The 141389-nt window shown below is 46.5% G+C and overlaps 9 protein-coding genes, 1 long non-coding RNA gene, 1 other non-coding gene and 2 pseudogenes across 15 annotated transcripts; 7 read left to right on the top strand and 6 right to left on the bottom strand.

Annotated features, from left to right (window-relative positions):
- Positions 1-35371: 35371 nt before the first annotated feature.
- LOC125510263 (uncharacterized) lies at positions 35372-38190 on the top strand. The gene is made up of 4 exons (XM_048675385.2): positions 35372-35851; positions 36614-36716; positions 37536-37694; positions 37828-38190. The coding sequence occupies exons 1-4, from the start codon at positions 35400-35402 to the stop codon at positions 37987-37989; spliced, it is 876 nt and encodes a 291-aa protein (XP_048531342.1). The 5' UTR covers positions 35372-35399; the 3' UTR covers positions 37990-38190.
- Positions 38191-56664: 18474 nt separating this feature from the next.
- On the top strand, positions 56665-60789 carry LOC125510262 (aspartyl protease family protein 1). 2 transcript variants are annotated; one of them, XM_048675384.2, is made up of 10 exons: positions 56668-57321; positions 57559-57691; positions 58331-58566; positions 58671-58895; positions 58984-59119; positions 59212-59285; positions 59389-59491; positions 59575-59632; positions 60087-60158; positions 60266-60789. In XM_048675384.2, the coding sequence occupies exons 1-10, from the start codon at positions 57029-57031 to the stop codon at positions 60496-60498; spliced, it is 1563 nt and encodes a 520-aa protein (XP_048531341.2). In that variant the 5' UTR covers positions 56668-57028; the 3' UTR covers positions 60499-60789. The 2 variants fall into 2 exon arrangements, with proteins under 2 accessions (XP_087377597.1, XP_048531341.2); XM_087521471.1 differs by lacking the exon at positions 57559-57691 and having other exon boundaries at positions 56665-57321; positions 58354-58566.
- A 4601-nt stretch (positions 60790-65390) lies between these two features.
- LOC125510261 (uncharacterized) lies at positions 65391-68340 on the top strand. The gene is made up of 9 exons (XM_048675382.2): positions 65391-65525; positions 65623-65766; positions 66474-66554; positions 66638-66726; positions 66855-66929; positions 67214-67275; positions 67351-67431; positions 67518-67859; positions 67947-68340. Exons 2-9 carry the CDS (start codon positions 65644-65646, stop codon positions 68051-68053), a joined length of 960 nt encoding a protein of 319 aa, XP_048531339.1. The 5' UTR covers positions 65391-65525; positions 65623-65643; the 3' UTR covers positions 68054-68340.
- Positions 68341-70833: 2493 nt separating this feature from the next.
- On the bottom strand, positions 70834-73179 carry LOC125556518 (putative UDP-rhamnose:rhamnosyltransferase 1). Of its 2 annotated transcripts, none has more exons than XM_048719235.2 (3): positions 72887-73179; positions 72284-72804; positions 70834-72206 (listed from the first exon to the last, which is right to left on the bottom strand). In XM_048719235.2, the coding sequence occupies exons 1-3, from the start codon at positions 73062-73064 to the stop codon at positions 71202-71204; spliced, it is 1704 nt and encodes a 567-aa protein (XP_048575192.1). In that variant the 5' UTR covers positions 73065-73179; the 3' UTR covers positions 70834-71201. The 2 variants fall into 2 exon arrangements, with proteins under 2 accessions (XP_048575192.1, XP_048575193.1); XM_048719236.2 differs by having other exon boundaries at positions 70836-72206; positions 72284-72799; positions 72887-73016.
- Positions 73180-81032: 7853 nt separating this feature from the next.
- On the bottom strand, positions 81033-82124 carry LOC147972484 (uncharacterized). Its single transcript, XM_087524353.1, has 3 exons — positions 82059-82124; positions 81840-81983; positions 81033-81557 (listed from the first exon to the last, which is right to left on the bottom strand). The coding sequence occupies exons 1-3, from the start codon at positions 82122-82124 to the stop codon at positions 81033-81035; spliced, it is 735 nt and encodes a 244-aa protein (XP_087380479.1).
- A 663-nt stretch (positions 82125-82787) lies between these two features.
- Positions 82788-87631, bottom strand: LOC147972482 (uncharacterized). The gene is made up of 3 exons (XR_015603421.1): positions 87140-87631; positions 83922-83989; positions 82788-83266 (listed from the first exon to the last, which is right to left on the bottom strand). It is a non-coding gene; the product is annotated as an uncharacterized LOC147972482 (long non-coding RNA).
- On the top strand, positions 84081-85345 carry LOC147972483 (uncharacterized). The gene is made up of 2 exons (XM_087523084.1): positions 84081-84673; positions 84748-85345. Exons 1-2 carry the CDS (start codon positions 84326-84328, stop codon positions 85303-85305), a joined length of 906 nt encoding a protein of 301 aa, XP_087379210.1. The 5' UTR covers positions 84081-84325; the 3' UTR covers positions 85306-85345.
- A 3475-nt stretch (positions 87632-91106) lies between the features above and the next one.
- LOC125510260 (putative 26S proteasome non-ATPase regulatory subunit 3) lies at positions 91107-94545 on the top strand. The gene is made up of 8 exons (XM_048675381.2): positions 91107-91319; positions 91457-91647; positions 92446-92583; positions 92654-92790; positions 92932-92986; positions 93075-93185; positions 93394-93633; positions 93714-94545. The coding sequence occupies exons 1-8, from the start codon at positions 91214-91216 to the stop codon at positions 94224-94226; spliced, it is 1491 nt and encodes a 496-aa protein (XP_048531338.1). The 5' UTR covers positions 91107-91213; the 3' UTR covers positions 94227-94545.
- A 1373-nt stretch (positions 94546-95918) lies between these two features.
- Positions 95919-99209, top strand: LOC147972481 (uncharacterized). Its single transcript, XM_087524352.1, has 6 exons — positions 95919-97283; positions 97441-97742; positions 97842-98578; positions 98690-98736; positions 98821-98925; positions 99027-99209. Exons 1-6 carry the CDS (start codon positions 95919-95921, stop codon positions 99207-99209), a joined length of 2739 nt encoding a protein of 912 aa, XP_087380478.1.
- A 787-nt stretch (positions 99210-99996) lies between these two features.
- Positions 99997-104310, bottom strand: LOC147972480 (uncharacterized; annotated as a pseudogene). The gene is made up of 2 exons (XR_015603420.1): positions 100979-104310; positions 99997-100881 (listed from the first exon to the last, which is right to left on the bottom strand). The product of XR_015603420.1 is annotated as an uncharacterized LOC147972480 (transcript).
- A 1850-nt stretch (positions 104311-106160) lies between these two features.
- Positions 106161-112048, bottom strand: LOC125530669 (uncharacterized; annotated as a pseudogene). The gene is made up of 2 exons (XR_015602556.1): positions 107434-112048; positions 106161-107328 (listed from the first exon to the last, which is right to left on the bottom strand). The product of XR_015602556.1 is annotated as an uncharacterized LOC125530669 (transcript).
- A 1827-nt stretch (positions 112049-113875) lies between these two features.
- Positions 113876-113948, top strand: TRNAA-AGC (transfer RNA alanine (anticodon AGC)). The gene has a single exon. It is a non-coding gene; the product is annotated as a tRNA-Ala (tRNA).
- Positions 113949-114161: 213 nt separating this feature from the next.
- LOC147972478 (cell wall integrity/stress response component) lies at positions 114162-116611 on the bottom strand. Its single transcript, XM_087521470.1, has 5 exons — positions 116319-116611; positions 115726-115844; positions 115393-115450; positions 115205-115282; positions 114162-114530 (listed from the first exon to the last, which is right to left on the bottom strand). The coding sequence occupies exons 1-5, from the start codon at positions 116449-116451 to the stop codon at positions 114337-114339; spliced, it is 582 nt and encodes a 193-aa protein (XP_087377596.1). The 5' UTR covers positions 116452-116611; the 3' UTR covers positions 114162-114336.
- Between the last annotated feature and the right edge of the window lie 24778 nt (positions 116612-141389).

The following is a 141389-nucleotide window of genomic DNA, read 5'->3' as shown; positions in this document are numbered from 1 at the left end:
TCGGAGCTGATGCATATAAGGCCAAACTCGCGACGCCGAACACTCCCTAAGGTATTCGGTCTTTATGGTATAAACCGGGCCTAAATAGTGCCCTTTGTAAGAAGCTCCTTGTGTCCGGGTACGTGCATTATTCTGACGTGGCCACATGCCAAGACGTCAGTATCCTTCTCAATTTGTACTGAGAATCCGAGGGATGTATATCAACAAGAGACAGTAAAAAAGGTTTACGCAGGGTCTTAATCTAAAAAGAATCCTTGGAGCGGGTCCCTTCTGCACGTCTGCGCATGTGTCTCCGTTGTGCCATATCCTGGACGGGTGTAGCATGATGGTCATCTGTAAAAGAGAGGAACTTAGGTGAAAAGTTGTCGTGCAAAAAGGTAGTTTTTAAAGAAACCATGTATAATTAAAGATAAGTAAAAATTGCCACTTGTCTGCGCGTGTTGAGCCCCTTGTATTTGTAATAGGGGTGTGGCCATCAATCTGGTATGAATTACATATAGTTGCGTCGGACTCGTCTAACCGTGTCCGTGGTCTTGACGACCTATCAAATGCTTTAGTTGGTGAGGCCGTTTTTAGTGTGCGGCTGCCAAGGCAGTCGCACTCTCTTCGGCGCGCAAATATCGCTCAATATTTCCATGCACTGTAATGATGCCACGTGGACCGGGCATCTTGAGCGTGAGGGAAGTGTAATGCGGTATTGCATTAAAGCGGGCGAAAGCTTCGCGTCCAAGTAGTGCTTGATAGCCACTTCGGAACGGAGCAATGTGGAAGGTTAAATTTTCGATACGGAAGTTATCGGGGAAGCCGAATATAACCTCTAGTAGCAGGGAGCCTGTGCAGTGAGCCCCTGGGCCTGGCGTTACTCCTTTAAAGGTAGTGTTGCTCTGGCAAATTTTCGTTGGATCTATCCCCATTTCGCGGATTGTATCCTGGTATATCAGGTTTAAACTGCTGCCACCGTCCATCAGGACTCGTGTAAAGTGGTATCCGTCAATTATTGGGTCTAATATAGGGCAGCCCATCCAGCACGCCGGATACTTGCTGAGTAATCACGATGGTCGAAAGTGATCGGTTGAGACGACCAGTGGCAGGACTCCGCGGTGATAGGCCCTTGGGCATATTTTTCTGGGAGTGCCGCTTTGTTTCTCCCCTTGATCACGTGTAACACGTTGACTATTTTGACTTCTGGTGGAAACTTCTTTTGTTCCCCAGTGTCTTGCTTGGGAGGCTCATCCTCGTCTTCGCTTGGTGTATCCCCCCCTTGTGTACGGCGTTGAGCTTGCCGGACTGCTTGAAGACCCAACATTCTCTGTGGGTATGATTAGCAGGTTTACCGGGGTGCTATGGATCTGACATACTTGGTCCAGAATTTTGTTTAGGCTGGAAAGTTCGTCTCTGGCGCCTTTAGAGGGCTGCTTTTGCTGACTTTGCCGAGATCTTCTAAAATTGGCGTTTACTGCCGTGCTCTTCGTGCTGTCTTCTTTATTCCGGCGTTTGTTATTGTTGTTGCGCCGTGATTTCTGTCTCCATCTCTAACTTCAGATGTACTTGGGTCGCTGATGCTGCACCTGGCTAGCCAACTATCCTCACCCGCGCAAAAGCGGGTCATGAGGCTTGTTAATGCTGCCATTGTTCTTGGCTTTTCTTGGCCGAGGTGTCTGGCAAGCCATTCGTCACGGACGCTATGCTTAAAAGCTGCCAAGGCTTCGGCATCCGGACAGTCGACTATTTGGTTCCTTTTAGTAAGAAACATTTTCCAAAGTTTTCGAGCTGACTCTCCGGGCTGTTGAGTTATATGACTCAAATCGTCCACGTCCGGAGGTCGGACGTAAGTCCCCTAAAAATTTGCCCGAAAAGCATCTTCGAGCTCTTCCCAGCTTCCAATGGAACTTTCGGGGAGGCTCTTAAGCCAGTGCCGAGCTGGCCCTTTGAGTTTGAGGGGTAAATACTTAATGGCGTGGAGGTCATCTCCTCGAGACATATGGATATGGAGGATATAATCCTCAATCCAGACACCGGGGTCTGTTGTTCCGTCGTATGCCCTTATATTTACGGGTTTGAATCCCTCTGGAAATTTTATGATCCACCACCTCATCGGTGAAACATAGGGGGTGTGCGGCACCCCTGTATCCGGGTGTACCGCGTTCTTCGGATGTTTGTTGTGTTGCGTTGTATGCTGGAGCGCGCTTACGTGGTCCATAGATGGATCTGGTTGTGCCGTCCTTTTGATGCGAGTCCTCGTGTGGATCGCGTATTGGCTTATGTGCGGCGTTCTTTGCTGCTCTATGTTGGCCGTGAGGTCGCCTATCCGTCCAGATGGCTGTTTTGATTTTTGGTTGTGGGGGATCTAAGGCCTCCTCATCGAATTCAGGTAGCAACTTCCGCTTCGGGTAGCTCTTGGTGGAGCGATTACCGTCGTACTTTGCTGCTGTGTTGAGTACTTTGCTCCATTTGATTTGAAGTGTGTCTTGCGCAGCCTTGAGCCTTTGCTTCTGCTTTTTAGACTCCTCATGGTGGCAACGAGCCTTTGATGGGCATTCTATTGCTCCGGGTGTCCGTCCGGTGTGACGTCATCTAGACTATGATCTTTAACAGAGTCAGGTTGTTCGGCTTGATTCTCCGTGTTGCCGTAGTCCGGCAATGGTTCCCCTGCTCTAACGCTGGGTCTATATGATCGTTGTTTCTGCCGAGGCGGGATTTGGGGCTGCGCTTACGCCGCCATTTTGACTGCTTCTCGAGGGAACAACCCTTCGTTGCATCCTTCAGTTCCTCGTCGTCGTTTTCCTTTGGTGTGTCCACCATGTATACGTCATGTGGTGAAGTGGGCGTCCACTGCCCTGGGAGCAGTGGTTCCTATTCGTCTCCTGCATCGTCGTCCATACCGTTGATGTATTCGGAGTCGGAGTCAAGCATGTCGGTTAAGTCATCGACAGTGGCTATTAAGTGGGTGGTGGGTGGGCGGCGAATTTCTTCGTCATCCGCATCCCAATCCTGCCGGGCATAGTTCGGCCAGGATTCTCGTGACAAGGAGAGAGACTTTAATGACTTCAGTATATCGCCGAAGGGCGAGTGTTGAAAGACATCCGCGGAGGTAAACTCCATGATTGGCGCCCAACCGGATTCGATCGGAACGGGCGCAGGCGGTTCAGAGTCCGTGGCCGGAGAAGTATCCAGCAGTTCAACAACACGGCTCTCGTGCAAGGTAAAGTCGATGTTCGGCTCGATCGCCGCTGAGGGTAAGGCCTCCGTGGTGCGGTCCATCCACCCGCCCGCGGAAGGTGCAACTGGCTCCGAATTGAGGGTAGGAGCGGTCGCCGGTGCGATCTCCTTAACACTATCTGATGGTAGAGCTAAGTCGTACTCATCGTGACCGCGTGACGCACAAGGCAGAGGCTCGAATCCGTCGAAGATCAAGTCTCCACGGATATCGGCCGCGTAGTTTGAGCTTCCAAACCTGACCTGGTGGCCAGGGGCATAACTTTCAATCTGCTCCAGATGGCCAAGTGAATTGGCCCGCAGTGCAAAGCCGCCGAACATGAAGATTTGTCCGGGGAGAAAAGTCTCATCCTGGACTGCATTGCTATCGATGATAGTAGGAGCCATCAAGCCTAATGGCGACGACACAGAGGAACTCTCAATGAAAGCACCAATGTCGGTGTCAAAACCGGCGGATCTCGGGTAGGGGGTCCCGAACTGTGCGTCTAAGGCAGATGGTAACAGGAGGCAGGGGACACAGTGTTTTACCCAGGTTCGGGCCCTCTTGATGGAGGTAAAACCCTACGTCCTGCTTGATTAATATTGATGATATGGGTAGTACAAGAGTAGATCTACCACGAGATCGGAGAGGCTAAACCCTAAAAGCTAGCCCATGGTATGATTGTATGTTGTCCTACGGACTAAAACCCTCCGGTTTATGACACCGGAGAGGTTAGGGTTACACAAGGTCGGTTACAAAGGAGGAGATACACATATCTGTATTGCCTAGCTTGCCTCCCACGCCAAGTAGAGTCCCATCCGTACACGAGACGAAGTCTTCAATCCAGTATCTTTATAGTCTAATAGTCCGGCCAATGGATATAGTTCAGCTGTCCGGAGACCCCCTTATCCAGGACTCCCACAACCAGCAACAAACTTACAATACATGACTCAGGATATCACTAGAGATGCTGCCCATTTGCTATTTTTAGTGGATGCTAACCCTGATGTACTTAACATGCCCGTCCATGTACTTACGCAGGGTCAGAATGGCCGATGCTTTTGTTTGCCATCGAGGTGAGCTGCATCCCTTGTCTTACAGTATTTCACATAATTTGTGCAATTGCAGTTTAACTTCTACCATTTACTGATTGCTCGTAGATACACATGTAAGTGTCACTGATCCACGCTTCGACCCGGAGGAACAGCTCGCCTCCGCCGTCGCTGACTTTGGGCGAGCTCTGGCCAAGATGAGGTGCCCCAACCACTACCTCTCAGGACTTACCAAGTATGTACTCACCAGTTCAATCTTACCAATACCAGTTGCAATTAATGGCTATGTTCTGTACGGTCGATGTATTAAGCATGCTCTAGTAAACATGCCTCACACGTTTTTGCTACTTTCTCTACCTTTTTACAGACATCTGGGCCATTCTTTGCTCTGGCAACACCTGCCTTGTGATGTTTTACTATGCCAATTGCATTTTTATCAATACCGGTTTCAATGTCTATTAAGCCTGTCGCAATTAATAGTTGAATCCATTTTAAACAGTTGTATTTCAATGTCTACAAACTTACAAAACATGACTTAGGATGCTGTTAAGCCTGTTGCAATTAGCAGTTGTATCCATTTTTTAATATGTCCATTTGCTACCATGTTACTCTCCGCAATGAAGATAAACTAGAGATGCTGCCCTGCTATTTTTGGTGGATGCTAACCCTGTTGTACTTAACATGCTTGTCCATGTACTTACGCAGGGTCATAACGGCCGATGCTGTTGTTTGCCATCGAGGTTAGCTGCATCCCATGTCTTACAGTATTTCACATCATTTGTGCAATTGCAGTTTAACTTCTACCATTTGCTGGTTGCCTGTAGGTACACATGTCAGTGGCACTGATCCAGGACCCCTGCCTGAGCCACGCCGCAGGCCGCAGGCAGGCAAGTCTGGGGACCCCCGTTCCCAGAACACCCCCCGGGCCCAAGGCACGCGCGGGCTTGGCTTAGCAGAGAAGCGAAGGGGCAAGCATGAAGCGCCGCGGGCCCTAACAGCCTGCGGCCTAGGGCGCCGCGTGGCGGTTGATTGGACGTGGGCGTCTGCACTTCCCACGATGCCTCGGCAACTGCTCAACTTGACAAGTCCCTGCATGCAGAGATATGGGTCATGATTACCTGAGGTCATGGTGCTCGGCGGTTGGCCTTCCCCGGCTATAAGTACGGGGCTGCGTGAGCTCCGCCAGTTCACCCCTTTCCGTTACTCCTCCTCTTCTTCTTCCACATCCTTGCTTCCTATTGCGCCAATGGCATCGATCCGCCGGTTTTTAGCTGAGGAGAAGGGGAAGACCCCAGAGAGGGTCCTGACCCCCTTCCGCCGAAGAAGCGGCCAATCCTTTGTCACCGGGACGAAGGCGCCTGGCAGGAGGTGTCGAGGACGTGGTACGAGCGGCCGCCGCCTGGGGAGGTGCTAGCAAGTAGCGTTCCTTAGGGTTAGCACCTTTTGTTCCCTGCGAGGAATTAAACCAACACCCCGCGGGGGTATGTAAGGCGTCTGTCGTGCTTTTTGTAAATATTATATCCTTAATATGAATTGGCGTGAGGTGTCCATCCTGTCTCGACTAAGCTCCCCCTTTCTATCCTCACGAGGACTTGGCGCTCTATGCTGACAAGTCCCAGTCCCCAGGCAAGCTTCAGCCGTCGCTGGTATGCCAGGTCGCGATGCCGTGGTCAAGGCCAGGAGGTGAGCGGCCCGAGGTCCGGTAAGAGCCCCCGAGTCACGATACTCAGGAGGTCCCCTTTAGTGCTCAAGCAATCCTTGCTGGGCGAGAAAGGAAGGTAGCGTCGCCGTGACAGAGTTGCACTGGGCGGGGATTTAGCACTGCGTTGGTCTAGCTCTTGCGAGGGCGCGACTTATCTTGTGCGTCTGATGTAGCTCCTCGGAGAGGCGCCCGGCTCGAGAGGCGGTGGCCGAGGTATTGCTGGGTGAGGCCCTCGCAAGGTTCTTCCCGCTCCCCTGCACTTTCCTTAATGCTCTACGTCCTCAGGTCCCGGCCCTCGAGCGAGCTCAGCCGCCGCTGGTATGACAGGTCGCGATGCCGTGGGTCAAGGCCAGGGGGTGAGGGCTGGGGAGCCAGTAGGAGCCCGTGAGTCGCGATGCTCAGGTACCCCCCTTTTAACGTGCAAGCGCTCCATGCCGGAGAGAGGAGAGAGAGCTCACGATGCCCCCAACGTTGCTCCTGGAGTAGGTCCTGCACACCAGTCATAAAGAGAAACAAGACCTGTTGTTACGGTTGCCTGCCAACCCTTGGTCGCTGCAGGGGAGTGATTGGGGCACTGAGGGCCTGGTGAGGTGGCACCTTGCGGGGCTGCCGCGGCTAGAGCTCGACCACTCAGATTTATCAACGCTGCAGGGACAGACCCGTGCGCACGCGCCGTGCCAGAGCGAGCGGCTCTTCGGATAGGTGTCAATCAAGCAGGTGATTAGGTCAGGTATGTTAAGCACATAGGAGGAGATCCAATTTCAAGCAAGCGCAGGTAAAAGCAACCGCCGCTGGGTTGGGCCCGAGCGGCGTGAGGATGATGCAGCCCGAGAGGCGCCCCCAACAAGGTAAATAAAGAGCATAAACAAAATGGATACATGCCGCGGGGACGGACCCACGCGGCCTGGGAATGGTGCAGCCCTGAGTAGAACTCTGAAAGATGTCACCTGGTGCTGTTGAAGATGAAGTGATGCTGAGGAAGTGAGCGATGCGCGGTGAAGACGTCGGCCCTCATGAGCCCCCAGGCCCAGGGGCCTCGGGAGGCTCCGGTGGCACGTGCAGGTCTTCGGGGACCATTGCCACCTCCGCCAGGACCGCGTGATGCCTGACCTCCTGAGCCTCCAGAATGCTCCTCAACAGGCGCCGATGTCCGGCGACCGCGCTCGGCAGGCCGAAGGGCATGCGAACGTAGTTGTGAGGTGGTCCCACGCAGCGCCCTATGGCCGAAGGCCATAGGCGTTCCTGGGACGCAGCTCGGTTGAGCCCTGGTACGTCGACGCAGACGCGCGGTCCTCCATCCTCGCCCGGATGTGGGGCCACGGCAGGTAAGCGGCGGCTGCCGCGCATGACTCTAGACTCCTGTAGCTCATGGGTGTTCCTTGCGATGAACTCCTGGGGGTTGGGTCTCCTTTGACTTGTACCTTCCTGAGGGAAGCGTGCTTGAAAGCACCCCTCCAAGTGGTGCCCGAGCGCCTCCCCCGCAACCTTGGCAAGGTCGGCGGCTCTCCAAGAGAGAGCCCCCGAGCCCTGCCTAAGGAGGGCGCCGGGCGCGCCTTCCTATGCGCAAGAGGGCAGCGCTCCCTGATCGGGCGCGAATCCTGACGCAATACCTCCGGAGGTGCCTGCTTCCTTGTGGCTCGGGCCAGGTGAGGTCTTCTTCTTCTTGAGGGTCGCCTCAGGAGGCCTCCGGCTCCTGCGATCTGGGTCTTCGATTGCTGCGGCTTGGAACGCACGCTCGAGCGAGCACACTGCGTCCCTTTCTTCACAGGGTACGGTGATTACTCCACCGCTTCCTGGCATCTTGAGGACATTGTAACCATGGTGAGTCACTGCCATAAACTTGGCTAGGGCTGGGTACCCGAGGATGGTGTTGTACGGCAGGCGGATGTGAGCGACGTCAAAGTCGATGAGCTCGGTGCGGTAGTTGTTGCGTTGCCCGAAGGTGACCGGAAGGCGAACCTGCCCAATTGGAACAGTGGAACCATCGATGACTCCTAAGAAAGGCTTGGTCGGCTGAAACCGGTCGTACGGCACTTGGAGATTGTTGAACGTCTCGACGGACAGGACGTTGAGTCCTGCCCCGCCATCGATGAGGGTCCTGGTGACCTGCACGTTGCTGATGACTGGGGAGCAAAGCATCGGGAGGACTCCGGCCGTTGCCGCACACTTGAGCTGGTCTGTGGAACTGAATGTGATCGCGCACGAAGACCACCTGAGAGGGCGCGTGCCCTCAAGCTTGGGAAGGACTGCATTCACCTCGCGAGCAAACTGCTTGAAGATGCGCTGTGAGGCTGGGGCCTGGGCGCCGCCCAAGATGCAAGCAATTGCACGCGGCTCTTGGAAGCCCCCAGCCCCATCATCTTGGTGTTGGTCTTCGTTCCTCCTTGGTGGAGGCGGCAGAGGAGGGAGGCCTGCGTTGCCGTTCGGGCGGCCCTCATGAGGCTGGTCCCTCCAGCCTCCGTCGCGAGGCTGATCCTGCCAGTGGTCCTCGCGAGGGCGGTCACGCCATCCCTAGCGAAGGCCGCGGTCTTCCCATCGTCCGCCACCTCTTCCTCCTCCTCGGCCATAGCCCCTGTCGTTGCGCTCTGGGCGTCGGCCGATTCGCCCATCTCGCACGGCTCTGAGTTCTTCACATTCGTTGGTGTTGTGGGTGTGGAGGTCGTGGTACACGCAGTACCGTCCGCCCTTGGATGACTCAGGCTGATCCCTGCCTCGCTTGGTGTCCGGCTCCGCTGCTAGCACGGCAGACCCCTTGCGCTTCACGTCCTTGGCCTTGAGCTTCTTTTCTTCCGGGTCGGGAGCTCGAGGAGGGAGAGACGCCCTTCCTCAGCCCTGGCGCACTTGGTCGCCAAGTTGAACAGCTCCAGGGATGTGCACAGGTCTTCATGGATTTCTAGCTCTTCCTTCATCTTGACGTCACGCACGCCGTCGGAGAAGGCTGAGATGATAGCTTCTTCAGTTACCTTGGGGATCTTGAGGCGAGCGTAGTTGAAGCGTTGGATGTACTTCTACAGGGTTTCTCCTAGCTGTTGCTTGATGCGGTGCAGGTCGCTCACGGCCGGGGGCCGGTCGCGAGTGCCCTGGAAGTTGGCGATGAAGCGGGTGCGCATCTCGCTCGAGGAGGAGATCGTGCTGGGAGCCAGGTTCAGGAGCCAGGTGTGGGCGCCGTCCTTGAGCGCCATGGGGAACCAATTCGCCATGACCTTTTCATCTCTGTTGGCGGTTACGATGCCCAGCTCGTAGAGCTGCAGGAACTCCGAGGGGTCCGCTGTGCCATCGTAGCGGGGAGGGTGGTCAGGCTTGAACTTGCCTGGCCATGTGACACCGCGCAGCTCGGGGGTGAAGGCGAGGCAGCCCGCCGTGGTCATCGGCGCCCTTTGCTGGTGCTGGACTTGTTCTCGCGGGTCACCACGTGCCGCCACTGGGAGCAGCGAGGGGTCTTGTCGTGGAGGCGCCGGGGCGCGATCTTGGCGCGCCGGCGCTGGGAGCACACGAGCACCTTCCCAGGGACGTGGGATCTCTTGGCAGCTCCCTTATTGTTGTGCAGGCGCCGGATGTGGAGGGTCCCGCCCTGGGGCTGCGCGCCTTGGAGCCAAGGCACCTTCTTGGGGAGGAGGTGGCGGAGGCACCTCCTGATCCTCGCCCCCTGCACGGGACAGAGGGCGAGGCAGCGAGAGGGACCGCAAGGGGAGCCCCCTGCAGCACTGACGAGCTCGGTGATGCGGGCGAGCCAATCCTCGTAGAGGTCGTCGATGGGACGATAGTGCAGGAGCTCCCGCGCCAAGAGCAGTGAGGCGTGCGTATCCATGGGTGCGCGACGGGCGTGGGACGACGAGCCAGCTGGAGTCAGCGACGGGGTGGCGGTGCGGCCATCCCGCCGCAACAAAGGATGCTGGGACGAGGCCTGCTGCTCGTTCCCCGCCGGGCCGGTGGCGGCGTTGGCGGCGGGCGACGGGGAACGACGAGGGGGGCCGTCTGGGCGGCGCGAGTGGCGCGAGCAGCCCGACGCTCGGCGCGAACCCGACGAGCGTCAGCCATGGACACGACGGAAGGTCACACGCGAACAGCGGAAGAAAGGTTCTGGCGCACCCCTACCTGGCGCGCCAAATGTCGGATTTCGGGTTCCGGCTGACCCTTGAGGTTCGAACACTGGGGTGCGCGCGGAGATCTTTCCCCTACCGATCTGCGTCCGGTCCTCTCGTGCGAACTAAGATGAAAATGATGAACAACACAAGAGACACGAGGTTTATACTGGTTCGGGCCACCGTTGTGGTGTAATACCGTACTCCGGTGTGTGGTGTGGTGGATTGCCTCTGGGGCTGATGATGAACAGTACAAGGGAAGAACAACCTCGCGAGAGGTGTTCTTGAGCTGGTGCGATGAATTGCTAGGGTGAGTTCTGTCACCTCTTTCTCTCTCTCTCTCTCTGCTAGGATTCTCCCAGGTCTCCAGATGTCTCTTCTCGATGTCTCTAGGGTTTTTTCCCTCCTCTACTCTGTGGTGGCTAGCTCTATTTATAGAGGCCCTGGGCCTCTCCCCGTATAATTGAGCGGGAAGGGCGCCAACAATTGGCCATTTTGAAGGGGAACATCTAGTACAAGTTATCCTGACCAAAGGTGGTCTTCGGCTGCCAAAAGCACTGGTGATGACGCCGTCTTGGGCTCCATGGTGACCTCCGTCCGGCCGTCCGGCTGGTCTTGGTCTCGTTGCACCGGAATGGTAATCTTTGCCTGATACCTTGGCCTGTGCTTGCCCCCTTTGCACCAAAGGGGAAACAAGGACACTGCATAGGCCGGCGCCCGCCTGGTCTCGATCGTCATGGCTTGCGTCACGGGTTCCTCGCGAGGTACCCCTGCCTTGATCTCTCCGCCTCCTCGCGAGCCTGCCTGATGAGGCCGCTCTGAGGAAGCTTCCTGTCGTCCGCCCCGCGAGGCTTGGCCCCTCGCGAGGGTCTTGAGCTTGGGATGATGAAGATGGGCCGCGCTGGGCCCCTGCCTGAGCCACGCCGCAGGCCGCAGGCAGGCAAGTCTGGGAACCCCCGTTCCCAGAACGCCGACAGAGCCTCCACCAGCCATATATGCATGTAGTGATAGCAATTGTCTATTCATTGCTCTATTGTGTTACTTTGCCAACATATTTCATGTGCTGACCCGTTTTCGGGCTGCAACGTATTATGTTGCAGACTTTTCAGACGACGAGTAAAGGTGCGATAGGTCGTTGTCGTGCACTCAGCTATGCGGTTGGAGTTTATGGACTCACTTTATCTTCCAAGCCTTCCGTTGTTATCATATTAGACGGCCTTAAGCCATATTCATTGTAATAAGTTCCCTTTTGAGACATTCGATGTAATAAGTGTGTGATTGCTACTCTGTTATAAATCCTTCGACTACTGTGTGTGTGAGCATTACCGGTCCAGGAATGACACTGAAGCACAGACACTTGACCGTTTGAGGTCGGGTCGCTACAACTTGACTAGCTTGTTGATCAAAGATGGTTAAGGTTTCCTAACCGTGGACATGAGTTGTCATTTGATAACAAGATCACATCATTAAGAGAATGATGTGATGGACAAGACTCATCCGTTAGCTTAGCATAATGATCGTTCAGTTTTATTGCTATATTGCTTTCTTCATGTCAAATACATATTCCTTCAACTATGAGATTATGCAACTCCCAGATACCGGAGGAATACCTTGTGGGCTATCAAACATCACAACATAACTGGGTGATTATAAAGATGCTCTACAGGTATCTCCGAAGGTGTTTGTTGAGTTGGCATAGATCGAGATTAGGATTTGTCACTCTGAGTATAAGAGAGGTATCTCTGGGCCCTCACGGTAATACACATCATAAGCTTGCAAGCAAACGACTAAGGAGTTAGTCACAAGGTGATGTATTATGAAATGAGTAAAGAGACTTGCCAGTAACGAGATTGAACTAGGTATGAAGATACCGATGATCGAATCTTAGGCAAGTAACATACCGACACACAAAGGGAATAACGTATGTTGTCATAACGGTTCGATTGATAAAGATCTTCATAGAACATGTAGTAGCCATTATGGGCATCTAGGTTCCGGTATTTGTTATTGACCGGAGAGGTGTCTCGGTCATGTCTACATAGTTCTCGAACACGTAGGGTCCGCACGCTTAACGTTTGATGACGATATTGTATTATATGAGTTATGTGATTTGGTGACCGAATGTTGTTCAGAGTCCCGGATGATATCACGAACATGGCGAGGAGTCTCAAAATGGTCGAGATATAAAGATTGATATATATAGGACGATAGTATTCAGACACCAGAAGTGCTCCAGAGGTACCGGGTACATATCGGGTCACCGGAAGGGGTTCCGGGCACCCCCGACAAAAGATATGGGCCTAATGGGCCAAGAGAGGAAATGCACCAGCCACCAGGGGCTGGTGCGCCCCCCATATGGACCGAACCGTAGGAGAAGGAAAGAGGGGAAGGGAGAAGGAAAGGGGGGATTCGCCCTCCCCCTTCCTTTCCTCCTTCCTCCTCTTTGTTGGAAATATGCCCTAGAGGCAATAATAAATTAGTTATTATTATATTTCCTTGTTCATGATAATTGTCTTTATTCATGCTATAACTGTATTATCCGGAAATCGTAATACACGTGTGAATACATAGACCATAATATGTCCCTAGTAAGCCTCTAGTTGACTAGCTCGTTGATCAATAGATGGTTACGGTTTCCTAACCATGGACATTGGATGTCGTTGATAACGGGATCACATCATTAGGAGAATGATGTGATGGACAAGACCCAATCCTAAGCCTAGCACAAAGATCGTGTAGTTCGTATGCTAAAGCTTTTCTAATGTCAAGTATCATTTCCTTAGACCATGAGATTGTGCAACTCCCGGATACCGTAGGAGTGCTTTGGGTGTATCAAACGTCACAACGTAACTGGGTGACTATAAAGGTGCATTACAGGTAACTCTGAAAGTGTCTGTTGGGTTGGCACGAATCGAGACTGGGATTTGTCACTCCGTGTAAACGGAGAGGTATCTCTGGGCCCACTCGGTAGGACATCATCATATGCGCAATGTGACCAAGGAGTTGATCACGGGATGATGTGTTACGGAACGAGTAAAGAGACTTGCCGGTAACGAGATTGAACTAGGTATTGGATACCGACGATCGAATCTCGGGCAAGTAACATACCGCTAGACAAAGGGAATTGTATACGGGATTGATTAAGTCCTTGACATCGTGGTTCATCCGATGAGATCATCGTGGAACATGTGGGAGCCATCATGGGTATCCAGATCCCGCTGTTGGTTATTGACCGGAGAACGTCTCGGTCATGTCTGCATGTCTCCCGAACCCGTAGGGTCTACACACTTAAGGTTCGATGACGCTAGGGTTATAGAGATATTAGTATGCGGTAACCCGAAAGTTGTTCGGAGTCCCGGATGAGATCCCGGACATCACGAGGAGTTCCGGAATGGTCCGGAGGTAAAGAATTATATATAGGAAGTGCTATTTCGGCCATCGGGACAAGTTTCGGGGTCATCGGTATTGTACCGGGACCACCGGAAGGGTCCCGGGGGCCCACCGGGTGGGGCCACCTGCCCCGGGGGGCCACATGGGCTGTAGGGGGTGTGCCTTGGCCTATATGGTCCAAGGGCACCAGCCCCAAGAGGCCCATGCGCCAAGAGATGGGAAAAAGAGGAGAGTCCTAAAGGGGGAAGGCACCTCCGAGGTGCCTTGGGGAGGATGGACTCCTCCCCACCCTTGGCCGCACCCTTCCTTGGAGGAAGGGGCAAGGGCTGCGCCTCCCCCTCTCCCTTGGCCCTATATATAGTGGGGGAAAAGGAGGAGCAAACCAATCTAAGGCCTGGCGCCTCCCTCTCCCTCCCGTGACACATCTTCCTCCTCCCGCAGCGCTTAGCGAAGCCCTGTTGGAATCCAGCTACTTCCACCACGCCGTCGTGCTGTTGGATCTCCATCAACCTCTCCCTCTCTCCTTGCTGGATCAAGGCATGGGAGACGCCACCGAGCTGTACGTGTGTTGAACGCGGAGGTGCCGTGCGTTCGGCACTTGATCATCGGTGATTTGAATCACGACGAGTACGACTCCGTCAACCCCGTTCTCTTGAACGCTTCCGCTTAGCGATCTACAAAGGTATGTAGATGCACTCTCCTTCCCCTCGTTGCTAGTCTCTCCATAGATAGATCTTGGTGACACGTAGGAAAATTTTGAATTTCTGCTACGTTCCCCAACAGTGGCATCATGAGCTAGGTCTATTGCGTAGTTTCTATGCACGAGTAGAACACAAAGTAGTTGTGGGAGTTGATTTTGTTCAATATGCTTGCCGTTACTAATCTTATCTTGATTCGGCGGCATCGTGGGATGAAGCGGCCCGGACCAACCTTACACGTATTCTTACGTGAGACCGGTTCCATCGACAAACATGCACTAGTTGCATAAGGTGGCTAGCGGGTGTCTGTCTCTCCTACTTTAGTCGGATCGGATTCGATGAAAAGGGTCCTTATGAAGGGTAAATAGCAATTGGCATATCACGTTGTGGTTTTGCGTAGGTAAGAAACGTTCTTGCTAGAAACCCATAGCAGCCACGTAAAACATGCAAACAACAATTAGAGGACGTCTAACTTGTTTTTGCAGGGTATGCTATGTAATGTGATATGGCCAAAAGGATGTGATGAATGATATATGTAATGTATGAGATTGATCATGTTCTTGTAATAGATGATCATGGAGCCCCAAGATGGAGATCAAAGGAGCTACATGATATTGGCCATATCATGTCACTATTTGATTGCATATGATGTTTATCATGTTATGCATCTTGTTTACTTAGTACGACGGTAGTAAATAAGATGATCCCTCATTAAAATTTCAAGAAGTGTTCTCCCCTAACTGTGCACCGTTGCTACAGTTCGTCGCTTCGAAGCATCACGTGTTAATCGGGTGTGATAGATCCTTTCGTTCACATACAACGGGTGTAAGAAGTTTTACACATGCAAAAACACTTAGGGTTAACTTGACGAGCCTAGCATGTGAAGACATGGCCTCGGAACACAGAGACCGAAAGGTCGAGCATGAGTCGTATAGAAGATACGATCAACATGAAGATGTTCACCGACGTTGACTAGTCCGTCTCACGTGTTAATCGGACACGGCCTAGCTCACTCGGATCATGTAATCACTTAGATGACTAGAGGGATGTCTATCTGAGTGGGAGTTCATAAGATGAACTTAATTATCCTGAACATAGTCAAAAAGGATTTTTGCAAATTATGTCGTAGCTTACGCTATAGTTCTACTGTTTAGATATGTTCCTAGAGAAAAATTAGTTGAAAGTTGATAGTAGCAATTATGCGGACTAGGTCCGTAAACTGAGGATTGTCCTCATTGCTTCATAGAAGGCTGATGTCCTTAATGCACCGCTCAGTGTGCTGAACCTCGAACGTTGTCTGTGGATGTTGCGAACATCTGACATACACATTTTGATAACTACGTGATAGTTCAGTTAAACGGTTTAGAGTTGAGGCACCAAAGATGTTTTTTTTGAAACGTCATGAAACATATGAGATGTTTTGAGGGCTGAAATTGGGATTTCAGGCTCGTGCCCACGTCAAGAGGTATAAGACCTCCGACGATTTTCTTAGCCTACAAACTAAGGAGAAAAGCTCAATTGTTAAGCTTGTGCTCAGATTGTCTGAGTACAACAATCATTTGAATCAAGTGGGAGTTGATCTTCCAGATGAGATAGTGATGTTTCTCCGAAGTCATTACCACCAAGCTGCTAGAGCTTCGTGATGAACTATAATATATCAGGGACATATATGATGATCCTTGAGATATTCGCGATGTTTGACACCACGAAAGTAGAAATCAAGAAGGAGCATCAATTGTTGATGGTTGGTGAAACCACTAGTTTCAAGAAGGGTAAGGGCACGAAGGGATACTTCATAAAACGGCAATTCAGCTGCTGCTCTAGTGAAGAAACCCAAGGTTGAACCCAAACCCGAGACTAAGTGCTTCTGTAATAAGGGGAACAACCACTGGAGCAGAATTACCCTAGATACTTGGTAGATTAGAAGGCTGGCAAGGTCGATAGAAGTATATTGGATATACATTGTGTTAATGTGTACTTTACTAGTACTCCTAGTAGCACCAGGGTATTAGATACCGGTTCGGTTGCTAAATGTTAGTAACTCGAAATAAAAGCTACGGAATAAACGGAGACTAGCTAAAGGTGAGCTAATGATATGTGTTGGAAGTGTTTCCAATGTTGATATAATCAAATATCGTACGCTCCTTCTACCATCGAGATTGGTGTTTGTGTTGAGCATAGACATGATTGGATTATGTCTATCGCAATACGGTTATTCATTTAAGGAGAATAATGGTTACTCTGTTTATTTGAATAATACCTTCAATGGTCTTACACCTAAAATGAATGGTTTATTGAATCTCGATCGTAGTGATACACATGTTCATGCCAAAAGATAGTAACGATAGTACCAACCACTTGTGGCACTGCCACGTAAGTCATATCGGTATAAAACGCATGAAGAAGCTCCATGTTGATGGATCTTTGGGCTCACTCATTTTTGAAAAGTTTGGGACATGCGAACCATGTCTATTGGTATATATGCATGAAGAAACTCCATGCAAATGGACCGTTTTGTACTCGCTTGATTTTGAATCGCTTGAGACATGCAAATCATACCACATGGGCAAGATGACTGAAAGCCTCGTTTTCAGTAAAATGGAACTAGAAAGCAACTTGTTGGAAGTAATACATTTTGATGTGTGCAGTCCAATGAGTGCTGAGGCATGTAGTGGATATCGTTATGTTCTTTCTTCACAGATGATTTGAGTAGATGTTGAGTACATTTACTTGATGAATCACGAGTCTGAATTATTGAAAGGTTCAAGTAATTTCAGTGTGAAGTTGAAAGATCGTCATGACAAGAGGATAAAATATCTATGATATGATCATAGAGATGAATATCTGAATTACGAGTTTGGCACAGAATTAAGACATTGTGGAAATTGTTTCACAACCGATACAGCCTGGAACACCATAGTGTGATGGTGTGTCCGAACATCATAACTGCACCCTATTGGATATGATGCATACCATGATGTCTCTTATCGAATTACCACAATAGTTTATGGGTTAGGCATTAGAGACAACCACATTCACTTTAAAAGGGGCACCACGTAATTCCGATGAGGTGACACCGTATGAACTATGGTTTAGAGAAACCTAAGCTGTCATTTCTTAAAAGTTTGGGGCTGCGACGCTTATATGAAAAAGTTTCAGGCTGATAAGCTCGAACCCAAAGCGGATAAATGCATCTTCATAGGACACCCAAAACAGTTGGGTATACCTCCTGTCTCAGATCCGAAAGCAATAAGGGATTGTTTCTAGAATCGGGTCCTTTCTCGAGGAAAAGTTTCTCTCGAAAGATTTGAGTGGGAGGATGGTGGAGACTTGATGAGGTTATTAAACCGTTACTTCAACTAGTGTATAGCAGGGCACAAAGAGTTGTTCCTGTGGCACCTACACCAATTGAAGTGGAAGCTTATGATATTGATCATGAGACTTCGGATCAAGTCAATCCCAAACCTCGTAGGATGACAAGGATGCGTACTACTTCAGAGTGGTACGTAATCCTGTCTTGGAAGTCATGTTGCTAGACAACAATGAACCTACAAGCTATGGAGAAGCGATGGTGGGCCTGGATTCCAATAAATGGCTTGAGGCCATATAATCCGAGAGAGGATCCATGTATGAAAACAAAGTGTAGACTTTGGCAGAACGATTCGATGATCGTAAGGCTGTTGAGTACAGATGGATTTTAAAAGGAAGACGGACAATGATGGTAGGTATCACCATTAAGAAAGCTCGACTTGTCATTAAGATGTTTTCCGACAAGTTCAAAGAGTTGACTACGATGAGACTTTCTCACTCGTAGCGATGCTAAGAGTCTGTTGGAATTATATTAGCGATTACTGCATTATTTATGAAATCTTGCAGATAGGATGTCAAAACATTGTTCCCTCGACAATTTTTCTTGAGGAAAGGTTGTATGTGATACAACCGGAAGGTTTTGTCAATCCTGAAAGATGTTAATAAGTATGCAAAGCTCCAGCAATCCTTTTGAGGACTGGAGTAAGCATCTCGGAGTTGGAATGTATGCTTTGATGAGATGATCAAAGATTTTGGGTGTATACAAAGTTTATGAGAAACTGGTATTTCCAAAGAAGTGAGTGGGAGCACTATAGAATTTCTGATTAGTATATGTTGTTGACATATTGTTGATCAGAAATGACATAGAATTTCTGGAAAGCATATAGGGTTATTGGGAAAGTGTTTTTCAATGGAAAGCCTGGATTAAGCTACTTGAGCATTGAGCATCAAGATCTATAAGGATAGATCAAAACGCTTAATAGTACTTTCAAATGAGCACATGCCTTGACGTGATCTTGAAGGTGTTCAAGATGGATCAGTCAAAGAAGGAGTTCTTACCTGAGTTGTAAGGTATGAAGTTAAGACTTAAAGCTCGACCGCGGCAGAATAGAAAGAAAGGACGAAGGTCGTCCCCTATGCTTAAGACGTAGGCTCTACAGTATGCTATGCTGTGTACCGCACCTGAAGTGTGCCTTGCCATGAGTCAGTCAAGGGGTACAAGAGTGATCCATGAATGGATCACAGGACAGCGGTCAAATTATCCTTAGTAACTAGTGGACTAAGGAATTTTTCTCGATTATGGAGGTGGTAAAAGAGTTCGTCGTAAAGGGTTACGTCGATGCAAGCTTAACACCTATCCGGATAGCTCTGAGTAGAGATACCGGATGCATATAATGGAGCAACAATTTAGAATAGCTCCAAGTAGAATAGTTATTTGGATTAGCTCCAAATGGAACGTGGTAGCTACATCTAGGAGATGACATAGAGATTTGTAAAGCACACAAGGATCTGAAAGGTTCGGACCCGTTGACTAAAACCTCTCTCACAAGCAACATGATCAAACCTAAAACTCATTGAGTGTTAATCACATAGTGATGTGAACTAGACTACTAACTCTAGTAAACTCTTGGGTGTTAGTCACATGGCGATGTGACCTGTGAGTGTTAATCACATGGCGATGTGAACTAGATTATTGACTCTAGTGCAAGTGGGAGACTGTTGGAAATATGCCCTAGAGGCAATAATAAATTAGTTATTATTATATTTCCTTGTTCATGATAATTGTCTTTATTCATGCTATAACTGTATTATCCGGAAATCGTAATACACGTGTGAATACATAGACCATAATATGTCCCTAGTAAGCCTCTAGTTGACTAGCTCGTTGATCAATAGATGGTTACGGTTTCCTAACCATGGACATTGGATGTCGTTGATAACGGGATCACATCATTAGGAGAATGATGTGATGGACAAGACCCAATCCTAAGCCTAGCACAAAGATCGTGTAGTTCGTATGCTAAAGCTTTTCTAATGTCAAGTATCATTTCCTTAGACCATGAGATTGTGCAACTCCTGGATACCGTAGGAGTGCTTTGGGTGTATCAAACGCCACAACGTAACTGGGTGACTATAAAGGTGCATTACAGGTAACTCTGAAAGTGTCTGTTGGGTTGGCACGAATCGAGACTGGGATTTGTCACTCCGTGTAAACGGAGAGGTATCTCTGGGCCCACTCGGTAGGACATCATCATATGTGCAATGTGACCAAGGAGTTGATCACGGGATGATGTGTTACGGAACGAGTAAAGAGACTTGCCGGTAACGAGATTGAACTAGGTATTGGATACCGACGATCGAATCTCGGGCAAGTAACATACCGCTAGACAAAGGGAATTGTATACGGGATTGATTAAGTCCTTGACATCGTGGTTCATCCGATGAGATCATCGTGGAACATGTGGGAGCCATCATGGGTATCCAGATCCCGCTGTTGGTTATTGACCGGAGAACGTCTCGGTCATGTCTGCATGTCTCCCGAACCCGTAGGGTCTACACACTTAAGGTTCGGTGACGCTAGGGTTATAGAGATATTAGTATGCGGTAACCCGAAAGTTGTTCGGAGTCCCGGATGAGATCCCGGACGTCACGAGGAGTTCCGAAATGGTCCGGAGGTAAAGAATTATATATAGGAAGTGCTATTTCGGCCATCGGGACAAGTTTCGGGGTCATCGGTATTGTACCGGGACCACCGGAAGGGTCCCGGGGGCCCACCGGGTGGGGCCACCTGCCCCGGGGGGCCACATGGGCTGTAGGGGGTGTGCCTTGGCCTATATGGGCCAAGGGCACCAGCCCCAAGAGGCCCATGCGCCAAGAGATGGGAAAAAGAGGAGAGTCCTAAAGGGGGAAGGCACCTCCGAGGTGCCTTGGGGAGGATGGACTCCTCCCCACCCTTGGCCGCACCCTTCCTTGGAGGAAGGGGCAAGGGCTGCGCCTCCCCCTCTCCCTTGGCCCTATATATAGTGGGGGAAAAGGAGGAGCAAACCAATCTAAGGCCTGGCGCCTCCCTCTCCCTCCCGTGACACATCTTCCTCCTCCCGCAGCGCTTAGCGAAGCCCTGTTGGAATCCCACTACTTCCACCACGCCGTCGTGCTGTTGGATCTCCATAAACCTCTCCCTCTCTCCTTGCTGGATCAAGGCATGGGAGACGCCACCGGGCTGTACGTGTGTTGAACGCGGAGGTGCCGTGCGTTCGGCACTTGATCATCGGTGATTTGAATCACGACGAGTACGACTCCGTCAACCCCGTTCTCTTGAACGCTTCCGCTTAGCGATCTACAAAGGTATGTAGATGCACTCTCCTTCCCCTCGTTTCTAGTCTCTCCATAGATAGATCTTGGTGACACGTAGGAAAATTTTGAATTTCTGCTACGTTCCCCAACACTCTTTCCTTCCCCCTCTGGCAAATAAGGGGGGGCGCCGGTCATGGGAAGACCCCAAGTAGGATTCGGCCTACTTGGGCGGCTCTTTGGCAGCCTCCCCTCCCTCTCCCACCTATATATATATATATGTGGGGGCGCCCCTAGCACACCCCAGACAATTGTTAGCCGTGTGCGCCCCCCCCCCTACACCGTTTACTCCCACGGTCATATCTCCATTGTGCTTAGGCGAAGCCCTATGAGGATCACTTCACCATCACTGTCACTACGTCGTCGTGCTGACGGAACTCATCTACTACCTCGACAACTTGTTGGATCAAGAAGGCTAGCGACATCACCGAGCTGAACATGTGCAGAACGCGGAGGTGTCGTGCATTCGGTACTTGATCGGTTGAAGCGCGAAGAAGTTCGACTACATAAACCGTGTTGAGAAATGCTTCCGCTTACGGTCTACGAGGGTACGTAGACACACTCTCCCCCTCGTTGCTATGCATCTCCATGGATAGATCATTGCGTGTGCGTAGATTTTTGTTTTTGTTTTCCATGCAACATTTCGCAACAGTGACATCATGAGCCAGGTCTATGCGTAGATGATATGCACGAGTAGAACACAAAGAGTTGTGGGCGGTGATAGTCATACTGCTTACCACCAACGTCTTATTTTGATTCGACGGTATTGCAAGAAGCGGCCCGGACCAACCTTACATGTCCACGTACATGAGACCGGTTCCACCGACAGACATGCAACTAGTTTTGCATAAAGGTGCCTGACAGGTGTCTGTTTCTCCTACTTTAGTTGAATCGAATTTGACTATGGACGATCCTTGAAGAAGGTTAAAACAACAAACTTGACGAAACACCGTTGTGGTTTGATGCGTAGGTAAGAACGGTTCTTGGTAGAAGCCCGTAGCAGCCACGTAAAACTTGCAACAACAAAGTAAAGGAAGACTAACTTGTTTTTGTAGGGCATTATGATGTGATATGGTCAAGACATGATGTGATAAACGTTTGTATGGGATGATCATGTTTTGTAATATATCTGACAACCGGCAAGAACCTTATGGATGTCTCTTTATTGTATGAAATGCAAATGCCATGTAATTGATTTACTTTATCACTATGTGTTAACGATAGTTGTAGAAGCAATAGTTGGCGAGACGACCATGACGCAACGATGGAGATCAAGGTGTCGAGACGGTGACAATGAAGATCATGACGATGCTTTGGAGATGGAGATCAAAAGCACAAGATGATGATGGCCATATCATGTCACATATTTTGATTGCATGTGATACTTATCTTTTATGCATCTTATTTTGTTTAGTACGGTCTCTCTCAGCATCCATGGTGGTCGATGATGTAGTGAAGACGACCTTTCGCCCTCACCTTCAACAAAGAAGCTCATGTTGGAGCAGGGGGCATTCTCCCTTCCCTCTTTTCTCCAACTCCACATGAAAGGAAGGAAGAGAGTGAATCGATGTGTCACTTACTTGGATCTAGTGTTCTAGGGAAGTTGGAAGTTGCTTGGGGTGTTCATTGATCGATCAATATAGTGTTACATCAACCTCGACCACAAAACAAGGCATCAAATGAACAAGTGATTCCGGTGAGCCTTCTTCAACATTGATGGTGAGCCCCTCTATCTATTGCCTGGTGATGGCGAGGATGTTGCCGAAGACGGTGGCAAAAGCGGCACTGCAATCTAGTTTTTATATATAGTGTCTTGTCTTTAGAAGGAGAGGACATGGTTCTAATTATATTTTCTTTCAGGGCCCTTCTTGCAGTGTTGTAGCACTGTGACATAATGCAGCCGCTCCGGGGTAGGAGTATATAGAGTGTGTTTGGTTTATGCCCAAAATTGCCCCACCAAAGCATTGGCTAGCCAAAATTTTGGTTGAGATTTTGGGTGCGCATGATTTGGCCAACATTGACAAAAAAAATCAACTATAATCGGCTAGAATTCATTGGCATGTCAAAAAATTGACAACCATCCAAACCAAGGCCAATCTTTGGATCATGACCAAACTTTTGGTAGTAGAGTACACTTTGGCCACGGTCCAAACATACCTATAGTTATGTTGGAGAAATTCATTTCGTGGAACCAAGCATGCTTTGCACTTTGCAGCATAAACTGTGGTCCTAGGAAACGGAACTCCAAGAAATTTGTTTGAAGAGACCAGGCGCTGCGACCAAAGAAAGGTCGGAAGAACAACCGCGGTCTGTTGGTTCATGCACGTGACGCGATAGTGATTCGTACGATAAACCTTAGGAATCAAATCAGTGGAGTAAAAAGCGAGATTTCAGCCAGGCGCAGCTGCTGCAGCCTGATTCGCGCGGGCAATGATGACGCCACCAGGCCCTGCATGATAATCTCTGCATGCAGTCGCCGTCGTTGCGAGCGGAGCACCGACCGGTCGACGTTGACCGACGCTGACTGTATGCCGCCACCATCATTCGCCCCTCCTGCCCTGCAGCCAACAGCAACAGAGGGCAAAGCTATCCTATGAACTCCCGTCGTCTTGGATGGATGCCACACGTCGCCGTCGCCTGCCGCCGTCGATCCTTGCCGACGGCAGCAAAGGCAGGCAAAGGGGATCATATGGGCAAGCAAGGGCATGATTGCGCTCTCGGCTCGTGTCCACCTGCTCTGCTCTGTGTCACGGGCCGGAGCAACAGAGACGAACCGTCGGCGATTTTCCTGTACGCTTGTGTGCTCTCCCCGTGCACATGACGGCACGGCTGCCCTATTGCAGAAAGAGGGATATTGCATTTCTTTCTTTGGTTTCCTTTCGTGCTTGGTGATGCTAGGCTAGTTTATGTTTCATGGGCCATGGCTAGGCTTGGATTGGACAGGTCGGGCGTAAACAAGCGTACGGCATGAGTAGCCAGGTACTAGGGCGCTGATAGTTAATTCCGGCGAGCACGAGTTACAAGGACAGTGCAACGGGTGCATTGTTTTGTTGTTATCTAGGGAGGGAGGGAGGGAGGGAGGGAGACCCGAGCGACGAGACGACACACCGGTGGTGGATTCGGCCGAGGAGAGAGAGGGACAGCACCCGGCCGGCCGGAAAATAAAGAAGAACTAGGTTAGTAGCAACGGAAGAAGAGAAGAGTAGAGAACGGTGGCCGGCCGGCGTGCCGGGATATGAGCGGGAGCGAGCGAGGACGCGTCGGCACCGGGCGTGTGTATTTATGATGTGTGCGCACACACGGTCCGAGTCCGACTGACTGATTGTCACTGCGGCTGCGCCGAGTCCGGTGGCCACGGCCGGGCCGGAGCGGGCAGGAGCAGTAAAGAGAGAAGGGGGGACTCGTCGTACGTACTGCTCCTTGTGTGTTGTGTGTGTGTGTCCCTTTCTCCGGATCGGTCCTGCGGACAAATCTGGCGGAGTTAAATGGAGCACGGCCGTGAAGGCTGATGCGCTGCCAACCTCGTTTACTCCACTGTAGGGTTCATTAAAAGCCCTGGCCGGACTTGAAGGAGCCGTGCTGGTGCTACCACTGCGCCAGTTCCAGCAGCGTGCGTGTACCCTGCCCGGCTCAACTGAAACGGGGGAGGCCAGACAGAGGAAAGGAAGGAGATCGGGAGGGAGGACGGGACGGGTGGGTCTGGGGTTGGGGTTGGGGTTGGGGAGAGCGAAATATGGATATGGGGATGGGGATGGGATACGATGCGGCGGCGGCGCAAAGGCGTTCCTGCTGCATGCGGCGGCGAGGGAACCGAGGCTTCCAGCCACGCCGCTGCCGCTGGCGGAGGCGGGCAGTGTGGCAGTGCCATGCGCGGTTGCGTGCGCGCGTGATACGACCGTGACCGCACGCAGGGCTCTTCTTGCCGGTGGGGACCACAGCCACCATGCGCGGAGGGTGTGCGCCGCGTACTGTTTGTTGGTGTAGACTACCGGGCCAAGCCCCTCTACGCGCACCCGGCCGCGGGTGGCAACTGCTCCTTTTGACACAAATGTATTCCATGTAACCAAGTCATGAATCATAAATCATTACGTACTAGATAGGTATGGTTTTGCGAATCAACCTGTGGTTGAATTGGTTAGATGGACAGTGGTATCCTCAACCCACCACCTGGTGCTCGCATTATTTCTGAATTTATTTCAGAATTTCCGGCGATACGCTTTCAGTAGGAGGAGACGTTTCCGTCGACGACGAGGCGCCTACGGTGACTTTGTAAATCTCAAGATGATATGTCGGCTCAGTGTCTCGGAGGTCTATGAAAGTCACAATAACTACTATTATTTCTTTATCTACTATTTCTTTATATGTATATGTTGGGTGCCATGTCCGACTAGCACTGTCACATGGTCTTGTAATAATCCATTTGAATGTCGTTGAACAGTAAAGTGCAACGTATCCCCTAAAGCTGTAGGCTTGTGGGCTCACACAATCAAAATAAAAATTAAATAAGAAGTTGCCTTCTTTTAGGAGGTGACCAAGATCACAGAGGCAAATCAAAAACGTTTTCGATGGTCTTGCTAAAAACAACTTTATCATACAGGGGCCTCCTATACAACTTTATCTTACATTGGTGGCCAAGTTGACTCACGCTCTCGCTCGCTCGTTTGTCCACCCGCAGACTTTTTTTCTTTGCTCTTTTTTTGGGGGACCCCCTGTACGACGCATGCGAGTGTCAAACGCCAGAGCTTTCACGCAAGGGTGATCCTAATGGGCATGCCCATTCAGTGGCGCCATAAAGCAAGCAGAAAATCCAAAAAATGTGCTATTAGGAAGCGAACTTGCAACAACACGCTGAAGCCTTAGTGTTCCTTACCACTTGAGCTGCTAAGTGTAAGAGATTTTTAGGGCAGAGCGGAAGTTTGAGAACTAAATGTAGTGGCAGATTAAAAAAATATTGAATTTTTTCAACCATTTGTTGGAAAAATTGTGAACAATTATTTTAAATGCGAATAATGATTGGAATACTAACATTTTCGGGATATAGGTTGAACTATTTTAAAGTACATAATGAGCATTTTGTGATATACGTTTGAACAATATTTAAATACACATTGAATATTTTTGTGATATATGCTGAACAACTTGAAAGTACACAGTGCACATTTTTTCAAATATGTTGAACATTTGTTTTTGCAGGGGATGTTGAACATTTTCTTAATATAGGCCTTGACTACACGTCTACACATGTATGGGTAGAATTTTGTACCCATTGACTACACGGGTATGAGTATGATATTGCTCTATCCGCCCCATACCCTACCCATTGCCATCCTTAATATAGGGTGAACATTTCCTTAAATATACAATGAAAAATTTTGTAGATAAACACACAATGAACTTTGTATATTACACCAAAAAAAGAAAGAAATGGAGAAAAGAAAAGAATTAGAACAGAAACAGAAAAAAAGAGAAAAGGGAAGAAACTATATTCCATAATGAATCTAATTATATTGGTGTGGTATTGTGAATGTTAATACTTTATTTTATAAGTTTGGTCAAAATTAAGATAATTTGACTTCAGACAAAACCTATATGCAGATTAAAAATGACCGGAGGGAGTATCTCATGCAAGCACGGCCAGATGGGCCGGTGTGCGTGCTGGGCTTCATGGCCCAGGGACGACATAGCAAGGAAACGGGCCAGCCCACAGGCACGTTTAGCCATCAACCCACCTGATTTTGGGCTGCTTTAGAGGCTAATATTTTATATAAAAAAAAGTGTGGCGCGCGTGCCTTGCCTCGCAGCCCAGGCATGGCTCCAGGCGGGCCACACACCGGCATGACCCCGATTAGAATGTGCCGGCCTAGTCCCACCACAGGCCGGGCATGTCGGCTAACGTGCCCGCCTGCCTGCCCCAACCCAGATGGCCGCCATTGATCTTAGGGTTGACTTTTTTCTTGCTAATTTATTGTGTGAATTCAAAAAATATTCACATTTTTTTAAATCACGGTGGCTTCAAACAATGTTCTCAAATTGAAAAATATATTCAGGAATTCAGAAACTTATTCCTGAACTTGCAAAAAATCACAAAGTAGAAAAATGTTCATGAACTCAAAAAAATGCTTGCAAATTCAAAATGATATTGGTTGATCCAAATAATGTTTGTGTATTAAAAATGTTCATGAATTAAAAACTGTTAGCAAATTCTAAAAAAATCATGAATTCCAAAAATTATTCAAGAATTTAAAACATATTCTGATTTTTTTAAATTAAACATGAATTCAAAAATATTAACAAATTTGGAAAATGGTCGTGAATTCAAGAAATGGTTGTAGATTCATAGAAAATGTTCATGGATTCTAAGAGTTCATGAATTTTGAAATTATTTACGGATTTAGAAAATAAGAATGAAATAGTGAAAATACCATAAAGAAACAGTCATGCTTTAAACCGGAGATATAATTCACAGATGTCACTGTCAATGTAGCCCAACTACATGCTACTTCCTCTGTCCAAAAAGCTTGTCTTTGATTTATCTAGATATGGATGTATCTAAACACAAAACAATCTAAAACAAACTTTTTGGGACAGAGATAATATTTATTTGTTCGGATACAAGACCAATTCAAATTACTCCCTTCATTCCTAAATATTTGTCTTTTTAGAAATTTCAAATAGACTTCGACAGACGAATGTATATAGACATATTTTAGAGTGTAGATTCACTCATTTTGCTTCATATGTAGTCACTTGTTAAAAATCTTTAGAAAGACAAATATTTAGGAACCGAGGGAGTACAAGCAAAAAATAAGAAAAAAAACAGCCCAATGGAAAACCCGTGTAACACACAAGCATAGCCTATGCAATGAAAGACACAACCTTTGTACGAAAACCAGCCCAGAAAATGATAGACAGAAAAACATGCCATCCTTTTTTCCTCAAAAAAGCGGCCTTTTATAATAGTTCTATAAAGCATACCAAATATAATAAAAATTACATCGAGATACTTAGACCATCAAACAACGAGCCGTGATGTGCCATTGTCGCTACTCCTCTACTGAAACCGACCTGAATTATCAATGACAGTTGGGAAGTCTTTGTGCACGTGCCCTTAAGTATCAGTGTCCTGGAGCTACAATCGTCGTCGTTGAACCCTTAAATCGATCCACAGTGCCTGACACCATGATTCGCAGCTGCACACGATCGACGAGAAACACTAACCTCGCCGTCACAAGGAATCGACGGGAATCTACGCAGGACTCCGTCCATTCTGTCCATATGAATGAAGTCGAGAAGAATCAGAGCCCGGAAGACCAACTTGATAAAAAAAAGTGCCACCATTCCCCCAAACGCCGCCTTGCAAGGACAGACATCGGAATACTTCTCCTCGTCACCGCCGCCGGAGCGACAGAAAGAGAGGAGGCGAATGTAACGCCCCGAGTCCGATGTGTCAGGTGTCTTCCAGTTATTCGTTGTCATTGCCATGTCATCCGCTTGCGTGTTGCATCTTGTCATGCTATCATGTGCATTGCATCATCATGTTTTCAAAACTTGCATCCGGCCGGGTCTCCCTGTCCCTTCCGTTGTCCGTTCTGAGTCCAACCACACTTGCACGCGCCCACGGCACGTCCGAAATATTATTTTATAAGTGGCCGGAAAAATGTTCTCGGAATGGGTTGAAAGTTGGCTTGCGGTGTTGTTATGTTGTTAGTAGGTCGCCCGCCAAGTTTCATCGCATTCGGAGCTCGTTTGATAGCCCGACCGTTAAACTATAGCGGCAGTATAGCCGGTCTAACGTCGGACGTTTTTGGTCTCCGGAAACAGTTGCCGGGCCTCTCTCTCTTCTCTTCTCTCAACTCGAGCCCTTCTGCACAGCCCACAAGTTTCAACCGACCCCTCGCGCGCGTCCGGAAATTGTCCCGGACCCGAACCGAGCTGTCGCCACCGTTGTATCGGATCATCCCCAAACGTCTACAAAACGTCACCATTTTCTTATTTGGACTTCCTAGCTATTTTATTCGCGATCGTCCGATTGCGATCGAAGGGTCCTAATAGCCCCTAACCAAAAATCCAGTGCTTTATATATAGACACCTAACCCTAGATGCCGTCCCATCCGTCAAATCTTTCCCCTGCCAAGTCGGCCGCCGCCACCCTCTCCCTTGGGATTGCTCCCGATCCAAAAATCCCCTCAGCCAACCACATCTCCTCGATCCAAATCCTCCCCGATCCAAGTCCCTCGTTTTCTTCACCGAGCCAACCAGCCACCACCGATCCTCTTCCTTGGGATCCATCCCCTCCCGATCCACCAACCACAGCCAGACTCCTCTCCTCCTCGTTTTTCCCCTCCTCTGCTCGTTCGTCCCCGAGCAGCGCCTCCACCGTCGCCGGCGACCGTGTCACCAGGACCCTCGTGCTCGAGCTCCTCCCTCCTCACGCGCCTGAGACCAGCAGCTCTCCTCGAGCCGGCCGCAACAGCAGCCCCAGGCCGACCCCGCGCCCTCTCCCTCGGTCCCTCCTTCTCTTCCTTCTTTCTCCTGACCTCACATCTCTCTCGCAGGACCCTGACGACCAAGGCGTCAGGAGCCCGAGCCATCCAGCAGCGCCGTCATCTCCAACCATGGCGCCGCCAGCCATGGATGTCCAGTCGAGATCGACCCCGCCGCCATCTTCAGCCTCTGCGCCAAGTCCGCCGCCGTCCTGCTTCGCTAGGTCGGGCACGAGCGCCTGCCTCCTCGCGCACTTCGTCCAGCCGCCCGCGGCGCGCCCCTGCTTCCATCCCCTGCTGCCGGAGCCGCCAAGTTCCGCCGCAGCCGCCTCGCCCCGCGGAGTCGACCTGCTGCCAGCGCCTGCTAGTTTCCTCTGCTTCGAGCGACCCAAGCCGCACGCCCTGCTTCCCCTGCTTCGGTCGCGTTGACCCCGATCCAAGGCCCCGCTCCAGCGAGAGGCCCAGATCTGCCAGCCCAGCCGGCCCATCCTCCCCTCAGCCCAAAGTGAGCAGCCCCAGCACGTGTTTCTGTTGGGCCAGCAAGATTTCGGCCCAACGCATGTTTTTTTTCCTGATCGTTTTTCCTATTTTCCCTGTGAACGCCAATTTACAGAAAAACCCTTGCATTTCATTCATTTAATAACTCACAAATGGTGCATCGGTTTAAAATAAGTTATATATGAAATATGATTAGATTTCTGTCTAGTTTCATAATCTGTCATTTTCACCCATGTTTAAAATGATTAAATTGCTGTTTGTGTAAATTTGCTCCTATGCCATGCTAAAATGATTTAATTCATAACTAATTAACCGTAGCTCCGAATCTAACAAACTTTATATGTAAATGGGGTAGAATTTTGCCTAGTTTAACATGGTGCACTTGTTTTGCATGTTTAATAACTCTAAAATTATGTTTAGGGCAGAACAGTACCAAACCTAAAATATGCATATGGGGATTTACCGGAAATGTTGTTCGTTGCTTCCGGCCTCATTTAAATTTGACTAGATAGGTAGTTTTACTTTGCTTCACCCTCTTTCCATGTTTAACAACATTTAATATTGTTGGGTACATAAACGAGAGAGAACTAAATAAGTCATGTGGTGTTTCGTCAATATGCAACGGAGTTGCATATTGAGCTTCACTTAATTTGTAGGATTGTTTGTGCACTTTGCCATGCCATGCCTCTTTAAACCGGACATGCATCATAATTGTTTGTGCATCATGCCATGTCTATGTGGTGGTTGTTTACTATGTTGTGTGCTTCCTTTCCGGTGTTTGCTTCTTCGGGTTGGTTCCGATAACGTCGCGTTGTGAGGACCCGTTCGTTTACGTTCAGTTTGTCTTCTTCATGGACTCGTTCTTCTTCCTTGCGGGATCTCAGGCAAGATGACCATACCCTCGAAATCACTTCTATCTTTGCTTGCTTAGTTGCTCGCTCTTTTGCTATGCCTATGCTGCGATACCTACCACTTGCTTATCACGCCACCCATATTGTTGAACCAAGCCTCTAACCCACCTTGTCCTAGCAAATCGTTGATTGGCTATGTTTTGTTCCTTGTTGGAACATGTTTACTTGTTGGGATATCACTATATATCTTATTTAATTAATGCATCTATATACTTGATAAAGGGTGGAAGGCTCGGCCTTATGCCTGGTGTTTTGTTCCACTCTTGCCGCCCTAGTTTCCGTCATATCGATGTTATGTTCCCGGATTTTGCGTCCCTTACGTGGTTGGGCTATAATGGGAACCCCTTGACAGTTCGCCTTAAGTAAAGCTCTTCCAGCAATGCCCAACATTGGTTTTACCATTCGCCACCTAGCCTTTTTCTTTCCCTTGGGTCGGCCAGCCCAAGGGTCATCATTATTTTACCCCCCCCCGGGCCAGTGCTCCTCTGAGTGTTGGTCCAACCGAGCGATGTCCGAGGCCACCAGGGGCAACTCTGGGCTGGCTTACCCGACGTCTTGCTCATCTGAGTGTGCCCTGAGAAAGAGATATGTGCAGCTCCTATCGGGATTTGTCGGCACATTCGGGCGGTGTTGCTGGTCTTGTTTTACCCTGTCGAAATGTCTTGTTGTACCGGGATACCGAGTCTGATCGGAATGTCTCGGGTGGAGGTCTATTCCTTCGTTGACCGTGAGAGCTTGTCATGGGCTAAGTTGGGACACCCCTGCAGGGATTTGAACTTTCGAAAGCCGTGCCCGCGGTTATGGGCAGATGGGAATTTGTTAATGTCCGGTTGTAGAAAACCTGAACTTGACCTTAATTAAAATGAATCAACCGCGTGTGTAACCGTGATGGTCTCTTTTCGGTGGGGGCCGGGAAGTGAACACGGTTGTTGGAGTTATGCTTGACGTAGGTTGTTCTAGGATCACTTCTTGATCATAGATTCTCGACCGTGCTTTGCCTTCTCTTCTCGCTCTCATTTGCGTATGTTAGCCACCATATATGCTAGTCGCTTGCTGCAGCTCCACCTCTCACCTTTACCTTACCCATAAGCTTAAATAGTCTTGATCGCGAGGGTGCGAGATTGCTGAGTCCACGTGGCTCACAGATACTTCCAAACCCAGCTTGCAGGTGCCGATGAGACCGTGCAGTTGGCGCAACCAAGCTCAGGAGGAGCTCGATGAAGATCTTGTCCTTTGTGTTGTTTCCGTTCTAGTTGATCAGTAGTGGAGCCCAGTTGGGGTCGATCGGGGACCTTTGTCGCATTTGGGGTTCTTCTTTTATTTTGGTTCCGTAGTCGGACCTTGATTGTATTTGGATGATGTAATGCTTTATTCATGTAATTGTGTGAAGTGGCGATTGTAAGCCAACTATGTAACTTCTTCCCCTATTTTATTACATGGGTTGTGTGAAGATTACCTCACTTGCGACATTGCTTTCAATGCGGTTATGCCTCTAAATCGTGTTTCGACACGTGGGAGATATAGCCGCATCGAGGGCATTACAGCGAATCTACGAACTCGCTGGTGGTGCGTGGAGAGAAGTTGTAAACCCTAGCCGCCACTAAGGAAAAGGACGAGGGTTGGTAGTTAGGTCGACTATCATACTAAACTTGTTCCTGGTTGGCAGGGCCGGTCCTGAGATTTCGGAGGCCCGGAGCAAGACAATATGAGGGACCCTAAAACCACCTAAACACATACATATATTTTCTATTTCAATTGCAAATAAATACTGTGTACACTATAATTTAGTTTGACTTTCATCTTGAATATTCTGAAAACCGGGAATCATAAACGTTCACACTGAAAGTTGGTCGCCCTTGTCAATCCACAATTACATTTTTTTTATTATGTGAATTAGTATCACGTCCCCGCCTGCTCAAACTTTTATCTTCCTATTGTTTTTCACTAGGTTTTGTTCTTCAACAGTAACTAATGCTAATATCTCAGAAGTCCTAGCAGTAAACGTACCATCTTTTTTGTCAGGAAGCAATCAAAGTACTTGTATGTATTCTAAAAAATGTCAATAGCTCCTTTCTGGAACTCAATCAACTCATATGCTTGTTTTTGGTCTCAATGTCAGATGGATATTTTCCAGATAAAAAATTTCAAATAGACAGCAATCTTGCTAATTAGCACCCAAACCAATAAATTAAGAACACTGCTAAGTAAATAAAAATGCTAAAAAGGGCACTAAACAAGGTACCTGGATCATGGCAAGAAAATGAGAAATCGAAAGCTTTTGGTGCTGCATACGAGTCACAAACAGAAATTTGAGTATTCCTTTTCTAATCCCAATCAATACAGGAAATCAGGAAATCGGAGTCTGAGAAAGATATAAATATGTACGAGGATTAACTGCAGGAAACGAGCAATCTGCCAAAGCTATAAAAAGAGGGGATTTCCGTTGAGTGGTAGGTTGATGGAATCTGGAAAATCGAATTACCTTCCTCCATTAATCCCGCTCAGCAGCGGAAAATCACAACTAGATCCAGCGGCGCGCCGTCGACCTTGGCACTGGCATGGCTCATTCGTTGCCAGTTTGGGAAAGAGAAGAAGTAGGAGCCGAGAAGACCGCGCGCGTGGGGCAAGCCGAGAATTAATGAATTTGTTAGGATTCCTTTCGTTTTTTATTGAGAATCACTCGATCTGTTACAGACATGGGCTAACGATCTGTTAAACGGGCAGATGGGCTAAACCGGGGGAAACCAAGCCATCGGGGCCCCCTCCTACTCGGGGGCCCGGAGCAGATTGAGACTTGGTTACTGAGCGTTGGAACACACCCTTCAAGTTTTATCTCCCAATTCATTTGGGATTTGTGCACAAATAATAAATTCAAATTTTTTTCTCATAAAAATGTTATTCTATCTTCCCACTCATTTTTCATCTAAACCAAGAATGAATGATTTTTCTTTACAAATTTTTTTTGCAAGAAACTTTCAATCTATTAATCTTCAATCATGGCAGTACAATGAACATTGGAAATAATAAAAGGTTACTATCAAGTTCGTAGGCCAACTAGCGATGACTACAAGCACTGAAGCGAGTTGAAGGCGCGCCATCGTCATCGCCCCTCCCTCGCCGGAGCCGAACACAACTTGTTGTAGTAGACAGTCAAAAAATTGTCGTGCTAAGGCCCCATAGGACCAACACATCAGAACAACAACCGTCGTTGAAGAGAAGCTTATATCGAAAGGATCCAACTGAAAGATACATGAATAAAGATGAACAAAGACCGGATCCGAGCAGATCCACAAAAGACGGGAACGTATCTGGTGCACCAAGGCAATTGGTGCTACCGGTGCACCAGACCTCGTTGCACATTCAAAAATGTTCAAAAAATATCTGGAAAAATTTAATGTATCGATACAACATCAATGTATCTTGTCACAAAAATTCAAATCAAAAATCAAAACAATGGTCAAGATACAAAATTGACAAATTTGACATCAATGTGCTAATGGGCCCAAACTGAAGCTCAACTTGTGTTATGTACTATTCAGTGTCAAATTTGTTATTTTTTATCTCGAGCAATGTTTCGAATATTGATCTAATTTTTTGTGACAACATACATTTATGTTGTGTCAGTGCACTATTTTTTTCCTGATTTTTCGAACATTTTTTAGTGGCAACGGACGCCCGGTGCACTGGTAGCACCAATTGTCTTGGTGCATCAGATACATCCCTCACCAAAGACAACCACCAACCTAATCTCTTGAGATTCGCCGAAAATACATCTCCACACGCCCTCCGATGATGATAGATGCACCATTGGAACATGGGATAGGCGTGGAGAACCTTATTCCATCTTCAAAAAGCCGCCGTCGTCTCGTTTTCCTGAATATGACACAAATCCTAATAAAACTTGGAAAAGCACTTAGAACAAAGCCATCCCATCGGTAAGGGTCGGGATTCACCGTGCACCCATGGCGCTATGGCCACAAGAGACGTGGCAGATCGCCGCTGCCGCTGCCGACAGGAGGCACAAAACCTAGCCGTCTTTCCTTGGAGGAAAGACACACGGATAAGACAATATTCTTCACGGAACTTTGCAGCCATATGACTCATTCTAATGTCTTTTATTCAGGGAAACTTTCTATTTATTTATTTTTTCACTATTATCATCGCTTCTCTCTCGCCGAAGCCAAGCAAAACTTGTTATAATAGAGAGTTAGAAAGTTGTCGTGCTAAGACAAGTCCTATATCTATGTTTTTTTTAAGTTTCTAACCCAGTTCTGAACTTTTTCTCTAAAATATAAGTGAGATGTGCTCCCTCAACACAAAATCCACATTCATATTCCATTCAATTGGGAATCTTCTATATCTAAATAGCTAGCCCCCACTAAGGTATTTTTCTCAACATGCAAGCATACCACCTCATCATTCAACATGCATAAGAAAATGCCCACCTCAACATGCAACTATGCATATTAAAAATCCACTACAACATGCATGCATGTAAAATTTCATTTTATTATACTATTTACATTTAATTCTTATATACTTTCAGAAACTATTGTTTCAAGAATTCATGTTCTATATAATCAAAATCTCATTGAAATATTGCAAATATTTCCGTAACAACGTGCGGGGCATCATCTAGTATCCAAAGTGCGGCCCACATGTCATCCCAGCGAAAACGCCCGGAGGAGAAAAATATCTCCCCTGGATCAAGTTAAGTTTGTTGTGCGATGGCGACGACTGCATCGTGTCCTCCTTCCGTTCTCCTCCCCACTCGCACCACCGCCGCCGGAGCGCGGTTGACTTCCGCCCACGGTAGCAGAGCCGCCCACGCGGTCACCACCAGCGGCGCCGCCGCCGCACGACAACCGTTAGCAATGGGCATGGCGAGGGCCCTGCTGCCGCAGCGCGCGCCGCTGCTCCGGCGGCTCCTCATGGCCGGCGCGCTGGCCGCCTCCTGCACCTGCTTCCTCCTCGTCCTCCAGGCGCAGGCCTCCGTGCCGCCGCGCTACGACGGCTTCGCCTACGGGGTCGGGGCCGCCGCCTGGAAGGACGCCGTCCTCGTCGAGGCCTTCCTCGACCCGCTCTGCCCCGACAGCCGCGACGCCTGGCACCCGCTCCGGCTCGCCGTCGAGCGCTACTCGCCGATGGTCTCCCTCATCGTCCATCCCTTTCCTCTCCCGTAAGATCCGGCCGCGCATCCGCTCCTTTGGTTCCTCTCTCCCCCCTCGCCTGCTAGCAGCGGCTGCTCTGATTCTCTGTGCTCCACACTATGTGGACTGTATCTTAGTGAAAAAAATAGCGCATTTGAGCAGTCTCCCACTGCACGGTTACATGGGACAGTCTCCTGAGATTGCGAATTCAGGCGATTGAAATCTCATCTGAGTATGAGTGGCCTGAGTGAGCCAGCAAGTGATTCCATTAGTTATAACTTGGTAACTTTCGGGAATGGAAAATCTGTGGGACTGTCCTCGGGCGATGTGTACTCTGGCTATTGAGATTGATCCATGGGAAAAGGCTAGAGTTACAGTAAGATTACAGGGAGGTATATTGCCACTGATTAGATGCGGTAGAAGGGATTGTGAATGGTTGTCAGATATTTCTGGAGATGAGGTATAGCCAATAGTCCTGGCATTGACACTCTAGAATTTGATAATTTGGCTGGATCTTCCCTAGCATCTGGCCCTGTTTCATTGGCCCTTTATGGCTTTATCGATTTAGATGTGTGCTACAGTATTTGGTTCAGATTTTGGTCCTGTTGGTCTCTGCGATATTTATACTGAACTTGAACATGTAAAATTTCATTGGCTGGCGTCAGTCACAAAAAATAGTGTGCTTCGCCTTGCATTTTCACTTGATAGAATCTGGCACTAATGTGATTCTTATAGCAGAAGGTGCTATACACCTCATTATAACACCATTTTACTGTGCTGCAAAACTGCAGGTACCACACCTATTCATACCATGCCTGCCGTGCACTTCATATAGCTAACAAGTTGAATTCGTCATCAACCTATCCGTTGCTGGAGCTGTTCTTCAAGAATCAGGTCAGTTGCATTCTTTAGTTTAACCCGTAACCTTTGTTATGATACTTCCCTCATTGCAACTCCTATGTTGGTTTATCATTTACCTGTGCAAGTTTTTTTTTCCATAAATGGGTAATGCTTCTCCAGGGGCGTGTCATCAAATACTTCATGATTTCAAAATTTGAAGTTACATAACCAATTTGCAGCATTTCCTTTTGTAGTTTTTTGGTATCCGTGCGTGTTATTTTATTTTATGATATGCCATACTCTGTTTCGTCAAGGAATCACAGTCAAGTAATAAATAGGTATATAAGTGCATGCTTTACGTGGGTTTGCACATCCGTGCGCTCCAGGGTTTGCCAATATGTGTGCAGAACGCATATGAGAACCTTCAAAGCTTTTGCTCTGTTTGCTAATATCATGGAGTGTGGCCTTGCAAATCTGTGTGCTGCAGGGTTTGCCAATATGTGTGCAGAACACATATGAGAACCTCTAAAGTTTTTGCTCAGTTTGTCAATACCCTGGAGTGCCTGACCGATGATTTAGCATTGTCATGCTCGATTGGCAGATTCTGTCAGAAACCGATTAGAACCTGGAAACCAGTTTTAGGCTCTACGAAGTAAGTCTTACAAAATCAAGGTTTAAGCCAAACTGGAACACCGCAAATAGCAAAAACACAAGCCAGCCAACATCCACCTTGCCTGTCCTGACAAGCAAGAAGGCGAGCGAAACAGAATACCACCTCAGGAGCACTAGGGCTGTGCACTCAGGGTACTTTGCCGCCATCCTTTTCTGTCTCATACAACTCTTGACAACACGTCGAAATTGACACACATGCAGGGAAAATTCTCCAACCGCGCGACATCGTCAATATCGAGCACTGCTGTGACCGGCGAGATATCGAAGATGGCGGCCCAGGCGGTGGGTAATTCAGTCTCCGAGTTCCAGTCGGGTTTCAGCGACATGAGGTCGGACATGGCAGCGAGGGTTTCTTTCAAGGTCAGCTTCACTTGTCGCATCGAGTACACTGTTAGAAATTCCAGCTTCAAGCATCTTTTCTTGAATCGTTTGTTATCGCTGCCATTGGATAAAACCTTTCTGAACTACGGATCCATTGCTGCATTCTTATCAGTATGGGTGCACGAGAGGGGTGGCTGGCGCGCCGTTCTTCTTCGTGAACGGCTTCCTCCAGCCCGGAGGCGGGTCGCCCATCGACTTCAGCACATGGACCAGCATCCTGGAGCCCCTCGTCGCGCATCACGGCCAGACCATCGAGATGTTCACTTCGGTGTAATGTAAGCATTGCAATCGCCTTTTATATGTTTGGAACCAAAGGATGGCTATTGTACAGACAGCAGCCCTGTGTGTGTAAACCGGTCGACAGTAGTATTTTGTTCTTCTATGGAACCCCGCGCCCAGATGAAAACAGTGTATACTCTTGTTTCGTTTTGGACGTAGATTGATGGGAAATCAGTTTCGTTTTCTGTGTTGCTAATGGTCGGTCAATCAGCTGTTCAAGCTTTTAGTGCCACCTCAGGCTTATGGTTGCTTTGGGTCTTGTTCTCTTTGTCAGTCTGTCGCGCGCTCATTCGATCGGCAAAGGGTAGGGCTGAGTTGTTCCCTGATGGAACCTGAACCGAACCATCAAGAATACTGTCCTTTTTTTTCGGGTGAAAGAAAGTTTTATTCCGTAAGATAGGGTTACAATTTTGAAACAATAAGTCCTCACAACAAGGAGGGCTCGAGTTTAACCATACTGCAGTACAAGTTTTGATACGGTTATTATAACTATCTTTTTGCCGTCACTCCACCTCCGACCGAGGATCTGACCGTGGCTGGTACCGGGTGACGTTGTGCCCTGCCTGTACGTCCACGGGCACCGACTTGATTAGTGTCCTGTGGCCGACGGGCGCTACCATATCGTATCAGCGTCGTCGCCGGTTTTCACGGTCGGGCGTACTGTAGGTGGCACGGCCGCTGGCGACGGAGGATTTTTACACGCGACGCAGGCTGGGCAAGGGCAACCATCGTTTCGCTGGGGTTCACGTGTCGTCGCGTCGGGGTCCGTCCTATCCAGCAGCATCATCCCGGTTCGCAAGATCGGATTCTGCCTTTTCTTTCCTCTACTAAATGTTAAAAATCTTGCATCAATTTTTTTAACGATTCCCATTGAACGCCCGGATTCGTCCTGCAAAAACAGATACATTTCCGTGCTTCCGTAGAAGGATTTGCCATGTTCTAAACTGATAATTGTCATGTAGTGTACCTTGAGTACAAATCAGAAGCAAGACGTAGGGTATTATCTTTTTCAAAGGGTCAAACCTGGATAACTCCATCGTTTGAACCCTGTTCTGTTACTTTGGGCCACGTTCGCCACCATACCGAGGGTACTAATGGTTCTTTTTTTTTTAGTATCGGTCAAAAAGGGCCAGCACGAGCGAGTTGAGCGGCAACATGCCCGATCTGAGGAACGCGAGAAGCGCGGGCAAGACACGGTGGACCGATACTTCGAAGTGCTCCCGTGTGGCCGATGTGCTCGCACAGTTCGTCCATGGGCTCCTCGACGCCTTGCCGCCAGGTTCGCCCGTACTCACGCAGCCCCGGCTCTACTCTACACACCAAGGATGTGTCCGGTTACCACACCGTGTTTCGGTTCCCCGCATCTATGGCTCAACTGGATCTGGCTGAGTACGAGGTATAAACTATGTTGTGCAACTCGTTTGGTCTCTTGTATTGCTACGAGCACTTGTGTGTCTGGTGCTTGGACATCTACATGCGTGCTTTTGGGATTACTAGATGCAACAGACAACTGTTTGGTTGTGTGCAAGTTGTCGTTCTAATCACCCCTTTTAAATGTGGTGAACTTACCACCGATATGCACATCAAGTAGAGACCATGATGAACACAGATGAGCACAACATATAAACACAACAGAGTAAAACATTAGATTATGGCAGTCATTATCACATAGTATGCACAAATCCAAAGGGGGGGTTGAAGACAACACGGACATCCAATGTCCCTCAGAACATCAACAAATAGACAACTTTCTGACCAAAACACATGGATGCCCCAACACAACATCAGCAAAATAGACAAGTGAAGTTGTGCTTGTGGCATTTGTACCTGCAGATGGTGGAGTTGCTGGCATTGTAGATCTGGACCTTGAAGCCGAGGTTCGACATCTTGAAGACGAGGAGGTCGTAGAGCACTATCTTGTGCTTCAGGGTGAAGTACTGCCAACCCCTCCCCGGTACGATATGCTCGTTGAACTCTTAGACATAGACCCACCTGTTGCAGTCCATGTTCACCAAGAGATTGACGACACGTGGAAGCCTGATGTATATCCAAGTCTTCATCACCGGGAGAAAAGCCTTGGGGATGTCGAACATGGCTATGTTATTAGTGTTGGGGAACGTAGCAGAATTTTAAAATTTTCTACGCATCACCAAGATCAATCTATGGAGTTATCTAGCAACGAGGGAGAGGGGAGTGCATCTACATACCCTTGTAGATCGCGAGCGGAAGCGTTCAAGAGAACGGGGTTGATGGAGTCGTACTCGTCGTGATCCAAATCACCGATGACCGAGCGCCGAACGGACGGCACCTCCGCGTTCAACACACGTACGGTTGGAAAGACGTCTCCTCCTTCTTGATCCAGCAAGGGAAGGAGAGGTTGATGGAGATCTAGCAGCACGACGGCGTGGTGGTGGAAGCAGCGGTGATCTTAGCAGGGCTTCGACAAGCACCAACGAGAGGGAGAGGTGTCACGGGGGGAGAGAGAGGCGCCAGGGACTTGGGTGCGGCTGCCCTCCCTCCCCCCCCCCACTATATATAGGGCCCCTAGGGGGGCGGCGGCCAAGGGGGACTTGCCCCCCAAGCCAAGTGGGGCGCCCCCCACCCCTAGGGTTTCCAACCCTAGGCGCAGGGGGAGGCTCATGGGGGGCGCACCAGCCCACCAGGGGCTGGTTCCCCTCCCACTTCAGCCCATGGGGCCCTCCGGGATAGGTGGCCCCACCCGGTGGACCCCCGGGACCCTTCCAGTGGTCCCGGTACAATACCGATTACCCCCGAAACTTTCCCGATGGCCGAAACTTGACTTCCTATATATAAATCTTCACCTCCGGACCATTTCGGAACTCCTCGTGACGTCTGGGATCTCATCCGGGACTCCGAGCAACTTTCGGGTTATCGCATACTAATATCTCTACAACCCTAGCGTCCCCGAACCTTAAGTGTGTAGACCCTACGGGTTCGGGAGACACGCAGACATGACCGAGATGACTCTCCGGTCAATAACCAACAGCGGGATCTGGATACCCATGTTGGCTCCCACATGTTCCACGATGATCTCATCGGATGAACCACGATGTCGAGGATTCAATCAATCCCGTATTCAATTCCCTTTGTCAATCGGTACGTTACTTGCCCGAGATTCGATCGTCGGTATCCCAATACCTCGTTCAATCTTGTTACCGGCAAGTCACTTTACTCGTACCGTAATGCATGATCCCGTGACCAAACACTTGGTCACATTGAGCTCATTATGATGATGCATTACCGAGTGGGCCTAGAGATACCTCTCCGTCATACGGAGTGACAAATCCCAGTCTCGATCTGTGTCAACCCAACAGATACTTTCGGGGATACCTGTAGTATACCTTTATAGTCACCCAGTTACGTTGTGACGTTTGGTACACCCAAAGCACTCCTACGGCATCCGGGAGTTACACGATCTCATGGTCTAAGGAAATGATACTTGACATTAGAAAAGCTCTAGCAGACGAACTACACGATCTTGTGCTATGCTTAAGATTGGGTCTTGTCCATCACATCATTCTTCTAATGATGTGATCCCGTTATCAATGACATCTAATGTCCATAGTCAGGAAACCATGATTGTCTATTGATCAACGAGCTAGTCAACTAGAGGCTCACTAGGGACATGTTGTGGTCTATACATTCACACATGTATTACGATTTCCGGATAACACAATTATTGTTGGGGAACGTAGCAGAATTTTAAAATTTTCTACGCATCACCAAGATCTATCTATGGAGTCATCTAGCAACGAGGGAGAGAGGGGTGCATCTACATACCCTTGTAGATCACGAGCGGAAGCGTTCAAGAGAACGGGGTTGATGGAGCCGTACTCGTCGTGATGCAATTCACCGAAGATCCTAGCGTCGAACGGACGGCACCTCCACGTTCAACACACGTACGGAGCGAGGACGTCTCCCGCGCCTTGATCCAGCAAGGAGGAGGGAGAGGTTGAGGAAGAGGGCTCCAACAGCAGCACGACGGCGTGGTGGTGGTGAAGCTGCAGTACTCCGGCAGGGCTTCGCCAAGCTCTTACGGAGGAGGAGAGGTGTTGGGAAGGGGAGGGGCTGCGCCTTGGATGTTATGTGCAGCCCTCCCCTTGCCCCTCTATTTATAGGGGAAGGAGGAAGGGGGCCGGCCCCCTCTAGATGAGATCTAGAGGGGGGCGGCGGCCAAGGGGAGGGGGCTTGCCCCCCAAGCAAGGGGGGCGCCCCCTTTAGGGTTTCCCCCCAACCCTAGGCGCATGGGCCCAAGGGGGGGATGCGGCCAGCCCATGTAGGGCTGGTTCCCTTTCCTCTATAGCCCATTAGGCCCTCCGAGAGAGGTGGCCCCTCCCGGTGGACCCCCGGAACCCCTCCGGTGGCCCTGGTACAATACCGATATGCCCCCGAACCATTTCGGTGACCATATGACAACTTCCTACATATAAATCTTCACCTCCGGACCATTCCATAACTCCTCGTGATGTCCGGGATCTCATCAGGGACTCCGAACAACATTCGGTAATCACATACAAGTCTTCCTAACAACCCTAGCGTCACCGAACCTTAAGTGTGTAGACCCTACGGGTTCGGGAGACATGCAGACATGACCGAGACGACTCTCCGGTCAATAACCAACAACGGGATCTGGATACCAATGTTGGCTCCCACATGCTCCTCGATGATCTCATCGGATGAACCACGATGTCGAGGATTCAATCAATCCGTATACAATTCCCTTTGTCAATCGGTATGTTACTTGCCCGAGACTCGATCGTCGGTATCCCAATACCTTGTTCAGTCTCGTTACCGGCAAGTCACTTTACTCGTACCGTAATGCATGATCCCGTGATCAACCACTTGATCACATTGAGCTCATTATGATGATGCATTACCGAGTGGGCCCAGAGATACCTCTCCGTCATACGGAGTGACAAATCCCAGTCTCGATTCGTGCCAACCCAACAGACACTTTCAGAGATACCTGTAATGTACCTTTATAGTCACCTAGTTACGTTGTGACATTTGGCACACCCAAGGCACTCCTACGGTGTCCGGGAGTTGCACAATCTCATGGTCTAAGGAAATGATACTTGACATTCAGAAAAGCTACAGCAAACGAACTACACGATCTTTGAGCTATGCTTAGGATTGGGTCTTGTCCATCACATCATTCTCCTAATGATGTGATCCCGTTATCAATGACATCCAATGTCCATAGTCAGGAAACCATGACTATCTTTTGATCAACGAGCTAGTCAACTAGAGGCTCCCTAGGGACGTGTTGTGGTCTATGTGTTCACACATGTATTATGATTTCCGGATAACACAATTATAGCATGAACAATAGACAATTATCATGAACAAAGAAATATAATAATAGACATTTTATTATTGCCTCTAGGGCATATTTCCAACAGTCTCCCACTTGCAGTAGAGTCAATATTCTAGTTACATTGTGATGAATCGAACACCCATGCAGTTCTGGTGTTGATCATGTTTTGCTCTAGGGAGAGGTGTTCCCCCTAACTGTGCACTGTTGCGAAAGTTCATCGTTTCGAAGCACCACGTGATGATCGGGTGTGATAGATTCTTACGTTCGAATACAACGGGTGTTGACGAGCCTAGCATGTACAGACATGGCCTCGGAACACATGCGAAACACTTAGGTTAACTTGACGAGCCTAGCATGTATAAACATGGCCTCGGAACACAAGAGACCGAAAGGTCGAGCATGAGTCGTATAGAAGATACGATCAACATGAAGATGTTCACCGATGTTGACTAGTCCATCTCACGTGATGATCGGACACGGCCTAGTTGACTCGGATCATGTAATCACTTAGATGACTAGAGGGATGTCTATCTGAGTGGGAGTTCATAAGATGAACTTAATTATCCTGAACATAGTCAAAAGGTCTTCGCAAATTATGTCGTAGCTCGCACTTCAGTTCTACTGTTTAGTTATGTTCCTAGAGAAAATTTAGTTGAAAGTTGATAGTAGCAATTATGCGGACTAGGTCCGTAAACTGAGGATTGTCCTCATTGCTTCATAGAAGGCTTATGTCCTTAATGCACCGCTCAGTGTGCTGAACCTTGAACGTTGTCTATGGATGTTGCGAACATCTGACATACACATTTTGATAACTACGTGATAGTTCAGTTAAACGGCTTAGAGTTGAGGCACCGAAGACGTTTTTGAAACGTCGCGAAACATATGAGATGTTTCGAGGGCTGAAATTGGGATTTCAGGCTCGTGCCCACGTCAAGAGGTATAAGACCTCCGACGATTTTCTTAGCCTACAAACTAAGGAGAAAAGCTCAATTGTTGAACTTGTGCTCAGATTGTGTGAGTACAACAATCGCTTGAATCGAATGGGAGTTGATCTTCCAGATGAAATAGTGATGGTTCTCCGAAGTCATTACCACCAAGCTGCTTGAGCTTCATGATGAACTATAATATATCAGGGACATATATGATGATCCTTGAGATATTCGCGATGTTTGACACCACAAAAGTAGAGATCAAGAAGGAGCATCAATTGTTGATGGTTGGTGAAACCACTAGTTTCAAGAAGGGCAAGGTCAAAAAGGGATGCTTCATGAAACGGCAAATCAGCTGCTGCTCTAGTGAAGAAACCCAAGGTTGAACCCAAACCCGAGACTAAGTGCTTCTGTAATAAAGGGAACAGCCACTGGAGCAGAATTACCCTAGATACTTGGTAGATGAGAAGGCTGGCAAGGTCGGTAGAAGTATAATGGATATACATTGTGTTAATGTGTACTTTACTAGTACTCCTAGTAGCACCAGGGTATAAGATACCGGTTCGGTTACTAAGTGTTAGTAACTCGAAATAAAAGCTACGGAATAAATGGAGACTAGCTAAAAGGTGAGATGACGATATGTGTTGGAAGTATTTCCAAGGTTGATCAAATATCGTACGCTCCCTCTACCATCGAGATTGGTGTTTGCGTGGAGCATAGACATGATTGGATTATGTCTATCGCAATACGGTTATTCATTTAAGGAGAATAATGGTTACTCTGTTTATTTGAATAATACCTTCAATGGTCTTGCACCTAAAATGAATGGTTTATTGAATCTCGATCGTAGTGATACACATGTTCATGCCAAAAGATATAAGATAGTAATGATAGTACCACCTACTTGTGGCACTGCCACGTAAGTCATATCGGTATAAAACGCATGAAGAAGCTCCATGTTGATGGATCTTTAGACTCACTCATTTTTGAAAAAGTTTGAGACATGTGAACCATGTCTATTGGTGTATATGCATGAAGAAACTCCATGCAAATGGACCGTTTGGACTCACTTGATTTTGAATCACTTGAGACATGCAAATCATACCACATGGGCAAGATGACTGAAAGCCTCGTTTTCAGTAAAATGGAACTAGAAAGCAACTTGTTGGAAGAAATACATTTTGATGTGTGCAGTCCAATGAGTGCTGAGGCGTGTAGTGGATATCGTTATGTTCTTACTTCACAGATGATTTGAGTAGATGTTGAGTACATTTACTTGATAAATCACGAGTCTGAATTATTGAAAGGTTCAAGTAATTTCAGGGTGAAGTTGAAAGATCGTCATGACAACAGGATAAAATATCTATGATATGATCATAGAGATGAATATCTGAATTACGAGTTTGGCACAAAATTAAGACATTGTGGAAATTGTTTCACAACTAATACAGCCTGGAACACCATAGTGTGATGGTGTGTCCGAACATCATAACTGCACCCTATTGGATATGATGCATACCATGATGTCTCTTATCGAATTACCACGATAGTTTATGGGTTAGGCATTAGAGACAACCACATTCACTTTAAATAGGGCACCACGTAATTCCGATGAGATGACACCGTATGAACTATGGTTTAGAGAAACCTAAGCTGTCATTTCTTAAAAGTTTGGGGCTGCGACGCTTATGTGAAAAGTTCCAGGCTGATAAGCTCGAACCCAAAGCGGATAAATGCATCTTCATAGGACACCCAAAACAGTTGGGTATACCTCCTGTCTCAGATCCGAAAGCAATAAGGGATTGTTTCTAGAATCGGGTCCTTTCTCGAGGAAAAGTTTCTCTCGAAAGAATTGAGTGGGAGGATGGTGGAGACTTGATGAGGTTATTGAACCATCTCTTCAACTAGTATGTGGCAGGGCACAGGAGTTGTTCCTGTGGCACCTACACCAATTGAAGTGGAAGCTTCTGATAGTGATCATGAAACTTCAGATCAAGTCACTACCAAACCTCGTGGGATGACAAGGATGCGTACTACTTCAGAGTGGTACGTAATCCTGTCTTGGAAGTCATGTTGCTAGACAACAATGAACCTACGAGCTATGGAGAAGCGATGGTGGGCCTGGATTCCAAAATGTCTCGAGGCCATATAATCCGAGAGAGGATCCATATATGAAAACAAAGTGTAGACTTTGGGAGAACTACTTGATGGTCGTAAGGCTGTTAGGTACATGTGGATTTTAAAAGGAAGACGGACAATGATGGTAGGTATCACCATTAAGAAAGCTCGACTTGTCGTTAAGATGTTTTCCGACAAGTTCAAGGAGTTGACTGCGATGAGACTTTCTCACTCGTAGCGACGCTAAGAGTCTGTTGGAATTATATTAGCAATTACTGCATTATTTGTGAAATCTTGCAGATAGGATGCCAAAAACCATTGTTTCCTCAACGATTTTTGAGGAAAGGTTGTATGTGATACAACCGGAAGGTTTTGTCAATCCTGAAAGATGCTAATAAGTATGCAAAGCTCCAGCAATCCTTCTAAGGACTGGAGTAAGCATCTCGGAGTTGGAATGTATGCTTTGATGAGATGATCAAAGATTTTGGGTGTATACAAAGTTTATGAGAAACTTGTATTTCCAAAGAAGTGAGTGGGAGCACTATAGAATTTCTGATGAATATATGTTGTTGACATATTGTTGATCAGAAATGACGTAGAATTTCTGGAAAGCATATAGAGTTATTTGAAAGTGTTTTTCAATGGAAAGCCTGGATTAAGCTACTTGAACATTGAGCATCAAGATCTATAAGGATAGATCAAAACGCTTAATGATACTTTCAAATGAGCACATACCTTGACATGATCTTGAAGATGTTCAAAATGGATCAGCCAAAGAAGGAGTTCTTGCCTGAGTTGTAAGGTATGAAGTTAAGACTTAAAGCTCGACTATGGCAGAATAGAGAGAAAGGACGAAGGTCGTCCCCTATGCTTAAGACATAGGCTCTACAGTATGCTATGCTGTGTACCGCACCTGAAATGTGCCTTGCCATGAGTCAGTAAAGGGGTACAAGAGTGATCTAAGAATGGATCACAGGACAGCGGTCAAAGTTATCCTTAGTAACTAGTGGACTGAGGAATTTTCTCGATTATGGAGGTGGTAAAAGAGTTCGTCGTAAAGGGTTACACCGATGCAAACTTTGACACTAATCCAGATTATTTTGAGTAGTAAACTGGATTCGTATAGTAGAACAGTTATTTGGAATAGCTCCGAATATAGCGTAGTAGCTGCATCTACAAGATGACATAGAGATTTGCGAAGTACATACGGATCTGAAAGATTCAGACCCGTTGACTATAACATCTCTCACAAGCATAACATGTTCAAACCCAGAACTCATCGAGTGTTAATCACATGGTAATGTGAACTAGATTATTGACTCTAGTAAACTCTTTGGGTGTTAGTCACATGGGGATGTGACCGTGAGTGTTAATCACATATCGATGTGAACTGGATTATTGACTCTAGTGCAAGTGGGAGACTGTTGGAAATATGCCCTAGAGGCAATAATAAATTAGTTATTATTATATTTCCTTGTTCATGATAATCGTTTATTATCCATGCTAGAATTGTATTGATAGGAAACTCAGATACATGTGTGGATACATAGACAACACCATGTCCCTAGTAAGCCTCTAGTTAACTAGCTCGTTGATCAATAGATGGTTACGGTTTCCTGACCATGGACATTGGATGTCATTGATAACGGGATCACATCATTAGGAGAATGATGTGATGGACAAGACCCAATCCTAAGCCTAGCACAAGATCATGTAGTTCGTATGCTAAAGCTTTTCTAATGTCAAGTATCATTTCCTTAGACCATGAGATTGTGCAACTCCCGGATACCGTAGGAGTGCTTTGGGTGTGCCAAACGTCACAACATTACTGGGTGGCTATAAAGGTACACTACAGGTATCTCCGAAAGTGTCTGTTGGGTTGGCACGAATCGAGACTGGGATTTGTCACTCCGTGTAAACGGAGAGGTATCTCTGGGCCCACTCGGTAGGACATCATCATAATGTGCACAATGTGATCAAGGAGTTTATCACGGGATGATGTGTTACGGAACGAGTAAAGAGACTTGCCGGTAACGAGATTGAACAAGGTATCGGGATACCGACGATCGAATCTCGGGCAAGTATCGTACCGCTAGACAAAGGGAATTGTATACGGGATTGATTAAGTCCTTGACATCGTGGTTCATCCGATGAGATCATCGTGGAACATGTGGGAGCCATCATGGGTATCCAGATCCCGCTGTTGGTTATTGACCGGAGAATTATCTCGGTCATGTCTGCATGTCTCCCGAACCCGTAGGGTCTACACACTTAAGGTTCGGTGACGCTAGGGTTATAGAGATATTAGTATGCGGTAACCCGAAAGTTGTTCGGAGTCCCAGATGAGATCCCGGACGTCACGAGGAGTTCCGGAATGGTCCGGAGGTAAAGAATTATATATAGGAAGTGCTATTTCGGCCATCGGGACAAGTTTCGGGGACACCGGTATTGTACCGGGACCACCGGAAGGGTCCCGGGGGTCCACCGGGTGGGGCCACCTGCCCCGGGGGGCCACATGGGCTGTAGGGGTGCGCCTTGGCCTATATGGGCCAAGGGCACCATCCCCAAGAGGCCCATGTGCCAAGAGAAGAGGAAAAGGAAGAGTCCTAAAGGGGGAAGGCACCTCCGAGGTGCCTTGGGGAGGAGGGACTCCTCCCCTGGCCGCACCCTTTCTTGGAGGAAGGGCCAAGGCTGCGCCTCCCCCCTCTCCCTTGGCCCTATATATAGTGGGGGAAAGGGAGGGCAACCTAACCTAAGCCCTGGCGCCTCCCTCTCCCTCCCATGACACATCTCCCTCCTCCCGCAGCGCTTGGCGAAGCCCTGTTGGAATCCCGCTACTTCCACCATCACGCCGTCGTGCTGCTGGATCTCCATCAACATCTCCTCCCCCTTGCTGGATCAAGAAGGAGGAGACGTCGCTGCTCCGTACGTGTGTTGAACGCGGAGGTGCCGTCCGTTCGGCGCTAGGATCATCGGTGATTTGGATCACGATGAGTACGACTCCATTAACCCCGTTCTCTTGAACGCTTCCGCGCGCGATCTACAAGGGTATGTAGATCCACTCCTCCCTCGTTGCTAGATGACTCCATAGATAGATCTTGGTGACACGTAGGAAAATTTTGAATTTATGCTACGTTCCCCAACATAAGGAATGCCGTTTTGACGTCCATTTGCCATATCTCATAATCATAGAATGCGGCAATTGCTAACATGATTCGGACGGACTTCAGCTTCGCTACGGGTGAGAAAGTCTCATCGTAGTCAACCCCTTAACTTGTCGATAACCCTTAGCGACAAGCCGAGCTTTATAGATGGTCACATTGCCATCCGCGTCTGTCTTCTTCTTAAAGATCCATTTATTTTCTATGGCTCGCCGATCAACGGGCAAGTCAGTCAAAGTCCATACTTCGTTTTCATACATGGATCCTATCTCAGATTTCATGGCTTCCAGCCATTTGTCGGAATCCGGGCCCGCCATCGCTTCTTCATAGTTCGAAGGTTCACCGTTGTCTAACAACATGATTTCCAAGACAGGGTTGTCGTACCACTCTGGTGCGGAACGTGTCCTTGTGGACCTACGAAGTTCGGTAGCAACTTGATCTGAAGTTTCATGATCATCATCATCAACTTCCTCTCTAGTCGGTGCAGGCACCTCAGGAACATTTTCTTGATCTGCGCCACTTACCGGTTCAAGAGGTAATACTTCATCAAGTTCTACCTTCCTCCCACTTATTTCTTTCGAGAGAAACTCTTTCTCTAGAAAGGACCCATTCTTGGCAACAAAGATCTTGCCTTCGGATCTGAGGTAGAAGGTATACCCAACAGTTTCTTTAGGGTATCCTATGAAGACGCATTTTTCCGACTTGGGTTCGAGCTTTTCAGGTTGAAGTTTCTTGACATAAGCATCGCATCCCCAAACTTTTAGAAACGACAGCTTAGGTTAATTCCCAAACCATAATTCATACGGTGTCGTCTCAACGGATTTTGACGGAGCCCTATTTAAAGTGAATGCGGCAGTCTCTAAAGCATAGCCCCAAAATGACAGCGGTAAATCGGTAAGAGACATCATAGATCGCACCATATCTAATAGAGTGCGATTACGACGTTCGGACACACCATTACGCTGAGGTGTTCCAGGCGACGTGAGTTGTGAAACTATTCCACATTTTCTGAAGTGTGTGCCAAATTCGTGACTCAAGTATTCTCCCCCACGATCTGATCGCAAGAACTTGATTTTCCTGTCACGTTGATTCTCAACCTCACTCTGAAATTCCTTAAACTTTTCAAAGGTCTCGGACTTGTGTTTCATTAAGTAGACATACCCATATCTACTCAAGTCATCAGTGAGGGTGAGAAAATAACGATAGCCACCGCGAGCCTCAACACTCATTGGACCGCACACATCAGTATGTATGATTTCCAATAAGTTGGTTGCTCTCTCCATTGTTCCTGAGAACGGAGTCTTGGTCATTTTACCCATGAGGCATGGTTCGCACGTGTCAAATGATTCGTAATCAAGAGACTCTAAAAGTCCATCTGCATGGAGCTTCTTCATGCGTTTGACACCTATGTGACCAAGGCGGCAGTGCCACAAGTATGTGGGACTATCATTATCAACCTTACATCTTTTGGTATTCACACTATGAATATGTGTAGCATTACGCTCGAGATTCATTAAGAATAGACCATTCACCATCGGAGCATGACCATAAAACATATCTCTCATATAAATAGAACAACCATTATTCTCGGATTTAAATGAGTAGCCATCTCGAATTAAACGAGATGCTGATACAATGTTCATGCTCAAAGCTGGCACTAAATAACAATTATTGAGCTTTAAAACTAATCCCGTAGGTAAATGTAGAGGTAGCGTGCCGACGGCGATCACATCGACCTTGGAACCATTCCCGACATGCATCGTCACCTCGTCCTTCGTCAGTCTCCGCTTATTCCGCAGCTCCTGCTTTGAGTTACAAATGTGAGCAACCGCACCGGTATCAAATACCCAGGAGCTACTACGAGTACTGGTAAGGTACACATCAATTACATGTATATCACATATACCTTTCGTGTTACCGGCCTTCTTGTCCGCTAAGTATTTGGGGCAGTTCCGCTTCCAGTGACCACTTCCCTTGCAATAAAAACACTCAGTCTCGGGCTTGGGTCCATTCTTTGGCTTCTTCCCGGCAGCTTGCTTACCGGGCGCGGCAACTCCCTTGCCGTCCTTCTTAAAGTTCTTCTTACCCTTGCCTTTCTTGAACTTAGTGGTTTTATTCACCATCAACACTTGATGTTCCTTTTTGACTTCTACCTCTGCTGATTTCAGCATTGAATATACTTCAGGAATGGTCTTTTCTATCCCCTGCATACTGAAGTTCATCACAAAGCTCTTGTAGCTCGGTGGAAGCGATTGAAGGATTCTGTCAATGACCGCGTCATCCAGGAGATTAACTCCCAGCTAAGTCAAGCGGTTATGCAACCCAGACATTTTGAGTATGTGCTCACTGACAGAACTATTTTCCTCCATCTTACAGCTGAAGAACTTGTCGGAGACTTCATATCTCTCGACCCGGGCATGAGATTGAAAAACCATTTTCAGCTCTTCGAACATCTCATATGCTCCGTGTCTCTCAAAACGCTTTTGGAGCCCCGGTTCTAAGCTGTAAAGCATGCCGCACTGAACGAGGGAGTAATCATCAGCACGTGACTGCCAAGCGTTCATAACGTCTTGGTTCTGTGGGACGGGTGCGTCACCTAGCGGTGCTTCTAGGACATAATCTTTCTTGGCAGCTATGAGGATGATCCTCAGGTTCCGGACCCAGTCCGTATAGTTGCTGCCATCGTCTTTCACTTGGTTTTCTCTAGGAATGCGTTGAAGTTGAGGACAACGTGGGCCATTTGATCTACAAGACATATTGTAAAGATTTTAGACTAAGTTCATGATAATTAAGTTCATCTAATCAAATTATTCAATGAACTCCCACTCAGATAGACATCCCTCCAGTCATCTAAGTATAACATGATCTGAGTTAACTAGGTCGTGTCCGATCATCACGTGAGACGGACTAGTCAACATCGGTGAACATCTTCATGTTGATCGTATCTTCTATACGACTCATGCTCGACCTTTCGGTCTTCTGTGTTCCGAGGCCATGTCTGTACATGCTAGGCTCGTCAAGTCAATCTAAGTGTATTGCGTGTGTAAATCTGGCTTACACCCGTTGTATTCGAACGTTAGAATCTATCACACCCGATCATCACGTGGTGCTTCGAAACAACGAACCTTCGCAACGGTGCACAGTTAGGGGGAACACTTTCTTGAAATTATTACGAGAGATCATCTTATTTAAGCTACCGTCGTTCTAAGCAAATAAGATGTAAAACATGATAAACATCACATGCAATCAAACAGTGACATGATATGGCCAATATCATTTGCTCCTTTTGATCTCCATCTTCGGGGCTCCATGATCATCGTTGTCACCGGCATGACACCATGATCTCCATCATCATGATCTTCATCATCGTGTCTTCTTGAAGTTGTCTCGTCATCTATTACTTCTACTACTATGGCTAACGCTTTAGCAATAAAATAAAGTAATTACATGACGTTTATGTTGACACGCAGGTCATAAATAAATAAAGACAACTCCTATGGCTCCTGCCGGTTGTCATACTCATCGACATGCAAGTCGTGATTCCTATTACAAGAACATGATCATCTCATACATCACATATATCATTCATCACATCCTTTGGCCATAGCACATCACAAAACACTTGCTGCAAAAATAAGTTAGACGTCCTCTAATTGTTGTTGCAAGTTTTTACGTGGATGCTATAGGATTCTAGCAAGAACGTTTCTTACTTACGCCAAAACCACAACGTGAATTGCCAATTTCTATTTACCCTTCATAAGGACCCTGTTCATCGAATCCGGTCCGACTAAAGTGGGAGAGACAGACACCCGCCAGCCACCTTATGCAACTAGTGCATGTCAGTCGGTGGAACCAGTCTCACGTAAGCGTACGTGTAAGGTCAGTCCGGGCCGCTACATCCCACGATGCCGCCGAATCAAGATAAGACTAGTAACGGCAAGCAAATTGACAATATCGACGCCCACAACTACTTTGTGTTCTACTCGTGCATAGAAACTACACATAGACCTAGCTCATGATGCCACTGTTGGGGAACGTAGCAGAATTTTAAAATTTTCTACGCATCACCAAGATCCATCTATGGAGTCATCTAGCAACGAGGGAGAGAGGAGTGCATCTACATACCCTTGTAGATCACGAGCGGAAGCGTTCAAGAGAACGGGGTTGATGGAGTCGTGCTCGTCGTGATCCAAATCACCGAAGATCCTAGCGCCGAACGGGCGGCACCTCCGCGTTCAACACATGTACGGAGCGAAGACGTCTCCCGCGCCTTGATCCAGCAAGGAGGAGGGAGAGGTTGAGGAAGAGGGCTCCAACAGCAGCACGACGACGTGGTGGTGGTGAAGCTGCAGTACTCCGGTAGGGCTTCGCCAAGCTCTTACGGAGGAGGAGAGGTGTTGGGGAGGGGAGGGGCTGCGCCTTGGATGTTATGTGCAGTCCTCCCCTTGCCCCTCTATTTATAGGGGAAGGAGGAAGGGGGCCGGCCCCCTCTAGATGAGATCTAGAGGGGGGGCGGCGGCCAAGGGGAGGGGGCTTGCCCCCCAAGCAAGGGGGGCGCCCCCTTTAGGGTTTCCCCCCCAACCCTAGGCGCATGGGCCCAAGGGGGGATGCGGCCAGCCCATGTAGGGCTGGTTCCCTTTCCTCTACAGCCCATTAGGCCCTCCGAGAGAGGTGGCCCCTCCCGGTGGACCCCCGGAACCCCTCCGGTGGCCCCGGTACAATACCGATATGCCCCCGAACCATTCCGGTGACCATATGACAACTTCCTACATATAAATCTTCACCTCCGGACCATTCCAGAACTCCTCGTGATGTCCAGGATCTCATCAGGGACTCCGAACAACATTCGATAATCACATACAAGTCTTCCTAACAACCCTAGCGTCACCGAACCTTAAGTGTGTAGACCCTACGGGTTCGGGAGACATGCAGACATGACCGAGACGACTCTCCGGTCAATAACCAACAGCGGGATCTGGATACCCATGTTGGCTCCCACATGCTCCTCGATGATCTCATCGGATGAACCATGATGTCGAGGATTCAATCAATCCGTATACAATTCCCTTTGTCAATCGGTACGTTACTTGCCCGAGACTCGATCGTCGGTATCCCAATACCTTGTTCAGTCTCGTTACCGGCAAGTCACTCTACTCATACCGTAATGCATGATCCCGTGATCAACCACTTGATCACGTTGAGCTCATTATGATGATGCATTACCGAGTGGGCCCAGAGATACCTCTCCGTCATACGGAGTGACAAATCCCAGTCTCGATTCGTGCCAACCCAACAGACACTTTCGGAGATACCTGTAATGTACCTTTATAGTCAACCAGTTACGTTGTGACGTTTGGCACACCCAAGGCACTCCTACGGTGTCCGGGAGTTGCACAATCTCATGGTCTAAGGAAATGATACTTGACATTCAGAAAAGCTACAGCAAACGAACTACACGATCTTTGAGCTATGCTTAGGATTGGGTCTTGTCCATCACATCATTCTCCTAATGATGTGATCCCGTTATCAATGACATTCAATGTCCATAGTCAGGAAACCATGACTATCTTTTGATCAACGAGCTAGTCAACTAGAGGCTCGCTAGGGACGTGTTGTGGTCTATGTGTTCACACATGTATTACGATTTCCGGATAACACAATTATAGCATGAACAATAGACAATTATCATGAACAAAGAAATATAATAATAACCATTTTATTATTGCCTCTAGGGCATATTTCCAACAATTATAGTATGAACAATAGACAATTATCATGAACAAGGAAATATAATAATAACCATTTTATTATTGCCTCGAGGGCATATTTCCAACAATTAGTGTCCCGGATCATCACGTAGAATCGATGTGGCATCGGTTTTACCGTCTCATGCCCAATGTTGGGCATAGGCTTCGCCATCTCCTCCCTCCTTCCTGGCACGTCGAGCTTCGCCAACCATTTGCTCTCCGGGATGATGTCCTCGGCATCGTCCGTACCTTAGACGGCCTGGACCCCCATGACCGGCTCGATCCCACCCCGTCTTTATTAATTTGTCTATTCATATGACAATAGTTAGACACATGGTTCCAACGTACAAGTAATATCTGATGTATGCAATGTCCTTGATCATAGCAAAGGGCAATGCACATGAACATAGCACAGATCATGGGCAATGTGCCCATTGCTCATGATCAATGTTATGTTCATGTGCAATGAATTTGCCAAAGAGGCATCGAACATCCCTAGTCCAACCTACAGTGTACGCATGTCCAAGATCCATTCATGTTGTGCTACTTCCGTATCCTAATTCCCCCGTCTCGTCTTTTCTTCTGGCAAACTAATTAGCATATTGCAATTGTAGTGATGGATATGTACATGAAAAGGATAGAGAGGACAAAGAGAAGCAAAATGTGGGAAGAAGTTGGAGATGGTATGTGGGTCCGTTGAGAGTAGTGTGGGATCCCGTCCAAGATCATTCTTTTCCATGTGGGCCAAACAAATAGACCATGATTAGAGAGTACGTCCGGGGTGCCGATGGTTTCAGGGATTTTGAGGTCACGGTTTGATTCAGAATGAGCGTGGGAATTCAAGGGTTATTTCATACTTCTCTCCTCTGAAAACCGAAGGACTCTTTTTTGTCGTGTGATTATTCTTGGGTTCTGCCGCGTAGGTACCCCTCCCCTTGGCTTCTAGAGTCTAGTATAGATGGCAACAAAGACATGTGTGACAGGGTCCAAGTCCACGGTAACGTCGATGCAAAAAAAAAGAAGTCCACGGTAACGTTTTATTGGGCAGGCAAGGCACCACCGTGACCGTGGTGTACTCGCACCTTGACCCCTCACCCCTGACCGTGCTTCTGCCGTGTGGAAAACCTACACCACGTTGGCCGCACGCCCTACACTGGAGACTGGACTCGACCACTATGCTCCTTGCTTCGCCGTGATCATCATCGCCCCCTTGACCTGAATAAATAAACTGGGCGACCACACAGGTCGGGCAGGGCCGGCAACCGGTGTGAACCCAGGACCCTTCCCCGTCATCAATCAGATCGGCCTCGTCGACACCCCCGCCGCACCGCACGGGAGAATCCCCCGACCCAAACAAACAACCAAACCCCATCCCTCTCCGGCTCTCTCCCTCCCATCCCAACGAAAAATCAAACGGGGCCACGGCAGCAGCACAGGCGCCGGTCCAGTCCAACGGAGGCGAAGCTTCCAGCCCACTGACGACCCCCGTCGCTCTCTCTCGCTGCCCCCGGGCCCCGCCGCCGCTCCCGCGGAGACCTCGGCACGCCGATCATTCTTCCCGTCTCCGGCAGCAGGATAGATAGATTGATTAAATAGCGACGCCGCGGCCGAGCACCACCAACGCATATATTTTCTCCTCCCTTTCCTTCCCTCCCTCCATCCCTGCAATAAAGGCGCGAGCTTTTTAAGCCGTGGGGTGGAGACGTGGAGTCTAGCTTGCCTGCTCTGCTCTGCTGCCGGCATGGGCGCGGCGGTGCGGGCACTGCTGCTTCTGGCCCTCGTGGCGGCGGGGGCGGAGGCGCTTAGCCTGGACGTCCACCACCGGTACTCGGCGACGGTGCGGCGGTGGGCGGGGCTGCGCACCGGGCCGGCGCCGGGCACGGCGGAGTACTTCGCCGCGCTGGCGGGCCACGACGACCTCCGCCGCCGCTCGCTCTCCCTCGCCGCCGCAGCCGCCGCCCCCGCGCCAGGAGCGGGCGGGCCGCTCGCCTTCGCCGACGGCAACGACACCTACCGCCTCAACGCCTTCGGATTGTAAGCCCGCCCCTCTCATCATCCTCCTCCTCGTCAATTCACCGTCTCAATGATCCCCAAGAGAGGAGAGATTGATAGCGATAATAAAGCGCCGGCCGATCGATCGATCGATCGGAGGAACTAGGACGAGGTTGCTGTCACCCATCCCAGACTGCCAGACTGTCTGGCCATCTTTTTCCTCTCGCTTTTGTGCTAAAGAAGCCGGTGGTGGTGGTGGTTGGCTTTGGGTGTGTGCAGCTTGCACTACGCGGTGGTGGCGCTGGGGACGCCGAACGTGACGTTCCTGGTGGCGCTCGACACCGGCAGCGACCTCTTCTGGGTGCCCTGCGACTGCCTCAAGTGCGCCCCGCTCACCTCGCCAGAATACGGGGTACGTACCAGTACCACCTTCATCTTCCTCCCCCTGCTTCGACGCCATTGTTTTGTCAATTTGTTACGATTCGACCTCGTGTCCGTTGCTCCAAGAGATATTTCCGGGTGCTAAGTAGTTAAATACCAGAAGATTACAGTGTGATTTGATTAGTTGCATGGCAGAGATGAACAAAGTTCTTTTTTTTTTTGACATCAGTAGAGATGAAAAAAGTTGGTACTACTGCTAGTCGACATGCTTGTGAGATGGAGTTGTTGCGAGCATAATTCGGGAAAGAAAAGGGGGGCAAATCACGGAAGCACCGCACGTGCCGTCCTGTTTTGGGGAGGCCTCTGCAGGAGCATGACAGCCTCAGCTGGGGCCTGCCTTATGGAACTTAGAAAACACTACTGCTACTACTGGTGCTATTGCTAACCAAAGCCCTAGCTTCTTGGCCCTTCTCTTTATGTTCTTGCAATCCTGTTGCAGGTTGAAATTAATGAGCTCTTGCTGATTGTTTACGCTTTACACACATTAGCTGAATCATCATAATGCCCTAATCGACCACTCCTGACAGTAATAATGCTACATGTCTTCATGTTCTTGCTTGATCTGTGAAATGTAACCTTGTTTCGGCAAAAACCGCAAAATTTTGAGCAGAATCTGAAGTTCGATGTGTACAGCCCGCGCAAGTCGAGCACCAGCCGGAAGGTCCCCTGCAGCAGCGACCTGTGTGATCTCCAGACTCAATGCAGTGCTGCAACCAACAGCTGCCCCTACAAGATCGAGTATCTGTCGGACAACACGTCGTCCAACGGGGTGCTGGTCGAGGATGTCCTGTACCTTGCGACCGAGTCCGGGAAGTCCAAGATCACCCAAGCCCCCATAACATTCGGGTATGTCCCTTGTGATCTACTACTAGACATGACAATGCGCAATTCCGAGTCACTGCTCATTTTTCTGTGCTGAAATTTGAATTTGAATTTGTGTGCGTTGTTAGCTGTGGACGGGTCCAGACGGGTTCGTTTCTAGGCAGCGCCGCGCCGAACGGCCTGCTCGGGCTCGGCATGGACAGCAAGTCGGTGCCGAGTCTGCTGGCGAGCCAAGGAGTCGCCGCCAATTCCTTCTCCATGTGCTTCGGGGAAGATGGTCATGGCAGGATCAACTTCGGGGACACGGGAAGCGCCGACCAGCTGGAAACTCCGCTGAACATTTACAAACACAAGTATGTCTGTTTTCATTTCTCACAGTTTCACAAGCAAACAATATAGGTCTCTGACCTTTCACGACGTCCGCGCGCTCTATTTCTGCAGTCCATACTACAACATTAGCATCATAGGAGCTAAGGCGGGAGGTAAAACCTTCAGCACAAAATTCAGCGCAGTCGTGGACTCCGGTACCTCGTTCACGGCTCTCTCCGACCCAATGTATACCGAGATTACCAGCGCTGTAAGTAGATTTATCGCATTATACAAGTGGTTTCACCGTGTTTTATATTTTCACGGTGATTCTCATATATATTCATTGACGTTCTAATTCAGTTCCATAAACAAGTCAAAGAGAAGAGAAATCAGGCCGATTCTTCGTTGCCATTTGAATATTGCTACACCATAAGGTAAGTTTGTCTAGCAACAGTCCATGATATATTGATATGTGAGGCACATTTCTACAAACCACTGCTTGTTTGTATCTGATGGATATGCTGCTGCTCTCTCCAGTGCCAAGGGAGCTCTTAGTCATCCAAACATAAGCCTGACGGCGAAAGGTGGCAGTATATTCCCTGTCAATGATCCAATAATCACCATAACGGATATTTCTTCGGTAAGAAAACATCGATGCTAATTTCATCCAGCCATGTAAGCTAGCTAGTGAATTTAATCTTGGTGCTCTTTTATATGGAACAGACCCCTGTTGGCTATTGCTTGGCTATTATGAAGAGTGAAGGTGTTAACTTGATTGGGGGTGAGCTCCTATACTCTACACTGCTGCACTATCTAAAGTTGCCTTGTGCTCTGTTTTTTTATTAGATTCAGTCTGAACCATACTAGTGATATTTGAGGTGTGCAAAGAACCAAATTAGATTCTCTCTAACCCATCTAGCCTTGAGTTCCTGGATGGAGTTGGTAGCATGTGTTAGTTGCAAAGAACCAATGATTAATGAATAACCACTACTTTTCAGATGCCTTGCTCATTGTCAGACCTGCTTTGCTAGCTTTATTGGTCAGGTTTTATGTCCTCTTATATGCTATAAAACCTCAGATATTTCAGCACTAACTATCCATGTGCAACATCTTTCTTAATAGCATTGTGCCCATAAAGGTTGTACTTACCTTTTTCCCTTGATGTGTCCTAAACCACCTCACCGTCGATAATCCACGTCATCGTTCTTACTGCTGTCTGCTCACTTCCGGTGCAGAGAACTTCATGTCCGGGCTCAAGGTGGTGTTCGACCGCGAGAGGCTAGTCTTGGGATGGAAATCTTTCAACTGTAAGTACCTCAACTCGACATCCCCCGAATCGGTTCTTCAGGTTTGGTTTCGGTTTCCGATAAAAATGCCCTTACAAACCGTGCTTGTCATCATCATCATGAACCAGGCTACAGTGTCGACCACTCAAGCAAGCTCCCGGTGAGCCCGAACCCCTCGGCCGTCCCTCCGAAGCCCGCCTCCGGACCAGGCAGCTCAAACCCCGAAGCCGCGAAGCGCCCTTCGCCGAACATCACCCAGATCGACACAGCCAAGCCTTCGTCCGGCTCGTCGATCCACTTGCATTTCAGCTGGACCTTCCTCTTCACCGCCATCGCTCCGCTGTTCCTCGCCATTCTCTGATCCCGCCATTGCCTTGTATTGGTTTGAAGTTGACATGGATACATGATCACACGCTCTCACACTCTTTTTTTGTAGTTGCCGTAGGAGTTGGTACAGTACAGGATAGAACACACAGGATGAGTTGAGTTGCATAGGTAGACCTAGGCCATTTTAACTTTGATTATTAATTTCACGTGTTGATATGTATACACTCGTAATAACGCGCTCCGCCGAGGGGTTTGTGACTAGGTGGACGCGCATGTGTATGTACTGAAACCACAGAATAAATGAGACTGCCGTATACTTTGCGCATGCTTCTGTCTACTGTTTCTTTCAGCTACAAAACTGTACTATCAGGAAGGTTTGAACTTACATTGAGACGAATAAATCAATTATGAAATCTCCCCGCACCGTGGTATTCATGATGCCGATGTGGGGAGTGTGTTTATTCATAAAAAACTGCCGTTTGTATATAATAGGACTTGTAATTCTAAATCGACTTGGAAATTTTCATTTTCAGAGCGAACTTCCTGAATATGGTTCCATGAACAATTTTTTGAAAGTTCGACTTGCACTTTTTGAAGATTGCGTGCAAATTTAAGTTTGGTAAAAATGTGCAACTGAACCGAACACTTGCACACTTCATGAACAATTTTCGGCTTCACTGCATACAATTCTACCGACTTAGAAATAACACTCTCTCACGCAGATCAGACATAACAAACCCGATGTATTTTTAGTGTCGATGCTTACGCATATCGAGCTCAACGCATATGTTCTTAACAAGCTGTATATTTTTTGGAACCATGTTACAAGGTCAGTTTCCATGGGGGAAAAACTTGTGGGATGGACAAGACAAGACCAGACGTAGATGGCTTCTTCGGACAGGTAAATGGAATGGACGAAAAGTATGGTTCCGAGCCTCTCCATGATCACACCGGAGCCATCATCTTCTCCTCCACGATACACTACTTTTAGAAGTGCTTGCAAGCACTCCGTTTAGATGAATGAACTGTTGTTGTACAGAGAGGATTGTAACTATTAGAAGTGCTTGCAAACATGTGGATGCAACGGTCGCGGATAGACTGGTCGAAGGAAGAGGATTGTAACACACACACACAAAAAAAAAATCATGATCAGTATGGCATGGCTCGGGAGAATAGAATAAAAAAGAAAAAATTTCTTATTTGACACTGTCTTAAAATCTGGTTCCTTATTTGACACTGGAAAAGTTTTTCTTCCCTATTTGACACTAGTCCTAAATTTTATTCCCTATACGACACGTCCGTCCATTTTGAGCCTAAATGACACCTGAAAAGACGATTTTGCCCCTCATGCGATATGTGTGTGTGCGCGCGCGTGTGTGCTGTTGCGTGTGTGGATGCACGCGCACATGTGTGCTGTTGCGTGTGTGTTTGCTACTGCGTGTGTACGTGCGCACGCGCATGTGTGTGTGCTGTTGCGTGCCTATGTGCTGCCTGCGTGTGTGCTGCTGATGCGTGTTTGTGTATGTGTGTGCATGCTGCGTGCGTGTGTGTTGCTGCGTGTGTGTGCGCATGCATGTGTGTTGTTGCGTGTGTGTGCGTGTGTGTGCACGCGCGCGTGCATGTTGTTGCGTGTGTGTTGGTGCATGTGTATGTGTTGCTACGTGTGTGCTCCTGCTCTCGCACTGATACTGTGTGTGCTATTGCCCCCAACACACATACCACATGAGGGGCAAAAGAGTCTTTTCAGGTGTCATTTAGGTTCAAAATGAATGAAAATATCATATAGGGAATAAAATTTAGAACTTGTGTCAAATAGGAAAGAAAAACTTTTTTAATGTTAAATAAGGAAGTAGATTTTAAAATAGTGTCAAATAAGAAATTTTCTGAATGGTATTGTACACACGGGGATCAAAGAGATGCGGGGTGCGGCTACTGAATATTTTGTGAAACTATTTTCACAGCCGACCCCACCATTGATCATTCACTCATTACTGATTTTTTGTTCGAGTTGTGAACCAGAGACAAATGATGTTTTGTGTGTGGAGTTTTCAGATAAAGAGATCACAGATGCCCCTTTTCAAATTGGCCCGCCGAAGGCGCCAGGGCCAGACAGATTCTTGCGCGATTTTTTTCAACACAATTGGACTACAGCGAAGGAAGGTATAGTTTCTGCGGTAAGGAATTATTTTACACTGGAATAATGCCCCCTTGATACTATTATTGTCATGATCCCGAAAATTGATAATACGATGAAAATTACGGATTTCCGGCCCATAATTCTATGAAATGTTGTGTACATGGTGGTTTCAATATGTTTAGTGAATCGCTTGCGGCCTATTCTATATGTTATTATTTCTCCTGCTCAAAGTGCATTTATTCCCGGACGTATGATCACTGATAACGCCTTTGTAGCTTTTGAATATGTTCGTCATATTAAGTAAGAGAGGGATCCCACGAGGAGTTATTGTGCATATAAGCTAGATCTCTCAAAGGCTTATGATAGGGTGAATTGGAATTATCTTAAGAAAATGATGTAAAAGTTTGGTTTCACTCATCGATTGGTTGAATGGATAATGTCGTGTGTGACCACGGTAAGATAATCCGTGTGCAAGGTTGTTTAAAGCGAAGTATTTTTCCAATGGGTGTCTTCTGGATACGGTTTTCACTAGAAATCTGTCGCCTACATGCCATTGCTATTGTTCATGGCTTAGAGCTCCTCAAGAAAGGCGTAGTGTGAAGAATCGATAATGGCCGAAATGTTTGTATTTGACGTGACCTTTGGATTGCACGTGAGCCAATTGGAGGATTAATCACTCCTAAAGGGAGGTGCCGGCTAAAGTGGGTTTCAAAGCTCATAACCCACCGCGGAAATTGGGATTTGGACAAAATCAATCGGTATTTCTTCTGATGGATATAGTTGAAATTCAAAAAGTACGATTGTCTACACGGCTTGATGATGACTTTGTTGCTTAGGCGCTGGAAAAAAAGGTGTGTTCATGATCAGATTAGCTCGTGATGAAATATCAAAGGCTAGGGAATCTTCAGCAAGCTCCCAACCTACTAGAACTCATGAAGGGTGGAACTTTATATGGCGCAGTTTAGCTCTCCCAAAAGTTCAATCTTTTGCTTGGTGGTTGGTCACTGATTCGCTAGCTAATTGGATAAATGAGGTTAAGAGAAATCTAGAGATCACTGCAGTGTGTCCTGTATCTGGAAGTGAAGAGGAAGATTCGTTCCATGTTTTCTGTCCCTGCAACCATGCCGTGCTTTTGTGGAAGGCAATGGCAAAAGAATGGACTCTACCGGTACGTTCACATCTAAAACCGATCGGCCGTGACTGGTTTCTACATCTTTTATCTGAGTTGCAGGATGATGAACGAGTTCGCATTATGATGCTATCTTGGAGGATTTGGTATGTGTGAAATGACATAGTACACTCTAAAATACCACCTCCAGCGGACGTTTCTGTCAGATTCTTGGCTAGTCATTTGTCTTTCTTAATACCCCTTTGGTCTAATTCAAATATGGATCCAATAAAAGGGAAGGTGGTAGTTGTTTTTCAATCAAATGCATAAGCAGCCCACATGCAATATAAAAGGAATCTCGTGTTATTTGTTCTTGCACTAGACCGATAGAGGGCAAAGTCAAGCTAAATATCGATGCCTCGGTCTTAGGGGATGTTGCCTGTGCAGGTACGATACTAAGAGATCACGAAGGATCCATAATATTTAGCTCTTGCAGATACATACAATCGCGCAATGATGTTTTGGAAGCCGAGCTTCTCGCATTAAAGGAATGAATTATTTGGTTGGCATTACAATGGAGTAATCTACACATTGATGTGGAATCTGTTTGCTTGGAGGTTGTAATGATGATCAAGGGAGTTATTGTGAATAAGTCTAAGTATGCTATTATTATTAGAGAGATTATTAATTAGTAGTATGGAGCAGAGGAGTTCTTACATTGATCATATTTGTCGGAGCTGTAATAATGTTAGTCATGCCTTGGCTAATTTTAGTAGGGTGCAACGCCGACTATGGTTTGGCTAGGCTTTGGCCTACAAGAGGTCTTGAAACTTGTGGGACGAGATTGTAATACTTTATTCCGAGTAATGCGAGAATTTATTTCGCAAATAAAGCACTCGCATTTTGAGCTCTCTACCTATATGGAAGGGTTGGCAGTGATGCTCGAGCCGACAACAATGGCAATGACGCAAGAATCTGAATATTCCGCGACACCGACCGTTCTTTCCACGACAGGCAAAGACACATATGAAGAACCTTCAAACCTAATCAAGAAGTGAAATCAATGTAGTACTATAGGAAGAGAAGAGGAGAGATAGAGCTCACATTGACCGATCATTATCAAAATAGGGTTAGTAATTGGTTATTCAAGTTACTATATGACCATAAAGTTTTTTTCTACATAACAAAACAAATCAGCAAAGTCACACACAAAATGAAAACTATCTTTCCCAAAAATGATTTTCTTGAGACGAAAAAATTACTCCCTCTAGCCCGGTCCTTTTTAATCTGCATGCATATAAGATTTGTCTGAGTTTAACCAACTATATTATATATAAGAATATAAGAAGAAAAAATACTTGTGAGAAAATAACTTGCAGTTTCTTCTGTTGGGTCGAAAACCCAGTAAAGGCCCATCAGGCCGCAACGTAACCGTCGCGTTGGTTGGCGCCCTTGGAAAGCCCTTCCTTGTCCAAGCCTGCGCCGCAGCGGAGAAATCCGAGCCGTACACGAGTCACCGTCCGCGAGGATCCGTCCGTCCAGAGGCCGTCCCAGAGCCGCAAAACCCCGGAACCTGGAAGGGCAGTTCCGTAACTTGCGCCCGCAAAACCCTAGAGGCGCGCGCGGGGGCGAGGGCGAGTCCGACCCGGTCCCGCCTTCCCGGCCCGGACGGAGGCGGCCATATAAAAGCCCTCACTCCCACCCCCACCCGGCGGTTACCGCATCGTCGCCAGGACAAGCCGCCAGCCAGCCCAACCCAAACCACCGGACCGGAGCAGCAGCCGACGCCTCACAACCGCCGCCGCCGCGCAGGCAGGTACGGCCTCTCTCTCCCTACCCGCTCGCCGCCGCCGCGTTTGTGTTGCGTGGATCTGAGACGGCGGTTGGTTCCGTCGCGCATTGCGGTGTTGCAGACGAGCCAGCGGGAGGGAGCCATGGATCGGTACCAGAGGGTGGAGAAGCCGCGGGAGGAGGTGCCCATCAAGGAGAACGAGATCCGCATCACCACCCAGGGCAGGATGCGCAACTACATCACCTACGCCACCACCCTCTTCCAGGTACCGCCGACGCCTTCAGCCCCTTTGAATCGCCGGTTTAAGCGCCCGGTTGTGTAGGCGATAAGCAGTGGGGTTTAGTTTAGGGATGTGTCTCGAAAGTTAGCCGAATGAATGATTGGGCCGTACGGATTGCTGTCCGCTAAGCGTGTGCTTTCAATGCGAACTATTGATTCGAGGATAGGAGGAAATTGTTATCCTCTTACTCTGATGCCTTGTTTGGTAGGATTGGTTCTGTTTTCGTATATTACTTGTGATGTTAAAAAGTAAATGCCCCTAGCACTGTAGGGCGATGACTTTTACTGTGTGGTTGCCAAAGCTGAAAACGCTTGTGGCGAATTAGGCATAGTTTTTGGATAAGTCCCAATCGTACAGATAGATGTTGTACTCCCATGGGGTGTGATTTGTCACTTTAAAACACTGAAGAATCTGAGATCATGTTGGGCCGCTAATGTGCCCGGTTGCCACTTTTTGTACGGCCAGTAACCACTTTAGTTGATGATGAGTGTGGTGCACGGCTACTTGATATATTCTCTAATAATTGATGGCGACCGTTAGTCACATCCATGTTTTGATGATTTCTCCTGATGTGATTTATGAGTTTCCTTTGATGGCTTTATTTATGGGTTTTCGATAAAAACGCAAGTGCGCATTGCATGCAGTTTTGTTTTTATGTTCTGTGGCTGATGCTTTGCCATATATGCATACAGGATAAGGGTTGCGATGAAGTTGTATTCAAGGCGATGGGAAGGGCCATAAACAAAACTGTGATGATTGCAGAATTGATCAAGGTACTTTTGACGGCGGCTGTGCATGGAAACTATGCATTCAAATTTATTCTAAATAAATTGTTTATTGCTTTTTTGTTGCACAGAGGAGAATTGTGGGTCTCCATCAAAACACTGCCACTGAATCCACTGATATTACTGACACATGGGAGCCACTGGAGGAAGGCCTACTTCCGTAAGAATCGACTCTAAACATCTTAGCATATAAAGCTACTACTTGTAGTAGTTGCTAGATATTTTTAACTTACTTTCAGATGTCTCAGCTGTGCTCTTGTGATGACATACAATCTTTTCTCCCTGCAGGCTTGAGACAACAAGGCATGTGTCTATGATTACTATAACTCTTTCAAAGAAGGAGCTGGACACGTCATCTGTCGGGTATGCTTTGCTAGCTGTATATCTGATACTAGGAAAAGTATTTTAATTTTAGACTAAGCAATCATCCCTGTGTTTTGTGGGCTACATGGTTACGTTGGAATATTTATTTGGGAATTTTCAGGCTACCTTATTCAGCTGTCTCATGAATTGCTAGTTATTCAATTATGCAATTCTTGTTATAGTTTTTGGCACAACTATTAGCTATCTGGAAGAATATGTTGTAACATTGCAAATTGGATTATTCTTCTGCATGAAATGATAGGTTGAGTTAATTGTATGTGCAGATATCAATCTCCTCTGCCTGCTGACAAGGTGAAGCCGTTTGTTGAATATGAGAATGAAGAAGGTATTGGGCATGTTTCACTTTGTTGTCCTTATCATCTCTTATTCTGTCTGCTTTCTTATTTCACTGTAATTGTAGATGCGCACTCACCTCCTGGGCGAGGAAGAGGCCGTGGCCGAGGCCGTGGAAGGGGAATGGGAAGGGGTAGAGGTGCACGTGGTGGGGCTAATTTGCTACTTAGTAAATCATCATCTTCAGAGTATAAAAATGTGCAGCTGTTCATCATTACATAAATTACTTTTCAGGGAATCGATACATGGAGTATGCTGATGGTGGATGGGAAAATGAGCATGCTCCTGCCTATGCAGGCAATGGGTATGCTGACCATGGTCCAGCTTATGAGGGTAATGGGTATGCTCGTGGTAGAGGCCGTGGTTTCAGGGGCCGTGGCAGGAGAGGTGGCTATGGTGGTCAGCCTGATTATCAGCATGATGGAGGGTATTATGATGAGGCACCAGCGCCACCCCGAGGTGGGGGCCGTGGTTTCAGGGGTCGTGGCAGGAGAGGCGGCTATGGTGGTGGCCAGCCTGATTATCAGCAAGACGGAGGTTATTATGAGGAGGCTCCTTTTCCTGCACCAGCTGGAGGTAGAGACAGCTTCCTTCTACCAAATTGGTTGTATGCATCTATGTCCCTTTTTAATAATAAACCGCTGCATCTGTGTTGTGTTGCAGGTCGTGGTAGAGGCCGTGGCCGTGGGAGAGGCGGCCCAGCTCGGGGCAGAGGGCGCGGTGGCAATGCCAATGGCAACATGGTGTATGCTGCCGCTTCGGGCGCATAAGCAGTCCGCAGCTCGCTGCCGTCGTTAGTTGGATGCCTGCTCCAAGCATGAATATGTATCATCTGTGTTGTTTATCTGTGATGACATATATACTTTGTATAAGCCTGTCATTCATTGGGAATGAGGCCAGATTTTGATCTTTGACTAGATTTGTAGGGGTAGCGCCGTTATGATTGTGCTTTGTTTTTTCAAAGTAGATGTCAAACTAATTGTAGCTACCAGTTGGTAAAGGTTTAGAGCAGGGCATTCTTTCAATTTTTACATAAACGAAATCTTGTTCTGTGTTACATTGTGCCAATTTCGTTTGGTGTCCTGTTTTTGAAATGTAAGTTCTATTTAGCGGTACAATATGATTTCTTTTCGCTGGGCCTCTGGTTACAGGATTTTGAAAACCCTGGAATAGGAAAAACATAGCTTGTGTTATAATCGTTTTAGTTTACAATAGGATTTCTTCCAATGATTTTTCTTTGAAGATCATAGTCTCATAGAGCATCCCCAAATGTAAAAGCAAACTTAAGCATGGTTCATTGCATATTTTGAAATTTTAAACTCTAATACAAAATGTTCAACATCATACCCGTCGAAGTTGTAGTGAGTTGGTGTAGATCGCCCTTCTAGGGGCCTGCCTTGTGTTCATTGCTGGTAGACGCTAGTTAAACAAATCTATGAAGATGGTATAATAATCTGCTATGAGACAATGTTGCGGTTATAACTGATCATAAAGGCAATTCAAAAGGAACTCGAGTTTTTGCTGGTACGCTAGTTGAACAAATCTATGAAGATGGTATAATAATCCGCTATGAGACAATGTTGTGGTTATAACTGATCATAAAGGCAATCCAAAAGGAACTCGAGTTTTTGTGTGATTGCCGAGGAATGCGTGATTGCCGAGGAATTGAGAGAATTAAATTTTACCCTGAAGTATTATAAATGAAAATACTAATGCCCACACGTGTAGGCATTTGCATCTTACCCACATGTGGAGATCCGCGTCTGTTTGTGGGTGCACGAATCTTGACATGTTTATGGTGTCATGTAGGACCGGGCTGGTATGTGGGCATTCACCCGGTCGCCCACACATCCGTTTCACCACACGGAGGGGCCGGGTGTGAGCGTTTAGTAGTTCGCTCACACGTCAATTTTCACTCACGTACAGGGGCTGGTGTGTCGGCATTTACTCGTTCGCCTACACGCCCGTCTCCTCTCCCACATCCAAAGCTATCACTTGCCATGTGTTTTGCAGGGTACATGGCAATTGCCCTAGTGTGCTTGTAAGTAGATGGCAACTCTCTTTTACCCGAACATGTCAGTTGTCATGTGTTTTGCAGGGTACATGGCAACTGCCCTAGCGTGTCCGTAAGCAGATGACAACTCTCTCTTTACTCGAACATATTATTTTGCCATGTATTTTTGTAACGCTACACGGCAACTACCTAGTGTTAATAGGTGGCAACTCCTAAAGTTTTCAAATCAGGGCAACTGTAGTAAACCAGACCATACATGGCAACTGCCTAGTGTTAGTAGGTGGCAACTCCTAAAATTTTCAAATCATGGCAACTGTAGTAACCAGACCATACATGACAACAACTGCAGTTGTCCAAAAAATGGCATCTCACACTTGACCTAAGATGACAACTGCAGTTGAGCAACCATGGCAAATGTAGTTGTCAGACATGGCAACTGTAGTACAGCAACATGGCAACTGCAATTAAACGGACATTAAAGAGGGTTCGGATCATGGCAACTGCGGGGACGCGTGGTGACTGTCACGCGGGGCGTGCGGGACCGTGAGGTAGGTGGCTAAGAGAGATCGTGTGAGTGTTATCTATTTTGCCCACACGTAGGCGTGTGAGAGGGACCGCGAGGAAAAAAAAAGGCGTGTGAACATTACTTTTCTTGCCCACACGTTGGCGTGTGGGCTGGTCCTCTTAGACACCATACAAAACATGTAGCCAAATCTATTAACGTCCACCCGTGTGGCAGTTATCATCGTCCATTATAAATACTAGTAGGCGAAGTTTAGATCAAATAATTAATTTAGCAGATTGCGTTTGACGTATAGTATGTTCTAAAATCCAAAATGAAAAAAAACATGTTGAACCTTGGCGCTGATACTGAGAGGTGATTCTTGTCTTCCTCTTGCGATTCTCGTCTTCCTTCCTCATGCGCTCCTAGTCTTTCTCGGTGAAGGGCTCCGCCGCCATGAGGTCCAAATTGGCCTCGGTGAGCTTCTGGATGTATAAAGCATACCTAGCCTCGGCAGTGCGTTGTACATTGGCCAGGGGTTGCCTAAGTTGAGCTTGGAAGGGTCGGTCGTACCTCCATGCTATCGTGTCAGTACGCGCACGCGGTGAGCTCTGACATCTCTGAAAATACCAAGCACTTCCGCTTGCCCTTGGACGTGATCTCGACGGCGTAGTGGCGTGACGACCGAAGCGGATGTCGCGGTAGGGCATGATGGCATCCTCGACACAATGGAGTTTGACGGCGACAATGGGTGAACCCCCGCAAAGCACGGCCGGAATCAATAGATTGGGGGATGGGGGCGTGGATTCGGTGACTGAGGGCGATGGGGCAGCCGAATTTGGACAGCAATGGATCCACTGTTTTTGCGGGTGGACGATGGGGATGTGGCGCGGATACCGGTGGGCGGGTGGATGTGGTGGCGCACGACAACGTCGGGCAGGGTGGCAGTGGCGGCCGAAATCGGCAGCGACTGCAAGCCCGAAGTGCCCTAAATGGTGAGTTTTTGGCAAGGTAATGTTTTTACATCATCTCTTAGAGATACTCTTATTATTCAAATTATTCGATGTTTTATTTTAAAAATGATGTTTGAAAATTTGCAACTATGATATTGGTTCCAGCGTAAAAAAAACTATGATATTGGCCCTGTTTGGATACTCTAACACAGTTAGAGTTAGAGTTATTTTCTAACCCACTCTAACCCAAATAAGCACCTCTCCATCGGGATAGTTGAGTTAGATAGAACTAACCCACTCTAACCCTCCTTGTTTGGATACTTTTGGGTTATTTGAGCCTCCAACTAATCCAAATTAGCTCTAACCCCATGATCCAAACAGGGCCATTGGTTGCAAATATTTGAAGACACGAGCGCCAGTGCATCCTAGAGGCTGAACAGAACTGCACCCTATGGCAGTCGCCGCAGGTGCTCCACGAGCTCGCCCACGTACTCCTCCTGCTTGGCCCGGTCGCAGAGCATCTCCTGGAACTCCCTGGCGTTGCGCGCGAGCGCCTTCCCTTCCTCGTCCTCCCGCGCCATCACCCGCCGCACCGTGCTGGCGAGGTCGGCCCGGCCGAACGAGCCGTCGCGCTCGTCCCTGGGCACCTCCAGCCCGACCCCCCTCGCCGCCATGACGCGCGCCGTGAGGCCCTGGTCGGCGAACAGCGGGAGCATCACCAGCGGGTGCCCGAACAGGAAGCTCTCCATGAGCGAGCTCCACCCGGCGTGCGTCAGGAACGCGCCTACCGCGCCGTGCGCCAGCACGCGCACCTGCGGCACCCACCCGGCGCGCACGACGCCGCGCCCGCCCACGCGCTCCTGGAACCCGTCGCCGGGGAGCAGGGGAGCGCTGGCCTCCCGCAGCGCCCAGAGGAACCGCGCGCCCGAGAGCTCCAGCCCGGCCGCCAGCTCGCGGACGTTGTCTGCGGTCAGCGGCGCCTCGCTCCCGAACGCGACGTAGAGCACCGACCTCGCCGGCTGCTCGTCCAGCCAGCGCATGAGGCTCGCGCTCTCCTCGTCGTCGTCCTCGCCGCCGGATTCTTGGGCGGCTCGCGCGGCGTCGTATGGAGCGAGGAGGCCGGACAGGGCGAGGGGCTTGCCATAGAGGTCGGCGATGAGGGGGCAGAGCGCGCCGTCGACCTCGCGGCAGCTGCGCAGGATGAAGAGCGGGCATTGCCGCTCCGTCTCCCAGAAGCGGAAGGCGTCGCATACGCCAGAGGCGTTGGGGCGGAAAACGTAGACCATCTGCTCGGCCTCGTAGAGGCGGTGGGCGATCGGGGTCGGGAACGGGATCCACGGCGGCTGGGCCGCCAGGTCCTCCGCCGTCACCCTCGGGCGCGCCTCGTTCGCCGCCTTGGTGCCGGCGAAGGCGATGAACACCGCCGGGAAGATGGAGAAGAGCGCGCACGGTACCTGCACGCAGCATGGAGCGTTAGATGGAGCCATGCCATGACCGGACGTACTACCTACTCGCCATGGCAGAGACGTACCTTGTGCTGCTCGGCTATGGGCGGGAGCCAGTGGTGCGCGAAGTCAACGAAGATCCAGTCGGGCTTCTTGCCGAACCCCGTCGTACCCTCACCATCCCCGCCGTCGCCGGCGCAGGATCCCGCGAGAAAGCCGGCGAAAGGGGCGGCAAAGCCGTCGAACGCGGCCTTGAGGAGGTCGCCCTTCTCGGGCGGGACGTCGGCCGTGGACTCGGCGCCGTCCGGGAGGCCGGCGACGGTCGGCATTGGCAGGGGGAGGAGGCGGATGCGGGCGCGGAGGTCGTCGGGGACGGGCCTCAGCCGGGCGAGGTTCCTCGGCGCGGAGACGAAGGTGACGGCGTGCCCGCGCCGCGCCAGCTGCTCCGAGAGCTCCATGTAGGGGATGATGTGGCCGAAGGCGAGCCACGGGAACACCACGACGTGGAGCGGCGAAGAAGACCGCGCGGTCGCGGTGGCCTCTCCGGCGTCCGCCATGGCCTCTGCTCTTGCTTCTTGGAAGCAAGTGTGCTTCCGCCACAACTGAGCTACGTCATCGCAAGCGTGGAGTGAGTCCCCAGTGCACAGACGAAAAACATACCATATTTGGTAAAAAGAGCTTCCTCGCACCTGCAGAAAGTCGGTAGTCCTGCTCCGATCGCCGGCGAGAGAGACGAGACGGAGAAGAAATGTCGATCCAGATCTGGCGGAGAGAGATGGGAATGGAATCGGGGAGAGATGGGACGCGTCCGGCTGAGACCGTGACTCGAGATATGTTTATTGTTTCTTGAGATAGCAAACTGCTCATACCAAGCAGTCCTCCGTTTTTCTTGGGAGGCGAACCTTTCTTTTCAAAGAGTTAAAAGCATCAGGAGTCCTACAACTTGCTCTCAATGTGATAGTTTAGTCCTACAACTTGAAAAATAACCTTACCCAGTCCCTGAACTTGCTCAAGATGTGCAAAACTAGTCCTGGCGAATCAGAGAGCGCCATGTGGACTCGTGGGTGCGCACCCGGTCAACCCGTGCTGTTTTGCAAATAACCCCCTGGAGTTGCTCTCAATCAACCCGCACTACCAGCACCAGAGCACCTGAATTTATTAACCGCATTTAATCTATCAAGGGGGGAACTCCTGTGGCCTATCGCAACTCATTCTTCTCCATCCTTGTCTCTGTCGGCGCTGGAGCGGCCGTTGCTGACGTCAGCAACAATGGCTGCCTCGCCGGAGCAGTTCCGCGAAGATGTGCAGCCTCCGTCGGCTCATCTGGTCCGGCCGCCTGCAGTCATTCCTCCAGACTATGGTGAGCTCCTCCGAATTGCATCTTCTCTCTCTGTTCTGTTTCTTGATTGTGCCGGCCACAGTACGGCCTCGTACGGCGGATCCGTGCGCTTGGGGAAGCTGATTCAAGCTTGTTAGTTGCTTCGATCTAGCCAAGTGGCAATCCTATCAAGTGTGCTTGGGGTTATGAGCGATGCATTTAGTCTAGGGTTTACTCTTCGTCGTTATGGGTTTGGTGAAGAAGGTGTGGTTTTTGCATGAAGCTAGGGTTATGAGCTATGTTCTACTTCTTGTGTGAGATTGACATGTTGTGTTCTGTACTGTACATTGGGTTACCATGCTATGGTTTTGGTGAAGTAGATATAATAAATCTGAATGTGTAATTTATCTGAATTTGTTTTGCATGCAGTACATGTTCAGTTAAGTATTACTGAATTTTTAACTGACTTTGTGCAGTTTATTTAAAGTTAATTGAATTTTGCACTGAATGTATCTACTTTTTGTATGCAGTACATGTTCAGTTAAGTTAACTGTATTTTTAACTCACTTGGGCAGTTTATGTTTAGTTAACTGAATTTTAACTGAATATCTCTCTTTTTGGTATGCAGTGTGTGACTCAGCAATGGGAAAGAGTGTTCACACTCCTTTCTTTACACTTGAGCTGGAACATGGTGGTCTTTTCTGTGGATCTATCACTGCCCCAGAGTATTATAACTCTTCTTTGGAGGTCCTTGACTATGTTGATGCTTGCACATTTTCATATGCAGTCTTAGAAGAACACCTAAAATGGTTGGGATATCCTGCCAATGAGCACATTATTTACTGGTGTTTACCTGAGAAAACACTTTCAGATGGCTTGGTGAGAATTAGGGTGATGAGGATTTGCAGCATCTTATCACAGCTAGTGCTCAGCACAAAGTTCTTGCAATTATGGTTGACCATGCAGACTTCATCTGCAATTTAGAGAAGATTTGATAATAAAGCTGCCATCTGTTGTAAACCCTGTCAGAATGGGCAACTCAATTGTTGGTGCAAGCAGTGCATCATGTGGTCAGAGCATTATTTCAGTGAATGTTGAAGATCCAATTTCAGAGGTCGCAGTTGATGGGACAGCAGAAGATGATGTTCTGACAGATTTGCTTAATTCTGTTGCTGACCCAAATTTGCTGACATACTGTGCAGAGCCTGACCTGTTTATAAGTGCAGAGCAAGACCTCCTTAATTGTGCACAGCCAGACCAGGTTAATGCTACAGAGACAAATGTGATTGTTGCTGCTGCAGATCCAAATTTGCAACCTGAAAATGATGTGCTGTCAGATTCAGATTTGAGTGACAGTGATTATGAAATAGATGATGGAGATGATGATCTTTATGAAGAAAAGATTGACTTTGATGTTGATGAAGAGGCTGAGCAAGAGGAGGTAGAGGTTAAGCCTGACTATGTCCTTGAAGATGAAGATCTCAACCTCTCCACACAAGCACAAGATCAACTGAAGTACAAATTCAGAGCTTCCAATTCCAAGGTGGACATGAAATCCCCTGTTTTTAAACTAGGTATGGTATTTGCTGATGTGGTTGAGTTGAGGAAAGCTCTCAACGCCTATTCAATAAGGAACAAAGTGCAGATCAAGAAGCTTAAGAATGACAAGATCAGATTGGAGGCAGTTTGTCAGGGTGGTGGTTGCCCATGGGTGCTTAGGGATGGAAATGACAACAGGACTGGAGGTTTTGTCATCAAGGCATATAATGGATTGCATAAGTGCCAGAAGAAGTGGAAGTTAAAGGATATGACAGCAGAATTCCTATGCAACTTTTTCATTGATGAGTTCAGAGATGACCAGAAGATGTCCATTGGAACATTTTCAAGGAAAATAACAAAGGAATTCAATGTTACTCCTAATAGATGGAAGCTTGCTAGGGCTAGGAAGCAAGCACTTAAGGAGATACATGGTGATGAGGAAGAGCAGTTCAGCAGGCTATGGGATTATGGGCATGAGCTAAGGAGCAAAAACCCTGGGTCTACATTTCTGCTAACAACTACACTTGTCAAAGATACAAAATTTCCAATGGGCAGAAAATGTTTGAAAACATTATATTGGTCATATGATGCTTGTAAGAGAGGATGGATAAAGGGCTGCAGGCCTATTCTCTTTATTGATGGTTGTCATATGAAAACAAGGTTTAAAGGAGTGCTCCTTAGTGCTGTTGGAATTGATCCTAATGACTACATATTTCCCATTGCAATGGGCTGGGTGGAAGTAGAATGCAAAAGTTCATGGGAGTGGTTTTTGACCACTCTAAAAGATGATCTAAATATTACAAACAAAGCTCCTTTCACAGTTATGAGTGACAAGCAGAAAGGGTTAATAAATGCTGTGCACAAGGTTTGGCCAGATGCAGAACACAAGTTTTGTGTGAGGCATATTTACCAAAATTTTAATGAGAAGCACAAAGGAGAGGTACTAAAGCAAGATCTGTGGGCTATTGCAAGATCACCAAACAAGGTAAAATGGAGAGAGAATTGTTAGAAAATGGATGATCACTGCCAAGCTGCCTTCCACTGGACTGAGAGGCTTGAGCCAAACACATGGTGCAAGGCATTCTTCAGGGATTTTCCCAAATGTGACATCCTGCTTAACAACAACTCTGAAGTGTTTAACAGCTACATTCTTGATGGCAGAGAGATGGCAGTGCTTAGTATGCTTGAATATATCTTCCACAAGATCATGCACAGGCTAGTGAGTAAACAAATGGAAGCTATAGAAAAGTGGGTAGGCTAGAGAATATGCCCAAAGATTCAGAAGAAATTGGATAAGAATACAGAGTTTGCTGCAAACTGCCATGTATCTGAAGCTGGACAACAATTGTTCAAAGTACAGTCTGGTAACAATTGTTACACAGTGGATCTTGCTTTGCACACATGTGATTGCAGAAGATGGCAGTTGTCAGGAGTACCATGTGGTCATTGTATAGCATGTTGCAGGGAGGAGAGGATTGACCCAGAGACAATGGTTCATGACTGCTACACAGTTCAGACATATCTCAAGGCATATGGGTACACTCTTGTTCCTCTTGTAGACCCAAAGCATTGGGAGAAACAGAATGGGTACAAGGTGCATCCACCAGTGTTTACTAAACAGTTGGGAAGACCCAAGAAGAATAGGAAGAAAGCACCAGAGGAGAATATCAAGAATGGTGTTAGGGTTCTGAACAGAAAAGGTGTGACAGTGCACTGCTCAATCTGTGGCAGAGCTGATCACAACAGGAAGGGGCACTACAAATGGCAGGAAAGTCTCATTCAAGATGGGATAGAGGTGGTTGATGAAAGTTATGATGACCCTACCTTTCTTCAGGTATAGCAAGCACTTAACTACATATGTCATTGTACTGCATTTGTACTGTATTTATGTCATTGTAGAACTTAATGTGCTTAAATGAATCTGTGCAGAACATTTTCCCAAACAATGTAGACCCTCTATTGGATCCAATTGATTCACCAACAAGTATGGTTTTCACCATGGCTCAAAGGGAAATTTCTACAAGAGCTCCTCAAAGGGCATATGGCCCATTACCACAACAATCTGCCTTTGTTGCTGCTGCTGGTGCTGCAATACCTCAGCCAGTGATCACCACAGAGATGCTCATTGGTAGACAGACAAGGGCAAACACAATAGCTCAAAGAGAAGAAGGAAGAGCAAATAAAAGACAAAGAAATGCACCTCCAGGCAGAGGAACAGGAGCAGATTCAGCTACAGGCAGAGGCAGAGGTGCAGCTCCAGCTGCAGGCAGAGGAAGAGGTGCAGCTCCAAATGCAGGTAGAGGAAGAGGTGCTGCTCCAGATGCAGGCAGAGGAAGAGGTGCTGCTCCAGTTGCAGGAAGAGGAAGTGTTCCAGGTGAGAGGGCATGGTGGCTGTTGTTTGGAGATCAGATTCAGAGGCAAATACCTAATCTCAATGCACCTGCTGAAGATCTGAATGCACCTGCTCCCTGATTAGCTGGCTGTTGCAATTGCCATTTTTTTGTAAAGGCCTAGACTGATGTAACTTTAAGATTGGCCTATTAAGTATGCCAAACAGTGGCATGAAGTGGCAAGATTTGCATTCTTTGGTGGCAAAACTAGTTAATGCCTGAATGTGCTCAATGACCTAGTTAACTGAATTTGCCCTCATTGTGCTGTTCTAGTTAACTGAATTTTAATGCATGTTGTTCTAGTTATCTGAATTTTTTGCCTGCTCTTCTAGTTAACTGAATGTGCATAATGATGTTGTTCAATAAAATAAAATAAAAATATTCTTCTACTTATGTGAATGTGCACAATGAGCTAGCTAACTCAATGTGCACAATGATGTAGTTTCAAAAAAACTTTTTTTTTGCCCGGGGCTCGAACCCAGGACCTGGGGTTTATAACGCTGCGTGCAATGCCAGTGGGATAGAGCTAGTGATTTGTTCTAGTAGCACCTCTGGATATACATATTGTAACTTTTGTGGTCCTGCAGTTAAGCATGCGTTAAGGCCTCTATCTGACGATCGAGCACACCGTAGCGTAGTCGTTTTGGTTTCCTCACTTTAAGACGTGGCGACCTGCCGTTCTCCCTCTCCACTCACCGCTCGCACACCCCACTCCTCCACCACTCCACCAACCACCAAAAAAACCACGCCACTCACCGTCTCAACGACCACGCCACCGCCGCCGCCATGGACCAGAGTCTCGGATGGCAGAAAGTCGTCGAAGAGTTGGCCGGCGACAACCCCGAGCTTCGCGCGCAATACAGAGAGATCGCGCGGTGGTTCCCAAGTGTTTAGATGATGAAGATCCACGCACACGGTCTCGTTAAGGTGATGACGGATGCTGAGAAACGTCGTGCCTTCCCCGACGGCATCAACGTTCCTCCGGCGACCATCCTCCTCTGGGCAATGCGCGAGGTTCAGCGCTCCCCTGACCCCAGGCAGCGGGCCCGCTGGTGGATGTACCGCCCATCCACCGCGGCACCGGCCCAGCCGGATGCAGAGCGCGTTGCGTCCAGGACCGAGCACGTCCACGACTTCGTGCTTGCCCTGCCGGCGCCCGTCAACGCCACCTACTGGGACCATCAAGGTCCGTCTTTCCTCTTCGGGCCTGACGACGACTCTGACGATGAGTCATCTGACGAGGAGGTGCCGGAGGTCGTCCTATTGTCAGACGATGAGCCGGAGGTGCAGATCGTTGCGCCGGTCGGAGCCGTCGTGGATGGTGGCCGCAACGTTCCCATTGAGGTGGACGACCTGCCAGATCTGCCTGAATCCGCTATCATCAAGCAGGAGGTTGAGGAGGAGGAGGTGGCGCCGGCTGTTCAGGAGGTTAGCAAGAAGAAGAAAGCAGCAGTGAAGAGGGCAGCTGTTCTGGAGGTGCGCCGCTCCGAGCGCCTGAAGCTGCTCAAGGACTGAAGAATGCTGCGTTTGCAAGAGGTGCTGCTTAGGTATGCTGTTATACCACAGCATATAAGTTAGAGATATGATGTTGTTAGGTAGGTATGCTGATATATATGACAGCATATAAGTTAGTAAGATGGGGTTGTTAGCTAGGTATGCTGCTATATCATCACAGCATATAAGTTAGAACTCTTTTGGACATTCTATGGTTAGGTGTGCTACTATATACAGCACATAAGTTATCTGTAATTATCTGAACATGCATGATGTTGGTATGCAACTGGACTGCTTCCAATCTTGCAAATGTGGTGTGCTGCACTGCTGTGATGCAAATGTTGCATACAGTACTGCTTTACTTGCTTCTTTCTCTTCTTTCTGCATGTGGAGCACTTACTATAAATAGCAATCTGTACATATGGCACCTCATACAGAAATTCAGGTTTCAGACTCATTTTTAGTCAAAATTCAGTCTAGTTCAGACTGTTAAGTTAAAATTCAGTTAAGTTCAGACTGTTAATTTAAAATTCAGTTAAGTTATAATTCCCTTTAGTAAGAATTCAGTTTGGTAAAACTTCAGTCTAGTTCAGACTGTTAAGTTAAAATTCAGTTAAGTTATAATTCCCTTTAGTAAGAATTCAGCTTGGTAAAACTTCAGTCTAGTTCAGACTGTTAAGTTAAAATTCAGTTAAGTTATAATTCCCTTTAGTAAGAATTCAGTTTCGTAAAACTTCAGTCTAGTTCAGACTGTTAAGTTAAAATTCAGTTAAGTTATAATTCCCTTTAGTAAGAATTCAGTTAACTTAAATTCAGAGTGTTAGTTATAATCTAGTTAAGTTTAAATTCCATTTAGTTAGAATTCAGAGTGTTAGTTATAATTCAGTTAAGTTCAAATTCAGAGTGTTTATTACTTTGGAAACCAACAGTTGACTCTAACATTGGGCCTACCTACCACCATAAATCTAATGCCTACCTACCAACCACCATTTCTACTATATAAAGCACCCCCAATTGCCACAAACAACAACCACAATCCCTTCTCCTCCCCCTAGCCGCCAGAGAAAACCCTAGGACAGATAGAGATAGATCTTGGAGAGGTCATCGATGAAGAAGAACATGTGCCAAGGGTAGCCAGGCGCAGAGAGGCAAGAAGGAGGGAGAGAAGGAACCTAGCTCAGCGGATACTTGCAGCACGCAACCGCAAAGAAATGGAGCAGTTCCAGGAGGCATCCCCCCTTGGCTCCAACCCTAGTGATGATGATGTCATCCACTGGGCAAGGAGGAGGGCAAACTTCCATCCCTTTCAGGTGACTAGGATGAGGTGGAGTAGAATTCTGTATCCAGATGAATAAGCTTTTATGTGATGCAGTATCTAGATCCTCCTGGCTATTTGCAGTTAACTGAAGTTTTTATGTGATGCAGTATTTGGTTTTTATTTGTCATGCAGTATCTACATGAATTCTGTATCCAGATGAATAAGCTTTCATGTGATGCAATGTAATAAATCCTAGTTCCTCCTTCTTCTATGATATGTGATGCAGTGTATGGAATGTATGAAGTAACTTAATGAAATCCTGCATCTACCATTCTGTGATCCAAAATACCAGTGTATGCAACTTTCAGATAACTGAACAAATAACAGTTAACTGAACCATATTCAGTTAACATTGTATAGCAAACGTCAGTTAACTTCAAAAACAATCTTATACAAATTTTTTTGATAAAATTTCATTGTATATATAAAAAACACGGTGAACTGACATAACAAATCAGTAAACTGACATAACAAATTAGTAAACTGACATAACAAATCAGTAAACTGAAACAATGTTCAGTTAACCAAAGAAATACTCACTTCACTGAATCTACATTCAGATAACTGAATAATAGTTAAGTTCAACAGAAAATCAATTCAGTTAACTGGCAGAGCATTGATAATCCAAATTCACTTAACCAAATTCAGATAACATAGTGCATGCTTGTTGATTGCAGCAAATAGTACAGGGCATCTGGATACAGGGCATCAAAGATAACCCAAATTAACTAAACAAGTCCACTGATAATCATTAACTAAACAAGTCCAGATGATCACTAAAATTCATCTAGCAGCTCCCTAACCCTCCTTATCTTGCACTTGGTGTCCTCTTTATGCTTGAACAGGTCACCAATCATATACTCTAGCTTCTTAATCTCTTTCTTCAACACATCCCTTTCTTCCTTCAATTTGTCCCTCTCTTGCTTCATCTCATCCCTCTCTTTCTCTGCCTTAGCCCTGACCACCTGATGAATGTTGGTCACTGATTTGTCAGCCATTCTCTTCTTCTCAAGTTCTAGCTTTAGGTCAGACAGAGCTAGCCTTGTGTTGCCCAATTCAGTAATTGCCTGCTCTTTGTCATCCACCATCTTAGCAAAATCAAGTTTAAAAAACCTCAGGTCTTTTTCCATGGCTTCCTTCTCTTTCACAACCCTAACATTTTCTTTAGCCTGAACAACAGCTTGCCTAATCCTGGATGTGACCTCATCTTCATACATACCCCAGATCCTAGCTAGACTGGTCCTCAATTGTGGAGGCCACTCTAGGTCAACCCAATGCACATAGGGGCATTTAGGCCTATCCTAAAATTGGTGAGGAAATGCATAATTCAGTTAACTGAAGAAAATACAATAACACTGAATCAAAATGCAGTTAACTGGACAAAACTAAGTTAACTAAATCAAAATTCAGTTAACTCACTGAATCAAGTTTCAATACAACATGTCTGTTTGCACAAAAATACATATTTGAACAACTAAAATAAACTAAATGGCACAAAATGGCACAACAGATCAAGTTCAATATCAAATGAACTAGTACTACAGCACTACCATCTCAATCTACAACTACCAACATGTACTAACCTTTTGTGCACAACCCAGAAATCTTCTTCCACTGTCAACAGACTCAAATGCAACAAACTTCTCACACACTGCTTGGTGCTCACACCTATTAGGTAGATCTGCAGCAAGGCCTGCCCAATCGGTGCTCTCAATGGTGCGAGGACCCTAAAACAAAATCTGGTAAGAAATCGCATTTTTCAGAAACCCTGGATGCTCATTTGAACCTGGACAGGATCTTACCCGACTGGTGACTTCGTCGCCACTTGACGCGTACGAGCTCGATCCGGAATCACTCCATGAAACCATGGCCGCTAGCTTGCTTGGCGGCTGCGGCGGGCTGGACGGCGGCGAAGAGCAGAGGAGCAAAGCAAGAAAACAGAGAGGGGAGTGAGCTGCGGGTTGTCTGGATCGGGGGGGCCCAGACCGTGGTCTCCTTTAATTAATTCAGGTGAAATGGTGGTAGTGCGGGTTGATTCCAAGCAACGGCAGGGGGTCTTTGCAAAATGCGACGCGCTGACCGGGTGCGCACCCACGAGTCCACATGGCAAGCTCGGATTCGTCAGGACTTGATTTGCACATCTTGAGCAAGTTTAGGGACTGGGTAGGGTCATTTTTCAAGTTGTAGGACCAAACCATCACATTGAGAGCAAGTTCTAGGACCCCTAGTGCTTTTAACTCCTTTTCTAACGTCTCTAACCAGTAAACCAGCGAACACCAATTTTTTAAGCAATCCTAGCGAACACCCTTAAGACCGCCAGATCCGATCAAAACACATGACAATTTCTCTGCGCCGCGTGACAATTTTTCTGCCCTTTTTTGTACTACAAGACAATTTTTGCTTTAGAGCATGGCAAATACCTTAACACGACATCTGTTTTCGCATGGCAATTTTGTGCGTTTGCCGGGAAATCTTAAAAGATCTGACATCAGTTTTTAGACATCTCCGAAAAAAAGACATACAAACTCCGTTCTATGACATAGTAGGCGGCGCCGCACTGGTTTTCTTAAGGCGTTGTTTGGATAGAAGATATATATAGAATCCGTACTCTATAAACCAGGAAAACGGTTCAACCAAACAAAACCTGGTTTGGCTACTATAACAAATCCACGTTTATAGGAAACTTGGAACTATACAACCCAAGATTTCGGGCTTATAGAAAAACGAGCTTATAGGCGTTTTTCCACAAACGCGATTGCTATATGCGTGATCGCAACAACTTTTTCCCACCCGCTCGCTTCTCAACAACTTTTCTGGCGCCAGTTCTGCGTTTTGCTGCTCGCCCTCGCGCCTTTTTCATTGCTTATATACAGGCCCCATCGCTAATAAAACTGGCTGGCCGTCAATTCCATTCACAGGCGCTGGCTGGGAGACGCTGGCGCTGGTTCTGAGTGGCTTCTTCATCAGGCGGTTCTCATCATCTTCCCATCTTCAATCAAGTTGCACGACCCTGGTAAGATCAATCATCCTGTCAATATAAGTTGTAGTCGATGTACATATTTCATGATATTGTCCATTGATCAATCATCCAGATCAACAAATTAGTCCATATAAGTTGTAGATGTACAAATTTCATGGTATTGTTCATCGATCAATCATCTTGATCAACAAATTGGTCCATATGAGTTGTAGATGTACAGATTTCATGGTAATGTACAGATTTCATGGAATTGTTCATCGATTCATTTTTTGGTAATGAAGCTCATTTTGCAGAAAGAAAAAAACTCCGGTAATCTGAGATAGCCAATTCGTAGATGAAACTAGAACCACCAACTTGGCAATTTGTCCCCTCCTCTCTCTAATTGGAAACACACCTCTGTTTGATCATAAAAGAAACCCACTACACTAGTTACTTGCTGCTGTACATGGAAACCAGGTAAATGCCAGATATGAAAAAAGAGTAAATGGCATGCTAACTCTAATTATATATTTATATGGTATTGATAGGCAGTAGGCCAATCTGAATTGTGCGATATAAGTATGTATGTTTGTGCTGTAGTCTAAATTGTATACACATGTATCATAGTCTAGTATGTAGGCCAATCGTGTACTCCTGGATATAAGGAGCCCTCAAATTTAAATTCAACATGCACATGCAGCTTTACCTCTATAAAAACAAATGGTAAGCCAACAGTAGATCACTGAAATACAAGCCATCAGTTCCTTTGTCGACCTGCAATGTGAAAAGAACATAGGAATACACGTAGAAATCAAACAATTAGTAGTAAGTGTTGTCATAGATAAAACATTAAAGATTAGCTCAGTCCTAGACCCCCATTTGTCTATTGCAATCAGAAGAATACACGCCAAGAGATCACATGAATGCAGTTGAAATATTATTATCATGTTCATTTCTTCCACTTAACAGTGTTCTTCTCAACCAAATAACTCACTTTGCAATATGGCTTGTTGTAAGTACAACTTTAAATTGGAGGTTTTGAAATGTCAAGAGAAATTAAGTTTGTCAATCACATACTCATTTAAATTTTTTATTTTCTTGTAGATAAATATGGATGATCAGAAGGACCAAAAAAATAGGAAAGAAAACCCAGATAAAAAGAGGCATGTATGGAAATCTTCGGAGAACAAAATACTTCTCACTATAATGAAAGATCAAACTTTACACGGAGGGAAAGAAGGAACAGGTTACACAAAGAAAGCATGGCGTGATATCTTAGAACAATTCAATGATTCAAGAGTAGACAAACTTGAATTACAACAATTGAAAAATCGCCATAAGTACTACAGGAGTTGCTATGCTGCCATGGATAGACTTCTTAAACTGACTGGATTTGGTTGGGACGACGATGACAAAATGATAAAAGCTTCAGAAGAAACTTGGGAGGAACTAATTGAGGTAAGTTTGTGCGAGTAGGATTCATATAAAATTGGTATATTATATTTATTAATAAAAAAATTAACAACTTGCAGAAGGATAAGTCACTCCAAGAATATCGAGAAAAGGTGTGGCCTAGTTGGGAAGATCTTCAACAAATATGTGCTAGTTCAACGACATCTGGAGTTGGTGCTGTATCTAGCAAAGGGAAAGATGGTTCATGCACAACTAAATCATCTCAAATTGATCTCAATAAGGATGTTGAAGTACATGAAATCGAGTCTGATGAAAACAATAGCTCCCCTGGTGTGTTCACTAAGAAGTCGACAGCCATTGAGCCAGAAAAAAGGAAATTCCCTGGAAGTGGATCAAAAGAAACTACAAGAGGACAAAAACGTACAGCTGATGATGCCATAACAGCAATTGATCGTCTTGCAGATGCATCACTCAGCATTGCTGAAGCAAAGAAAAAAACAGCAGAACAAAATGACACTTACTCGGTTAAATCATGCATGTCAGTATTAAATAGTATGGGTAGCCTCGATGTCAGCACAAAACTGAAAGCAGTAAAAGCATTTACAGATGGTGACAAACCCACCATTTTCATTGAGATGGATGAAGAAACTCGAAAGCTTTGGATTCTTGATCCTTAGTTATTTTGTAATACACCATTATTTGATTTCAGTAATTGTCGTTTTATGTATTTAGAGAACAATTTCCATTGCTTTTTCTGTCACTTTGTGTTGCAACAATCAACTGTACTTTCAGTTTGAGAAAGTTCATTTCCAACTATTTTATATATCTTATAAAATATTATTCTGAGATGATACAATCAATAGTGTACACTGTGCAAGGAACCATGAACAGTTTGTATGTGCTAGATGATGAATTTTCTGATTCCGAGCAAGTTCTTATTAATAACATTTCTGCAGTGTCCGTGTTTCGTGATGTGTTGTTCACAAGGTTATTCAAAACACCTGTAACACCTCCATATTAACTGGTGCCCAGAAAACAAAAGAGTTGCTAGAGGGACATCCAGTTAGATTTTACAAACAAATTCGTCTTGAGAAGCACATATTCTACTTGCTGCGAGATGCTTTGTGTGAGAGAGGTTTACTGAAGGATACAAAGCGAATGACAATGGACGAACAACTACTCATGTTTCTACATACCATTGGTCACAATGTTAGGAACCGTGTCATCCAAGATAGATATCAGCATTCTGGTGAACCAATCAGCCGACACTTCAACATTGTTTTAGATGCCATAAATGGGTTGCGTGATGTTTGCATAACAGATCCAAGGAATGAAATCCCAGTGAAAATATTGGGTGATGCAAGGTTCTACCCATATTTCAAGATATTTTCCCATCGCAAACACATGTTACTTTTAAATATGATTAAATACTATGTCATGGAAACTTAAACTTCATTGTTTGACTAACAAAAATCCCAACAGAACTGCCTAGGAGCAATTGATGGGACACACATTGAGGCAAAAATCAGGCTAGATAAGCAAACTCCTTATAGAAATAGGCATGGTTACCCCTCTCAAAATGTAATGGCAGCAGTGTCATTTGACATGACATTCTCATATGTCGCTGCTGGATGGGAAGGTTCTGCGTCAGATCAAGCAGTTCTAAGATGGGCTGTTACTAGTGGGGGTTTTGTTGTTCCTGAAGGTAAAAGTTCAAACATATGAACTATATATTGATTAATCTTATTACATAAAGATTCTGACCATGCTATCAAACCTTACGTGCAGGTAAATTTTATCTTGTTGATTCTGGATATGCAAATACTCCAAAATTTATTGCCCCGTACCGTGGAGATCGTTATCATATTGCTTCTTTTCGTGGAAGTAATCGACGATATACTAGTGAGAAAGATATGTTCAATCATCTGCACACACAACTACGAAATGTTGTTGAGCAAACTTTTGGTGTTCTAAAAGCTCGCTTTCCAATTTTAAGTAGGAAAGGAGGAATTCCTTATCCATATAAAACACAAGTCAAGATTGTTATGGCTTGTTGTATTATCCACAACTTCATCTGGAAGGTTAATCATCATGATGAGTTGTTCGAGCTTTATGAGCATGGGGAAGCACAACAACATGTTGACCATGGTGATCAGCAAGTTAGAGGGCAAGCAAGAGAAGATGAACGAGCTGCTGGTGAGAGAGTTCGTGCATGCATTGCTCGACAGTTGTGGAGTAATCATCAACAGCGTTCCACTCAACAACCAGAAGATGATTGAGCATTACAATATTATTTTTTAAATTTTATTTATAGATTCATTACAATAATAATTGTTACAATTTTTCATCAATTTATAGGTTCCAAAACTTCCCGTTCTGTATTACAAGATGATAGTAATGCTAAATTATTTTATGTACAACTGTGTGCAATAAATTTGTCATTCGATAAGAAAAATGGCTCCCAGCTCAAATAATTCGACCTTGAAATGCAAACAAAGAAGAAATGTTTACCTACTCCGCTGAATCATCGTCCTCACGCTTGACCTCCAGCCCCGACATGGCCGCTATCAGGGTGGGCGGCGTCGAGCACTCTTTTGAGATCTGAACTTCCATGTACGGACGCTGCTGGACGGCCAGCATCAAGGGGCGGCGTACATCTGGGATGAGCTCGAGAAGAACCTCTCCCCGAGCAAAGCCTGTGCAGGGCCGATGAGGGAGGTCGCCCAGGGGCGGCGGACCTACGGGATGAGCTCGAGGAGCAGATCTCGCCGAGCAGAGCCTGTACGGGGACGACCAGAGTCGGCCTAGGCGACCAGGGAAAGCCTCCGCGCGCGGAGTCGTCGAGGCCGTCCCGACGGGAGGAGGGCGCCGGTGTCTGGCGGTGAGGACGAACGACGGAAGAGGAATCACAGGCTGGAGCGGCTGGAGTCGAAGCTTTTGGGAAGTCATCGTCAATGGCCAAAATTGGGGAAAGAAAGAGAGAGAAGGCAAGGGGAGGAAGTGAATCGGTATCCTCCTACCCAAACAAGGAAATGTATACAAGCCAGTTTTATCCTTTCCAAACCCAAACGTGTTTCTATGTAAATTAGTTATCCAAAAATTCATTAGCAAAACCGATTTTGCTAAAATCCGGCTACAAACTCGTTTACCATGTATCCGGCCCTATCCAAACAACGCCTAAAAGTGACTTCACCAAGTTTATAAAGGAAGTTATCTTTACCTTTAATACAAACTCATGATGATTCTAATGGTATTCAGTTGATATTCAAGATTGATAAAAAAATCGGTAACTTGATCAAAATTTTCAATTGTTTGACTCTAACAAATCTTGTATCCACTGTATTCTAAAATGAATGGAGTACAAAGAAATAGCAAGGATTCAGTGCAAATGCTAAATGGTGTGATAAGCAGTAACCAGACGTGAGTAACAACAAAATACTCCCTCCCTTCCTTTATATAAGGTGTATTTGTTTTTTGTAAAGTCAAACGAGTGCAAGTTTGTCCGAGTTTTTAGAAAAATATATCAACATTAACAATATGAAATTCATATCATTTGATCCATCATGAAAAGTAGTTTCATATTTTATCTACGAGGTACTACAGATGTTACTTTATTCTATAATCTTGGTCAAACATTCAAATGGTTGACTTGTGCTTATATTCTGGAACGGAAGGAGTATAAAAGAGTGCAACAAGTGGTCAAATCCCTGGTAATTCTAAGGACAAACTGGTTGTGTTACTTATGATGATCAAACGTTCTTGAGGATGTCGGATAATTGGATAGTTGTCAACCTCATATGTGACTTGCATCGATTATTCTTGCTTATTCGGTCTTGTAGGGATATAGCCTAATACTATGTTATGCAAAGCCACCAACTCACGGATACCTATGATTGTGTTCTTAGCGAGCGATCTGCAACTACTAAGATTTATTAAGGTAAACACCCAAGCATAGCCATAACTTCCTCTAGGCCCATATAGGTGAAGTGTCACGCATTCGACTTTCGCATAACACCACTAGAGAATAACAGCGCAACATGATCAACCAACAATCTTTACTGTAAATACATATGAAACTAGACAACTAGCTTTCGCTTGTATCCTCAAGAACACAAGTGAACTACTCACAATGCATCATGGTGAACATATTCAGTGGTAATGATAATTTTATCAATCCGAAAGCAATGATCTTTCACCAATAATACATAAGGCATCAATTACCAATACAACAATTAACACCAACATGCTGTAACAGTAAGCAATTCACACATGATACAAGGATGGATGAGATTAGAATGGGGGTGATGGTGCTGTTGATGGAGATGGTGAAGATGGCTTGGATGAAGATGTCCCCCCTTGATGCCTTGGAGTATGTGATGGCGATTGCTTCAAATTCCCCTGGTCTGATGTGCATATCTGGCTAGAAACAACCTTCTAGATAGAGCCAGGTTTCCACCTCGCATCGGCTGCGGAAACAATCGGAGAAACATGGATATGGAAGAAATTCTTCAAAAGTTACCATATGGGACCAATGGGTCACTAGAGGCCACACGTGGGTGCGCCTAGGCACCCCATGGCCCACCTGACAACCCCCTTCTGGCTCCTGGGATCTTCTTGTGCAAACCTTTGGGAACTAATTTTCTTTTATTTATAGGATCCTAGCAGGGTATTTTCTTCACGATGGTCCAAAATCCACCATGGACAACATCACTGGCAATTATTTCATGGATTTTCTGCATTATAAGATAAACCATCATTAAATTGATGCAAAGGCAATTGAAATGACATAAAAGTAGTATTTATCCTTTTAAATTGTGACGCGAAATGCACATATCATAGTGTAGGTACCGCAAGATAGGTTATAGATATTGGTATGTAACTACATCAAATAAGGATATGCCACATGCCCCTATACGCCAGATGACCTAATTTCGTTAAATCACAATCAATTCTGCTCAATAGTTGGATGTCTCGTCTATTGCTTTCATTTACAGTCAACACACTTTCTCACTTGGTTTCGATAACTACTACGACTATCCAATGCAGCATTGCTATTGGAGTTAATTTTGTCTTTCCATGATCATTCGTACTATTTTTTTTGATATATCCAAGTTACCTCACTAAGAAATCAAAGGAGCATCCACAGCTGCTTTGAATGGTGGGACTCTCAAAACACCTAAACATGAAAGGGACTGTCTATTTGGTAGTTTACTAATTTAAAATTTGGTACCAATTTTTTCGCACCATATATCAGTGACACATGACACTATCAAGTTGTCTAATTCCCAACTCGATGTCAATCAAAATTTTGCACCATACAAACAACAACACATGTCACTAACAAAGAAAAACATTTTACATAAAACTCTCAATTACAACTTTGCCTGATATGATTTACATGTATTAGAACTTTGTTCAAACAAGTGTAATGGACAACTTATTATTCTAGATAAAGATTTCACAACAAAAAAAGCATAAGGAAAATGTTCTACCAAATTATGACTTTTCACCACGAACTATTCATAGAACAAGTGACCCTATTCCTATATTTATCATAATATTAAAAATGCACACTTTTGTAAGCACAATACAATTGTAGTGTAAAAATCACTAATAACATGCAAATATGGACTTGAACTAGTGGCAAGAAAATGATAAAACCCAAAATGGGAAAATAAAAGAAAAAACTAAAATTAAACTAGGGCAAAACCATCATCCATGCTAAAGTCTCTTACTTAAAATAAATAATTAGGTACCAAAGCAACCCACAACTCATCATCAACAAATAAAAAAGCGAAAAACAAATAGGCACAATAAGAGAAGAATTGGAGACTAATAATAAAACCTGATTTGAAGCTGAAAAAGATCATTCAACTAATAAACTAATTCTAATATGATCAGAATGTCTTGTCCACTTGACTCCTATACGATTAGTAAATATCATGAATTCAAAAGAAAGAGAGTCTAACCCTTGATGGCTAGGATACATTCTCCCCTTCAGATTTCGCCAGTGAGTCTGTGGATTCGTCTCCCCTCTGACTGCCACTCCAGCGCAGTGACAAGGAGGAGAGTGCCGGTGCCTCCACTCCGGTTAGTAGTTTAGATTAGGTTTTTTCAATCCTCGCAGGTGCGGCACTCGGGGAGATGGCGACGCTTCTTCTTCGAGTTTGTCTTCTGGGCTCCGATCCTCCTGGACTTCATCCATCTGGACATAGTCAACGGAGCTCCGGTGCAGATTCTTGCCGTTTTCTTGGTGTCAGGTGTTTCAGATAATTAAATGGTTCAATGGTGACGACTGCGACTCCAGAGGGCTCGTCATTAGAGGCACATGCACGAAGACTTCTAAACTATCAACGAAACTTATGAAACTAGTTTTGAATCAAAAGAGCCCTCAAGTTTTTTTTATTTAGATTGGTGATCCTATTCGTTTCGTGTTGGCGTCACCGGAGCAAACACTCATATTCATCCATCTGTTTCTAATTCTACCCCTGGCAATATCCCCTCTCCTCCGGCCTTCCCTTTCACTCCCCCCTCTTGCGCCGCACGCACTACCCCTCCCCCCTCGACCTCGTCGCCGACGCCGCGATGCCGGAGGACGTCGAGATGAATGACTCCGCCCAGCCCGCCCCCGTCGCCGCTCCTGCGGCCGCCGACGCGCCCGCGCCCGCGCCCGCTCTCTCCACCCTGCAGCGTGAGTAGCCCGTCCCTCTCGCCCCCCAGTCCCCCAGTCCCCCAGTCCCCCCGGCCCCCAAACCCTAGCTCAGCTTCCGGCGCCGTAGGCGCTCAGCGGGCGGTAGCTCACGTGTGTTTGCCTCGCCGTGCCTGCAGATCTGAAGGAGATCGCGTCCGTGGTCGAGGCGGGGTCGCTGACCAAGGAGGTCCGCCGGATCTCCCGCGCCGTCCGCCTCACCGTCGCCCTGCGCCGCCGCCTCGCCGCCCCCGACGTCGCGGCCTTCCTCGCCTTCGCGCTGCCCGCTTCCTCCGAGGCCTTCACCCGCCTCTCCCCTCTCCTCCCCAAGGTATCTTTCTGCCTGCAACTTCAGAGCTCTCGTGATTTGGAATAAACATGCAATTATGCCTGAATCTGATGACACCGTCAAGGACGTGAGCGTCTGATGCTATGTTTGTTATTCTACATGTGTTACATGTGTCTTGGCTGCCGATTGACATGGTAGATCGTTCTGGATTGATTGGCCTTTTAGAAGTAAATGGGAACTCATAATCTAGGCCATTGTAGTAGAGTAACTGTTAGCCGGCTACTGTATGGTGATGCAACGCGAGCCTTTAGATTTTCCAATTCAGTTTCACTGTTGAAGTTCACGACGAATCAGGTTCCTTCTGTTCTGACGATTAATTGGTAATTGACACAGTCTTGGGTATCTCGTATTATGTCTGGCATGAGATCGTTCTGGATTGCTTGGCTTGTTAGAAATAAATTAGAACTCATAATCTAAATCATTGCTGCAAAGCAACTGTTACTGTGTGGTGATGCAGTACAAGCCTTGAGCAATTGCATATTTTGCAATTGAGTTTCACTACTGAAGTTCATGTCAAACCAGGTTCCTTCTATTCTGATGCTTAACTGTCACTCCCTCTGATCCAAAATAAGTGTCGCAGCTTTGAACTGAGGTTAGTTCAACCTTAGTTGAAAACTGCGACACTTACTATGGATCGGAGGTAGTAATTGATAATCTCATGCTTGGTGCATAGGGGGTTAGAACTTGCTTCGGATTAATTCTGTACACATCAAAATTTTCAAACTGAAGTGTTCTCTTGCTCAGAGGTGTTTTATGTTCATATGGTGTTACCTCCTTTAGGAAGATGGAAGTGAGATGGATGTTGACGCTGCAGCTCCAGCTGCTCAAGTTTCAATCAAGCATGGACTCCCAGAGATTGAAATATACTGCTACCTGCTTGTGTTGATTTTCCTTATTGATCACAAGAAATATGATGAGGTATGTCCGAGAGTTTCCTCCACTTTGTCATCATTAGTGATGAGACATACCAATTTGATGTTCTCTTCAGGCTAAAGCATGTGCAAACTCTAGCATTGCTCGTTTGAAGAATCTCAACAGGAGGACTGTTGATGTTTTGGCTTCTAGGCTGTATTCGTATTACTCGTATGTCCATGAACTCACCAACAGCCTTGCTGAAATTCGTGGGTGAGTTATTATATCATGAATTGTTATTCTCACTACACGGTATCTATACAGACCTTCCAGTGCGTCTCTGAGTAACTAGTAAGCGCTTTTTTCTGTTCGGTCCTGCTTTCATTTTCTTCTCATACAATTATCTCTTTGCAGAACTCTCCTTGGGTTGCACAGGATGGCAACTCTTCACCATGATGAGCTTGGGCAGGTTGTTCTGAGACCCTAGTTTTCAATTTTTTAGACATACAGCTTGAATGCTGTCAAATTATGGGGTTGACTTCTGGTTTCGATGGCAGGAAACTCTTCTTAACCTGCTTCTTCGCAATTACCTCCACTACAACCTATATGATCAGGCAGAAAAACTTAGGTCAAAGGCACCGCGTTTTGAAGCACATTCCAATCAGCAGGTAATCATAATTCATCAAGTATTTTATTTGCTCTCCTGTTTTTATGCTGAGTTGTTGCAGTTGAAGTAGAAATGCAATATGTCTTTATTCTTTGTACTAAGGCTGGTTATCGATTTAATGATGAACACCCTACGAAATTGTCATTCTTTCATTTGATCATGTGAAGGTATGTTGTAGACAAGAACTAATCTCCCTATTTTTCTCACAGTTCTGCCGCTATCTGTTCTACTTGGGAAAAATTAGAACAATTCAGCTCGAATACACTGATGCTAAAGAGAGCCTCTTGCAAGCAGCACGGAAAGCACCCACTGCAGCTCGTGGATTCCGCATCCAATGCAACAAATGGGCTATACTAGTAAGGCTACTTTTAGGGGAGATACCAGAGAGAACTGTTTTCATGCAGAAAGGAATGAAGGCGGCTTTGACACCATATTTTGAGCTTACAAATGTAAGTTCACCTTCTTTGGAAAATATACATGTTACTGCTGCATGATACATTCTTAATTTTTTTTCATGTATGATCTCCAGGCTGTTCGAGTTGGGGACTTAGAAGTGTTTAGAGCTGTTGCAGAGAAATTTGGGAGCATTTTCAGTGCCGACAGGACATCCAATTTGATTGTGAGGCTGCGCCACAACGTCATCCGGACTGGACTGCGCAACATTAGCATTTCCTACTCACGTATCTCCCTTGCTGACATTGCCAAGAAACTGAGGCTAGATACTAAGACTGCTGTTGCTGATGCTGAGAGCATTGTAGCCAAGGCCATCAGAGATGGGGCAATTGATGCCACCATCGATCATGCCAATGGTTGGGTGGTGTCGAAAGAGACTGGCGACGTGTACTCAACAAACGAGCCACAGGCTGCGTTCAACTCCAGGATTGCGTTCTGCCTGAACATGCACAACGAGGCAGTCAAGGCTCTGAGGTTCCCCCCGAATTCTCACAAGGAAAAGGAGAGTGCAGAGAAGAGGCGTGAGAGACTCCAGCAGGAGGAAGAACTTGCAAAACACATGGCCGAGGAGGACGATGATGACTTCTAGATTCCCTCTCCATGCTTTCAGGTGCTGCCTGTTCTTTACGAAGAAGCTGGTACTACTCTGTCAATTTCAGGGGCCGCAGTCCAATATCCTTGCAGGGACAATCTGAATGATTACTCGGTGCGGTTTTTTATGTTCGTAGGAAGCACCTTATTTTTCACTGCAAATTCTTATATCACTACAAATTGGTAGGAAGCGCCTTATTTTTCCATGAGATACTGTAATCGAGGAACTGAGAGAGCTTGTCGGAAACTGTTTTGCACTGCATCCTGTGTTTGCTTTGTGGGAAGCTGATTGAGGACTAGTTCCATGTGTTGCTTCATTTTCGATGTACATGATTCATCATATGCCCGTGGTGTTGCCTGTTTTCATAATCACTCTGCTAATGTTTTCGGGTGGCTGAAACTTTGTTGCCACTATTAACATTAGAGAATTGTACCTTTTAACTCGGTCATCTTGCGGAGTTGCAGTAAGGTGCTGCACTTTGCACTTAGCAGTACTGTTGAATGACGAGAAGAATTAGAAGAGAAGTTGAGGTTGTAAGCACAATCTTTTTAGGGTTCTACCCTGTTTAAGTGACATCTGTGTATTTCACTTAGGCGGACAATGAAGTATTCATGTTTGGCACATGCCAGGCCTGAGTGAAATCTATTAGTGTTCAACAGTAAAGCAGTACTTAACTGGTTCACTTGGCATTCATTTTCTATCTGTCTTGCATATAACCAGAATACAATTATACAGTGCAAGATTATATTCTAGCAGAAATAGCATTAATTATTTGTGTAGCAGGCTTTGGACAGCTAAGGCAGCTTAAGTTTTGTTCTGACGAAACAAGCCTAAGATGATACATCTGCAAGAATTGAGTAAAATGCAAGCGCGGTCCTAATTCTTTTCCAGAAGTGTCGATTGGGTCCTAATTCTTTTAAAATGCACATCTGGATCCTAATTCTTTCTAAATTGTTCACCCGAGGTCCTAATTTCGTCTGACCGCCGCTGACCAGCTCGCGTGGCGCTTTGACCGCCGCCACGTCGACTCGAGGGCCCACGCGGGATAGCGACCAGCCATGCGTTTTTTCAAAAGAGCCCCCCAACCCTAATCTCTCCGCAGCCGTAGTCCTTTTCCTCTCCTCTTCCCCACCTCTCTCTGCTCTGGCGAAACAGGGGAGATCGACGGCGGTGGTCCAGTGAGAAGAGGCAGGCGCTTGTCCGACGGCGCCGCCGCTAGGATGGCGCCTGTGCATCGGCGACCCAGAGATCCTCCTCCACGATACGGTCAGTGTGGTGCCCGTAACCCTAACCCTTGATCCTCTTTTTCTGCGGATACCTATTTAGCACGAATCGATGGTAGTATTTGACTGAATCCCTCGATACCTAGGACCACAAGAGGAGGTTTTTACCGTAGAAATCAACTATGCTGGATTTTTCTGCGGATTTGGCCGATCGAAGACGTATGTCGATGGGAAAGTTGCTCTGTTTGATGGTTGCGAAGTAGATACATGGTCTCCTCTCTGGCTCACTGATTTTATGCAGCAACTGGGATATAGTGACCAATCTAAGCATGTTATTTACTGGTTACTGCCTGGAAAGAATTTAGGCGATGGACTGCGGATTGTGGACTGTGACACTGACACTTTGCATATGACAGCAGTTGTTCCAAAATTCTAGTACTTTCAGTTGTTTGTTGATCACAAAGACATGGCCTTTGACAATGTAATTGATGATATTCATGTTAGTGGTACACCTGAGCTACCTCCTGTACTAAGCCCTAAATCTCCTGGGTTTAGCAGTGGAATAAGAGGAAGTCCCAGGTTTAAGGTGAAAGCTCATAAAGGCAGACTGAACCAATTTAATGCAGACAACAGCAATGAAGGGAGTAGCAGTGTTCCGCCAGTGGGACAAAATGTTGGACATGAGCTTAGAAGAAGCAGGAGGAAAATTGTGGTAGAAGAAGAAATCCCCAATGAAAATGACAGTGACAGTGATGACAGTGAATGGGATTCAGACTGGGTTGACTCTGACAATGAAGTAGACAAAGATGATGATGATCTGTATGAAGAATGGGTTGATGAAAAATTTGAGAAGAAGAAAAAGAAGAAATCTGAATGGGAGCAGGACAGTGATTATGATACAGATGAACTGCAGGAGCTACAAGATTCAGAGCTTGAAGATAGTGATTCAGCAGAGGAAGTGGAAGTAGTAGATGCACAAGGAAGGAAAAAAATGAAAAAGAAAGTGAAGCTGAAAAGGTGGAGGCCTGAGAACATGAAAGAAGTCAGTTTTCACATAGGCATGGTGTTCTTGTCTGTCATTGAACTAAGAGCAGCAATTCAAGAGTACATTGTGAAGCAGAGAGTGCAAATTCATTACATAAAGAATGATAAGCAGAGGATAAGGGCAGGTTGTGTTGGAGATTGTCCCTGGTTCTTATTTGCTGCACCTGATAGCAGGACCAAAGCATGGGTTGTGAAGAAGTATGTGGGTGAGCATACATGTGAAAGAGAGTGGGCACTCAAGCAATTTACAGCAAGATATTTGGCTGGCAAGTATGTGGAAACATTTAGAGCAGATGAGAAGATGACACTGCAGAACTTTGGCAGACTTGTTCAGTTGGACTACAACATGCAACCTAGTAGAAGTAAGCTAGCTAGAGCAAGGAGGATTGCACTAAAGAAAATTCATGGAGATGAACTTGAGCAGTATAATTTACTGTGGGACTTTGCAGCTGAAATCAGAAGATCAAACCCTGGCAGTACCATGTTTGTGAATGCAAACAATGGAAAGTTTGAGAACTGCTACATGGCCTTAGATGCATGCAAAAGGGGTTTTCTGCTAGCTTGTAGGCCCATTATATGCATTGATGGGTGTCACATTAAGAACAAGTATGGTGGAGTGATGCTGACTGCTGTTGGAGTTGATCCTAACGATTGTATCTTTCCCATTGCAATTGCCATAGTAGAAGTGGAAGATACTGTCACATGGAAGTGGTTCTTGAACACACTGAAGGAGGATCTGAACATACAAAACACAACACCATGGACATTGATGAGTGATAGGCAGAAGGTAGTAATAACATTTCATATTATCACACTGTAGCATTTCATATTATCATACTGTAGCATTTCATATTATCATACTATAACATTTCATATTATCATACTGTAGCATTTCATATTATCATACTGTAGCATTTCATTTGTTTATTCTGCAATGTATGTAGGGGTTGATTAATGCTGTCAATGCAATATTTCCTCATGCACAACATAGATTTTGTGTGAGGCATTTGCATCAAAACTTTGCAAAGAACTGGAAAGGTGATGTAATGAAGAATAAATTGTGGCAAATTGCAAGAGCTACACATGAGGCAGACTGGAAGAAGTACATGCAAGAGATGAAAGAGCTGGACCAGGGGGCCTATGAGTACTTGGATGCAATTGACCCAAGGCAGTGGTGCAAGGCTTATTTCCATGAACTCCCAAAGTGTGATTTGCTTCTGAAAAACAGTTGTGAAGTGTTCAACAAGTAAGTGGTAGTACTGTATCATTTAAATTGTCATACTGCATCCTTTCATACTGTTGGAACTGTAGCATTTCATTTGTTCTAACTGTAGTGATTTCATAGGTATATACTTGATGCCAGAGAAATGCCTATAGTTACTTGTCTTAAGAAGATCAAGGACCAATTAATGACTAGGTTTTATAGCAAGAATCTGGAATCTGAGGAGATGTGTGGTCAAATTTGTCCCAAAATTAGAAAGAAACTGGATAAAAATATTAACATGTCCAACAACTGCACTGCATTACCAGCTGGACAACACATATTTCATGTTATGGGCATGGTTGGGGAGTATGATGTGAACATACAGAAGGAGGAGTGCTCTTGTAGGGCATGGCAGCTCTCAGGAATTCCATGTAGACATGGAGTTGCATGTTTAAGACATGAAAGAATTAAACCAGAGGATGTTGTCAACAAGTGCTACAGCATTGATGCTTTCAAAGCTGCTTATGGCAAGATCATAATGCCATGTAGTGATCCTAGAGTGTGGCCTAAAACTAATGGGCCTCAAATGCTGCCACCAAACTATGAGAAGAAAGTTGGTAGGCCTGGAAAGAAGAGAAAGCAGAACCCACTAGAGGAGGACAATGGAACTAGGATGAGCAGACATGGCATTATTGGGCACTGCAGTGTGTGCAATCAACCAGGACACAACAAAAGAAAGTGCCCTGAACTAGGTAGAGGACAACCAACAACACAAGATCCTGGAGCAGCACATAAGGCAGAAGCAGAACAGGAGCCAGCAGCAGAAGAGGCAGCAGCAGAACATGATCCAGCAACAGAACATGCATCAGCAGAACATGCAGCAACAGAACATGCAGCAACTGAACATGCAGCAACAGAACATGTGCCAACAACTGAAGATGAGCCATCAATACAAGAACATGTGCCAATTCAGGTTGTGCTTCCAGAAACACAACAAAGAACTAAACTACCAGTCAAGAGAAGGCCCAGTTGCAAGGTGCATTTCCCTTAAATGTTTCCCTCAAATGTTGACAGATTTCTGAAATTGCAATGCTCAACAACATTTCTGATTTTTTTGCAGAAAAAGGCATGTCCACAAGTGGGCAAAAGTACATCCAATATGATATCTTCTTCTATGACTTATGATATTGCTTCATCTACTGTGATTGAGATTTTACAGGACCAAGTGAGAGCTTTTTATTCAAATGCAATGTTAATAAATGCAATGCCATATGTTCTTCCAGAAATTCACCTACATTACTAACTAAATGTTTGGTTGGTTTGTAGGCTATAGCTACTCAACAATCTCAAACAGCAGTGCCAACTCCTCTACCAGAAAGCCAGTTCGTTGCAAACTGCAGAGATGCCCTGCCACCTCCAAGAAGCCATACTACTGCTACACTAGGTTTGAAGAGAAGGAAGAAAGTGAAAAAAACTAAGGAGAACAAAGCCCCAACAATTCAGAAGTGAAGACTACAAAGCTGTTATGGAAAGAAGCAGTGTAGGATGTTTTTCTTTTGCTTAGGAAACAAGATGGTTTGTAATGAAACCTCATGCTGAGATGTGACTTTGGGTTTCACACAAACCATGGAAATGTAATGCTATTTCCTACTTTTGTTGCACAACTTGAAGACCTTGTAATGCTGAATCCATCTATCTATCTTTCAGACTGCTTTTAAGTTCAATTACTAGTAAAAGAAAGGCCTTGTATATTACTGTTTATTTGTGCTGTCAATGCTAGTAAAAAAATTGCTGCAAAAGTACAGAAAAACAACCAAAATGCTGCCAAATTTTAGTTCAATTTCATTGCAACAGTACATGATCAACATCTGGATACACCAACAAGCATTGAACACTAGATACATCATACTACCACATCACTTCTTAAATCCTACATACACCACTACTACAATCAATACAACAAGTGCACTGAGAATACTCCTACAGAGAAAAATGAGCTCATTCATCTTCTGCATTGCTTCTGCATACACCACAGTCTCAACAGTGCTCTGCTTCTTCACTTGCACCTCTGTTTCTTCACTTGCAATGACACCAGCTGAATCAAAACTGCTCAATCCAGGGCTGACGTATCCACCTCTCACCAAAAAAATCTAAATAGTTGTCTGGTCCATCTTCCCAATAATAATGTTGGCAAGGATTTGGTGGAATCTGACAGAAATTGAGTAAAAAAAATTCAGCCAAAAAGAAACACAGAAAAATAAAAAAAATTCAGCCAAAAAGAAACACAGAAAAATCAAATCGATTGGGCACTTGTAGAAGATCTTACATGGTGGTTGGCACTTGTAGAAAATCCTGCCAGGATTTGCCTCTGATTTTGATACAAGACGAATTGTAGATCGAATGCGGCAGCTAGGGCATGGTACCAACGGCAGCATACCCGCTTGGGCCGGCGATGAGATGGGCGGCGAGAAAAGGGCTAATGCCGGAGGTGGAGGAGGCGCTTGGGAAGCCTTCTTCCCGCGGTGCTTCACGGCAGACGAGCTAGCGGCGGCGGACATGGCGGCGACGGCGCGGCGCCAGAGAGAGGAAGAGAGCAAGCAGAAGACCTAGGGACTGGGGAATGATGAAAGCATAAACTCCAGGGGCCAAACTGCTTAAATTCCCAACCTCCAACCGCGGGAAATCTCCCGCGTGGGCCCTCGAGTCGACGTGGCAGCGGTCAAAGCGCCACGCGAGCTGGTCAGCGGCGGTCAGACGAAATTAGGACCTCGGGTGAACAACTTAGAAAGAATTAGGATCCAGATGTGCATTTTGAAAGAATTAGGACCCAATCGACACTTTTGGAAAAGAATTAGGACCGCGCTTGCATTTTACTCGCAAGAATTTAACATGTAAGTTCAGATGAAAAGATCTTGATAAACTTTTAGCATAGTTGGCCTTTCTTTGGGTGAAGGGGTTAGGCAATCAAATGCCACAGAGATGCACCGCTTCACGTTGTTCGCCTCGGTTTTGGGTCGTGGAAGTCGTTTATCCAAAATTTCTTCTAGGAGGAATTTGTCATTGAGTGAAGAATGAAAAGCTTGTATGTCTCCTGGATGTTTGCCCATCAACACCTCGGGCACCACCACGCCAAAGCTATATACATCACATTTCTCCGTAACTAGAGAAGTGTAGGAACATTCTGTGTCCAAAACAGGAACATAAGAATTAGGATTATGCATTAGTGCAGAGTGTTCAATCTAACAGAATTTAGATAGCATTGTGTTGAATAAACATACCAGGTGCTATGTACCCATAAGTCCCTGCTAGTGCACTCCAGTTTGATGAATCAGGTTTCAACATTCTTGCAATACCGAAATCCGAGACAAACCCCTTGTAGCCAGCATCTAGTAAGATGTTTCTGCTTGTGATGTCTCGATGAATTATGGGTGGGTGAACATCATGGTGGAGGTAAGTGAGGGCTTGAGCCACATCTCTTATTAGAGCCACCCTTCTCTGCCAATGGAATTGGACTGCTAGTTCTTCATTGCTTAAGATAGAAGCTAGATTTCCTTTCTCTATATACTGGCATACAAGGAACCTGTACCGTGGATGAGAGCAATACCCATATAGCTTGACGATGCTGCGTTGGCGAATTTTTGTTAACATTTCAATCTCATGCTGGAATCTTTCTTCATCATGTGCCTCCTCATCGCCTCCATGGGAGTTTCTTTACTGCAACCACTTGTTCATCTTGAAGTTCTGCCTTATAAACAATACCACTGGATCCTTCTCCAATGCAATGTTTCTCATCGAAATTGTCAGTTGCATTGATAATATCCTCAAATGCCATTTTGCCATCAAAGCTCCATACAGAGAATACATCCCTTTTGTTCACATCATCAGTTCTTTGAGATACTTTCTTGCGGCAAATAAAAAAGGCAATTACACATGCTACTACTACTGAAATAGCAGCAGCAAACATAGGAAGACCGATTGACAGTATAATCTTTTGATGCTTTCTCCTATGATCCGCAAGGGGTAAATTACAAGGAGAGATGCCAATAAGGTCTCCACAAAGATCTTTGTTGTGGAGAAACCATTCTGCTGATGCATTGCGAATCCCTTTCGGGATAGACCCTTCTAGGAAGTTGTATGATACATCAAACATTGTTAGGCTTTGCATGCTTGCAATCGAAACAGGGATGGCACCGCTGAATTGATTGTGTGAGAAGTTTACAAACATCAATACCTCTAGTTTCCCGAGTTCCGGTGGTATTGGTCCGCTGAGACTGTTCATACTAAGATCAAGCATTCTTTGCAGCGAAGCTAAATTGCCCAAACTACCAGGAAGACTTCCATTAAGGCTGTTGTTCACTTGTTCTCCATATGTAATGACTGCAGTTTCAGACAATTTCCAATCTCTTCTGGTACTTTACCACTTAAAAGGTTGCTTGAGAAATGAAGAATCTCAAGATTACTAAGTTGGCCGATTTGCTTAGGGATCTGGCCAGATAGTTTGTTGTTTCTTAAATCCATCCAGTACAGATTCGTTAGCTTGCCGATTTCTGGTGGTATCTCACTGGTCAACCTATTGAAACTCAGTATGAGTCTTCTAAGATTTTTTAGCCCCCCCAACTCAGAAGGTATACCACCTTCTATCATGTTGTCTTCGAAATTAATACCTGTTAAGTTTTTACATGAGCCCCAGTTTGGCGAGAGCCGGCCTTTAAATCTGTTTGAAGACAAATTAATGTCACTCAGATGTGGATACACCCCAAATGCTTCAGATATGTCTCCCTCGATCTGATTTTTGCTGATTCCGAAATATATTAGTGAACTACAATCCCTCAAACCTTTTGGGACAGGCCCGTCAAAATTGTTGCGAAAGAGTCGGAAAACCTGAAGCTTCTTACCGTGGCACAAGTCTGGCAAGTGTCCGGTCAGCTGGTTGTCAGCCAGTTGAATGGCGACCAAATTGGTGAGGTTGGAGAGTCCAGGAGGCAAAGGACCAGAGAACTTATTATTGAACAGTCGCATTTCTATCATGCTCTTCAATTTCCCAAAACTTTGATGAATTGATCCGGACAATTTGTTTTGGTAGGATATAAGATATTCCAATTTTTCCAAATTTCCAAACTCGGGCGGCAACTCGCCAGAGAGACTGTTGTTATTTATTGCTATTTGTTTTAGTGAAGACATGTTCCCAATACTTGGCAGCACTGATCCAACAATGAAATTGTCCGAGAGTAGGAGTGCTTCAAGATTCACAAGATTTCCAAACTCATGAGGGATTGATCCAGTTATATGGTTATCCCAAAGAGCAAAATAGGTCAGTGAAGTAAGATTGCCGGCAACACCAGAGGGAACTGAGCCGGTTAAACGGTTCACCGACAAATCCAACCCAATCAAGTTGGAGAGCATCCCAAACTCTACAGGGACCGGACCAGTGAGCTGGTTCAGATATGCGGTGAGGTATCTAAGCTCTGTGAGGTTTCCAAAGGAGCGCGGAAGTATGCCATTGAGGTTGTTTTTCTCGAATACTAGTTCTTGCAGAGTCTGGACTTGTCCTAACTCTTCAGGTATGGGTCCTGACAAACGGTTGTCAGAAAAGACCAGAGAGTTGAGGCTGGTCAAGTTTGCAAGGGCAGAAGGTATTTGGCCAGAAAGGATGTTGGAGCCCAAATCCATCTCTCTCATGTTCCGAAGCCGTCCAAGGTGCCATGGGATGTTACCTGACAGCCTATTCCCAGGTAGATAAAGAAAGGCAAGTCTTGAGAGATTACCTAAAGCAACAGGGATTTGGCCGGTGAGATTGTTGCTGGAGAGGTCCAGTAGCGTGAGCCTCCGGAGGTTGCTTAACGACGAGGGTATGGACCCCCATAGCTGGTCACCGGAGAAGTTGAGTGTGGAGAGCATGGGAAGAGAGCCGATGCCTGGAGGGATGGCACCGGTGAGACCATAGTTGCCGCTGAGGTCGAGGTTGACGAGGTGAGGGAGCGACTGGAAACTCAAGGCGTCCAGCCGCCCTGCAATGCCGGCCCCGCCAAGGGAGATTCCTCTGATGACCTTGGCCGTGGCTCCTCGGCGTGACCGAGTGTTGCCGCAGGTGATGCCGGTCCAGTTGCACGGGTGCATGCCGCCGTCGTCTCTCCAGGTTCCCAGCTAGGAGTGCTTGGAGGAGTACTTGACAGATGATTTCCAGCGGAGAAGCGCCGCGGCCTGGGATCTCAGCGAAGTGCCGCGGCCTGCCGCTGTTGCTGTCGCGGGCGTGGCGCGGCCCTCGGCTTGCGTGGAAGCAAGGAGAAGGAGAAGCAGCAGCAGGGCAAGCGAGAGAACCGGGTGATGCAGCAGCAGCGGCGGGGTCACCTTGGGATCCGCCATGGCGCGTGCGTACTACGATGATATGACTGCATGCATACGCCCAAGTGATCATCACGTAAACTAGTTAACCGATCAAAAATACTCCCACAAGTCTCGGAGCAAGAGGCACAGAGAAGAAGAGCGCATGTACGTATCTCTGGTGTCCGGAGCGGAGCCGAAGGCAGCAGCCGTTTCGTGCTTTGGTTTTGCTGGACTGAGACGAGTGAGTTGGCTCCTATAGTGCGGCCGGCCGGCTATATGCTTTCCATACGCAATAGGACCGAAATCTTCTGCGTTTTCTAGTTCGAGATGTTTCAAGGCTGACAAACATCAGACTTGGAGCGGGTTTACTGGTCTAAGATTGGTCGTGCTTCCAGTCCGCTGTAGAGATGGACTTTTTCCTCGGTTTTCTTGGAAAATTTAGGGCCTCAGTTGAACTTGTATGTATTCGACATGGACAGCATTAATGTCGATGTGTGCAATTGTCGTGCGGGGTTGGACTTTTTCTTGGAAACTTTAGCATGTATATATGAGTTGATGGTTAACACAATCAGTAGGAGTACGGTTCAAACAGGGAAAACTGTCGGCATGACCCACAAAATTTTTAACCTATGTTTTTACATGTTTATTTATTATGAGATTTGCAACACTTATTTTTTTAGGCAAATTCATCGAAATTATTAGTTGAGGTGTACTTGTTACAAATATCACTCACACCTCCCAGGTTACGACAAGTGGCGTGCTGCATGTGCGCCACTTGTCGCAACCTGAGAGTTTCCCCTTCTTTCATAGATCCGTTTATTCAAAACGTTTTATCTCTTAAATCGTGCATCCAGATCTTGAACCACTTTCACCGTTGGATTTCTCGCGTCGAGATCTTCAAAGCCAGATCTCATGTTGATAGGTTTTGACAAACTTTTTTTTCACAAAAAACTGGACAAAATAAATTGATCCAGGAACACGGGTTTTTCCCTTTCCGAAAAGGCACGCCCGTGCCTCTCGCGGAAGGAAAAAAAAATAGAAAACACGTTTTTTCCGTTTCCGAGAGACACGGCTGAGACTCTCGCGAAAGCATAACCGTACCTCTCGCGGAAGAAACAAATAGGAAACGAGTTTTTTCCCGTTTTCGAGAGGCACGGCCGTGACTCTCGCGAAAGCACAACCGTGCCTCTCGCGGAAGAAAAAAAAACAAAAAACGTATTTTTTCCTTTTTTGAAAGGCACGGCCGTGACTCTCGCGAAAGCACAACCGTGCCTCTCACGGAAGCAAAACCGTGCCTCTCGTAGAAGAAAAAAGACAGAAAACACGTTTTTTTTCGTTTTTGAAAGGCACGACTGTGACTCTCGCGAAAACACAAGCGTGTTTCTTGCGGAAGCAAAACCGTGCCTCTCGCAAAGAGAAAAAAAAAACACATTTTTTTCCGTTTCTGAAAGGCACGGCCGTGACTCTCGCGAAAGCACAACCGTGCCTTTCGCGGAAACAAAACTGTGACTCTCATGAAAGAGAAAAAACATGTCTTTTTCGCGCAAATTTTTTTGACCCAAAAGCTAAGGAAGACCGGTAGAAAATCAAAACATCGAAAAAACCCGTTTAAAAAGCCGAAAACGCGTGCGAAAAAAAAAACAAAATCGGGAGGGAGCGCCCGGAGCGCGACACGTGGCAAATGGCTGGGAGCGCGCCAAGTGATGCTGATCGTTACGAGGCTCCCGAAGGAGCACTCGTTAATTAGTTGCTCAACACTTAATAGCTTTTTTTTGAGAAAACTCAACACTTAATAGCTGCAGAGTGGCCAGGGTGGGCCGTGGCCCACTCTGGGATTTTGGAGCAGCCAACACAATACCTATGGATCTTTAACTGGGCCAGAGAAAAAAGTGGCCCAAGCCAACGCAGCCACAACCCACAGGCTACAGCCACGCCCTCGTTCCACATTGAGCCAGGGGACAGCCGTTGCTCAAAAAAAAAGCCAGGGGACAGCCGGCTAATCCTGACGCCCTCCCAGAGCCGTGCCCTGCCCCTCCTAACGCCGGCTCGCCGCCCTCGCCGGTCGCCGACTCGCCGGCCGGAGCCCAGCCCCCGATGAGGATCCGGCCTCACCTTCCCGCTCCCCTGCCCCCGGGCGTCTGACTCCCCTGCCCCCGTTTGTGCTATTCGACGATGAGATGAATTAGAATTGCTCTCTGTTATCAGGAATGTGAGGAACTTGGTGGTCTTCTTGGCTGAGTAGCCAAGGCAATTGAAGCACCTCGAGTGGCTGTTCTTTGAGAACACGGTATGACCATGATGTTCTCAAATGCTAGCTCCACCACTGCTTAATAAGATGCGTTGCGTGGCTCACTTAATAATAATAAAAAAGAGCCGCGACGGAGTACTGTATTTTGCACTGCATCTGTGCTTGCATTTACGGGGAGCTGAATTGAGTATAAGTTCAGTTTGTCGCCTCATTCACTTTAACACGCGATTAATCACACACCGGTAGTGTTCCTTGTGTTCATAATCAGTTGCTACGTAATGTTTTCGGGGGGCTGAAACTTTGTCGGTATGAGTGTCAGAGAGTTGTACCTTAGCAACGCCTCAGTCATCTTGCCAAGTCGCCCTACGTGCTGTAGCTCGCGAACATGAAACTTAGACAGCCACAGGAAGAAGCGACAGGATGGTGGAGATCCCTTCGCCACAGGAAATGCCTCCATGCCTGCGGCCAGGGCATTCTACGCAGACATAGAAGAGATAACAGAAGTTCAGAGAGTCTAACAAATATGAGACAATTATCATTACTTCGAGCCTTCTCCAAAAATATTATCATAAGCTTGATCCATGATCTGTATGATCATCAGAAGAACAATTATACAGTGTAACAATCGTGACCCATACATTTTATGATGCCCACCAGAAATAGCATTATTATTCGGTTTGAAGATCCTTGGACAGCTAAGGTAGCCTAAGTTTTATTCAGAACTAAACAAGGCGAAGATGATCTATCTGAAAGAATTTAACATGTAATTTCAGATGGAAAGATCTCGATAAACTTTCATCATAGTTGGCCTTTCCTTGGGCGAAGGAGTTAGGCAGCCAAATGCCACAGAGATGCACCGTCTCACGTCTTCTGCCACATCAGCTTCGGGTTGTGGAAGTTGTTTGTCCAAAATTTCTTCCAGATGAAAATTTTCATTGAGTGAGGACTGAAAATTTTGCATCTCTCCTGGATGTTTTCCCATCAACACCTCAAGCACCACGACACCAAAGCTATATACATCACATTTCTCTGTAACTAGAGAAGTGTAGGAAAATTCTGCATCCAACACAGGAACATAAGAATTAGGAGTACGCATCAGGGTGGAGCATTCCATCTAACACAATTTACTAGAGGATATAGTTCTATATTGAACAAACGTACCAGGTGCAATGTATCCGTAGGTCCCTGCCAGTGCACTCCAATTTGATGAATCAGGTTTCAACATTCTTGCAATACCGAAATCTGAAACAAATGCTTTGTAATCAGCATCTAGTAAGATGTTTCTGCTTGTGATGTCTCGATGAATTATGGGCGGGTGAACATCGTGATGGAGGTAAGTGATGGCTTGAGCCACATCTCTTATGAGAGCCGTCCTTCTTTGCCAATGGAACTGGATTGCTAGTTCGTCATTGCTCAAGATAGAAGCTAGATTTCCTTTCTCTATAAACTGACATACAAGGAACCTGTACCGTGGATGAGAACAATAGCCATACAGTTTCACGATGCTGCGTTGGCGAATTTCTGTTAACATTTCAATCTCATGCTGGAATCTTTCTTCATCATGTGCCTCTTCATCACCTGCATGGAGTTTCTTTACTGCAACCACTTGTCCATCTTGAAGTTCTGCCTTATAAACACTACCTTATGATCCTTCTCCAACGCAGTGCTTCTCATCAAAATTTTCAGTTGCATTCATAATATCCTCAAATGCCATTCTGCCATCAAAGCTCCATACAGAGAAAACACCCCCTTTGCTCACATCATCAGTACTTTTAGATGCTTTCTTGCGACAGATCAAAAGGGCAACTACACCTGCTACTATTGAAATAGTAGCGACAAACATAGGAAGACCCACTGGTAGTATAATCTTTTGATGTTTCCGACTATGATCTGCAAGTTGCAAATCACAAGGAGACAGGCCAACAAGGTTTCCACAGAGGCCTTTGTTGTGGAGAAACCATTCAGCTGATGTATTGTGAATACCATTTGGGACAGAGCCTTCTAGGAAGTTGTATGATACATCAAATACTGTTATGCTTTGCATGCTTGCGATGGAGATGGGGATGCCACCACTGAATTGATTGTGTGAGAAGTTCACAAACATCAGCATCTCAAGTTTGCTGAGTTCCGATGGTATCGGTCCACTGAGACTATTCATACTAAGATCAAGCATGCTTTGAAGGGAAGCTAAATGGCCCAAACTACCAGGAAGACTTTCACTGAGGCTGTTGTTATTCATATGTAATGACTGCAGTTTCAAACAATTACCGATCTCTTCTGGTATTTTACCACTTAACTGGTTGCTTGAGAAATCAAGAATCTCAAGATTACTAAGTTGGCCGATTTGCTTAGGGATCTCGCCAGATAGTCGATTGCTTCCTAGATCCATCCAATAGAGGCTGCTTAACTTGCCAATTTCCGGTGGTATTTCACTAGTCAACCTATTGAAACGCATATCGAGAATTGCAAGATTTTTTAGCTCCCCAAGATCAGATGGTATACTGCCTTCTATCATGTTGTGTCCAAAATCAACACTTGTCAAGTTTTGACACAAGCCCCATTTTGGCGAGAGCCGCCCTACAAATTTGTTTGAAGATAAACTAATGTCATTGAGATGCGGATACACCCCAAATGATTTAGTTATGTCTCCCTCGATCTGATTTTTGTCAATTCCAAGGGATATTAGTGAACTGCAATCCCTCAAACCTTTTGGGACAGGACCATCCAGATTATTATCAAAAATTTGGAAATCTTGTAGCTTTTTACTTTGGCACAACTCTGGCAAGTGTCCTGTCAGCTGGTTGTCAGCCAGCAAAACCAGGACCAAATTGGTAAGGTTGGAGAGTGTCAAAGGCAAAGGGCCAGAGAGCTGATTGGTGAATAGTCGCATTTCTGTCATGCTCGCCAATTTTCCAAAACTTTGAGGGATTGGGCCGGACAATTGGTTTTCGTGGGATGACAGTGATTCCAAGTATGCCAAATTTCCAAGCTCATTCGGCATTTCTCCTGAGAGATTATTGGTATGTATTACTATTTGTCTAAGTGAAGACATGTTCCCAATACTTGACGGCACTGGTCCAACTATGAAATTTTCAGAGAGGTCAAGGATTTCTAGATTCACGAGATTTCCGAACTCATGAGGGATGGATTTGGTTATGTGGTTACCCCAAAGAGAAAAATAGGCCAGTGAAGTAAGATTTCCAGCAACACAAAAGGGAACAGTGCCGGTCAAATGGTTCTCTGACAAATCAAATTCAATCAAGCTCGAGAGCGTCCCTAGCTCTACCGGGATCTGACCAGTGTGCTGGTTCCGATATAGGTACAAGAATGTGAGCATTGTGAGGTTTCCAAGGGAGGGCGGAATAGCACCGTTCAGCCTGTTTTTTTGCAAGTATAGCACTTGTAGGGTTTGGACTTGTCCTAGCTCTTCAGGTATGGGTCCTGACAGACGATTATCAGAAAGACCAAGAGCGTTGAGGTTCCTCAGGTTTGCAAAGGAGGAAGGTATTTGGCCAGAAAGGATATTCCAGCTCAAATCCATCTCTCTCATGTTCTGAAGCTGTCCTAGGTTCCATGGGACGCTACCTGAGAGCCTATTGCCAGGTAGATAGAGAAAAGCAAGTCTTGAGAGATTACCGAAGGCAGGAGGGATTTGGCCAGCGAGATTGTTGCTGGAGAGGTCCAGATGTGCAAGCCTCCCAAGGTTGCAGATTGTTGCAGGTATGTGCCCACTAAGCTGATCACCAGAGAAGTTGAGGGTGGAAAGCATGGAAAGAGAACCGATGGCAGGTGGGATGGCACCAGAGAGATGATGATTGTCGCTGAGGTCGAGGTTGATGAGGTAAGGGAGCGACTGGAATTTCAGGGCGTCCAGCTGCCCTACAACACCGGCACCGCCAAGGGCAATTCCTCTGATGACCTTCACCATGGTTCCTCCGCGTGACCGGGTGTCGCCGCAGGTGATGCCGGTCCAGTTGCATGGGTACATGCCGTCGTCTCTCCAGGTTCCTAGCTGGTGCTTCGAGGAGTACTTGACAGATGATTTCCAGTGGAGAAGTGCCGCGGCTTGGGCCCTCAGCGAAGTGCCTCGGTGTGTGGTGCGGCCCTCGGCTTGCTTGGAAGTAAGGAGAAGCAGCAGTAGCAGGGCAAGCGAGAGAATCAGGCGAAGCGGCAGTGGTGGGGGCACCGTGGAGTTCACCATGGTCGATCTCACTGGCTATATATGTACTATGGCTGCATGCATAGATGGAAAAAGATCACATAAACTGGATGTACTACTCCCGTAAGTCTGACGCACACAAGCGAAAAGGCGTGATGGTTGAAAGACATTTAGAGAATGGTGCACCTCTGGTTGCTGTCCGGAGAGCAGAATGCGTGGGCCGGCCATTTCTGCTTGGTGTTACCAGTAGCTGTGTTAGTGTCACTGTGTGTGAGCTCCAGCTGAGATGGGTTTGCCCAGCTGCTTTGTGGTCCAGGGTTTTATAAACACATTTACAGCAGCCTCACACACCTTCGCATTTGCTTCTCATCTGCGCCGAAGACCTTGACTCCACCCAAGTCCGGCTAATTCTCCTCTGCATCGAAGACCTTGACTCCACTTAAGTCCAGCTACTTCTCATTGGCATGGCAGCGAAGACCTTGACTCCATCCTGGCTACATAATTTCCACACGGAACCGCATAGGGACGACGTTGATCGATGTGCGACAAAAAATCCGGTTTACTGGTCTAAGGCTGGTTTCAGATAATTGCGCCTGGTTCTCTGTCATGAGTGTGCTCGTGCATGCTTTCAGCCCGTTCAACGGAAACAGAAAATATCGTGCTTGTCATGTGAACATGAGCTATTACTTGGTTTTCTTGGATAAATTGGCGCGTCAACAGGTCAAGTGAACTTAACTGTCTCTCTTTTTGTGGAAACTTTTTGTGTTTGACATGGACACTGAAAATGCCATTTCTTCCACGGCTAGCTATGCTGATGGTGAATACCACTTAATGCTGTTCAAACAGAGGAAATGTGCATCTAGAAGTGTCATTAGTTGGGCTATGGCAGAAGGTGGTTTGAACTGACTTCCAGAGGTAGTGACTGTGCCTCCTTTTCATCCTATAGAGCATTACTAAGAGGAGAGAGTAAGCAATCCCATTCAAAGTACCAACAGTAGGTCTTTATCTTGTTACTAAGGCCTACAAAATTATCTGATTGTTGCATATATGATTGATTTGTGGTGATTTACATGGACTTTCACTTTGTGGCCTTCATTGTTTTGTTAGAACTCGATGCATTCCCGTCCTGGCAACAATAATCCTCGCCTGATATCTACTAGCTCAAAATTTTAGAAACCCCTCTGAATAGTTCTTCTATCAGATACGTACTAGTACTAACCGGCTAATTCACTAACTGAAGAGACTCACCAAAATGGCCGTAGATTGACCAGGCCGCTGGAATCACTTAAACTTGCTGCGGCAACCAATAGGTGTGAGGAGAAGGTCACCTAGCGGCGAAATGCAGCCACCAGTGCCGCCGGTGAGGAGCGGCAGAGGGGCGCCCCCTCCTCCCACCTGAGGCCGCGCCGCTTCCGTGCCATCACGACGACTAGTCTCGTCTTGCGGCGAGCCATCTCCAAACGTGCGGATCCTGGCGGCAGATGGAGTCGGGTGAGGACGTGGGTGCGGTGGGGAAGATGGCCGGCGACATGCCGGAACATGGAGGAAGAGGCGGCGGGTTGGGACAGAAGGGGAGGGGAAAGTGGCCCGATTAACCGCGGTTGGCCCCACATCCCCAATGGGCGATTTATTTTATCGCCTTGTGTTTTTTTAGGCCTGTGTTTATTTTTATTGAAGTGCGCCGATTTGAAGTTCGGGATAAAGTGAGAATCCATAATTATATTTAGTAATTTCTTTCATAAAACTTTTAAGTTATGAAAAATTCACATGTAAATATAGATATACATATATGTAATTTTTTTAATAGATACAGGGAGTACTTTAACTTGCAGACTAAAAACCAAATTTGTAGATTTATAATAGCAAGATGTAGCTTTGCTATTTTCAGATCCATATACATTTTTTTTGTACCCAGGACATGTACTCCCTCCATTCACAAATATAAGATGTTTTAAATATTTTAATATAACCTACATATGAACTGAAATGAGTGAACAAATACATTTGTGTCTATGAACATCCGATTCACAAAAAACCTAGAACATCTTATATTTGTGAACAAAGAGAGTATTATATACAGAAAAAATATAGGCACACAAATTACATGCACACGTACATTTTGTTGACACGTCAAAATATTGTATTTTCTTTACCCATGCTCACTACAGCGCAAGATGCGAAACGCATTTTTCAGTTTTGGTTTGATTCTTGATCATATGTCCTTCTTTACTTTTCAATTGATCAAACACCCATCTTTACTTTACCACCTTGATCATTTACCCTATTTTATTACCTAAAATATTTTTCAAGTTTGTAGCCTAGTATTACCAAGCAAAAGGGCATTCCTACCCCTCGGAGGTTCTTCCTCCGTTCCGGCTTATAAGATGTTTTGAGTATTTTGATATGAACTACATGTATACACTATGAACAAACACATCAAAATACATCTATATACATCCGATTCAAAAAAAACACAGAACATCTTATAATTCAGAACATAGGGAGTAATTTACAATTTCATACGCGGGAGAGCAATATCGTTGACCACAAAACCATAATGGTGGCTTGGGCCATGGTGTGGTTGGCACTCAGTGGAACTCTACATCACAAGTTTGAGGGAATCGCCATGTGATGGTGGCTAGAATTGCCTGTTTTTCTACACCATGGAGAGATGTTTCATTATTATTCACAAAAGAAGGGTCAAGCAGCGCGTGCATTGCCTTGCGGACGATACAATATCAAGAAGACAAACAACACAACGTTGATCCCTGGATTAGCAACCACACCCACAACGATCGAAAATAAGAGAATTCGCGCAGGCACATGCGCCTCCATAGCACAACAACAATTTCAGAGTCGTCTGGGCCAACATTACTTGTCTCAAATTCATCTCAAGAATGTGGTAGAACTAATAATTAATGCACTCTTAACTTGGTCCCAACTTTTCTCCTTCAAACTTGGCAGGGAGTAATGTACCAGTAAACTTGCTGCCAATTTATAGGGAAGGTTGGCTAGAGACGATCTATTATTAACTTGATGCAACTTTTACCAATTTGACTGGATCAATGTAGCCGTAAATTGGTCTAACTTTGGACAAGATCTGGTTCAAACTAATTATGTACTTCTTTGATTTTCCGTTGGGTTGACTCTGAACAAGTAGAGCACCGAGTAAACAGCACACAACGCAGATGAAGTCGTAAAATTTATACGAAAGTTGGCCTAACTCTCTGCGTTCATCTTTTCTTACACAAAGGAAATGGTCGCGGTTTCTTTGACGCTGCTGACAAAGATTTCTCTGTGACAATTTCTAGTTGCATGAATAATTTTACGATGTATTCCTTCCGTTCCAAAATACTTGTTGACGGAGGGAGTAGTTTGTGTGGCGGCATCTGTTGCGGTAATACGCTTCAATGATTACTTACAATCTGATGTTCAGGCGCAAAAGGGGATGTAGCTCAGATGGTAGAGCGCTCGCTTAGCATGCGAGAGGTACGGGGATCGATACCCCGCATCTCCACTTTCTTTATCCTTTTTCCCAGTCCATTTGGTTGTTTCTTTGTAACGCACTCCACTTTTTTTTACAGCAAAATCTTTATTTTGCTATTACAATTGCACATCTTTTTCCAGCCAAAGTAACAGCGTATGCAATGAGACGGCTGTCAAAAAATATGTTAAAGAAACAAGCCAGCATATGCATTCACATGACAGGATTATGCAAGAGAATAGCAAATTTCACAAAGGAACCACTCTTATTGTTCTTTTGAATATTCACATGATCACAAATCTACCAGGACAGCAGAGTCGACAAGGTATAACAATTAGCTAACCCGAAGTGCATCATCATATCCATGAAATAGTTGACAAAAAAAAACCAAAAAGCAGCAGATGGAAAACTCAGCACATTATTAGAGGGGAAGCATCAGAATGGGGCAGGGGATGAACTCAGCCAGTAAATTCCCATCGACTTGCTTTGAGTGGATTGCCTCCATGCTAAGGACGACCAGGTCTAACTCCAAATCATCTGCGACCTCTGCGATGATAGCTGTTGGCTTCTTTCCTTCTCCAAGGCGCTCCATCAACCCAAACTCTGTAAATCCACCTGCACAGAAGCACAAATATATCAGCACGACTGTTCGGAAATGGCATCACTCGGAAACAAGCGGCAATACAAAACACTGATAACCCTTGGTGAGGTTATTTCTCAATATTGGGTCTGTAATATGTAGTCAGACTCTTTTCCTTTTTCCCAAAACGGTATGCAATGTTTTTAATATTACAGTAAGAACCATACAGCTACACAGAGTGCTCCTTCACCGAGTAGATTTGACTGATATCATAACATTTTTCTAGATCTTCAGGGGGATAACTACAATCCCTGGTTCCATTATCAAATGAAACCAGGTGTTACAACATCAAAGTTCTCTTACAAACGAAAAATAAGAAGCAAAAGGTTATAACACTAACTACAGACCATACAAGTTCAGGAAGGCAATCAGAACGCGAAAGAAAATACAAAACCTCATCACTGGCCACGGATTGGGAGTGATATCATACTATTGCTTTTCTATCGTTGTAGTAGGAGCTCCACTTTGTTGATTAAGTGTTCAATTTACATATAGTTATTTGCTTATTTTTACCAAAAATGAAACCACATTTCTTATAATAAGATTGAACTAGTAGGCAAATGCAATTTATCGTGTACAAAAACTCATGTACTATACTTGATAAGGGGAGGATCGTTAAATCAAAAGAAATAAATGTAATGGTTCTAACCTTCAGAAAGATGCCATCTAATGCTTGACATTTGAGTATCATGCTCTGGGAATGACTCCTTTGGCTTATCATCAATAACTGAAATGAAGAGTAGAATTAGAGTGCAGCGGAATTTAAGCTATGTAAACGAATATGCGCAATAGCTTAAGCACAGAAAAGGTAATGTTATAAAGGAATTGAGATCATACCAACTACTGTAATGTTTGCTCCATACTTCTTGGCTAGAGAAGTGGTTGTTGCTGCAGCCTGTTACATCATCAGCCATTATGGGTAAGCCACTATTTCCAGTGTATCCGAACTCAAGTTAAAAGGAACAAATGTTGCACTCCATGAAAGAAAAAAGACCAGCTAAGAATCCTTCATTCGAAGATTATAAAACTATGGTGTGACTAATGGGAAAAATAAAACTGCCCTGGAAATTGGCCACAATGTTTCGAGTCCTCTAAATTATCAATGCAGTGTATATGATGCTTTACCAATGAAACACAAACTAACTAGTAAATCTGAAAAAGGAAACAGACCTGTCTTGTGCCTTCTGAAAGGTAAGGGTTGCGGTCAGTGATCGGAAGTAGAACATGCTTAACTTGGGAGAGAGCATCAATCGCTAAAGCACTTGCAGATTCATTCACTTCAGCCCTGACTGGTTACAAACAAAGTCGCAAACAATCATCAAATGGTAGGCCCCAATTCAACCAGCTCTGGCATCGTACCTCTTTCAAACATAAATAAAAAATAAGGATGTTCCTTAATTTTTCTCTACAGGTGCTGTTAGTTTTCAGTTTGATGACAATCACCACAATTTTCCCTGGTAAGAGGAATCCACTAACTTGGGTGCAGCAAACGAAGGCTACTACATTGGCAGGATTCAGGTACCAGCAGAAGTATAAGTAGGATTAGTGAGGCACTCAACATTCTAACATCGAAGCAAAATCATCACTGGCAAGCCGACTTCAAATCAGAGCGAAGGAACTAATCTTTTTTTAGGGGCGAAAGAACTAATCTTAGCACACATAGTGACAGCACGAAGCCACGGCCTAGCAATTAGCGTATAAATCTCAGGCCGATTCCAGTGAGAACAGTTTGAGCACGAGTTGGTTGAAGCGTAGACATATACCTCCGTGCCGGGCTCCCCGGCGCCGCAGCGAGACGCCGCCCTTCCTGTTGACCGGCGGGAAGGCGAGCTCCGGGGCGTGGCTCGCGCGGACGCCGGAGGCCGGCGCGGGCAGGAGCGAGCTGGCGAAGGCCATGAGGGGTCGGTTGGATCGGAGCGGCAGCGGCAGGGTGGCTTCTGGAGGGGCGTGGAAAGGGGGAGAGACGACGGAGACGGAGACGGCGACGAAGTGACGAGCGACTCCGCAGGTGGTGTTCTAAGTGGGCCCCGGCCCGCTCGGCGACGACGCTGGATGGATAAGTTTCTCTTTATTTATTTATTTTTCTTGCTAGCAACCTTTTCGTGTGTGTTGTTCTACCAATCTTTTTGAAGGAGGAAGGAGGGAGGCGCACGGGAGCCAGACAACCTAACTATTGACCGAAGACATAATTCAAAATCTTAAAAAAACTAATCTTTTTGTGTGTCTTTAAAAAAATTATTTTGTGTGTGTTCCTTTCGTTGAATCATAGACGGGCTTTAGGCCCATATGAACAATGATTTCTGGTTAATTTTGAGCCCATGTGGGATATGACAGGTGGTGGAAAGTTTAGTACCATCTTACTAGTTGAGGAGAGTTGAGACGGACGAGACTTGCCTGCTCCCCGCTTGTGCGCCCATCCGTGCTCCCGCATATGTGGCTTGATTTGATTGAAACAAAATAAGGCCCGACCCCACCCCCTTAAAATCAGGGGGGAGATGATTAGATTAGAAAAAAAGAAAAAAGACAGCCGTAGGATGAGGTGGGAGCACGGATGGGAGCATGAGGAGGGAGCATACAAGCCGGATCCGAGTTGAGACCACTTTATAAGGGCTGCTCTACCACTTGCCATTGGGAGCTTGGGAAAAGGAGAGTTGAGACCTCTTTCTAAGCGTTGCTGTATCACCACCACTTGCAACCCACCTACCCCTTTGTAGATGCTACGCAGGAACTTTCACTTAGGTCCTGTTCGGAACCTCTCCCAACTCTATCAACTCCGAAGATTCAGCTTCTCGACCTCGCTTCTCGCTCCACGCAGTGATTCATGTGCGTTCGGCAGCGAAATCAGCTTCTCTCTCGTCACCTTGGGCTGGCAACCGTTGTTGGCCTGTGTAGTGCCACACTGGGCCGGCTTGGAGGCAGGCTGGCGGCCCAAAAAGGTAGGAGACACCTCTTTCTGTTCGAGGAATAAGCACGAGCGAGGAAAGAAGGGAGGAGAGAGACTAATCAAAACGTTTTCCTTGACTTGGCGGTGGCACTCCTTGTAATTTGAGTGAACTTCGCGTTTTAGAAGATTTCCTGGAGTACCGATTTCCCAGCTTCGCTAACTCCTCGAAAAATACACTACGACCCGTTGGGACTTCTCGAAGCCAGCTTCTCATAGCTATAACGTTCGGCTCAGCTCTGCGCCTGGAGTTTATGAAGCGCGGAGCCGGATGACTTCCAACGGGCCCTTAGTCATAGAACTTAAAGTTCGGAGGCTAATTACTAGTGACGCCGAGGAAGCCATTAACACTTCGGCCAATTTTATGAAAGACCCACGAGGTAACCTCTATAGATCTATAGTTTGACACAGTTATCGGATCGCTGACTAGTGTGCGCTCATTGTGACAGTCAGTTTTTGGCTTTCTCCACTGAGGTACTTTTTTTAACATCAGTACAGACACAAGCGCTCATATACACACGCATACACTCACCCCTATGAACGTGCACACGCACACCCTACCCCTATGAGCATCACCGAAAGACTGAGCCGGCATATCATCTTGAAATTTACGAAGTCACCGTAGGCACCTCGTCATCGACGGGAACGTCTCCTCCCACTAAATGCGCATCGGCAGAAATCCTGAAATAAATCCAAGAATAAATGCGAGCACCAGGATTTGAACCTTGATGGACTGGGGATACCACAGTCCCTCTAACCATCCAACCACAGGTTGGTTCGCTCCACTGAGGTACTTGACTAGTTAAATCGGAAGTACAATCACAATGGTTCTCCCTTTGCACACCTAGCCAAACAAAGCGGAACGTAGGAGGCAAGCACAGGAGCCAGACAACCTAACTATTGACCGAAGACACAATTCAAAACCGATGCATATAAAGCAATATCCGAGAATGTTTTGCTGAGGACACCATGTAATACCTCGGCTTCTGGTAGGTTCGGCACTAGCTACAGTTCCCGTTGATATTGCCAATGCTTTAAAGATGTCCAGCGTTTGTACTGCGAGAGTTATGCCAGAGACACACAAATAGGTTAAAAGTGTCACAAACTCAGAAAACAAAAAACTCACATACAAAATTTACGCCTAATTTAAATCAAGTTTTTGGTGTCAATCAAAAATTGGTCTAATTTTTTTCTGCTTCTATCGTGCTTTAATACGACACATCTGATCTCTAAACTTCAAGTAGGTCAGCCTTCAGCTTCATCCTCCTTACCACGAAGGCGGAGTGTTTCTCTGAGGCTAGTTTAGCAAACTAAACTCGAGCGGCTTTAGAGAGAAGCTAGGCTATCCGGCTATTGATCATACACTCGAGTCAAGAAAGGAGTGGCAGAAAAAGACTTTGCAACGACTTAGAAGAAAACAATTATTATAAAACAACTCTATAAATTTTAAGAGCCCCTAGTTAACCTAGGAAAAGAAGTGTTTTTTAACAAACAATATTTTAACGAATACATTTTAACATAAATATAATGCTTGGTCGAACTGAATAAAAAAAATAAGAATTTAGTAAATTTGAGCATGAAAGCGACTTAGCTGGTTAGTGTGCTCGGTGTTGATGAAGAGGTTGTAAGGACATTTCCCTACTTTGTGTTTTGGATGATGATGACAACCCTTTGTTGATCTAATCTTATGCTAAGTATTCCAGGTTTCGATTTTTAGGCCTTCTTCGGTTAGCTATTCTATCTGAAAGAAAAAGATCGAAGACGGTGTTTTCTATATATTTTTATCTCTTTTGGTCATATGGAACCCGTACTATCAAGAGGGAATCCACATTGGAAAGTGTTGGGGGCATCATTTCACATACACTTACCTCACCCCTCTCTTGCCTTCCTAAACTATGAGAGAGAGCTCTTCCCCTTTCTTTCCTACTGCTTACTGTGGGTTCCCAGCGGTTGTACCGCTCCCTAGAGCGGTTGTACCGCTGGGTCTTGGCGCTGACCAGTTTTGATCGAGCGGTTGTACCGCTGCTTCCGGGCGATGGTACCGCCAACATGCTCAGCAAAGACTAGGGCGGTTGTTCCGGCCAGGCACCGCCCAAGTACCGGTCAGGCTTCTGTTTTGATGTGGTACTCGGGCGGTGGTGGCCCGGTTGGTCCGGTCGTACCGGTACCACCGGTGTCCGGAGCGGTTCTACCGCTCAGGACTTAGCCGCCCGAGCGCTCAAAGCCATGCGGTTGCACCGGCCTTGTACCGCTCGACTACCGCACTCAGGGGTGACTCCCTTCTGTTCCTATGCGGTGGTTGAGCGGTGGCTGGGCGGTTGGTCCGGTTGTTCTCCTCAACCGGTACTACCGCCTGGTCGCCCGGTTGTACCGCCTGGTAGGGTTCTGCACATAAACTGTGAGTCCCGGTTGTACCGGGACAAGGAGCGGTTGTACCGCTGCAGTATTAAAAACACAGTAACGGTTGGATTTTTAGGGTTGCTATATAAGGGTGCTTCTTCCACCTACCACAACTACCTTTTGACCTCTCTCACTCCACCATTAATGCTACTCAAGCTCTCTTGCCCGATCTCTCTCTCTAGCCACTCAAACTTGTTGATTTGCTAGGGATTGAAGGAGAAGACCTAGATCTACACTTCCACCAAATGACTTTTGCTCCCCCCATACTTTTTTGTGTGGATTTTGTTACTCTTGGGTGTTTGAGCACCCTAGACGGTTGAGGTCAGCTCGGAGCCACATTCCATTGTGGTGAAGCTCCGCGGTTTACTTGGGAGCCTCCAATTAAGTTGTGGAGAGAGCCCCAACCTTGTTTGTGAAGGTCCGGTTGCCACCTCCAAGGACACCAATAGTGGAATCACGACATCTCGCATTGTGTGAGGGCGTGAGGAGAATACGGTGGCCCTAGTGGCTTCTTGGGGAGCATTGTGCCTCCACACCGCTCCAACAGAGACGTACTTCCTCTCAAAAGGAAGTAACTTCGGTAACACATCCTCGTCTTCATTGGCTCCACTCTTGGTTATTTCTTCCTGTGACTTGTGCAAGCTTATTTGTGTTATATACCTTGTATGCTTGTTGTTGTTGCATCATATAGGTTGCCCACCTAGTTGCATATCTAGACAACCTACTTTGATGCAAACTTTAATTTGGTAAAGAAAAGTCAAAAATTGTTAGTTGCCTATTCACCCCCCTCTAGTCAACTATATCGATCCTTTCAATTGGTATCAAAGCCTCGTCTCTTCACTAAGGACTTTGCCGTCCGAAGAGTATGGTTGACACCGTAGACGGTGTGGAGGAGCACTCCGGTGTGAATCCGATCTCGTCTACGGGCGATGGGGGAACCTCGGTCTCTCATGAGGAATTCAATGTAGCCTTGGAGACACTGAAAACCTCCATGACGGCTGAGGTTGAAAGCATGTTTACTAAATTCATTGAAGGGCTTAAACTATCCACCGCACCGTTGAAAGTGGGTGATCCCACTGACAAGGTGACGGATGCTAACTCCGACAAGGGGGAAGCTAGTTGTGAAAAAGCTCCTTCTTCTAGTGGTAAAAATGGCAACGACATCTTTGCCCATGTGGAACCACCACTTGTTTATGGTGGACCGATTCCTTCCACTCATTTGAATCATGCCGGTCCTCCCCCTAAGATTGTGAAAAATGAGGACTTTGATTCTTGGGTTTATCGCTTTAAGCGTCATTTAAATCATGTGAATACTAATCTTTGGAGAATCATTGAAGAAGGCTTCTATCCGCATGACCCAAGCAACTTCACTCCTCGAGAAGCCGCGGATAATCAATTCAATGAGAATGCTCTCTTCACCATCCAAGATGCAATTCCACCCGAAGATCTACCTCATCTTCGGCCCTTCGCCTTGGCCAAAGATGCATGGCTTTGTGTTGTCTCTCTCTACCGGGGAAGCGCAAGCATTGAATGCTCCAACTATGAAGTAGTGCAAGATGAAGCCGATGAGTTTGCAATGGATGAAGAACCTCGTGAGCTTTATTGGAGAGTAACCAAACTCGCGGTCTCACTCCGAGATCATGGGAGCAAGGACACGGATGACAATTGGATCAAGCGCAAATTCCTCAAGGCAATGATGCCTTACCAGAAGGCCATGTCCTCCTTCATTCGTCAAAGGCCGGACTTCCACACGTTGACCTCAAGTGAAGTGTTGGATGAGTTTGTGGCTATGAACATCTTAGACAAGACCGCCGACAATGTGGTGCTTCGCTCTCAAAGGGCATAGAAGCCCAACCTTGCATTGAAGGCCAAGGTTTGTGTTGAGGAAGAAGAAGAAGAGGAAGAAGAGGAAAGCAACCCCGAAGATACAAAGTATGCCTATCATGAACACATGGCACTTGCTTCAAGGCAATTTTGGAGCAAGAAGAACTCAAGGCCAAACTTCAACAAGAACAACTCAAGTGGCACGAAGAGCAAGCAACGTGTGAGGACTTGCTACAATTGTGGCAATGTGAGCCATTTTGTTGCGGAGTGTCCATATGAGAAGAGGGAAGACAATGGTGGCAAGCTCATCCAAAAGTACAAAGCCAAGTCTTTCCCCAACAAGAGGAACTTCACCAAGAAGACCCCACACAAGGCGTTCGTGGTTCAAGAAGAGTACCATGAGGATGATGATGATGATGAAGATGGTGAGTCGGTTGCCATGGCCTCCGTTGCCATTGCAAAAACTCCATGAGTGTCTCTCTTCGACTTACCCAATGAGAACATCACCGCCAAGTGCCTCATGGCTAAAGCCACCAACAAGGTAACCCCCAACATCAAAACTACCATCATTAATAATCCTTCCTTGACGGATTGCATTGATGAATATGAGGGATCTAATGTGGAGGAAAATGAGTTTGAGTCCTTTATGGGTAAAATCAAGGGTAAATCCAAGAAGCATTTTGTTGCTCTCTTGGAACAACTTGGTGAAGCCAATGACATGATCGAGGCTCATGAAGATACTATCTCCAAGATGGAGGGGCATAGTCGTGACTATGCCGATGAGATTTCAGATCTTTCCAATGCTCTTGAGGAAGAGCTTGGTCTTCGTTTGGCTCTTGAGGAGTCACACAACGTTGATCACGCTAACTTAAAGAAAGATTTTGATCATGCTCTTGTTGTCTCTCGTGTGCAAAACTCCGAGAAGGCCAAGCTTGGGGTTGATCTTGCTAGACTCAAAGAGGAGTTTTATCTACTTGACAAGGCTCACAAGGTCTTGAAGGGTGCTCATGCTAGCATCAAAGAGTCTCATGATCAACTTCAAGTAAAGCTAACCAAGGAGAAAGCCACTTTTCCTCGTATGATGTTAATTGATAATGCAAATGCTACTAACCCATGTTGTGAGCATGTGCATCTTGTTGAGGAGAACACTAAGCTAAAGGTGCAACTCGAGAAAGGTCTTGTGTCTTGCATACAAGGCGAAAAGAACCTCAATGACCTTTTGACCAACCAAAAGGGAGTTGTGGCCAAGGAAGGGATTGGGTACGTGCCCAAGTCCAAGAACAAGAAGAAGAATGACAAGGCCAAACGACCTCCTCCTCTCAAGCAAACCTTTGTGAAGGAGGGAGAGGGTGCTACTAAGGAGAAGGAGAAGAACTCCGTGAGGGGTAGTGATGCCAAGAAGGGCAACGCTGAAAGGATCGATATGGTTGACTAGAGGGGGGGGGGTGAATAGGCAACAAACAATTTTTAGCTTTTCTTTAACAATTTAAACTTTGCATCAAAGTAGGTTGTCTAGATATGCAACTAGGTGAGCAACCTATATGATGCAACAAGGATAGGAACACAAGCAAGCAAATGATATGAAACAAATAAGCTTGCACAAGTAAAGGCACGAGATAACCAAGAGTGGAGACGTTGGAGACGAGGATGTGTTGCCGAAGTTCCTTCCTATCGGTGTCAAAACCGGCGGATCTCGGGTAGGGGGTCCCGAACTGTGCGTCTAGGCCGGATGGTAATAGGAGGCAGGGGACACGATGTTTTACCCAGGTTCGGGCCCTCTTGATGGAGGTAAAACCCTACGTCCTGCTTGATTAATATTGATGATATGGGTAGTACAAGAGTAGATCTACCACGAGATCAGAGAGGCTAAACCCTAGAAGCTAGCCTATGGTATGATTGTATGTTTTGATTGTTGTCCTACGGACTAAAACCCTTCGGTTTATATAGACACCGGAGAGGGTTAGGGTTACACAAGGTCGGTTACAAACGAGGAGATATCCATATACGTATTGCCTAGTGTGCCTTCCACGCCAAGTAGAGTCCCATCCGGACATGAGACGAAGTCTTCAATCTTGTATCTTCATAGTCTAACAGTCCGGCCAATGGAGATAATCCAGCTGTCCGGAGACCCCCTAATCCAGGACTCCCTCAGTAGCCCCTGAACCAGGCTTCAATGACGATGAGTCCAGCGCGTAGTATTGTCTTCGGCATTGCAAGGCGGGTTCCTTCTCCGAATATACCGCAGAAGAATTTGAATATGAGGATAGTGTCCGACCCTGCAAAATAAGTTCCACATTCCACCGCAGAGAGAATAGCATTTTTGCAGATCTAATTTGCTGGCTTGTTTTGGCAGCACGACGTTATGTCATGGCCCAGTGATTATTCGAACCGTTTTTCCTCAACTAGCTCCACACATAACGCGAGACGGTTTCTTGACAAGTCTTGCCGAAGCGGAGATCGTGTTCCCCTAATTACGAGATTCTCATTAATGCGGTCGTGGGTAACCCAACCGTGTCTAGGACTCCTAGATTATAGGCAAGTCCTAAACGGCTACGGAGAGGACGCTTGATATTCACCCTCTTTATAAAGGGACAAGGTTTTCGCTTTTTTCCTCTCGTGCTCAATCGAGCCCTTCCCCCGCCTTGAGTTCTAACACCCAAAGCGTAGGTTAGGTGCTCCGGATCTTCAATCATGTCCGGATCCAGCCTTCAAGGCCGATGGATGCCCTCCTCCGTTACGGAAGAGGACATTAAGAAGTTGAGGGAGGCCAGATACCTGACCGCCGAGGTTTCGCATCGGCTGCCTGCTCGAGGGCAGATCGTCCCTACTCCTGAACCCAACGAGAACGTCGTGTTCGTCTCCCACTATCTCCAAGGTCTAGGCCTCACTCTGGATCCCTTCATCAGGGGTTTGATGTTCTATTACGGGCTAGATTTCCATGATCTAGCTCCGGACTCCTTTCTCCACATCTCGACATTTATTATCGTGTGCGAGGCCTTCCTCCGCATCACCCCTCACTTCGGCTTGTGGCTCAAGACCTTTGAAGTGAAGCCGAAGATGATCGAGGGGCAACATGCAGCGTGCAAAGGTGCATCAATAGGCAAGATGGCCGGATCTCCATGGCCGAAAGGTTCCTTCCCTGAGGTGTCCGAATTATGGCAGCGGGAGCGGTTTTACGTCACAGCTCCCAGAAGTGCCAAGTGGGCGGCTGCCCCTACTTTCCGCTCGGGCCCCCCACCACAACTGATGTCATGGATCAGCAGAGGTCTGAGTTGGGGTCCAGCCAAGGACGTGCCTATAATTCAAAGACGCATCTGAGATCTCTTCGAGGGAGATTTTAATTTGGTTGCGGTGATACAAGTTATGCTGGTTTGTCATGTCCAGCCTTGCAAACGCCGGCCCCTTCGCTTGTGGGAGTTCAACCCAGAGGGACCACGTGCCATTCAAAGTTTCCTTGGCCTGACGCATGAGGAGATGTACAAGTCATTCTTCGGACCTCAAGTAGAGTGTCCGGATATTACCGAGGACGTGGGCCTGAGCAGTAACCGCGCCGCCGAACAAGTAAGAAATCCTCTGGCCGAACACACTGTCTTTTATTCGTCATGAAGTTTATTTCTGAGAGTTCTCTTTTTGACCAAGACTGGCTAACAAAGGCAAAGATGATTCGGTGTTTGGCCCCCCTCCCTGAGGGTTTGGAAAATCCGGTATTGGAAAAGATGCTTGAGGTCGCACCTTGCCCGGAGCCCCCGAAGGAAGATACCGGGGGGGGGGGGGATAATACGGGCGGACGCGGGCCCCCATCGCTGCCCGTTCCAACCGAGGGAATGAGCGTCTCCACGAAGGAGGACAACCAGGGGAGGAAAAGGACTGCTTCCGAGGATCTGGAAGCCGAAGCCTCCAAATGGGAGAAGAAGCCTCCCACAGAGGGTCCTGCCTCGGGGGGTGCTTTTGCCGCACAAAGTCCGCGGGGGGGGGGGGGGGGATCAACCCTCCAACGAGTCGTAAGTGATCCAAAATACTTTGATAGTAAAGGTATACTGTCTTTTTCTGAGAAAATAACCACCGCATATATCATGCAGTTCGGGCCTTAACCCCTCTCAGCTGAGCTCGTCTTCGGGGGATCTTCTTCCGGAGATGATGGAGAGCGAAACGCCTCCCCCGGACTCCTCCGCTCAAGAAGCGGGCGACCCTGAAGTGTCGTCACGGAGGGCCTCTCCGGATCCGGTGAGGCCAGAAGATAATCCTATAGACCCCCGAAGTCCCCAGCGTCTGGCTCCTGAAGAGAGCAGACAAAAGAGTCCGGCACCGTCTGGTGTGCGGTCAGACGTTCTGAGGGAGTTGGTGGGGCAAGCGGCCATCTCAGAAGAACACCATATGCTGATGAGTACGGTGATGGAGAGAATCTCGTCCGCTGAAAGCGGATTACATGAAGCCTTTATGAGTCTACTGACAGGCTTTGAGGTACGTGAGATAATTTGTGATAGTACTGCACATATTAGGTGTGCCCTATGTAGATAATAGCCCCTGAGACTCTGGTTGTCGTCGAGAACGGCGGCGAACAGAGGATCATATTCCTAGGCAATAACCAGACTGCCCCTAAGGGAGTCCTAGATTAGGGGGTCTCCGGACAGCCGGACTATCTCCATGGGCCGGACTGTTAGACTATGAAGATACAAGATTGAAGACTTCGTCTCGTGTCCGGATGGGACTCTACTTGGCATGGAAGGCAAGCTAGGCAATACGGATATGGATGTCTCCTCCTTTGTAACCGACCTTGTGTAACCCTAACCCTCTCCGGTGTCTATATAAACCGAAGGGTTTTAGTCCGTAGGACAACAACCATAACATACAATCATACCATAGGCTAGCTTCTAGGGTTTAGCCTCTCTGATCTCGTGGTAGATCTACTCTTGTACTACCCATATTATCAATATTAATCAAGCAGGACGTAGGGTTTTACCTCCATCAAGAGGGCCCGAACCTGGGTAAAACATCGTGTTCCCTGCCTCCTATTACCATCCGGTCTAGATGCACAGTTCGGGACCCCCTACCCGAGATCCGCCGGTTTTGACACCGACATTGGTGCTTTCATTAAGAGTTCCTCTGTGTCGTCGCCGTTAGGCTTGATGGCTCCTATTATCATCGATAGCGATGCGGTCCAGGGTGAGACTTTTCTCCCCGGACAGATCTTCGTATTCGGCGGCTTTGCACTGCGGGCTAATTCGCTTGGCCATCTGGAGCATATTGAAAGCTACGCCCCTGACCATCAGGTCAGATTTGGAAGTTTGAACTACACGGCCGACATCCGCGGAGACTTGATCTTTGATGGATTCGAGCCGCAGCCGGGCGCGCCGCGCTGTCGTGATGGGTATGACCTAGCTCTGCCGCCGAATAGTACCCCAGAGGCTGCGCCCGCATCAGCTCCAACCCTTAGCTCGGAGGCAACTGTGCTAGTCGAGTACGGGTGGTTGGACACCGCCTCAGGGGCTGCAGTCTCAACGGCGATCGAGCCGAACACCAGCCTAAACCTCTGCGCATCCCGTAACTCCAAGGAGCCGGACTCTTTTCCGGACTCCGAACCATCCGCGCCCTTGCCAATCGAATCCGATTGGGCGCCGATCATGGAATTCACCGCCGCGGATATCTTTCAGCACTCGCCCCTTGGCGACATGCTGAATTCACTAAAGTCTCTTTCTTTGTTAGGAGAGCCCTGGCCGGATTATGGCCAGCAGGATTGGGATGCAGACGATGAAGAAATTCGACGCCCACCCACCACCCACTTGGTAGCCACTGTCGATGATTTAACCGACATGCTCGACTTCGAATCCGAAGACATCGACGGTATGGACGATGATGCAGGAGATGAACATGAACTAGAGCCTATAGGGCACTGGAAAGCCACCTCGTCATATGACGTATACATGGTGGACACACCAAGAGACGACGACGAGGAACGGAAGGACACACCGAAGGCTTGTCCCCTCGAGAAGCAGTCAAAGCGGCAGCGCAAGCGCCGCCCCAAATCCCGCCTCGGTAGAAACAACGATCATACAGACCCAGCGCTAGAGCAGGGCGAGGCATTGCCGGACCACGGCAAAATGGAGAATCAAACCGAACAAACCAATTCTGTCAAAGATAATAGTCCGGACGACATAACACCGGACAGACACCCGGAGCAGCCAAATGCCCGTCAAAGGCTCGTTGCCACCGCGAGGAGTCTAAAAAAGCAGAAGCAAAGGCCCAAGGCTGCGCAGGACACACTCCAAATCAGATGGAGTAAATTACTCAACACAGCAGCGAAGTACGGCGGCAATCTCCCCACCAAGAGCTACCCAAAGCGGAAGTTGCTACCTGAATTCGATGAGGAGGCCGTAGACCCCCCACAACCAAAAATTAAAATAGCCATCTGGCCAGATAGACGACCTCATGGCCAACATAAAGCGGCAAGCAACGCCGCACATAAGCCAATACGCGGTCTATGCGAGGGCTCGCATCAAAAAGACGGCGAAACCAGATCCATCTATGGACCACGCAAGCGCGCTCCAGCATACGATGCAACACAACAAACATCCGAACAATGCGGTACACCCAGATACAGGGGTGCCGCACACCCCCTATGTTTCACCGATTAGCTGCTGGACCATGAATTTCCAGAGGGATTCAAACCTGTAAACATAGAGGCATACGACGGAACAACAGACCCTGGGGTCTGGATTGAGAACTATATCCTCCATATCCATATGGCTCGGGGAGATGATCTCCACGCCATAAAGTATTTACCCCTTAAACTCAAAGGGCCAGCTCGGCACTGGCTTAAAAGCCTCCCCGAAAACTCCATTGGAAGCTGGGAAGAGCTCGAAGACACTTTTCGGACAAATTTTCAAGGGACCTATGTCCGACCTCCGGACGCGGACGATTTGAGTCATATAACTCAACAGCCCAGAGAGTCAGCCCGAAAACTTTGGAACATGTTTCTTACTAAAAAGAACCAAATTGTCGACTGTCCGGACGCTGAAGCCTTGGCAGCTTTTAAGCATAGCGTCCGTGACGAATGGCTTGCCAGACACCTCGGCCAAGAAAAACCGAGAACAATGGCAGCATTAACAAGCCTCATGACCCGCTTTTGCGCGGGTGAGGACAGCTGGCTAGCCAGATGCAGCACCAGCGACCCCAGTACATCTGAAGTTAGAGATGGAAACGGGAAATCACGGTGCAACAACAATAACAAACACCGGAATAAATAAGACAGCACGAAGAGCACGACAGTAAACGCCGGATTCAAAAGCTCTCGGCCAGGTCAGCAAAAGCCGCCCTTTAAAGGCACTAGAGATGAACTGTCCAGCTTAAACAAAATTCTGGACAAGATATGTTAGATCCATAGCACCCCCGGTAAACCCGCTAATCATACCCGCAGAGAATGTTGGGTCTTCAAGCAGTCCGGCAGGCTCAACACCGTACACAAGGGGGAAGATACACCAAGCGAAGACGAGGATGAGCCTCTCAAGCAAGACACTGGGGAACAAAAGAAATTTCCACCAGAAGTCAAAACAGTAAACGTGTTACACGTGATCATGGGGAGAAACAAAATGGCACTCCCAGAAAATTATGCCCAAGGGCCTATCATCGCTGAGTCCTGCCACTGGTCGTCTCAACCGATCGCTTTCGACCATCGTGATTACTCAGCAAGTACCCGGTGTGCAGGATGGGTTGCCCTGGTAGTAGACCCAATAATTGACGGGTACCACTTCACACGAGTCCTGATGGACGGTGGCAGCAGTCTAAACCTGATATACCAGAACACATTCTACGAAATGGGGATAGACCCAACAAAAATTTGCCAAAGCAATACTACCTTTACAGGAGTAACGCCAGGCCCAGGGGCTCATTGCACGGGCTCCCTGCTACTAAAGGTTATATTCGGCTTCCCCGATAACTTCCGTAGCGAACATTTAACCTTCCACATCGCTCCGTTCCAAAGTGGCTATCAAGCACTACTCGTATGCGAAGCTTTCGTTCGCTTTAATGCAATACCACACTACGCTTCCCTCACACTCAAGATGCCCGGCCCACATGGCATCATTATAGTGAATGGAAGTACTAAGCGATCTTTGCGCGCTGAAGAGAGTGCGGCTGCCTTGACAGCCGCACAATAAAAACGGCCCGACCAACTAAAGCATTTATCAGGTCGTCAAGACCTCAGACACGGTTAGACAAGTCCGGCGCAGCTATATGTAATGCATACCGGATCATTGGTCACACCCCTATTACACATACAAGGGGCTCAACGCGCGTAGACAAGTGGCAATTTTTACACATCTTGAATTATACATGGTTTCTTGAAAAACTATCCTTTTGCACGACAACTTTTTCACCTAAGTTCCTCTCTTTTACAGATGATCATCGTGCTACACCCATCTAGGATACGGCACAACGGAGACACAGGCGCAGACGTGCAGCAGGGACTCGCCCCAAGGATTCTTTTTAGATTAAGACCCTGCGTAAACCTTTTTTACTATCTCTTGTTGACACACATCCACCGAATTCTCAGCACAATTGAGAAGGATGCTGACGTCTTGGCATGTGGCCACGTTAGAATAATGCACGTACTTGGACACAAGGGGCTTCTTACAAAGGGCATTATTTAGGCCTGGTTTATACCATAAAGACCGAATACCTCAGGGAGTGTTCAGCGTCGCGAGTTTGGCCTTATATGCATCAGCTCCGAATCATTGTCTTTGGTCAAATGTTGGGTTTGCCCGGCTCCTGTGTTTTGGTGCCTTACGTTTCACTTTACCGGCTAAGGCAGCACTAGGAGAACTACTGCGATTGTGCCCTGGTTCATCCAGGCGAGCACCTCAGTAGAGAAAGCCGAAAACTGACTGTCATGATATAGCGTGAGACTGGTCAACCACTCGATGACCTATAGGGATGTTAGAATTCCTCCGCCTTAACAAAGGGCCGTTTCCCGGCCAGGCACGTACGCACCCCGAGATTGGAGAGTGCGGAGCCACCAGGGGCTATCTAGTAGCCCCACTGTCAAACTCCTATGGCTAAGTGAAAGTGTTAAAGCATTATAGTCCGGTTGCCTCGTTCGCTGCGCTATCACCTCCTTAATAGGACCAAGACGTTGGGTAAAGTGTGAACAACGTTTTTTGCGAGCATCTCCACATTATATGCGTGGGGGCTGAAGCCTGAAGGAAATATGCCCTAGAGGCAATAATAAAGTTATTATTTATTTCCTTATTTCATGATAAATGTTTATTATTCATGCTAGAATTGTATTAACCGGAAACATAATACATGTGTGAATACATAGACAAACAGAGTGTCACTAGTATGCCTCTACTTGACTAGCTCATTAATCAAAGATGGTTATGTTTCCTAACCATAGACAAAGAAGTTGTTATTTGATTAACAAGATCACATCATTAGTTGAATGATCTGATTGACATGACCCATTCCATTAGCTTAGCACCCAATCCTTTAGTATGTTGCTATTGCTTTCTTCATGACTTATACATGTTCCTATGACTATGAGATTATGCAACTCCCGTTTGCCGGAGGAACACTTTGGGTGCTACCAAACGTCACAACGTAACTGGGTGATTATAAAGGAGCACTACAGGTGTCTCCAAAGGTACATGTTGGGTTGGCGTATTTCGAGATTAGGATTTGTCACTCCGATTGTCGGAGAGGTATCTCTGGGCCCTCTCGGTAATGCACATCACATAAGCCTTGCAAGCATTACAACTAATATGTTAGTTGTGAGATGATGTATTATGGAATGAGTAAAGAGACTTACTGGTAACGAGATTGAACTAGGTATTGGATACCGACGATCGAATCTTAGGCAAGTAACATACCGATGACAAAGGGAACAACGTATGTTGTTATGCGGTCTGACCGATAAAGATCTTCGTAGAATATGTAGGAGCCATTATGGGCATCCAGGTCCCGCTATTGGTTATTGACCGGAGACGTGTCTCGATCATGTCTACATTGTTCTCGAACCGTAGGGTCCGCACGCTTAAGGTTTCGATGACAGTTATATTATGAGTTTATGAGTTTTGATGTACCGAAGGAGTTCAGAGTCCCGGATGAGATCGGGGACATGACGAGGAGTCTCGAAATGGTCGAGACGTAAAGATCGATATATTGGACGACTATATTCGGACATCGGAAAGGTTCCGAGTGATTCGGGTATTTTTCGGAGTACCGGGTAGTTACGGGAGAAGCAATGGGCCTTGATGGGCTTTAGTGGGAAGAGGAGAAAGGGCCAAGGGGCTGCTGCGCCCCCTCCCCTCTGGTCCGAATTGGACTAGGGAAAAGGGGGCTGGCCACCTTTCCTTCTCCCCCACTTCCTTCTCCCTTCCTCCCCTCTTGGTGGACTCCTACTAGGACTTGGAGTCCTAGTAGGACTCAACATCCTGGCCGCACCAAGCCTTGGCCGGCCTCCTCCTCCTCCATCCTTTATATACTGAGGCAAGGGGCACCCCATAGACACACAAGTTGATCTTCGTGATCGTTCCTTAGCCGTGTGCGGTGCCCCCCTCCACCATATTCCACCTCGGTCATATCGTTGTAGTGCTTAGGCGAAGCCCTGCGTCGGTAAAACATCATCATCGTCACCACGCCGTTGTGCTGACGGAACTCATCCCCGAAGCTTTGTTGGATCGGAGCCCGGGGAGCGTCATCGAGCTGTACGTGTGCTAAGAACTCGGAGGTGCCGGAGTAACGGTGCTTGGATCGGTTGTATCGGGAAGACGTACGACTACTTCCTCTACGTTGTGTCAACCCTTCCGTTGCGATCTACAAGGGTACGTAGATCATACTCTCCCCTCTCGTTGCTATGCATCACCATGATCTTGCGTGTGCGTAGGAATTTTTTTGAAATTACTACGTTACCTAACAGTGGCATCCGAGCCTAGGTTTTATATGTTGATGTTATATGCACGAGTAGAACACAAGTGAGTTGTGGGCGATATAAGTCATACTGCTTACCAGCATGTCATACTTTGGTTCGGCGGTATTGTTGGACGAGACGACCCGGACCGACATTACGCGTACGCTTACGCGAGACCGGTTCTCCCGACGTGCTCTGCACATAGGTGGCTTGCGGGCGACAGTCTCTCCAACTTTAGTTGAACCGAGTGTGGCTACGCCCGGTCCTTGCGAAGGTTAAAACAGCACCAACTTGACAAACTATCGTTGTGGTTTTGATGCGTAGGTAAGATTGGTTCTTGCTTAAGCCCGTAGCAGCCACGTAAAACTTGCAACAACAAAGTAGAGGACATCTAACTTGTTTTTGCAGGGCATGTTGTGATGTGATATGGTCAAGACATGATGCTAAATTTTATTGTATGAGATGATCATGTTTTGTAACCGAGTTATCGGCAACTGGCAGGAGCCATATGGTTGTCGCTTTATTGTATGCAATGCAATCGCGATGTAATGCTTTATTTTATCACTAAGCGGTAGCGATAGTCGTGGAAGCATAAGATTGGCGAGACGACAACGATGCTACGATGGAGATCAAGGTGTCGCGCCGGTGACGATGGTGATCACGACGGTGCTTCGAAGATGGAGATCACAAGCACAAGATGATGATGGCCATATCATATCACTTATATTGATTGCATGTGATGTTTATCTTTTATGCATCTTATCTTGCTTTGATTGACGGTAGCATTATAAGATGATCTCTCACTAATTATCAAGAAGTGTTCTCCCTGAGTATGCACCGTTGCGAAAGTTCTTCGTGCTGAGACACCACGTGATGATCGGGTGTGATAGGCTCTACGTTCAAATACAACGGGTGCAAAACAGTTGCACACGCGGAATACTCAGGTTATACTTGACGAGCCAAGCATATACAGATATGGCCTCGGAACACGGAGACCGAAAGGTCGAGCGTGAATCATATAGTAGATATGATCAACATAGTGATGTTCACCAATGAAACTACTCCATCTCACGTGATGATCGGACATGGTTTAGTTGATTTGGATCACGTAATCACTTAGAGGATTAGAGGGATATCTATCTAAGTGGGAGTTCTTAAGTAATATGATTAATTGAACTTAAATTTATCATGAACTTAGTCCTAGTAGTATTTTGCAAATCATGTTGTAGATCAATAGCTCGCGTTGTTGCTTCCCTGTGTTTATTTTGATATGTTCCTAGAGAAAATTGTGTTGAAAGATGTTAGTAGCAATGATACGGATTGGATCCGTGATCTGAGGTTTATCCTCATTGCTGCACAGAAGAATTATGTCCTTGATGCACCGCTAGGTGACAGACCTATTGCAGGAGCAGATGCAGACGTTATGAACGTTTGGCTAGCTCAATATGATGACTACTTGATAGTTTAGTGCACCATGCTCAACGGCTTAGAATCGGGACTTCAAAGACGTTTTGAACGTCATGGACCATATGAGATGCTCCAGGAGTTGAAGTTAATATTTCAAGCAAATACCCGAGTTGAGAGATATGAAGTCTCCAACAAGTTCTATAGCTAAAAGATGGAGGAGAATCGCTCAACTAGTGAGCATGTGCCCAGATTGTCTGAGTACTACAATCTCTTGAATCAAGTGGGAGTTAATCTTCCAGATAAGATAGTGATTGACAGAATTCTCTAGTCACCATCACCAAGTTAGTAGAACTTCGTGATGAACTATGATATGCAAGGGATAATGGAAACGATTCCCAAGCTCTTCGTAATGCGGAAATTGACGAAGGTAGAAATCGAGGAAAACATCAAGTGTTGATAGTAGACAAGACCACTAGTTTCAAGAAAGGGCAGAGGGAAGAAGGGGAACTTCAAGAAGAACAGCAAGCAAGTTGCTGCTCAAGTGAAGAAGCCCAAGTCTGGTCCTAAGCCTGAGACTAAGTGCTTCTACTGCAAAGGGACTGGTCACTGGAAGCGGAACTAACCCAAGTGATTGGCGGATAAGAAGGATGGCAAAGTGAACATAAGTATATTTGATATACATTTTATTGATGTGTACTTTACTAGTGTTTATAGCAAACCCTCAGTATTTGATACTAGTTCAGTTGCTAAGATTAGTAACTCGAAACGGGAGTTGCAGAATAAACAGAGACTAGTTAAGGGTGAAGTGACGATGTGTGTTGGAAGTGGTTCCAAGATTGATATGATCATCATCGCACACTCCCTATAATTTCGGGATTGGTGTTGAACCTAAATAAGTGTTATTTGGTGTTTGCGTTGAGCATGAATATGATTTGATCATGTTTATTGTAATACGGTTATTCATTTAAGTAAGAGAATAAATTGTTGTTCTATTTACATGAATAAAACCTTATATGGTTACACACCCAATGAAAATAGTTCGTTGGATCTCGATCGTAGTGATACACATAATCATAATATTGAAACCAAAAGATGCAAAGTTAATAATGATAGTGCAACTTATTTGTAGCACTGCCGTTTAGGTCATATTGGTGTAAAGTGCATGAAGAAACTCCATGCTGATGGGCTTTTGGAATCACTTGATTATGAATCAGTTGATGCTTGCGAACCATGCCTCATGGGCAAGATGACTAAGACTCTGTTCTTCGGAACAATGGAGCGAGCAACAGATTTGTTGGAAATCATACATACTGATGTATGTGGTCCGATGAATATTGAGGCTCGCGACAGGTATCATTATTTTCTGATCTTCATAGATGATTTGAGCAGATATGAGTATATCTACTTGATGAAACATAAGTCTGAAACATTTGAAAAGTTCAAAGAATTTCAGAGTGAAGTGAAAAATCATCATAACAAGAAAATAAAGTTTCTACGATCTGATCGTAGAGAAGAGTATTTGAGTTACAAGTTTGGCCTTCAGTTAAAAACAATGTGAAATAGTTTCACTACTCATGCCACCTGGAACACCACAATGTAATGGTGTGTCCGAGCGTCATAACCGTACTTTATTGGATATAGTGCAATCTATGATGTATCTTACCGATCTACCACTATCATTTTGGGGTTATGCATTAGAGACAGCTGCATTCACGTTAAATAGGGCACCATCAAAATCCGTTGAGACGACGCCTTATGAACTGTGGTTTGGCAAGAAACCAAAGTTGTCGTTTCTTAAAGTTTGGGGTTGTGATGCTTATGTGAAAAAGTTTCATCCTGATAAGCTCAAACTCAAATCGGAAAAGTGCGTCTTCATAGGATACCCTAAAGAATATGTTGGGTACACCTTCTATCTCAGATCCGAAGGCAAAATATTCGTTGCTGAGAATGGATCCTTTCCAGAGAAGGAGTTTCTCTTGAAAGAAGTGAGTGGGAGGAAAGTAGAAAACTTGATAAGGTAATTGTACCTTCTCCTTTATTGGAAAGTAGTTCATCACAGAAATTTGTTCCTGTGACTCCTACACCAATTAGTGAGGAAGCTAATGATGATGATCATGTAACTTCAGATCAAGTTACTACTGAATCTCGTAGGTAAACCAGAGTGAGATCCGCACCAGAGTGGTACGGTAATCCTGTTCTGGAAGTCATGTTACTAGACCATGACGAACTTGCGAACTATGAGGAAGCGATGATGAGCCCAGATTCCGTGAAATGGTTTGAGGCCATGAAATCTGAGATATGATCCATGTATGAGAACAAAGTATGGACTTTGATGAATTTGCCCGATGATCGGCAAGCCATAGAAAATAAATGGATCTTCAAGAGGAAGACAGACGCTGATAGTAGTGTTACTATCTACAAAGCTAGAATTGTCGCAAAAGGTTTTCGACAAGTTCAAGGTGTTGACTACGATGAGAGTTTCTCACTCGTGCCTATGCTTGAGTCTATCCGAATCATGTTAGTAATTGCCGCATTTTATGAAATCTGGCAAATGGATAAACAAAACTGCATTCCTTAATGGATTTATTAAAGAAGAGTTGTATACGATGCAACCAGAAGGTTTTGTCAATCCGAAAGGTGCTAACAAAATGTGCAAACTCCAGCGATCCATCTGTGGACTGGTGCAAGCATCTCGGAGTTGGAATATACGCTTTGATGAGTTGATCAAAGCATATAGTTTTATACAGACTTGCGGTGAAGCCTATATTTACGAGAAAGTGAGTGGGAGCACTACAGCATTTCTGATAAGTATATGTGAATGACATATTGTTGATCGGAAATAATGTAGAATTATTCTGTAAAGCATAAAGGAGTGTTTGAAAGGAGTTTTTCAAAGAAAGACTTCGGTGAAGCTGCTTACATATTGAGCTTCAAGATCTATAGAGATAGATCAAGACGCTTGATAAGTTTTTTCAACGAGTACATACCTTGACAAGATTTTGAAGTAGTTCAAAATGGAGCAGTCAAAGAAAGAGTTCTTGCCTGTATTACAAGGTGTAAAGTTGAGTAAGACTCAAAGCCCGACCACGGCAGAAGATAGAAAGAGAATGAAAGTCATTCCCTATGCCTTAGCCATAGGTTCTATAAAGTATGTCATGCTGTATACCAGATCTATTGTATACCCTGCACTGATTTGGCAAGGGAGTACAATAGTGATCTAGGAGTAGATCACTGGACAGCGGTCAGAATTATCCTTAGTGAAATAAGGATATGTTTCTCGATTATGGACGTGACAAAAAGGTTCGTCGTAAAGGGTTACGTCGATGCAAGTTTTTGACACTGATCCAGATGATTCTAAGTCTCAATCTGGATACATATTGAAAGTGGGAGCAATTAGCTAGAGTAGCTCCGTGCAAAGCATTGTAGACATAGAATTTTGCAAAATACATACGGATCTGAATTTGGCAGGCCAGTTGACTAAATTTCTCTCACAAGCAAAACATGATCACTCTTTGAGTGTTAATCACATAGCGATGTGAACTAGATTATTGAATCTAGTAAACCCTTTGGGTGTTAGTCACATGGAGATGTGAACCAATCACTTAAAGATGTGAACTATTGGTGTTAATCACATAGCGATGTGAACTAGATTATTGACTCTAGTGCAAGTGGGAGACTGAAGGAAATATGCCCTAGAGGCAATAATAAAGTTATTATTTATTTCCTTATTTCATGATAAATGTTTATTATTCATGCTAGAATTGTATTAACCGGAAACATAATACATGTGTGAATACATAGACAAACAGAGTGTCACTAGTATGCCTCTACTTGACTAGCTCGTTAATCAAAGATGGTTATGTTTCCTAACCATAGACAAAGAAGTTGTTATTTGATTAACAAGATCACATCATTAGTTGAATGATCTGATTGACATGACCCATTCCATTAGCTTAGCACCCGATCGTTTAGTATGTTGCTATTGCTTTCTTCATGACTTATACATGTTCCTATGACTATGAGATTATGCAACTCCCGTTTGCCGGAGGAACACTTTGGGTGCTACCAAACATCACAACGTAACTGGGTGATTATAAAGGAGCACTATAGGTGTCTCCAAAGGTACATGTTGGGTTGGCGTATTTCGAGATTAGGATTTGTCACTCCGATTGTCGGAGAGGTATCTCCGGGCCCTCTCGGTAGTGCACATCACATAAGCCTTGCAAGCATTACAACTAATATGTTAGTTGTGAGATGATGTATTACGGAACGAGTAAAGAGACTTACCGGTAACGAGATTGAACTAGGTATTGGATACCGACGATCGAATCTCAGGCAAGTAACATACCGATGACAAAGGGAACAACGTATGTTGTTATGCGGTCTGACCGATAAAGATCTTCGTAGAATATGTAGGAGCCATTATGGGCATCCAGGTCCCGCTATTGGTTATTGACCGGAGACGTGTCTCGGTCATGTCTACATTGTTCTCGAACCGTAGGGTCCGCACGCTTAAGGTTTCAATGACAGTTATATTATGAGTTTATGAGTTTTGATGTACCGAAGGAGTTTGGAGTCCCGGATGAGATCGGGGACATGACGAGGAGTCTCGAAATGGTCGAGATGTAAAGATCGATATATTGGACGACTATATTCGGACATCGGAAAGGTTCCGAGTGATTCGGGTATTTTTCAGAGTACCGGGTAGTTACAGGAGAAGCAATGGGCCTTGATGGGCTTTAGTGGGAAGAGGAGAAAGGGCCAAGGGGCTGCTGTGCCCCCTCCCCTCTGGTCCGAATTGGACTAGGGAAAAGGGGGCCAGCCACCTTTCCTTCTCCTCCACTTCCTTCTCCCTTCCTCCCCTCTTGGTGGACTCCTACTAGGACTTGGAGTCCTAGTAGGACTCCACATCCGGGCCGCACCAAGCCTTGGCCGGCCTCCTCCTCCTCCATCCTTTATATACTGAGGCAAGGGGCACCCCATAGACACACAAGTTGATCTTCGTGATCGTTCCTTAGCCGTGTGTGGTGCCCCCCTCCACCATATTCCACCTCGGTCATATCGTTGTAGTGCTTAGGCGAAGCCCTGCGTCGGTAAAACATCATCATCGTCACCACGCCGTTGTGCTGACGGAACTCATCCCCGAAGCTTTGCTGGATCGGAGCCCGGGGAGCGTCATCGAGCTGTACGTGTGCTAAGAACTCGGAGGTGCCGGAGTAACGGTGCTTGGATCGGTCGGATCGGGAAGACGTACGACTACTTCCTTTACGTTGTGTCAACGCTTCCGTTGCGATCTACAAGGGTACGTAGATCATACTCTCCCCTCTCGTTGCTATGCATCACCATGATCTTGCGTGTGCGTTGGAATTTTTTTGAAATTACTACGTTACCCAACAAAGCCGACGACTGCAATCTTTCAGGTTATACACATGTATACATAAACGGCCGCACAGGAGGCATCATATTACTTTCGGGCAAAAGTATAAACACGGCCCTAATTTTTTTTCATAAAAACATTGTGTTTACAATGGGAATACATGTCACTCAAACTTAATATTCTTCGAGCACTGGGCCTCTATCAAACGAGCACCCTCGAGAACCTCCTCGAAATAGTGTTCGGCAGCCACTCGGCTTATGGCCGAACCCTGCGCCGCAACAGTGGTGGCGTCCATCTCCGCCCAGTATGCTTTAACACGGGCAAGGGCCATCCGCGAGCCTTCTATGCACGCCGACCTCTTCATCGCGCCAATGCGTGGCACCGCACCAAGGACCTGCTGCACTAAGCTAAAATAGCTATTCGGCTTTGGCTTTTCCGGCCATAGCTGATCCACGACGGACCTCATGGCGAGCCCGGACAACCTGTTTAGTTCAGCCCATTCGGCTAGCTGATCAGTCAAAGGAAGCGGACGCTCTAGAACGTTGAATTGCGACCAGAACAGCTTGTCCACCCCACGATCTGCTTGACCTTGGAAGTATTTGGCCGCATCGGCAACGCTCGCCGCCAAGTCCATATATGCATCTGCCAAACTCCACAGCCGATCCAGAGGGGCATACCATGGATCTCCGAATTTCCTCTGTAGCATGAAGGGCTTCCCAGCCGCAATATCCCCGGCTTCCCGCAGCTCCTCCTTCTTCGCTCTCATAGTAGAGCGGGTGTCTTTGTCCGCCATCGTGGCCTTCTCAAGGTCCGCTGCCTTCGCCCGGTTTTCTTCTTCAAGGACCTGGCAACGGTCGGCAGTGTCTTTTAATTCTACGGCCATCTTGGCCATCTTCTCTTGGCTCTCACAAAGTGCAGTCTTCTCGGCTTTCAACTCTTCGGCCGCCTTCAAAGCAGCCGCATTACTAATCCTCGCTTGTTCCTTGGCTCGGGCAAGTTCTGCCCGCAAGGCTTCCACGGTGGCAGCTCCATCTGCAGTCACAACATATTAAAGATACTGGCATCATGCTGCTCTTACTATGTGGCGTTCACCAGATAATAACACTTACCCTGTGCCTCGTCAAGCCTCTTGTTAACAAGCTCAATGTCGGCGTCCGCCGCATCCAGTTGCCGTTTTAATTCGGCAAATTCACTAGTCCGGCTAGCCACCGGAGTTCCCATCGCCTGCACATAAAGGCAGTCTGGTTATTGCCTGGGACTATGATCCTCTGTTCGCCGCCATTCTCGTCGACAACCAGAGTCTCAGGGGCTACTATCTACATAGGGCACACCTAAGATGTGCAGTACTACCACGTACCTCAAAGCCTGTCAGTAGACTCATAAAGGCTTCATGTAATCCGCGTTCGGCGGACGAAATTCTCTCCATCACCGTACCCATCAGCGTACGGTGTTCTTCTGAGATGGCCACTCGCCCCACCAACTCCCTCAGAACGTCCGACCGCTTACCAGACGGTGTCGGACTCTTTTGTCTGCTCTCTTCGGGAGCCGGACGCTGGGGACTTCGGGGGTCTATGGGATTATCTTCGGGCCTCACCGGATCCGTAGAGGCCCTCCGTGACGACACTTCGGGGTCACCCGCTTCTTGAGCGGAGGAGTCCGGGGGAGGCGTTTCGCTCTCCATCATCTCTGGAAGAAGATCCCCCGAAGACGAGCTCAGCTGAGAGGGGCTAAGGCCCGAACTGCAAGATATTTGCGGTGGTTATTTTCTTAGAGAAAAGATAGCATAGCTTTACTATTAAAGTATTTTGGATCACTTACGACTCGTTGGAGGGCTGATCCCCCCGCGGACTTTGTGCGGCAAAAGCACCCCCCGAGGCAGGACCCTCTGTGGGAGACTTCTTCTCCCGTTTGGAGGCCTCGGCTTCCCGATCTTCGGAAGCAGTCCTTTTCCTCCCCCAGTCACCCTCCTTCATGGAGGCGCT

The sequence above is a fragment of the Triticum urartu genome, chromosome 5A (genome assembly GCF_056163025.1).
Source record: "Triticum urartu cultivar PI428250 chromosome 5A, HENAU_Tu73, whole genome shotgun sequence".
In the NCBI taxonomy this organism is placed as follows: domain Eukaryota; kingdom Viridiplantae; phylum Streptophyta; class Magnoliopsida; order Poales; family Poaceae; genus Triticum; species Triticum urartu.
This window is presented reverse-complemented; position numbering and strand designations above follow the sequence as displayed.

Bases quoted from the DNA above. Each gene is read 5' to 3' on its own strand.
- LOC125510263 (XM_048675385.2), top strand. From the start codon at position 35,400: ATGGCGACGACTGCATCGTGTCCTCCTTCCGTTCTCCTCCCCACTCGC. The intron at 35,852-36,613 runs GTAAGATCCGGC...GCAAAACTGCAG, and splicing joins GTCCATCCCTTTCCTCTCCC to GTACCACACCTATTCATACC. The intron at 36,717-37,535 runs GTCAGTTGCATT...ACACACATGCAG, and splicing joins AGCTGTTCTTCAAGAATCAG to GGAAAATTCTCCAACCGCGC.
- LOC125510262 (XM_048675384.2), top strand. From the start codon at position 57,029: ATGGGCGCGGCGGTGCGGGCACTGCTGCTTCTGGCCCTCGTGGCGGCG. The intron at 57,322-57,558 runs GTAAGCCCGCCC...GGGTGTGTGCAG, and splicing joins CGCCTCAACGCCTTCGGATT to CTTGCACTACGCGGTGGTGG. The intron at 59,492-59,574 runs GTAAGAAAACAT...TATATGGAACAG, and splicing joins CCATAACGGATATTTCTTCG to ACCCCTGTTGGCTATTGCTT.
- LOC125510261 (XM_048675382.2), top strand. From the start codon at position 65,644: ATGGATCGGTACCAGAGGGTGGAGAAGCCGCGGGAGGAGGTGCCCATC. The intron at 65,767-66,473 runs GTACCGCCGACG...ATATGCATACAG, and splicing joins ACGCCACCACCCTCTTCCAG to GATAAGGGTTGCGATGAAGT. The intron at 67,860-67,946 runs GTAGAGACAGCT...GTTGTGTTGCAG, and splicing joins TTTTCCTGCACCAGCTGGAG to GTCGTGGTAGAGGCCGTGGC.
- LOC125556518 (XM_048719235.2), bottom strand. From the start codon at position 73,064: ATGAGCAGTTTGCTATCTCAAGAAACAATAAACATATCTCGAGTCACG. The intron at 72,805-72,886 runs GTGCGAGGAAGC...GCGATGACGTAG, and splicing joins GGACTACCGACTTTCTGCAG to CTCAGTTGTGGCGGAAGCAC. The intron at 72,207-72,283 runs GTACGTCTCTGC...TGCTGCGTGCAG, and splicing joins CCATAGCCGAGCAGCACAAG to GTACCGTGCGCGCTCTTCTC.
- LOC147972484 (XM_087524353.1), bottom strand. From the start codon at position 82,124: ATGGTTTCATGGAGTGATTCCGGATCGAGCTCGTACGCGTCAAGTGGC. The intron at 81,984-82,058 runs GTAAGATCCTGT...ATTTTGTTTTAG, and splicing joins GCGACGAAGTCACCAGTCGG to GGTCCTCGCACCATTGAGAG. The intron at 81,558-81,839 runs GTTAGTACATGT...CACCAATTTTAG, and splicing joins TTCTGGGTTGTGCACAAAAG to GATAGGCCTAAATGCCCCTA.
- LOC147972483 (XM_087523084.1), top strand. From the start codon at position 84,326: ATGGATGATCAGAAGGACCAAAAAAATAGGAAAGAAAACCCAGATAAA. The intron at 84,674-84,747 runs GTAAGTTTGTGC...AACAACTTGCAG, and splicing joins CTTGGGAGGAACTAATTGAG to AAGGATAAGTCACTCCAAGA.
- LOC125510260 (XM_048675381.2), top strand. From the start codon at position 91,214: ATGCCGGAGGACGTCGAGATGAATGACTCCGCCCAGCCCGCCCCCGTC. The intron at 91,648-92,445 runs GTATCTTTCTGC...TACCTCCTTTAG, and splicing joins TCTCCCCTCTCCTCCCCAAG to GAAGATGGAAGTGAGATGGA. The intron at 93,634-93,713 runs GTAAGTTCACCT...TATGATCTCCAG, and splicing joins CATATTTTGAGCTTACAAAT to GCTGTTCGAGTTGGGGACTT.
- LOC147972481 (XM_087524352.1), top strand. From the start codon at position 95,919: ATGGCCTTTGACAATGTAATTGATGATATTCATGTTAGTGGTACACCT. The intron at 97,743-97,841 runs GTAAGTGGTAGT...GTGATTTCATAG, and splicing joins AGTTGTGAAGTGTTCAACAA to GTATATACTTGATGCCAGAG. The intron at 98,737-98,820 runs GTGCATTTCCCT...ATTTTTTTGCAG, and splicing joins AGAGAAGGCCCAGTTGCAAG to AAAAAGGCATGTCCACAAGT.
- LOC147972478 (XM_087521470.1), bottom strand. From the start codon at position 116,451: ATGGCCTTCGCCAGCTCGCTCCTGCCCGCGCCGGCCTCCGGCGTCCGC. The intron at 115,845-116,318 runs GTATATGTCTAC...GTTTGTAACCAG, and splicing joins CCGGGGAGCCCGGCACGGAG to TCAGGGCTGAAGTGAATGAA. The intron at 115,451-115,725 runs GTCTGTTTCCTT...ATGATGTAACAG, and splicing joins TTTCAGAAGGCACAAGACAG to GCTGCAGCAACAACCACTTC.